At 42.7% G+C, this 144,179-nt stretch overlaps 2 protein-coding genes across 12 annotated transcripts in view; both read right to left on the bottom strand.

Annotated features, from left to right (window-relative positions):
* Positions 1-47,569, bottom strand: part of CHST13 (carbohydrate sulfotransferase 13) — a 67,425-nt gene extending 19,856 nt beyond the window's left edge. Inside the window, exon 1 of the mRNA XM_007500298.2 lies at positions 47,147-47,569. The gene's annotated coding sequence lies outside the window, so the exon portion shown is untranslated. The remainder of the gene's footprint in view (positions 1-47,146) is intronic.
* Positions 47,570-61,385: 13,816 nt separating this feature from the next.
* Positions 61,386-132,350, bottom strand: SLC41A3 (solute carrier family 41 member 3). Of its 11 annotated transcripts, none has more exons than XM_056804716.1 (12): positions 131,847-132,317; positions 125,875-125,997; positions 119,396-119,691; positions 110,075-110,182; positions 101,234-101,305; positions 99,180-99,324; positions 87,872-88,018; positions 75,805-75,949; positions 73,359-73,438; positions 71,806-71,940; positions 67,097-67,245; positions 61,386-62,141 (listed from the first exon to the last, which is right to left on the bottom strand). In XM_056804716.1, the coding sequence occupies exons 3-12, from the start codon at positions 119,651-119,653 to the stop codon at positions 61,935-61,937; spliced, it is 1,446 nt and encodes a 481-aa protein (XP_056660694.1). In that variant the 5' UTR covers positions 119,654-119,691; positions 125,875-125,997; positions 131,847-132,317; the 3' UTR covers positions 61,386-61,934. The 11 variants fall into 11 exon arrangements, with proteins under 11 accessions (XP_056660694.1, XP_056660695.1, XP_056660698.1 ...); XM_056804717.1 differs by having other exon boundaries at positions 125,952-125,997; XM_056804720.1 differs by lacking the exon at positions 125,875-125,997 and having other exon boundaries at positions 131,847-132,350.
* Positions 132,351-144,179: the final 11,829 nt, after the last annotated feature.

Genomic DNA, 144,179 nt, shown 5'->3' with positions numbered 1-144,179 from the left:
AGCTGCCCCTTTGAGGAATGCTTTACCTCACTGGGGAAAGAAGACTCACACTCCTGAAATGGTTAGGTAACATTTTGAAGCTGAGGGTTATTTAGAACCAAAAAGAGAGAATGAAGGTCTTTGGCATCCTAAGGAGGAAGAAGTCATCCCGGGAGGTGTTCAGACAAGGATTTCTGGGAGTGATGGACCTGGACCTGAAGGATGAGGCAGGAGAGCCACAGGTGAAGAGCACAGCTCAGGCAAAAGCACAGAAGTCAGAAAATGCAGCGGGTGAGGATGGCAAAGAACTCTGGTTGGGATGAGCCAAGAGTCCTACTTACCCGGCAGCAGGGGGACTAAAGATTGACTAGGAAGGACAATGGTATTCAAAGCCATGAAATGATTGCTCTAAAGCAGTCTACTCATTCAACAGAAATTTCTTTGCCTCTGTTTTCAAAGTGAATAGCCTGAAAGAGAGCAAGGAGAACGGCCAACAAGTACCAAAAGAAGAGAGGATTTTATAGGGAGAACCCTGGCTTGGGCACCCATTCCAGGACAGGCCACTTTACTCCCTGTCAGCCTCAGTTTCTTTATCTGTAAAAGGAAGAAGGTGGGCTGGCTGTTCTATGAGGGAGGGCTCCGACACCTCTGACATCCTAAGATCGGACAGTCTGTGGTCCTGGAAAGCCATGCCGAGGAGCTCCACAGAGGAGACAAAAGACCAGAGAAGTCGCCAGACTCCTACGTCAGAGATGTTGGCTGCCCTGGGATGGCTCAAGCCCAGACGGTGCTGCTTTGCCGCCTGGCCTTCTCTGAGCTTCCTGAAGCCTGTGGCAGTTGCAAGGGTTTGTAGAGGCAGGTCGGAAGGACCTGCCTCTCCTCTGACAGCAGAGCCCAGTTCTGATTCTCCTGCCAGGAATTCCCAGACAACAGAACATTACTGTCTCCTGTGGGGGAGAAGGAGGTTCCTTTGTGAACAGAAAGACTCATCTGAACCAGTGTGGGTCTATCTGGGACACCGCCTTGCCTCTGCAGCCAAAACAGAAAACAGCTGGTGTGTCCTTAGTGCTCTCCTCCTCCCTGACCAGTGAGCTCTGGCCTTGATACTGGGAAGTCCAAGCCTGAATCTTCATCTCCCTGGGCCTCAGTATCCCCATCTGTAATAGGAGAGGGCTGGATCCAATGATCTCTTTTGGCTCTAAGAATCAATGATCCCTGGCCAGCCAGGTAGCTCCATGGATGGAGAGCCAGGTTTAGAGATGGGAGGTTCTGGTTTCGAATCTAGTCTCAGGTAGTTGGCAAGTCACTTAACCCCCAGAGCCTCACCCTTATTGCTCTTCTGTCTTGGAATGAATATACCAATTATTTTTTAAAACAATTTAAAAAATCAATAATCTCATGATTTCTTTGCAGTCAGAGCATGGCAAAGGCTGGGCGGTAGGGTAAAAGGAGGAAGGATGAGGAAAGAGAACAGCCCGGGGTCCATCTAAAAATATTCTCCCCCAAACTCTCTGAGATGATTAGAGGACAGTCCCCTTCAAGGAACTCAGAGAAAGGCTCTCAGGCCCCTGTCCAGAAGACTACAATCTAAGCAATGTATAGAAATCTGGGCTCTCACTCATCGGAGGAAGGCCAAGGGGATGTTGCCATAACAGAAGTGGGAGGGGTGGCACGGTATCTGCCCAGAGTCTTGGCCAAGGAGAACCAAAGATGAACAACATTCGTGTTTATCCAGCACTGCCAGGGAAGAAAGAACCATGCACCCGGCTGCTTGGCGGCTCTAAGCCTACATGGAGGCATCTAGCTATTATGCCTTGAAACTGTCCCACTGAAAATCCATTACTCAAAGAAATCTTCTGATCTGCCTCTGGTTTCCCTAAATGTAGAAAGCTAGAATGCTGGGGCTGAAAGGAGTCTTGGGACATGCTTCTAGAACTGGGAGGGATCTGAGCACCCAGGATGTTGGAAAGGGGAAGGGTCTTAGCACTTATAAGGGAAGAGCTGGGAGAGATTTTTGCGTTTGGACTCTAAGAGCTAGGAAGGATCTCAGGATCTAAAATATTAGATCTAGGACAGGGCTGATTGCCTAAGCTAGGAGGGACTGAGGAACTTGGGCTATTTGAGCTGAGAGAAGTTTTAGAACCCAGAGTGTTAGAGGTCAGAAGTATAGATGGGGCCCTAGTGAGCTTCCTGGTCAAATTTTTCATTTTACAAAAGGGGAAACAGATTCAGAACCAGGATCAGGATATGGCTTGTCTAAAGGCACACAGTGCCTGGGAGAGCTGTGATTCAAACCCAGATCTCAACCTTAGCTAGACCACTTTCCATTCTGGAGTATGGCTCAAAATGAGGTTGTACCACAGGACCCAGAGGAAAAGGGTCCTAAGACAGAGACCATCTTTCTCCATCTTGATGTCCTAGACACTCTTCCTTCTACCTGGAAAGAAGAAAGGAAGAAGCTATTCCACCAAGTACCATGTCCAATTCTTCATTTTATACCTGTTTAATGCAAAGCAATGATGTGCCTAGCCTTTTGCTAGGAGATATAACAGGGTAGAAGGACTAGTCCTAGCCAATAGAGTTGGTTAGAAGGGAAGGTTTGGCAATTATGGAGAGATGACTAGTATATATAAAAAAAAAGGGCATCAGTCACCATTTCTTTTTTCTTTTCTTTTTTTTTTTGGCCAATAACAATTTTAAAAGGAAAAAGCACCTGGAAAAGAAAATAAGATGTGAAGGGTCCCAGAAGCAGGCACAGAACTCTAGATGTGGACTGTCTGGAGCACTGTCTAATGGGACTGTGGCTGCCCTTGTTCTGTAAATTATGTTTCTATTAATGAGGCTTAAAAACCAGCAGCTTTGGGGGCTGCCACATTAGGCTCCTGGCTCCTGTCAAGTCCATGCTAACTGGAACAACCTCCAGGAATTGATGCAGAATGAAAGGAGCAGAATGAGGAGAACTTGTACATGGATACACTGTGGTACAATCAAATGTAATGGACTTCTCTACTAGCACAATGAAATGTACGATCCAGAAGAACTTATGAGAAAGAATCCTATCCACATCCTGCGGAAGAACTGTGGGAGCAGAAATGCAGAAGAAAAACAACTGCTTGATCACATGGGTCAATGGGGATATGATTGGGGATATAGACTCTAAACGATCACCCTAGTGCAATTATCAATAATATGGATATAGGTCTTGATCAATGACACATGTAAAACCCAGTGGAATTGCTTGTTGGCTATGGGGGGGAGGGAAGGGAAAGAACATGAATCATGAAACCATGGAAAAATATTCTAAATTAATTAAGTAAAATTTTTCAATTCAATAGGGCCAGGATTCATTGGAGATGTTGGAATGGAATGGAATAAACCCAGGACTTGGAATCAAAGTATGATGGTCTGAATCCCATTGTTGTGTTCCCTCCTACTTGGGTGACCTTGGGCTTATTCCATTCCACTTCCCCATTTAGTTTCTGGATCTGTAACATGAAGGAACCGGACTAGGAGCCCATGAAGCTCCTTCTGGTTCTAAAGCTATAATCCTAACCCTGTGCAATAGCCTATTACACCAGTGGTCCGCACCCTCGCAGAGGTGGGCATCATTATGTATGTGCCACTTAAATAACCTAGTTGGTCGCTCCTCCTTGCTATTTAGCTGAAACATCAGGCCTAGAATACAGTTAGTATATAATTTACTGGGGGACAAGATGGCAAGAAGAAAAAATGGTCCCAAAAGCAAGACCACAGCCTAGAATGCCCACGTGAACAGGGTGAAATATGAGCCTCCACGAAAGAGAAGGCTGCAATAGGAAACCAGCAAGCGCAGAATCCAACTGGGAAGGCTTGCTCAATTCGCAAACATTCATCAAGCAAGGGGGTTAGTGATTCTGTGAACTGCAGGCTCTGCTCAGGGCAATTATAGAACAGAGAAACATTTGGAAATGCTTAGTGGCCACGATTTTCCTTCAAGATGGCAGAAGGAGATGTCTTTTCTCCAACACCAAGGAGCACCCAGAAGAAAAGCCTTATACAAAGCTGGATGGAACAGAAGGGCAAAGAATTGTCACAGCTGGAAACAACCTTAGAAAACAGAATGTCAGGACTAGGAGGGACTTTAGAACAGAGAGTTTCAGAGCTGGAAGGGATGCTGCAACAAAGAATGTCAGATTTATTATTTTTTTAAACCCTTACCGTCCATCTTGGAATCGATACTGTGTATTGGCTCCAAGGCAGAAGAGAGGTGAGGGCTAGGCAATGGGGGTCAAGTGACTTGCCCAGGGTCACACAGCTGGGAAGTGTCTGAGGCCAGATTTGAACCCAGGACCTCCTGTCTCTAAACCTGGCTCTCAATCCACTGAGACACCCAGCTGCCCCCAGAATGTCAGATTTAGAAGGGACCTTTGAGCAGAGAATGTTGGGGCTAGGAGGGACTGAGAACACAGAATATCAGAGTTGGAAAGGAACCCAAATCACGAATGTTAAAGCTGGAAGAGACCTTGGAGATCATCTGATTCAATTCCCTCAATTTTACAGAGTAGGATATTTATGCCCAAGGATGAGTAGTGACTTATTCAAGGTTATAAAGCAAACCAGCAAGATCTGAGGTTAGAACTCAGGTCTGCTGACTGCTAGGGCAGTGTCCTTTCAGCAAGAATCACACTGCCAACTTATGGAATTAAATTCATTGTCATATGTGAAGAGGAAGTCTTTAGTTCTAAAAGTCCTCTTTAATTCTATAATTTTAGGATTCTGTGCTCCCAGGGAATCACTTGACTTAGGGGATAAAGAGCTACAATTGGAATTAGAAAGATGTGAGTTCAAATTCTGCCTCAGATCCTTATAGCTATGTGTAACCTCAGGTAAGTCTTTTCTCTATATTTTTTAAAAACTCTAACCTTTCCTCTTAGAATCAATACCTTGAACTGGTTCTAAGACAGAAGAGTGGTAAGGACTAGACAATGGGAGCTAAAAGTGACTAGCCCAGGGTCATACAGCTAGGCAGTGTCTGAGGCCAGACTTGAACCCAGGATCTCCTGTCCCCAGGCCTGGATCTCTATCCACTGAACCATCTACCTATCCCCACTAAGCAAGTCTCAACTCCTATCAGCTTCAGTTTCCAATGTGTAAAATGAGGGGGTGGAATTCAAAAACCTTTAAGATCGTTTTCCAACTTTAAACCTCTGATTTCCTTTTCTTTTCTAACTCTTACCTTCCATTTTAGAATCAATACTGTGTAATGATTCAAAGGAAGAAGAATGGTAAAGGATAGGCAATGGGGATTAAATAAATGACTTGCCCAGGGTCACACAGCTAGGAAGTATCTGATGCCAGATTTGAACCCAGGTCCTCCTATCTCCAGGTCTGTCTTTCAATCCACTGAGTCACTTAGCTACCCTTAAACCTGGAAGTTTCTTCATATAATGTGTTTAGCAAAGAAGGTCTGTGAAAGGGAATTCTTTATTCTCTTTGTCTATTTTCAGTTAATCAATTAAGAAAACCCTACTTCATACTTTGTCAGCCATCAAGTAAAAGAATTCACAAGTCACTTACTTAGAGAGCTCCACCCTTTTAACTCAATCAGTCAGGAGCTTGTGAATCCTTTGATAAGAGTTTACACCCTTAGAGGACAAGACGTGGATCCCACAGACACTGCCCCCATAAGCAGTGCTAGGCAATTTGGAAGCTGTGATTAGCCCCTGTGAAGAGAGGAAGGGACAGGAAGTGACATGAGAAAGGACTATAAAAAGTCCTCAACTTCCTGTCCAGGGGTCTTCGGTTTGAAGTTTCATTTGGTGACTTGCCTCTTAGAGGTGGCTTTGGACTTGGACCTGGGCTTTAACTTGGGACCTTGACTCTTGGACTGCTTCATTAGAGGACCGCTCTTGGATCTTCTCCTTTGGACTTCATCTTGGGTGAGTGAGTAGCTGACCTTCCCTTTCTGGCTTCTGGAGAGATTAGTTCTGGAGAGGCCTTCCTTTCCTGGAGGAGGCTGCGTTGATGGAAAGTCTGTATAAGACATCACTGGGTCCTCTGGCTGAGGGTTAATGAGCCCTGAAGGGGCTGAGCTGCACACCGGATTTAGTGTGATAGGCTAGACATGTTCACTTCCCTCTTCTTACATTTCTCTGCTTTCACTCTTTCCACCTCTTTGTAAATAAAAGCTATTAAAGGTCATTTTGACTTGTGCTATAATATTTTAAAACCAGTGACCACAATATTACTTTAGAATTCTCATATTTAAGTCAAACCCCTAAATTTTAATCCCTACATGTCCAAAATATGATGACCCAAAGTGCAGAGCTGTTTGTGGCATTGCTCAGACAAAACTCTGGACAGTATAAAGAAGGTCTTACTGGTGAATAGAGATGGAGATTGATTGGTTGGGGAGGCACTTAACCTGTTCTTAGCATTGCTGTACTTGTGAAACACATGTAGGACCACCACAGAACTGGTCCAGGTGGGACTGGCATAGGAGTGGCTTTTTGGCAAGAAGTTACAGCAGGAAAGGAGAGCCAAAGCCATTGGGGAGGGCTATATACCAGGAGCAAGGGGAACTTAATGGAATCTGCAGATGGCCTGGCCAGGACCGAGGAGTCACTCTGTAGCTATTCCTGGATCTCATCCTGTGGTCTCCTCCCCAAGCCATTTTCTCCCCTCTCCCCCTCCATATCTGTAATCAGTTTTGAAGGTCCAACTCCACACCCCAAGAAAGAATACTTGTCTTAGCATGCTTAATAAATGATCTAAAAAAAAAGGAATCCACACTTTCTAAGGCAGCTCATTCCACATTGGGAGAACTCAAATTATTAGCAAATTTTTGCCTTGTATCAAGTCTAAATGTATCTAAAACTCAGTGCCAAAGATCAAATCTGGGAAGGAAGCTAAGAGGCAATCTGGTAGAATACTACCTCTTTTTACAGATGATAAAACTGAGGCCCAGGTGATTAAGTGACTTGCCCAAGATCACATAGATCCCATCAGAGATAATATTTGAAAAATAGATATTCTGACCTCAGAGTCGGTGTTCTTTTTACTGCTTATTATCTCTGCTCTGATTCTATCTTCTGGAACCATGGGACATCCCTTCCAATACTTGAAGACAAAACTCTTATGTCTTCTTATCTCTAGGCTAGAGTTTTGAGAACATCTTGGCTTCTTCCTCTGAGATTCTCCTCTCCTCATTCCTACAGAAAGCACTTTTCTTCCTTGTAGGCTCAGCTCAATTCCAACCTTCTCTATGAAGCTTTCTCTAAGCCCTCCACCTCAAAGTGGCTTCTCTCTTTTCACATTCACCCTAGAGTACTTTGGGCTTTTCCTTTGCCCTTCTCATGCCATACCATGTCATATACTGATCCAAGTCAATGTGGTATATCCAGAGATTGTAAGGGAGGATTTATATGTAACCATTTTTGTATCCGCAGGCACTGTGGTTCTCACCATAACAGGCTCTTAACCAATGGGTGCTGAGATAAACTGATGAGACTGGATCAAGGTTCTGAGATGGCCTAAAAGCTGAGAAGCACAAGAAGCCCAGCTTGAATGAGGATTTCTTTTCTGAGGTGCCTCTCAGCTAGAGATCAATGATCTGATGCCTCTTTAGTATATAGAGTTAAAAGGAAGAGAGACCGATAGAAAAACATTTGTAGCAGTTCTTTTTGTAGTGGCGAAGAATTGGAAACTGAGAGGATGTCCATCAACTGGGAAATAGCTGAACCAGCTGTGGTATACGGTTGTGATGGAATACTATTTTGCTATAAGAAATGATGATCAGAAGGATTTTAGAAAAACCTGGAAAAGACTTACATGAACTGATGCAGAATGAAGTGAGCAGAACCAGGAGAACCTTTTACACAGCACCAGAAACAATGTACAATGAACTGTGGAATACTTAGCTATTTTCAGCAATACAATGATCCAAAACAATTCCAAAGGGCTTATGATGAAAAATGTTCTTCACCTCCAGAGAAAGGACTGATGGAATCTGAATGTGGATTGTTTTTCACTTTATTTTCTTAGTAGTTTTGTGTGTGTGTCTGTGTCTGTGTCTGTGTCTGTGTGTGTGTCTGTGTGTCTTCTTCCATAACATGATGAATATGGAAATCTGTTTTGTATAGCACATGGATAACCAAAAATGAAAAACTTAACATCTCAAGCCCACAGGAGGGGAGGAAGGGAGAGAATGTGGCACTAGTAAGTGTCACCAAAAAATTGTGTTTAATTGTAAGTGGGAAAAAAACCCATTATTTAAAATATTAAAAAAGAGATGAGTGGGGGCAGCTGAGTAGCTCAGTGGATTAAGAGTCAGGCCTAGAGACGGGAGGTCCTAGGTTCAAATCTGGCCTCAGCCACTTCCTAGCTGTGTGACCCTGGGCAAGCCACTTGACCCCCATTGCCTAGCCTTTACCACTCTTCTGCCTTGGAGCCAATACATAGTATTGACTCCAAGACAGAAGGTAAGGGTTTAAAAAAAAAAGAGAGAGATGAGAGAGAGAGAATAGAGATAACAAGGAATCAGGAAAGATACACATCTACCTCAATTTTTGCCTACCCTTGAGTAGCACAGTTATAAAAGTTCACTTACTAATATTTATGCCTTTTTTAAAAAATCAACCATTTAAATCTTTTTTAATGAGTAAACATTGACAAAATGTTTTATAAAATGGTGTTTAAATTCCTATCTAAAACTTGGAGACCTTCAAAGATACTCTTCTCATGAAGAAAAATCTTAATTTTCTCTTTTACAACAGAGGACTAGGAGGATGTTATATCTCCCAGTCCCACTATTGTGCCTCCCTTCCTCCTTCTCCCCCATCAATGCTAATTCATCCCCCAAGACCCAGATGAAAATCCTACTCCTCTACAAAGTTGTCACCTTGGAGAGGTCATGTTTACTTCTCTAGGTCTCAGTTTTCTCATCTGTAAAACAAGGAGTTGGATTAAATAATTTCTAATGTTTCAACCACATCTAATTTCTATAATCCTACAAATGTGGCCCAACCTTTATTTCTTATTAAACATTTTTGGAATTTGCTAGCCTTTATGTGTATCCTTCAGTGTAGTCCTAAGTTGCCATAGGGGCAAGAAGGAATATTGTATGAATTAGGATAGAGAGAAGAAAAAAGCCCAGAAAGGACAAAGGGCTCCCATAATGAAGGGCTATGAGAGGTAAGACTAGACCTGTTGTATGCTGCCAGACCAGACCAGGGAGTTTGGACTTTATCCTTCAAGTCAACAATCCCAGGGGACAGCAGAGACCTGAACTCCAGGAAAAAGAGTCCCTGGAGAAAGGACTGGATAAGGATCTGTGACTGGGGGCTAGAAGCTAGGGAGTACAACATTCTTATTTTACTGATGTAGAACCTGTAGCCAAGAAAGTTAACAGCCCTGGGTTATGCAGGTGCCAAATAGCAGACCCAAGCCCTCTAACTCCAAATTTCATAAGAGAGGTCTAGAATCACAAGGCAGACACCTAAGTTTCTTTAGGACCATAACATATACAAAGGATTGTTTGACTGTTAACCCACATGACCTTTGTAATATTCCTGGAGATAAAGGGTGCAAATATTCCCATTTTAAGGAAGAAGCACAGAGAATGTAAGTGACTTGCTAAGGATAAATTAGTTAGAAAGTAGTAGAGCCAGGGAAAAAAACCATCTCCCATCTCAAAGTCTCAGGGACCCTTTCCACGGATGCCAGATGGGAAGAAAATGCATGAACCAGTCCTGGGTTCTGGGTTCCTGGGGATGGCTCTTTTGGGAAAGCTCTGGGTTTAGGGCTTTCTAACCTGCCTTCTCACTCCTACAGTCTTTCCCCCTGCTAGACAAACCTTTCTTCTATGTATGTCTAGTCATTCCTCCCTAATCAACGACCTTTAGAGACTCTCTGTTACCTATTAAATAAAATTAAGACTTCTTAGCCTAGAGTTCAGGGCCTCGTGATATGATATATGACACTAGTGTACTTTTCCAGTCTTCCCTCCCCTCTCTGTCTCATACTTATGCAATAGCCGAACACAACCACTCTCTCCCTTAAGCATTTCTTTTATCTTTTGCCTTCCTACCTTTAATCACACTGTTCCCTAAACCTGAAAAGTCCTTTCTCTCTTCTTTAAATGTTAGGTTACTACTTATCCTTGAGAGCACAACTCAAAGACCACTTCTTTCAAGAAGCCTTCTTGGATATCTTGTCTCAGTAATAATCTGCCCCCTGGCAAGACAATTATTGAATTCTCCATCTCACTAATGGAGATTTAAACTGACCCATGGCTTTACTGAAGCAGCAAAGTAGTTCAGTGGATAGAGCCTGGAGAAAGGGAGACTTATTTTCCTAAGTGCCTGGCCTCAAACACTTACTAGCTATGTGACTCCAGGCAAGTCATATAACTCTATGGGCCTCCGTTTCCTTACCTGTAAAATGAGTTGGAGAAGGAAATGGCAAATGGCAAACCTCTCCAGGATCTTTGCCAAGAAAAACCCAAATGAGGTCACAAAAAGTTGGATACAATTGGAAAAACATTGAATGATGGCTTCACTGGTCTATGGAACTTCTAGAAGTGAAGGCTATCTTTCCATTGACAAAGATCAGCACTTGCCCTGCATCTTTTTACTCAGAATAGGAGCCCAAGGCATTGAGGGACTTAGTGTCCCAGGTCACACAGCCAAGTGTTAGAGGTAGACTCTAACGGAGGACTTAAGAGATTTCAGAGGCTGGTTCTCTGTCCATCTATGACACCCCTCCAGTTAGTTCTCTCTAGTTTACTTCTTGAACTAGTTCCTTTAAATTCCCTGTGTTTATGTCTCCTCTCTCCCACTATACATGAGCTCTAGATCATCAGAGACCATCTTAAACTTGGTATCTTCCCTCTCAACACAGCCTGGGGCTCGGCACAGAGTAGACTTTTAATAAATGCCTGATAAATTGCCACTGGACCGAATTGAATTGAACTGAAGTGAATTAGGGCCAGCTGGTTTCTCCCTTTTTGGAGAAGCCAGGAAGCTGGGTGCTGGTGTACAGCCAGACCAAGGATCAGGGCTGGGGCCAAGAGACGCCGGGAGCTGGTGCAAGATGATGGGGAAAAAATGATGCTTTCAAGTAGTTTTAAATTCTAGGTCCAGCTCCCAAAGCTGTGCTTAAGGCCACTACAACTGAAATCACTTGTTAACAGCAGCTGGGATGGCAGATATAAAATATACAGGCCTGAGCTTCAAATTCACCAAGTTCCTTAGAAAGACTCAGTTTAACACCTTCATTTTACAAAGGAGGGTAAGTGACTTCTCTAAGGTCACACAGGGAGTTAGTGAAAAGGAGCCAGGACTTAAACCCAGATCCTGTAGTTATTTATAAAACCTGCCCAAACTGCTTGTTGGCTACGGGAGTGGGGTAGGAGGCAGGGAAGGAAAGAACATGAATCATGTAACCATAGAAAAATATTCTAAATCAATTAATTAAATAAAAAATTTCAAATGAAAATATAAATAAATAAGCCTGTCCAAGCTAGTAAACACCTTGAGGACAGGGACTGTATGTGTATTCTTTTTTAATTTCTGTATCCCTAAAGCCACCCACACAGAGTCTTGCACATAATAAATGATTTTAAAAAACCCCAAAACCTTACCTTCTGCCTTGGAATTGATGCTTAGTATTGGTTCCAAGGCAGAAGAGGGCTGTAAGGAACAGGCAACTGGCATTAAGTGACTTGCCCAAAATCACACAGCTAAGAAGTGCCTGAGGTCACATTTGAACCCAGGAACCTCTCGTCTCCAAACCTGACACTCTATTCACTGAGCCACCTAGCTGCCCCTAATGAATAGGTGAATTATTGTGTAGATGGCACCAACCCTATACCTAGGCAGAATTAGCAGTTACTGTTGAGTTTGAGAGGCATATCTGACCCTCAAAACATTTCATTGTTTTTATTTTTTTAAACCCTTCCCTTCTGTCCTTGTAACAACTCTAAGACAGAAGGGCAAGGACTAGGCTAATGGGGTTAAGTGACTTGCCCAGGGTCTCAGGGCTAGGGAGTGGCTTAGACCAGGTTTGAACCCAAGTCCTCCCAACTCCAGGCCTGGCACTCTATTCACCGTGCCACCCAGTTGTCCCCACCTGCATCATTATTAAAGAGTTTTCTGGGGGCAGAAGCCCAGATAAAAGACATGAGTGGCCAATCCAATAATGAGGAAGATGGACTATATATTCTTGAAGCCTTCTTCTAGCTCTGATATGTTATAGCTGTATATTTTTCTGGGGGAGAGGGGACTGCATCGTAGTTTCACCCCACCAACGAGGAGAAAGGAGAGGGGAAGGGACTGTTCTGAAGGGAGGGTTCCTAGTACAGCATCTTGTCTGGGTCATCACCCAATGGATCACCACTGTAGGGGAGCACTGAATAGCCCTACTACAAAGAAAGAGCCCTAAGCACCTGCCGGTGAGGGATCTGGAATGAGGCACGGGGAGTTCCAAGGAGCTCTAGCCCAGTGACTGAGGAAAAAACAAAGAGAAGGACAATTAACCAAGGCATGAATTAGCAACTATTTATACTTTGGTCCCTCCAAACTCAGCCTTAGTCTAAAGATTCTACCTTGTGGACATCCAAAGGCAACTTCATCATCATCGAGGACCAAAGAGCCTTGATCTAAAGAGGAGCCTAGAAAGGCATGGAGGGTATCACACTGTTAAGTTAGGAGCTCTGGGTTTTAGTCTAGTTTTTGGCAAGTGTTTTTTTCTTTTATGAGCTTCAGTTCTTCACTTCTATAAAATAAAGGGACTGGATTATAATCAGGGGCATTACCTGGGGATCCATGGGCCCCCAAAGAGTTCATGGATAAATTTCACATGACCTAAGAATTTGGAAGGAAAAAAAATTACATCTTTATTTCAGTATAATTGGTTTTCTTTGTAGTCCCAAGGACACCCTTGGAAACATTTATCTGAGAGGAGGTCCGTAGGCTTCATCAGACTGCTCCAGGGGCCCATGACCTCCTCCCCCACAAAAGTTAAGAACTCCTTGTTTAGATTTTTAAGATCCTTCAAGTTTTGACATTGTAGGTGCTAAGGTCCCTTTGAGCTCTGCTGAGTCCCTTCTACCTTTGACTATTAGCACATTGGTGGTAGTTGTTCAGCTGTGTCTAACTCTTTGGGACCTTGTTTTTTTCGGGGAGGGGATAGATTCTTGGCAAAGATAGTATAGTTGTAGATCAAACTGCTTATCATCTCTAGGAAGAGGAGGGAAGGAAGCGAGGGAGACAATTTAGAGCTTTCCCATAAGTTCAGAAAATGTATGTTGAAAATTGCAACTATATGTAACTGGGAAGATAAAATATTTAAATAAAAAAAGACCCTGGGGTGGCTTGTCATTTCTGTTTCCAGCTCATTTTACAGATAAGGAAACTAAGGCAAACAGGATTAAGTGACTTGCCGAGGGTCACAATGACTACTGAGCATCTGAGGCTGTATTTGAACTCATGAACTCCTGACTCCAGGCCCAGAGCAAGAATCACCGATCCAATTAGCTCCCTGCCTGGCACATCCTAGGTGCTTGAAGGCTTTGGACACCAATACTCCTCAGCCCTTTTCCTCTTATTGGCTCTGCAGGAAGGAACCTGGAGGTCCTAGTAAATGACTAACAAGGAGTTTCCCTAAAGGACACGTCCTCAAGTTTATTTTCATCCTTAACATTCTCTCCATCTCTTTCTTAACTGTAAACAATCAGTAAAACAATAAATCAAGCCCAGATCCGTAGCTTGTGTTGAGTTCCAAGGTAGACGGTTAACAGCTCAAGCTGGTTCTCATATTCCCAGGAGTAAATGGCTGGCCCAGGGGAAGCTTTGGGGGGAAAGCAGGGATCATTTGCTGCTACAGAGTGGTAATTCTCAATTATCCACACCTAATGCTTCGGTCTTCTTCCCAGGCTCCCTCTTCGACCCCCATGTCACAATCCTACCAACACCTTCAAGGTTCAGCTCAAATGCCACCATGTCCATGAGGCCCTCTCTCAGAACTGAGATGGGATTTCAAAGCCCTTACAGAGCATTCATAAATGATCCCACACCTGGAGCTGGAAGGGATGAACCTCAGAGGCCATCTGGTCCTTTTTATAGATGAGGAAACTGAGGCAGAGGGAGGTGAAGTGACCAAGGCCACACAGGTGTATCAGAGATAGGATCTGATCCCACCTCTTCTGCCTATAGAACCAGCAAACATACATGGTGCTTCAATGCTACGCCATATCTGAGTATTAATGGTGGCTCAGCTCCTGGAGTCAGGAACACTCATCTTCCTGAACTCAAATCTGGCCTTAGATATTCACTAGTTGGGTGACCCTGGGCAAGTGACTTACCCCTGTTTGCCTCAGTTTCCTCATCTGTAAAATGAGCTGGAGACAGAAATGGCAAACCACTGTAGTATATTTGCCAAGAAAACTCCAAATAGAACCAGACAAGATGGCTCAACAATAACAGTACCAACAGATAACATTTAGATAACAGTAAGGTTGATCCAGTGCTTTTGCTATGCCTAAAGGCAGAAAAGTACAAGCTCTACTTTATAGATGAAAAAAATTGAGGCATAAGGAGATGGTGCCTTTTCTGAGGTCTATATTGAGCATGTTTTCAATCTAGAAACTGGAATTCCCAAACTGGTGTGGTCTCCTCTCCTAAAACAATCTGTATCTTCCTTTTTATTGTTCCTCCTTCTGCCATCTAAGTTTCCTGTCCTCCCCCAGGGCACAGATCACATCTTGTGCATTCTGATGGCCCTTGGAGCTCTTGGCTCATAGTAGGTGCTCAGGAAAAATCTCCTGACTTGCTGAATAACCAAAGGTCAGCCTATGGCCAGTGGCTTAGGGTCAGAAAAAAGTGGGACACCAAAGCCAAGGTCAGAGGTTGGTTCTTCTCCCTGTGGGCTCAGCAGCTTTGTCTAGTTCCCTAATTTCTGGGTGAGCCACAGACGGATCTCTGAAACCACCAAACCTGGTTTAGAGTAGTGTTACATTTAAACAGAATCTCATTCCAGATGGCTACAGAATGTCTTTGTTATTCAGTCATTTTTCTGTATTGCCTGAGTGACTCCAGTTGGGATTTTCTGGGCAAAGATCCTGGAATGGCTTGCCATTCCCTCCTCCAACTCATTTTACAAAGAAAGAAACTGAGGCCAATATGGTTCAGTGGTCAGATACCTAGGATATAATTGAAAATCTGTTACCTTAAAAAAGAACTACATTTCCTGGGAGCCCACTGACTTTCTGTCCTTAGGTACTTCCTGTAGACTGAGGATATTAGCAAGTGGGCGGTCCTCTTGGGCCTCTTTCTTGGGCTTGCAGCCAGCATGTTGGTGGAGGTAAGTTAAGTGTAGGGATTTTTAAATGGCTAATCAGCCACGGGCACGTGGTCTTTTATTTTGCATCCTCTTTATTCCTTGATTTCTAATGATCATTAAAAAAATCTCCTAAAATATAACATTTTAATTATTTGACATTAATTTCCATTTTTACACTAGTATGTATCTAGGACGATATTTGAATTCAGGTCTTTCTGACTTTAGGCCCAGGGCTCTATCCCCCTTGACACCCAGCTGCCCTATACAGTACCTTAAACACACACACACACACACACACACACACACACACACACACACACACACACACACACACATACTCACTCACACTCAGGCACATTTTCTAAAACCTTTACCTTCCATCTGAGAGACAATGCTGTGTATTAGTTCCAAGGCAGAAACACACTGAGGGCTAGGCAATGGGGGTTGAGTGACTTGCTCAGGGTCACCTAGCTAGGAAGTTTTTCAGGCCAGATTTGAACCCAGATTTTGTAGGCTTGGCTCTCCATCTGTTGAGTTGCCTAGCTGCTCCCAATGCAATGTTCTTTCCACCAGACCTCAATCCCTAAGTGAGGACTGAACCCTGATTTCATCTTTTGCTGGACTCTGCCTGCCTGTGTGTCTGCCATCGGTTAATTAGCCGTAATGGATCTTTCATTTTAACACATCCTAACTACATATTGGCAGGAAGGGAGAAAGCGATGAACACAGTGGTTGTTCCTGGTCCCTGATCCTGGAGGCACAGACAGGAAGGCCTGGTGGCATGTGGGAAGCCGCCCAGCCAACAGGACTGACGGCTCTGCCAGCCCCACATCTGGAGCTGATGAAATCCTGACCAGCAGTCCAGCAATCCTCTCACTATGGGGCAGGGAGCCAGACGGAGGGGTGGGGAGATCAGCTGGGATCCCCTCTGATTGGCTCCCTGAGTCATGGTGGGGAGGCTGGGACTGCTGGGACAACGGAGGGCCTCTCTATGGCTATGGGGAGGGGGTGCGCTGTTCCCTACCCTCTTTTTGGGCACCGTCCATCCCACGATCCCTCTGCCCGGGACAGTCTCTACAGGAGAAAAGGGGAGCGGTTTCCTTGACACACCTCGTGGCACCCTAATCTGTCTCTCATTCCTCTATGGACGATGGAGGAGAACAACAAGAAATCTTGATGGAGCCACCCTCCATCGCCGCCACTTCCTTCCTTCTTTTTGATTTGCTTAGTACTTTCCTTTCCAAACCCCGCAAAGGAGGTGATGCAGGTATTAGTGCTGTTTTACAGAGGAGGAAACTGAGGCTTCAGTCGGCTAACCTAGGGAGTAAGAAGCCCAGCCAGCTTTTTGGCCAGGGTGTTTTCTCCTATGCCATGCTACCTGGCCAAGGAGAAGGTGAGACTTTCTTACGCTTATGGCTGCTGGGAACGAGAGAGGGCGAAGTAGGGTTAGACGCAGGAAGGGATCCAATATGGGTCCTGACCAAGCGTTCAGATCCAGGCTACAGGACAATCCTGTATCCCCTCGGGGGCAGGACTGGGTAGGAAGTATCTTATGTGTGAAGATTAAAATTAATATTCAATAACTATTATATTTTTAAAGTTTTATGAATAATAATTAAAGTAAAAAAAAAGCTACCCAACTCAGCTCAGGTCGCAAGAGAAGAGAGCAATGGGAGGAGCTACAGCACTTGAACACAATTACGGAAGGCACAAATGTGCAGAAAGGGAAAAGCATTCTGGGTAATGTCATTTTAGGGGTTCAAGATTTTCTAACTCTATATATGTCTAAGATCCATGAAGTCCAAAGTCAAGACCAAGGGAAGATCAGAACTTCCTCATTGTTTCAATCAACAAATACTGATCAGGTGCTTGATGTGTGCCTGACACAAGCTCTGTGCCAGGACCTGAGGATACAGAAGTCTAAGTGGCACTCCTAAAGTCCCCAAAGGTAGATGTAGGGACAGGCAAGAGCCAACACATACACAGAGACAGATAAAATCCAGATAGACTACTTGGCCTTGGTTGGGTACAGGAAGCAATCAAAGTGGATGGAGAGCTGGACTTGGAATCAGAAAGACCTGTGTCAAATCTCATCTCTGACACGAGATATATTTTTGTTGTTCAGTCATTTTTCAGTTGTTTCAGACTCTGTGATCCCATTTAGGGTTTTCTTGGCACATATACTAGAGTGGTTTGCCATTTCTTTCTCCAGCTCATTTTACAGGTGCAGAAACTGAGTCAATCAGGGTTAAGTGACTTGCCCAGGGTCATACAGTTAGAAAGTGTCTGAATTGAGCTCAGATCTTCCTGATCCAGGCTGAGCACTCTATCCATTGCAGCATCTAGCTGATGGGCCCTGGACAAATCACAACCCCTCTGCACTTCAGTTTTTTAACCTGTAAAATGAAGAAGGTGGACTTGATAGACTTTTTTTCTTTATAAACAGTAAAATCTTCTACTTTGTTTCTAATTCCTCACAATCAAATGGAACAATATATTTAAAGCACTTTGTAAGTCCTAAAATGTCACATAAATGACATTTTGATGATGCCTTGTGGGTGAAGCAATCTTTAAGAAAGACATAGCAAGCACCACAGGAAGAGTGAAATTCTAAAATTTAAATTTGTTAAAACATAAACTATTTATGAAGAGATTGCCAACAAGAGTTTCTCTTCTAGCCTTCTGATGATTATTTCTTCATAAAAACTTTTGTAAACAGTTACTCTGGGGGGGAGGGTGGGAAAGATCCTTTAATCCTCTCATATAACACCTGAGCTAGGTCTTAAAGTCAGAGATTATTTCAACAGAAAGAAAAGTAAGCTAGATCTTAACTATGGACCCTAAATGCCAAGCTAAAACGTTCCTATTTTATCCGATGTGCAACCAGTAAAGGTTTTTGAGCAGGAAAGTAACCGTGGTAGGGTTTCTCTAGGAGGAAGCTGGTTTTTCTAATTCTATGAAAGATGGCTAAGAGATGGGAGGTCTGGGAGGCAATTGGGCCGGTCAGGAAGCTATGATGGGCCCCAAACCAAAGTGGTGATCAAGTGAATGGAATGGAGAAGACAAAGGCAGGAAACACTGGAGGTGGAAGGGATAGGTCTTGGCAGTGGATTGGATATGTGGGGTGAGGATGAGCAAAGACCTGGTGTGGTACTACAGAGGAATGAATGCTGGAATTTGAGGGCTGAACATCAGAGCCCAGTGAGTCCAAGTCCAAAACTCTGCTACTTACTCTTAATCACTTAAATTTTTTCTTAGGGTCTCAGTTTCCTCATATATAAAATAAGAGCATTAGACTAGATGACCCCAAAGCTTTCTTCCCATTCTAGGAGTAAGACTCTTTGATTCAATGACTCAAGCTTTCTAGCATGAGTGGACATAAAGGATGATCCATCAACAAAACTGGGGAGTTAAGAAGACAGGCAAGTTGGAAGGAAGGAGACTCAGTGGGGAGATGAATTCAGTTCTAAACACATTGAATTTGAGGAGCTGGGGGGAACATCCAGGTAGAGAAGTTCAGTGGTAACAAATGAACTTTAGAGCTCAGAGGAGAGCTTGGGACTAGAGAGGAATCATCTATAGAGAGGTAGGTGAGGGCCCAGGACAGAGCTCTGAAGGATAGCCACCCTCATAAGAAGGGGGAACCCGAGAAGAAATTGTCCGACAAGGAAAAGGAGAATCAGGAGATGGCGGTGCCTCATGAACTAAAGATATCCAGGAATATCGGGGAAGAGCTAAGTTGAATGCTATAGAAATTCATCAAGGTCAATGTAGACCAAGAAAAGGCTACTGGATTTAAGAACAGAGTGGTCTCCAGTGGACTTTGATTGGAGCTGGGACAGTTTTAGGGAGTGAGAGGGATGGAAGCTAGATCGCTGAAGAGTAGATGAGGAGGGAAGGGTGAAGGAGTGGCAATAAATGTAAAATAACTTTTTAGAAATTTAGGAGTGGAAATAAGCAGATAGTAGAATAGATACTGTAGGGGATGGAAGGATGAGACTATTTTAGACTTAGATGATAATATGGACAAAGAAGCAGGGACAGATTAAGAAGAATGAGAGGGGGGATTATAGAGTCTAGTTAGACCAACACATAGTTTGTGATAAGGAATAAGCTGATGAAGAAAGTGATTTTTTTTAAAGCCCTCACCTTCCATCTTGGAATCAATACTATGTATTGGTTCCAAGGCAGAAGAGTGGTAAGGGCTAGGCAATGAAAGTTAATTGATTTGGCCAGGGTCACTCAGCTAGGAAGTGTCTGAGGCCAGATTTGAACCTAAGACCTCTGTGGAGAAGAGAGAAATTATAAGAAAATGCAGCAAAACAAGAAGCTGGAGATTGATCAGCTGTCAGTCAAATGAAAATTCCATTTGGAATGTTATCGGGGAAAGCAATTTGGAGCCAAGCCAACGGTGACTGGTTTTGAGGGTTTTTGGCTTTCTGGCTGATTTAAAGGAAGAAGCTAGGTTTATCTCTGGGACTTGGGATAATCAAGTTGGAAGTGGTCTGGCTGATTTGAAGACAGAAGAAGAAGGACAATAGTCCAAATATCTCTCTCTGACTAGCTCTGTTTCATGGTAGTGACTGAATTGCCATTTCATGCAGATAATAGGGATATCCCACCCCTCTTACCTTCATCCTCTGTCTTTCCCGTTTTCCCCAATAAATCCTTGTTTGAGATAAAGAAGAGAAAAGAGTATTTTCTCTAAAACATCATAGTTCACCCTGAGTGACTTAGGAGGCTGAAGAAGAAGGGGGAAGGGGAAACTGAAGGGAAGAAGAAGGGAGGAAGGGAAATTGGAAGAGGGAGGAAGTGAAATATATAGATGGAGGAGGGTAGGCAAAAGAAGATAACTACCTGGTCCATTAGTTATTTAGTATCCATCAGATATACCCTCCAATATCATCTATTACACCTCCCATCTCTAGGCCTGGCTCTCAATCCACTGAGCTACCAAGTTGCCCTGGAAGAAGATAATTTGGAACCAGATTTGGAGAGGCTTGAATGCTAGGATCCAGAATTTATACTTTACTCTATTGGCCATGGGGAGTGACTGAAGTTTTTAAAGGAGAGGAGTGACATGATGAGAGCACATGAATTACTCTAGTACTTATGTGGAGGCTGGGTTGAAAGGGATCAGAGAATACTCTGGAGAGACAGAAATAAGGCAAGAAAAGAGTGATCAGGGAAGGATTTTGTTGGTTAGTTGCTTCAGTCACATTCAATTCTTTGTGTTGTTCTTCAGCTCATTTTAAAGATGAGGAAACTGAGGCAAATAGGGTTAAATGACTGGCCCAGGGTCACACAACTAATAAGTGCCTGAAGCCTGATTTGAACCCAAGAAGATGAATCTTCCTGACTTTGGGCTCAGCGATCTATCTGCTATGCCACCTGGCTAATTTTTAGGATTAAGAAATTTGAATGGCCTTAAAGATCATCTGTACTAACCTCATTTTACAGATGAAAAAAAGTAGGAGCCTAAGAAGTTTGGATTAAAGCTGTCCAAGGTACACTGGAAGACAGAATTCCAGGCCAGGTTCCCTGGCTTCTTGACAGATGATACCTGTATATAAAGGTAGTGGGAATGAAACTGAGTCTTAAAGAGTAGGACTTGGGAGAGAAAAGGAGAAGAAAGGAGCTATTCTAGGGGGGTTACAAGAAAGAAAGAGAGACGGCTCAGGGCATGTGCTAGGGGAGGAGAATAGCCTGGCTGGACTCTGCAAAAGCAATTGCTCTGATGGAGCCGTTGATGCCTCATTCGCATGGCAACTCCCCCAGAAACCACCAATCATGGGTTCATTTCCTGCCACAGGCTAAGTCTGGCTACCACATTTCAGTTGTGGAGAGGTGTGGCAAGAAGGAGAGGTCTGGTATTATGTGCTTCACCCAGATAAGGCAGCTGCAATTTGGGACAAAAGGGGCTCTTCTTTTCCAGGGCCCTCTTAGAAAAATTAGACCCACAATGGCTCACACTTATCCAGGTTTGAGGACGCTTTATAGCTTTGGGGGGCCTTGGGAAAACATGTGCCTTCTCTGGATCTCTGTCTACTCCACCAAAGTTTCTGCAGTCCCTTTGAGTGCTACTCTAGGGCTTTCTGTTGAAACTGGAAAGGCTCTAAAATAGTACACAAAACGGGAGGATAGGAAGGACTTTGGAATGCAGACTGTAACAGGGGGATGGGCAGTGAGGCACCCTGGGAGAGGAGCCCTGGATTTCCAGGCGCAGGATCTATTTCAAAACCTGGCTCTGATTTTTACCATTTGGGTGACATGGGGCAAATCATATGGGCTTCCCGAGCCTCATATTCCTCACCCCTAAAATGAGGGGGCCTCCCTGGATAACTTTGGAGGTTCTTTCCAGCTTTACATCTATGATCTTTTCTATAAAGAACACTTAGGACGTAGAATGTTAGAGTGGAAAGGGATTTCAGTCCTTTTGAAAGGACCTTCTCTTCTTCCAGTTACTCACACATGCCATTTCAGTCTCCCAACTCTGTGTCCCCCATGCCTGGAATGAGGGGGGGAATAAGAAGGAATAAGCATTTATTAAGCTCCCACTCTATGCTAGGCACTTACCAAGGTTCTAAGTCTGGCACGAGGAAGAAAGAAAGAGGAGAGTCTTTCCTTTGGCTTCTTAGAATCTCTTGTTTCCTTTAAGCATCAGCTCAGATACCACCTTCCCCCTGAAGCTTTCCACCTATGGGTGCCTTCCCTCCTAATTATCTTGTGTCTCTTTGGTATATACCCATGAATGGACATACTGTCTCCCCCATTAGATCATGAGCTCCATATGGCTGGGGATTGCTCCTGTATGTCTCTGAGTCCTCAGTCACATTCCTGGGACATGGTGGGTCTTTAATAAATGCTTTCTGGCTGATGCTGCCAGTGAACCGAGATCCAGAGAGAGGGGGGTCACAGTGAGCAAGGACTCAAAGGATATAATATCCAAGTCACTGGATTCTCAGAGCCCTCTGAAGTGCCCTAGAAGAATGGAGCAGAGAAGCTCTGGTTGCCTGCTCTCAGGGACCAGCACTGGCTCAGCAGGGCAGGCACACCATTATAAAAAGAATGGACAAATGCATCCTTGATGGTATCATGCATGCTAAGTTGCAGTGAGGCTCTTGTATCTGCATCCTTTGATTGTGTCCAGTGATACTTCCTTTCAAAGCTTTCCCTGGCTGTTTGCCCTTCCCAGAAGGGATTCCCTGCTCAGGGAGAAGCTGCCCTCCAACTCTGATACTGGACAGCACCTACAAGCCAGGCATTGTTCCTTGCCTTGGACTTCAGTTTGCATTCAGGCTGGAATGTGATCACAGCAGGCTCTGCTTTGGACTTGCTCCAAAGCTGATCTGGCAAAAGCAGACATCTTACATCTGTGTTCAGGACGAAAGAGGAAAAAACCCCAACAAAACCTCAATCTTTCCACGTCCATAGTAAGTCTGGTTTTTCTCTGTTTGGTTCTGAAGATCTACCAGCGAGGAGCCAAGATCAGACGAGAGAGCCATTGAGCATAATGCTTTGCCCCATTGGCAAGGGCATTCAGAAGGAAGCAAGTCTATACCCAAGACAGAAGGGTACAGCCAAAGAAGGGCAGTATGATAGAAAGAGCACATGACTTTCCCTTTTAGATTTCAGGCAGCATTTATCAGGAGTGGATCAAAAAATGCTCCCTGACCCGTATCCTGAAGAAGAGAGGGACTCTAGGATAGAGGTGAGAGGGGAGTTCATTCCAGGCAGAGGATAGAACCAATAGAAAGGTTCAGAGATGGAGAAATAAGGAAGAAAGAAACAAGAAGTTCAGTAGAGAGGGTGGGTTTTGGAGGAAAGATGAGTTCTATTTTAAACATGTTGAGTTTGAGATGTCTACCACATATCTACTTTTAAAATGTCTCATAAAGAACAATATAAGATGCAAAAAGAATAATTTAAGTTACAGTAAATTAAATTTTTTTGTATAAACAAAACCAATGCAACCAAAATTAGAAAGGAAGTAACAGACTGGGAAAATTTATTAATAACAAAATTCTCTGACAAAGCTGTAATTTCTTTTTTTTTGGTCTTAAAAATTTTATTTAATTAATTTAGAATATTTTTCCATGGTTACATGATTCATGTTCTTTCTCTCCCTTCCTCCCACCCCCCTCCAATGCACAATTCCACTGGGTTTTACATGTGTCAATAATCAAGGCCTATTTCCATATTATTGATATTTACACTAGGGTGATCATTTAGAGTCTACATCCCCAATCATATCCCCTCAACCCATATATTCAAGCAGTTGTTTTTCTTCTGTGTTTCTAATCCCACAGTTTTTCCTCTGAATATGGATAGCAGTTTTTCTTGTATATTCCTCCAAGTTGTTCAGATCACTGCATTGCCACTAATGGAGAATTCCATTACATTAGATTGTACCACAATGTGTCAGTCTCTGTGTACAATGTTCTCCTGGTTCTGCTCCTTTCGCTCTGCATCACTTCCTGGAGGTTGTTCCAGTCTCCATGGAATTCCTCCACTGTATTATTCCTTTTAGCACAATAGTATTCCATCACCAACATATACCACAATTTGTTCAGCCATTCCCCAACTGAAGGGCATCCCCTCATTTCCAATTTTTTTTCACCACAAAGAGTGCAGCTATGAATATTCTTGTACAAGTCTTTTTCCTTATTATCTCCTTGGGGTATAAACTCAGCAGTGCTATGGCTGGATCAAAGGGCAGACAGTCTTTTAAAGCCAAAGGTCTAATTTCTTAAATATATAAAGAACTAAGTCAAATTTATAAGAAATCAAATCATTCCCCAGTTGATAAATGGTCAAGAAGAAATCAAAACTATCAATAAGCACATGAAAAAATGTTCTAAATCTCTTATAATCAGAGAAATGCAAATCAAAACAACTCTGAGGTATCACCTCACACCCAGCAGACTGGCCAATATGACAGCAAAGGAAAATTATAAATATTGGAGGGAATGTGACAAAATTGGGACACTAATTCATTGCTGGTGGAGTTGTGAACTGATCCAACCATTCTGGAGGGCAATTTGGAACTATGCCCAAAGGGCGACAAAAGACTGTCTGCCCTTTGATCCAGCCATAGTACTGCTGGGCTTGTATGCCAAAGAGATGAAAAGTCTCATAAGCAGTTAGTGGTGTGAGAAAATGAGGGCTGACTATCTGGGTCTGAGAGTCGTCCTCTTAGAGACAATCACTAAATCCCTACAAGCTGAGGAAGTGAAGGGCAGAAGGTCTGGGACGGAGCCTCAGAGGACACCCACAATTGGGATATAGTGATAGGATACAGATGATGATCTACCAAAGGAGCATCTATTTTGGGTGGGAAGGAACCCTAGAGGCCATTAAGTGAGATGGTTAAATGGGTGGGAAGAGCACATGGCAGAAGAAAGTCATGGAAACCCCCCCAAAGAGAGTAAGTACAGTATTCCGGAAGAGAAGGCAGTTAAGAGTTTCAAATGAATGGAGGAAATACTGCAGAGCTCAAGAAGGATCTGGAGTGAGAAAAGACCACTTGGGGTTGGGCAATTAAAAGGTCGTTAGCAGTCTTTGCCCACGAAAATTTCAGTTTACTGACAAGGCTAGAAGCCAGATTACAAAGGAGAAGTAGGAGAGGAATGTAAATGGCTTTTTTCTAGGAGAAAGAATAAAGAAAGTGAAGTGTAAATGACTTAATAAAACAAAAGAATAGCCAACATTCTGCTCCAGTAGTCATTTGACTTCTCCATTGACTCAGCAATTCTTTAAGATGATAAATTACAAGGGGCAGCTAGGTAGCTAAGTGGCTAGAGCACCAGGCCTGGGTTCAAATCTAGCCTCAGGTTGATTATTCTGGACAAGTCACTTAACTCCAATTGCTTCACCCTTATCGCTCTTCTGCCTTAAGAATTGATACAAAGACAGAAGGTAAAGGCTTAAAACAAAAAAGATAATAAATTGCAGGCACCACGCATGGGCAGAGAGGGAGTTCCTAATTCCAACAGTCTCATCTTTATCCCAATGAATATTATTAATTTTCCTCTCATTCTTTTTTTGATGGAGATTAAATAGAAATAGTCAGGGCAGAGAGGTGGCTCAGTGAATAGAGATCCAGACCAGAAGACAGGAGGTCTTGGGTTCAAATTTAGCCTCAAGACACTTCTTAGCTCTGTGACTCTGGGCAAGCCACTTAACCCCTATTGCCTAGCCCTAACCACTCTTCTGCCTTGGAACGGATGTTTAATTTTGATTTTAAGAGAGAATATAAAAGTTTTAAGAAAAAAATAGCAATGGCCATTGGACAAGGTTCAAAGCTGTCAGTGTATTTTACATTCAAGTCACTCAATGAACATTTATTAAGCACCTACTACATGCCAGGCATGATCTCAGGGATAGGAATACAAAGAAAGGCAAAAGACAGTCCCTGCTTTCTAGGAGATCACAGTCTAATATTCTGTGGACGACTGGACAAATGAATACAAATAATTTCTGTTTTGTTTTACTTTAAACCTTACCTTCCTTTTTAGAATTAATAATACCAAGTATCTGTTCAAAGGCAGAAGAGCAGTAAGGGGTAGGCAATGGGGGCTAGGAAGGGTCTGAGGCTGGGTTTGAACCCAGAATCTTCTGTCTCCCTATCCATTGAGCCACCCAGCTACCCCAAAATAACTTTGTTTTGAAACTGGATAAAAATCTTGGGATGTAAGCTCATCTTCTTCAGTCTCAATGAAAGTATTTTTAGGACAATTCTAGTAGGAAACAAGATGACAGGGATGATGCACTCCATCCTTTTTCCATGTGGTTTTCATTTCTTCTGCTATGTTCCTCTATGGCTTCTTTGAGCTCTCTATAATTATTATTTTTAAAGCAGAAACTGGTCATCTATGGCTTGTATACAAAAGATGGCACAAAAGATGATTTTTTAAAAACCCTTACCTTCTGTCTTGGAATCAATACTGTGTATTGGTTCCAAGGCAGGAGAACAGTATGGGCTAGGCAATGGGGGTTAAGGGACTTGCCCAGGGTCACCCAGCTGGGAAGTGTCTGAGGCCACATTTGAACCCAGGACCTCCTGTCTCTAGGCCTGGCTCTCAATCCACTGAGCTACCCAGCTGCCCCCAAAAGATGATTTTTTTGAAGGGTAATAAGAGGCTCAATGATTTACCCAGGGTCACGCAGGCAATATATGTCAGAAGCAGGACTTGAACACAAGTCTTTTTTACCATAAGGCTAGCTCTGTATCCATTGAAATAAGATATTACTTCCAGAAATCCACAATCAATCCACAATTGAGCTGCTGCCCATCATCCCCCTTGTGAAAACTGGTCCATCTTCCCTGGGGAGGTAGCTTGTTCTTAGGCATACAACCCCACTCTCAGAATGGCAGAAAAGATGTCAATCCAAGCCTTGAAATATAATGAGGGCCAAGGCCTTGAGTTGGGAGAACTTGGGTTCAAATCTGGCCTCAGACAATTCCTAGCTGGTTTGACCCTGAGCAAGTCACTGAACCTCGACTGTCTGCCCCTTGCCACTCTTCTGTCATAGAATTAACATGAAGACAGAAGATAAAGGTTTATAATGATGGTACCAAGCCCCTCTACTGGAATTGCTCTCCTCTCTTCTCCCTTTCCCCCAAAGTTCCAAAGATCTTTCACTCTACACTCCAAAGGAGAAAGGACAGATGGGAAAAGAAAAGAAAGATGCTTTTTCCTTGGTACCCACAGTATCTCTACTGGCGGAAAGAGAATAGAATCTACAGTCAGAATATCTTAGTCTAGGCTTACCACTACCACTCATTCACTGTGTGACCTTGAACAAGTCATCTCCCCTCTCAATGCCTCAAGTTTTCCCATCTGTAAAATGGGAAGAGGGAGTAGAGTTAAGACTAAATGATTTAAGATTCTTTCTAGCTACAACATTCTGGGAAAACTTGAGTTTTCACTCCAAATCAGTCACCCATTCTACATTCTGGGCCTTGGTTTCCCCCTATTGAAAATGAGACTTCCTTGCCTCCCCACAGATATGCTGTGAGGATCAGATAAGATAACAGACGTCTAAGGGTTGTGAGGACCATAAACATTACACTCAAGCTCCTATTCCACCTAAGTGCTTGATAATTCATCTAAAGATTTCAGGCAATAAATTCTCATGTGATTATCATGGAGTTTTATTTCAAGTATTTTTCAGAATGATTGGTATACAAATGGCCAGAGAGCTTAGTAGGTGCTTAGGGCTGGAAGATGCATCAATCAATCAATAAACATTTCTTAAGCTCCTACTATGCACCAACAAGCAATGTGCTAAACTCTGGGGATACAAAAAGAGACAAAAAATAACTCCTGTCCTCAAAAGGTTTAAAGTCTAACGAGGGAGACAACATGCAACCAAATACACATAAAGGAAACTCTATGAAGGATAAATAAGAAATAATAACAGAGGAAGGCACTGAGATTAATCTCAGGGTGGTTGGGGAAGGATTTCTGTAGAAGGTGGAATTTTATTTGGGACTTAAAGGAATTCAGGGAGGCTAGTAGTTGGATCAGAGGAGGAGGAGGGAGAGGATATGAGGCATAAGGGACAACCAGAGAGAGTCTAGAGATGGAGTATCTTCCTGCTGAAACAGCCAGGAAGTCAATGCCACTAGATCAAAGACTATCTGTCAGGGAGTAAGGTGTAAAAAGACCGGAAAGGTAGGTAAGAGCAAAGTTATAAAGGGCTTTGAATGCCAATGACAGCATTTTGTATTTATTCTTGGAGGAAATAGGGAGCCACGGGAGCTTATGGGGCATGTGTGAGAGAGAAACAAAGACAGAGATGGGGTGGGGGAGAGGGGAGAGAGGGGAGAGAGAGGGGGGAAAGAGAGGGGGGAGAGAGGGGGAAAAGAGAGGGGGAAAGAGAGGGGGGAGAAAGAGAGAGAGAGAGAGAGAGAGAGAGAGAGAGAGAGAGAGAGAGAGAGAAAGAGAGAGAGAGAGAGAGAGAGAGAGAGAGAGAGAGAGAGAGAGAGAGAGAGAGAGAGAGAGAGAGAGAGAGAGAGAGAGAGAGAGAGAGAGAGAGAGAGAGAGAGAGAGAGAGAGAGAGAGGGAGATGAGAGAGAGAGAGAGAGAGAGAGAGAGAGAGAGAGAGAGAGAGAGAGAGAGAGAGAGAGAGAGAGTGGAGGGAGACAGAGACAGAGACAGAGACAGAGACAGAGACAGAGACAGAGACAGCAACAGCAACAGATCTGTGCTTTAGGAAAATCACTTTAGTGGCTGAATGAAGGATGGATTATGGTGGGAAAAGATGGTCTAATACATTACCTCGTTTCTGAGCTGAGGAAGTTGGGGCCCAGAGAGAAATGACTTGTTTGGGGCTGTGTATAGTTAGTAATAGAATGAGAACCAGAAGCCAGTTGCCCTAACTGGGTCTGGTGCTTTCCCCACCGCCAAGGCTGGAGGCTGGTCTAGAATGGAGAGCCCACTGAAATCTACTCTTTTTTTAAATGTACTCCTGACCCACCTACTGCTTTCCCTTCCAATCTGAGTCAATTCATGGTTCCACATTCCTTTTCAGCCTCAGGGGAACAGCTGCCCTCACTGCTCCTTGGGCCCTCCCTAGACACAGAATGCTTTTTTTTCCTGTTTTCTTCCCAGGGTCCCCTGGGCCCAAACCTGCTTCCTTTCACCTTTGGAGCCGGGACAGAGGGGACCTTCAGATTCAGCCTAGGCTCACGTGGCTGGCCAGGAAGGGGGCGCTTGAGTTCAAGCTCCTCATTTCACAAAGGAAGAAAGGGAACGAGTGCCAGTTTTCTGGCTGCTGGCCTTGGAGCAGCCTCAGAAGGGCCCCTTGGCAGGGCCACTCCTCTGCCTCTTTAACCTTGGCCTGAGCCCGGCTGGCGGGGGTGAAGCCGAAGCTCCTGTCTTGGGTATCCGAAGGGACCGAGCTTCTCCGGCAGGCTCCTGAGCTCCAATCAGTTGGTTCCCAGGCACACAGTAAGCGTTTATTAGGAGTCAGCTGCTGAAGCCAGGTCCTGTGCCCTGAAGAAGCCTGTGGGCTACCGATCAAGATAGGATCATCTACAGCATGAGACTGCAGGACCCCGAGAGAGCAAAAAGTGTAGGGAGGGAATGTCACGGAAGGCTTATGGAGCCAGAGGTTATTCACTCGCCAACCATGTATTAGTCACCCACTCTATGGCAGGTCCCAAGCGAGAGTGCCAGGGCTACAAAGACACAGGGGCAAACAAAAGTTATAAGAAAAGAAGGGAGGTTCCCCTCATCCCTGGGAGACAACACAGGGTCAAAGCTCAAGAGCTGGAAAGGATCTAAGGGCCACGGCAATCTAAGTCCCTCATTTTACAATGAGGAAACGAAGGCAAATAGGGGTTCAGTTGTCCTGGGGCGCTTGAGGTGAACCCCTGGGGTTCGAGAAGGGTCCCTTTTGCAAGGATGCAAGACTCCGAAACTTAGCTTAAAAATAAAAAAGAGAAATGTATTAATTTGGAAGGTAATGTTGAATCTGGCCAGGAGTGGTGGCACAGCAAAGATGGAAAGCTGTTCCCCAGATCACATCAATTCTGGGGTCTTTATACTCTTTACAACAGTGAAGACATGACTGTAGAATGGTGTGCACTGAGTCATGGGGGGGCAGGAGGGGAGGTTTGCCTGAAGCCATAGTGGGGACCCTCATAGTTTAAAGGATGGATGGATGTCTGAGATACAACATGATGGTATCAAGGAGGTGTATCTCTCTGTCCATCTCCAATCTAAAGGATGATCCAAGGAGGATAATTCTCTTGGGGTCTTATAGGAGTTATCAGATGATTGGGGTGAGGAGTCACAAGGATAGAAGGGAGCCAAAGAATTTCCCTGCTTATAGTTTGCCTGAAACACTTCTATAATTTGAGGGTACAGTGCCCATGCCAAAGTGACTTGCCCAAGGTCACACATTTATCCTTACATGAGCTATGTAATTATACAGCTAATATTTAGATAGTTCTTTCTGAAGTCTGGGAACATTTTACCTATATAACACTGGATTTAGAGTTAGGAAGACCCGAGTTCAAATCCAGCCTCGTTCAATGACTAGTTGTATGATCTTAGGCAAGGCACTTTAATCTTTGTTTGCCTCAGTTTCCTCAATTGTAATACTGGAATAATGATAAAAGCACCTACTTCCCAGGGTTGCTATAAGGATCAAAGGTGGTCATACTTATAAAGTGCTTTGACAGTGCTTGGTACATAGTAGGTGCTATAGAAATGCTAGCTCTAAGAATAACTTCAGTCATTCATCTGTAACATGAGGTGATTTGAGCAGGCACCCTCCAGAGTCCCTTCTAGTTCTCATGCTTTTGTGCAGACCTGAATTCTCCCATAATTCACACCAACAAGGCCCCTTTCCCTCAGTGAGCCTGTTTTTCTGAGTGAGAAGATGGAAAAATTATTTCTACCTTTACAGGCACATTGTAAGGATCAGAAGAGATAATGGCTGCAAAAGGGCTACTTGAAAGTACCACGAATGTCAGCATTTTATGTATCACGTGACATTTTATTTAGTTCTTTTTTTCCCTAGTGGTATCTACAAAATGACAACCTGAAAGATTTATAAACTTTATAGGCTTCCAGGGAAGAGAGGGATGTTCAGAGTTCATCTAATCCAGTATCTTCCTTTATTGGAGGAAACAGAGGGCCCGAGAGAAGCAGTTTGCCCATGGCCATGTAAAGAACAATGCTAGGAGGCTTGGGGGAATAAAAAGCCAGGCCTAGGGGGCAGCTGGGTGGCTCAGTGGATGGAGAGCCAGGCCTAGAGATGGGAGGTCCTAGGTTCAACTTTGATTTCAGACACTCTTAGCTGTGTGACTCTGGGCAAGTCACTCAACCTCCATTGCCTAGTCCTTGCTCCTCTTCTGCCTTGGAACCAATATACAGTATTAATTCTAAGATGGAAGGTAAGGGTTAAAAAAAAAAAAAGAAAGCCAGGCCTAGGGACTAGAGGTCCTGGGTTCAAATCTAACCTCAGATACTTCCTAGCTGTGTGATCCTGGGCAAGCCACTTAACCTCCATTGCCTAGCCCTTATCCCTCTTCTGCCTTGGAACCAATATTCAGTATTAATTCTAAGATGGAAGGTAAGGGTTAAAAAAAAAAGAAAGCCAGGCCTAGGGACTAGAGGTCCTGGGTTCAAATTTAACCTCAGATACTTCCTAGCTGTGTGATCCTGGGCAAGCCACTTAACCTCCATTGCCTAGCCCTTGCTCCTCTTCTTCCTTGGAACCAATATACAGTATTAATTCTAAGATGGAAGGTAAGGGTTAAAAAAAAAAAAAGAAAGCCAGGCCTAGGGACTAGAGGTCCTGGGTTCAAATCTGACCTCAGATACTTCCTAGCTATGTGATCCTGGTCACTTAACCCCAACTGCTTCGCCCTTACCACTCTTCTGCCTTGGAACCAATACTTAAGTCTTGATTCTAAGTCAGAGGGCAGAACTAGCTCTAGAATCCAGGCTCCTGACTCCCAGGCCAGATTCTCTAACGACTGCTCTCCAGAGGCTCCTAGAGGTAACATGAAGGATTGTTCTCAGAGAGAGCAGAAGGTTGGGAGGAGACTGCATTCATGGATTTCTTTCTACTACCTTCCACGTGGTACAATGGAAGGAACCCTGGTTCCAGAACTAGAAAGCCCGGATTCAAATTTTGTTTCTTATGCTCTTGAGCCTGGACTGGACCCCCTCCACTCTAAAGCCAGGATCCTATGGCCTCAAAAACACAGGAGTGTCTCTGAGATCTTGGACTAGAGTCTTGGGATAGCGCTCTAGAGCCACTGAATCTCAGCTCTGGAATGTGCCTCAGAGATCATCTAACAGCTCTTTCCTTTTACAGAGGACAAAGCTCAAGGCAGAGAGAAGGAAAGAGATTTACCCAAGATTGTAAGGAGTCTGGGGTTCAAAAGAGGCCTCCAGACTCCAAGCCAAGGTCAAGGCTCTTTTCCCAGGCCAAGGTAGCACCTCCCTTTTGAAATGTAAATACCCCTCCTTCCCCCCCATCCCAGAGGGAGTCCCATTCGAAATTCAAGTGATCAGTTTGCAAGGATTAGCTAACAGCCAGCTAAGAGCAGAAGAGGGATACCAGAGAGATGCCTGGGAGTGAAAGGGGGGAAACAATGAAGAGTTCCCAAAGGAAGGTATATGTGGCAAGGAGGGAGGGAAAAGCCATTGATATGGGAAGAAGGGGAAAGATGCCAAAGACAGGCTTGGCCAACAAAAATCGTGATTTTTTTTCCCAGGACTGGTCCTAGCCATGTCACTCCAAAATCATTCTGGATGCCTCCTTTGGGACACATGCAAGAGGCTGCCAACCCCTACAAGGGACATAGACTTTCTCTAGTCCAGGAATCCTAGCCTTTTTAGTGTCGTGGACCCCTTGTGCTAGCTAGTGAAGCCTAGAGATGCAAATATCATTGTTAAATGTATGAAAACGACAAAGGAAACCAATCACACTGAAATCCCGTTCCCAAAACATTAAAAAACCCAACAACACCCAAACCCATCTTGACAGCAGGCCAAGATCCCAAGCTCACTAGAGACCTCAGGCCAAGGACTCCTACCCAAGAAAATAAGAGAATCCCTTATCAGATCCCAGCGTGCTCAGGTCTGCATAACTGTAAGGACCTCCATCATTTATGGAAGCCAGCATTGGCTGTCTGCACCATTACCAAAGTAAATATCCTGTCGCCCCAGAAATTCTGATGGGGGCTGTTGGAAGGGGAATATGGGTCCACCCTCAAGGGTAGCTATGGGAAAGAATCTTGGATCTGTCATCACCAGGCTTGGGTTCTAGACCTGTCTAGCTCTTTCTTTTAAAATGCCAATCCCTTCTTCCCTGTCCCCCACCCACCAAACCCTGGAGAAGGGAGTAGAATTTTAAACCTAAGAGATCACTCTGCAAGGATTAGCTAAGTGTCCCATTATCTCAGGAGTGGGGCATTGGATAAATTCAGTTCTCTGAGCCTCAGTTTCCCAATCTATAAAATGGGGCACTGGGGCAAAAAGGAAGAAGCAGGGTAATGTAGATGAATGCAGGGTCAGCCTAGTAGTCTGGAATATCTGGATTTAAGTCCTGCCTCTGACCCATCCAGGGTGTGTGATCATCGGCTAGTCACTATATACAACTCCAGAACTAAAAATTACAGGTAGAAACAGACAGAGAGGTAGCTCAGTGTTTGGAGAGAAAAGAATTAATTGGTTCTTCTCAAGGTGGGATTCCATCAGAGAAGGAAAACCTGTTTAGGAGTTCAGAATAATATCTCAAGGACGTTTTGTTATTGCCATAGTGGGTTGAGAGATCTCTTATCTCAAAGAAAGCAAACCATTAGGTGGGGAGCTGTGTGTCAGGAATCTATAAAATGCTTGTATCCACACCTATGTTGGGCATTGCCATTAGGGCATGACCCCTTCTCATGAGAAAGATGAAACCTTGCTTCTGTTCCCTTAAACAGTCTCTATTTCTTGAAACCACATCATCTCATACACCAGTGAATAGAGTGCCAGGCTTGGAGCCAGGAGAACCTGGGTTCAAATCTGGCCTCAGGCATTTCCTAGCTGTGTGACCTTGTTCCTTTCTCTTGGAACTAATACTTAGTATGTATTCTATGAAGGTAAGGGTTTGTTGGGTTTTTTTTTTTGGTAAAAAAATATTTTTTGTTTATTTTTATTTAAGTATTTTCCCATAGTTCCATGATTCATGTACTTTCTCTCCTCATTTCTCCTCCCCTCTCCCAGAGACGATAAGCAATTCTTCTGGATTATACATGTATTCTCATTCAATAACTATTTCCATATTATTCATTTTTGTAATAAAGAAGGGAAGGGTTATAGGTGAGCTCTGAAATGATTGGAGGATGTTTCCACACCAGGAGTTCCCCATACTAATAAAATCACAGGACTCCTGTTCCCATACCGAAATGGGAGTAATATATTTTACTATTGCCTTCACAAGGTCTACAGAGCATAAAGCATTTCATAAGTGTGACTTCTTATCTGATATTCTGAAAACAAAAACAAAAATAAAAATGCCAAACCCTAATCTAGTCAAACTGTCCTCCTCTTGGGCCCCACGGTGGTAGGAAGGTGGCCACCAGTTCTTAGAGGCAACACAGAAATTCTAGAATGCACTAATCCAAGCTGCCAAGGTTTCAAGTGTAGCCCCAGCAATGGACCCTTGTTTCTGCCATCATAGATCCTCTCATATCACTTCGCTGGTCCTAGTAACTCTTGAAAGCCCTTTCACTCGGTTAGAGTAGGGGTAGCATGGGGTCAGGGGATGGGGCTGGGAGCTATGCTGGTGAACCTTGCACATTCTCACAAATCACAGATTCTTAAGAACTGAAAAAAATTTAAATCTATTTTGAATCTATTCATTGAAGCAGGACCTTTAAAGCCCACACGGAAAGCCTCGCCTTACTCTCTTTGTAAGCTCCTGGAGGGCTGAAGCTATGTTATCATTTCATCTTTGGAGCTTCAGTGCCTAGTGCAATGTCTTCTAATATTTTTTGGCGGGAGTTGACATGGGGGATTTCATTGGTTTAGGGAGCTCTTCTTTCCATCTGCATGCCCATGTTCATGTGACTTTGCATACAGTGATACTTAACATATGCCCATGTGATAGAATCACCACCTTCTCTTGTCTCCTATGTTTTCCATGGAGATATCCATGATATTAGAGGCAATTCTAAATTTCAGTGACCTTTTCCAAATTCTAAAATTCTAAATTTCAGTGACTTAAGAAAGAAAAGGGAAAGGGAGGAGTGAAGGCATTTCTGGATACCAAGTTTGGAGTTAGAAATGTTAACTTTTAATCCTGAGTAGTTCTAGTCCTTACTCCTGTAAGACATACTTGGATAAGGTATAGCTCTGGGCCTCAGTTTACTCATCTGTAAAATTAAGGGAGTCGGACAGCAGATAGTGGGAAGAATTTAGTACCTTTATCTTAGGCAAGTCATTTAAATTCTGCACCAAAGTTTCCTTATCTATAAAATAAAGGAGTTGAACTAAAGTACCGTTAAACATCTTTTTGAGCTATCTAGTGGATAATATATATTAAGTGTCTATGATAATTGATGAGATAGCTAAGTGATACAGTAGGTAGAGTGCTGGGATGGAAATGAGAAAGATTCATTTGCCTAAATTCAATTCTAGTCTTAGACACTTATTATTAGCTCTATGGCACTGGGCTATATAGCTGGGCAAGTTACTTAAACCTATTTGCCTCAGTTTTCCTCATCTAAATAGAAAAGAAAACAGCAAACCACTCCAGTATTTTGGCCAAGAAAATCCCAAATGGGGTCACAAAAAGTCAGACATGATTGAAATAACTGAGCAACAATATGACAGTAGATGATATATAGATTAGTATCTGTGATAACAGGTAGTATATCTAGTATCTATGATAGTATATGGAATAGTATCTCTGATAGTATATACTTAGAATCTAGGATAGTTTGTGTACTTGGAATTTTGTATCCTTGACATGGACATTTCCCAGCATTCCTCTTTTGTCCCCACCTTAAATCCTTACGTTTTATAGATAAAAATTTCTGTAACTCCACTCCTCTCTCTTCTCCTGCTTTCCAGTTCCAGGAAACTGCTCTTTACTCAGGCTATCACTTTCCTCTACTTCAAGTGATTATTAATAAATCTTATAAAATATAATACTTGAAGTGAGTGGATATTAATTTTTAATCTTACATTTCTATATAATTAATAATAACATTGTATCTTTGTTAGTCTACAGAATAGTATCTCTGAGAGTAGGCAGTATCTATGGTATCTATGATAATATAAGGAATAGTATCAATGATAGATAGTATATAGACTAGTATCTAAAGTAGTAGATAGTATATAGATAGTATTTATGGTAGATTATGCTTAGGATTTATGATAAAGAGTATACTTAGGATCTTTGATAAATAGTATATAGATTAGTATCTAGGAGAGTAGATGTAGGATATAGTATTTATGATAATATGCAGATTAGTATCTATAATAGTAGATACCATATACTTAGTATCAATGATAGTATATAGACTAGTATCTATGAGAAGAAATAGTATATAGAGAGTATCTATGATCTGAGTTCAGATTTGGGCTCTGCTAAGTAAATAAAATATTTAAGTTCTCTGTGCCTCAGTTTCCTTATCTGTAAAATAAGGCAGGATAAACTAGGTGCCCTCCAAGTTCCTTTGAAATTGAAATCTCATAATGATTGCCAAAGGCCATCACGGGGAGCCTTTGACATATGTACTCTGAATCTGCCAAACACCTGTGCACATGAGTGGTTATCCTATGTATCTGAATTAATAGCCCTATGCATCCAGCCTTGGGCATGACTGTCCTCTTGTCACTTATTCAGAAAATTTGTTTGAGTGGGCTGGTGAGATTAAGCTGATAGAGGAGTGGAAGGCACTAACCAATCCGGAGTATTCAGAAATAACTATCCAGGCCCCAGGAAGAGCTGGTCTAACATTTTAAGACCTTCTGGGTCTTTAAAAAAAATCCTACATTTATCTATTTTTTCCCCTTTAAATAAGAGTGCATCATGCAAAACCCAATGGAATTGCACATCAGCTACCAGATCGGTTGGGAGGAAGGGAGGGAAAGAACATGAATCTTGTAACCATGGAAAAGTATTCTAAATTAACTAATTAAATAAAATCCCCCTCAAACAAAGAAACAAACAAATAAATAGAATACATAATTTCCCCCTTGTAGATTAAAGAAAGATCAGGGTGGTGGAGTTAAAAAAAGAACGAGGTTGGGTTTGGAATGAGAAGTCCTAGGTGGAATCCTGGCTCCATCATTTGGCCTTGGTTGAATCACTTTACTTCTTTTGACCTCAGTTTCCCCAACTGTAAAATGAGGGGGTTGACTAGATGACCTCAAGGTTTTTCCAACTCTAAATCCATGATCCTGTGCCCAATGTGGCACCATGCTATCACTGGAGAAACATCAGTTCTGAGAATAAGGAGGAGATTTATTTAAGTCCTATCTCTACTTAGGTGACCTAGGACAAAAGACTTCATTTCTCTAGGGTTTCCCTGTAAGATGATGTGGTTTGGAACATTTTTACTAGGTGGAAGAACTTTCCAAGATGCCTCCCTTTTTTGAAAGCTAGTTAGTCCTGGAACATGCAAAGGGAGGAATTCTCACACTTTTTGGATCTCTAAGGTAAGTGTTTCTGATCATGCAAGTTACAAAAGATAATCTATTAATGTCAGAGGATGTAAATGATAATAAACACTAACGGCTGGAATTTATGCTATACTGCAAAGTTTGTAAACTGCTTCACATATATTTACCCCATTTGAGTATTCTGGGAAATTGAACACCTGGTCCTGGCTCTGAGCACTAATTACGGGCCTTTTGAGTACATCTTTCTCCTTGCTGGGCTTTAGCTTCCCCCAGGTAAAATTCAGGTTGAGTGTGGTAGATTAGATGACAATTACTATTTCTTCCAGCTCTGATTAAGATCCCTTTTCTGGTCTCAGTTTCTTTATCTCTGACCTCTCAGATCCCTGATCCCTTTTAAATTTTAACCAGCAGATCCAGGAATGCTCTTCTCATTCCATATTGAAGGTAGGAATGATCTCCAGCTTCTTTGCAGTATGTGCTCTCTGGCAGAGGATTCAGGGAAGGAGAACGATTCCTTCTTCCTCAAGGCCACCTGTTTCTATCTCCCCATGTCTACTCCCCAAATCTCAAGACATCTCCAATTTTAGGTTGCCCCATCTAGCAACTACTCATTTTACAGGCAGGACAGAGAAGGTTAAAAGCCTCGGCTCTGAGCGTGGATCCAGATGCTCCCCAATTTTCCCCCCTACCAGAGAGTTCTTCCAAAATATGTCATGTCCAGCCCTGCCATGTCATGTCATGTCTGTTCATCCTTCACACCTGAGTCACTATAGGAACGCCTTGGGACATCATCTTGGTAAGCCAGGCTCCCTACAATAGGAGCTCTATGTGGGAACTTGCCTACAGCCCCTGAGGCTACCAAAAGAGACTTGGAATGGTTGAATTTTCTCTCGGAATCCTCATACACTTAAGTCAGTCACAGCACAATTATGTGTTATTCTCCGAGGAGCAATGCTTCGAAGCATCAAAGTCCTCCTTTAATACCTTGGTGCAGCCCTCAGCTGCTCAAGCTCAGTGCCAGCAGAACGCAAGCCCTAGCAGGTCCTCCCAAGCTAGAAAGGCTTCAATATGGCCCCAGCAGTAGACCCTGTCTGCCATCTAGCTGGGATCCAATCTGGCTAAATAGAGGAAAAGTGTGTCCCAGCAAGGGGGGACCCATAAAGTCACAGAAATTTAGAGATGGAAGGGCCTTTGCAGGCCAGCTAGTCTAACTCATAGACCCACCTAGATATGTATGTATATGTACATGTGTATAAGCATACACATGTATGATGTGTATACATGTATGTATAACAACACACACATTTGAGAGACTCAAGCAAAAAGCAGTCTTCTTTTGACCTGACAGGGCAGACCCCTGAGCAGGAAAAGAGGTGCTTCCTCCTACCCAATCCTGCCTATGGAGCAAGGGGGGTTGCCTAACAAGGCTTTAAGAGGGAGCACTTAATCAATACCCACTGATTGACTGTTAAAACATACCGGAGAGGTGCTTATGCTTGGAGAACTTCACTATCTTCTAAGGCACTATCATTCCCCTTTGGGAAGGCTCCAATTATCTGGAAGACTGTCCCGATGCTGTGCCTAAATTTCTTTGCAACTCCTACCCATTGCTCCAAGTTCTGCCCTCTGGGACCAAACAGAACAAGTCTCATTCCTCACCCACAGTCTTTTGGATCCTTGGAGATAACACCCATGTCTTATCTGAATCTTCTCTTCCACACACTGAGCATCCCCATTCCTTTCACTTAATTCTCAAATGGCATGGATTCCATACTCTTTCTTATCTTGACTCCCTTCCCCTGGATTCCCCTCATCTAAAATGTGGTGCTCAGATCACCCTAATGCAAATATTAATAATATGGAAATGGGTCTTGATCAATGACACATGTAAATCCCAGTGGAACTGCTTGTTGACTATGGGAGGAGGGTGGGAGGAGAGGAGGGAAAGAACAGGAATCATGTAACCATGGAAAAATATTCTAAATTAATTAATTAATTTGAAATTTTCAAATAGAAATAAAATAAAATAAAATAAAATGTGGTGCGCAGAGCTAAACATTATGCGCCAGTTGTGCTCTGACCTTGCTCTCAACCCCAATCCTGGCCACACACACATCTTTGCACTCTAGTCACCCAACATAGCTGTGTACGATGTCTTGGTTGGGAGGGTATCATGCCAAGGACTTCATAGGATTTCTCTGGCTCCTTGTTCTCCAACACGCATGAATGAATAAGCAACAAAGATCTTCCCTGGGGAGGTCTTTTTGCTTACGCTAAAAATCCTACCGTCCCCGGTCCCTCAGTTGTCTGATGGCCTTCAGCTGCTCAAGGAACAGAGCCAGAGCGGTGGGAAAGAGGCAGGGGGTGCTAAGAATCACATCATTTTTAGACTATAAACATTTATTTCACTCTGTTGGCTAAATTGATTAAATGTGAGATTCCTGTCTAATGACCAGCAAGTTGACATACTACTGGAAGAAAGCAACCATTTCAATATTAACATTCTTGTTCTAAATGAAACCAGAAGGTCCAAGAACGTTTAAATGACTTCATGGGTTCTCCTCAGAGAAGTAACAGAGGGAGTTCACCAAGCTGCCCTGTTATCATGGTCCCAAAGGGAAGCATAATTTCAAGGTGCTTAAGAACAAGATTAAAAAGGCCACCAGAAAGATAGCTTCAGGTTACATATATGCCAGTGAATACCCAGAAAGAGACACAGAATTCCTGTGAAAGCCTTGACATAATCCTTCTAACCAAGTCCAAGTATACATACATATTTATTTAGTAACTAAAAAGCAAAGGGGAAGAGAAGGGGAAGACAGAGAAAAACAGGTCAGAAAATATGGTTCAGGGTTAAGATCTGAATGAGGTCAAAGGCTTAAAGACTGTACGGAAGCCTCATGCCTATCTATATAAGTCTATATTCATGCCTGTGCCCATGTCTATGTCTTGCATCTATTTGCTTAAAGGTTGAAGACTGTTCAGAGATTAAAACCTCCCAGCCCGCGAGAAGTTTTAAGGTAGGAAAATAGAAACAGGATAGAAGTTTTGAATCCCACAAAGGGCATGAAAGAGCCGACCTTAGAGATGTAAATAAATGAGTCAGTAATCAATTATTAATATTCGGGAGTCACAGCCTGCTCCGACCACTGGACATTACTATCCAGGCTATTCCCATCCAATGATCCCAATTTAACACTGCACTGGTCAGAGGATAATACTAGCTCAGTAGGAAAGGAGATTAGAAACTAAAGGAGTTAGATAACGCTAGGTATTAGCATTGGAAAAGAGAGAGAGATGGGAAGGCCTGACTGAAGGGCCAGGCCTCAGGGAAAAAGATAGAGAGGAGAGAGAAAGGGGAGAAGTTGCTCCTTGGCAAACCTGTCGATGTCCTCCAAGTGGCCCAGCTGGCTGCTTCCTGTTCTTTTTATTCTCTTTGATATACAAATGGGCTCAATACATATTGATAAGTTACATGATGCCTCAATACATATGGATGAGTTACATAGTGTATTGCCATTGGATAACTGCAAATTATGACAAGGTAAAGGTGGGGTTATTATCCTCAGGTGAGTGAGACAGGAGGAAGCAAGGTTTCGTGCTCTAACTTCAGCCACGCTGGGAATAGAGCCCATTGCCATGTGCAGGATGGCCATGTGCTCACTCACAGTCCTTGTCTCTCCATAATACCTATGGGCTGGACTACTACAGAGATTGTGCTCTTCTTGTTCCATTTTGGAGGTATGATCTCCAATAGGTGTAGGATTCAGGGAAGGAGATCGGTTCTTCCTTCCCTTCCTCAAGGCCACCTTGTTTCTATCTTTCTATCAATTGGCATATCATGAATACTATCTTCAAAAAGAGAATTTAAATGAGTTGGATGTGGCAAGCATTACGGATTAAAAAAAAAAAAGAAATCAAATCATAAAAGCCAGAGATTCTGAATTTCCAAGAGCTGGGATCAAGTCAAGTCAAGTCAAGTCAAGAAGCATCTTCAGAAAAAGGAAAAAAAAAAAACCCGACAAAATACCAGCCTCTGCTCTCAAGGAATTCAGTCTAATGGGGAAGACAACATGAAAATGTGGATAACCAAAATGTGTATAGGATAACCTGGAGAGGATCAGAATGAAGCATTAACATTAAGGGAGATTGGGAAAGGTTCCTTGAAAAGGTAAGATTTTAATTGAGAAATGAAGGAAGTCAGGAGGCTGAGGTGAGAAGTGAGAGTATTCCAGGTGGGAAAGATAGCCAGAAGATCCGAGTATCACCTGTGAGCTTCCTTAAAGAGCTAATCTAGGCACAAGACCCTCCTCGTTATGCCAATTCCATCCCCTCCCCACTTCTGAGCCTGATATTGGTTCTAATTTTCTTACTTAGGATCATGGAGTATCAGAATTAGAAGGTATCAGCTTATCTAAGTCTTTGAATTTACAGTTGAATCTAGAAAAGTGAAATGACTTGCCTAAGTACATTACTGCAAATACATTAAATAGCAAAGCTAGAACTAAAACTGAAATCCTGTGACCCCAAATCCAGTGATCTTCTTCCCAAACTATTCTGTCCTGTCCTGACATCCTCCTACAGTGTTTTGCTTTTGGTAGGGGGATATATTTCAGGACTGAAAGTGGGAGATGGCATCAAGAATAACATTGTTTGATCTGTTTGGTATTGGTTAAGTAATGGAATGGTCGATCAATGGAATAGATTAGATACATAATATACAAGGGTAAATGACTTTAGCAATTTAGTGTTTAATAAATCCAAAGACCTCAGCTTTTGGAATAAGAATTCACTATTTGACCAAAACTGCTGAAAAAACTGGAAAATGGTATAGCAGAAACTCTATATAGACTATCATCTCATACCCTATACCAGTGATGGTGAACCTTTTGGAGACAGAGTGCCAGGCTCTTCCCCCACCCCAGACTGAGTGCTGTGCCTTCCCCCCATATGCTGGGTTTGCCCCACATACCCCCTTACCCCACAGAGGAGGGAGAAAATGCTCCCATTGGGCTGCTGGGAAGAGAGGTGGGGGATGTGAAAAAATGTCATCAGGAGCAAAGGAAGCAACTCCACTAGAGACCCTCTGCCTTTCTAGTAACAAACTCTGGGGGTGGGGAGGGAGGGTGGCCAAGTGCCCACAGAGAGTGTTCTACATGCCATCTTTGGCACCTATGCCATAGGTTCACCATCACTGCCCTATACCAAGATAAGGTAAAAATGGGTACATGATTTAGATATAAAAGATGATACTATAAGTAAATTAGAAGAACATAGAAGAACTTACCTGGCAGATCTAGGGAGAAGGGAAGAATGTGTGACCAAATGAGAGAGAGAGCATTATAAGATATACAATGAATAATTTTGATTATATTAAATTTAAAAGGTATTGTATAAACAAAACCAATGCAGCCAAGATTAGAAGGGAAACAACAAACTGGGAAAAAATTTTATAGCAAATTTCTCTGACCTCCATCTGCATGGAGGAGAGGATAATGATAACTGGCACCAGTTGTGCTAACTCTAAAGGGTCCCTCTGTAATCATTATGTGTTTCTACAAGAGATTACCAAGGTTTGAAAAACCAGGCTGGACCAAATGTTCTGAGTCACCTGTCAAGAAAAGCAGGTCGGTGATGACAGTGTGTACATACACACACACACACACACACACACACACACACACACAGAATGAAGTTTGGAATGGTGAGAACTACATGGAAGGTCCATCCACCCTCCACATTGGACAAGGTCCAGCTTGACCCTTGGCCAGCCTGTGTGGATGAGTCTGTTGTACTGAAGAATGCTCCACTCATTCATTACCTCCTAACCACAACTGCCAAAAGAGAAGCAAATGACAGGTGAAGATGGAGTTGTTGGAAACCAGACCAAAAATGCCCCTGGCTCAGTCTGAAGACCCAGACACTCGCCTTCTGTAATCTCTTCAGTGGTGGCTGATCTCTATCCTCTGGGAGTGGAGAGTGGAAGAAGATCTAATTTTTGGAAACAGCCCCCAGTCATTCAGGCCTGAGTCTGGTCACTGACAGGGGAGTTGCTTATTCTTCCATTTAAGGCTAGAATGAATCATTTCTTGCGCTGGGTGTGAAAGAATTCCCTTTGGATCAATAATGAGTTTTGGCTATTAATAAACTGCTTCTCTTTTTGGCCCTTATAGACCATTCTCAAAAGAAGAATTCTAGAATTAACAAAACACTCAATCAATTACTGCCACCAAGAATTTATTAAGCACCTACTACATTTGAAGCCCTGTGTTAGGCACTATGTACAGGCTCAAAGATTAAAACAATTCGTAATCGTGAAGAGTTTACATTCTACCAGGAGAGAAGGCATGTATATATAATAAACAATAACAATAATGATAACTAATTTATATATAACACTTACTATATGCCAGCCATTGTACTAAGCACTCTATAATTATAATCTCATTTGGTCCTAAGACCCTGGGAAGTAGGTGTTATTAATTATTATTATACCCATCTTACAGATGAGGAAACTGAAGTAAACAGTGACTTCCCCAAGGTCATACAGCTAGTTAATCTATGAAGATGGATTTGAACTCACATATTCCTGCCTATGAGCCCAAAGCTCTATCCACTGTTTCACTTAGCTACCTAGGTGATGTGTAAGGATATTCAGAATAAATATATAATTTTTAAAAACAGTTTGGAAGGGAGAGCACCAATATTTGGGGGGGGGGATTAGAAAAAGCTTGATGTAGAAGGTGCTGACTGAACTGTGCCTTAAGAGAAAAGAAGGATCCTATGAGAGAGAGGTAAAGAGGGAGAGCATTCCAGGTGTGAGGGACAGCCATTGCAAAGGTATGGAGATAAGAGATGGAGGGTTATGTGTGAGTAACAGAAAGAAGGCCAATTTAGCAGGACTACAGATTTTGGAAAGAGGAACAATGTAAAATGAAGCTGGAAAGGCAGGCTGGAGTCTGGTTATGAAGAGTTTTAAAACAGTATCAATTTTGTCCTTGAGGCAATAGGGAGCCACTGGAGTTTTTGAGTAAGAGAGTACCATAGTCATGCTGTTTTTTAAAGAAAAATCACTTGATAATAGGAATGTTGTTAGAATAAGTTTAAGCTTCCCAGGTCCCAAGAAGAGCACATTCATTTCATATCAGCCATGTAGAAGGAACTAAAGGCATCATTATCCCAATTTTTGAGATGGGGAAACTAAGATTCAGAGAAGCTCATTGATGTTCCAGGATGGCATAGCTAGTTCACAGTCAAAACTCAGGTCATCTAACTACCATGAGAGTCAGTGCTTTTTCTATCAACCCTCTCATATCTCATAAAAACATCATCGAATCAAGAGATAGAAGCAATATACTTCTCCACAGACAGATGGAAACACACAGACAGATAATGGAGTGGGGCGGAATCAAGTGAGATAATAGATGGAAAACATCTGGCAAACCTAGTGCTGTATCAACATTAGCTCTTTTTCCCCAACTAGTTTGTTCAAGGTCATACAATAATCTGTAGGGACAACCCTAACCCCTCGCTCTAACGCCCACAGGGACCAGAATCTGTCTATGCAGATGCCAACCTCCAAGCAGGGCAGTGTGGTACAAAGAAACCAGTGATGGGAAGACAAATCAGCTTGGTTCTAGTACCTGTCTGCCTCGAATTCACCCTGTGACCAGAGGTAAATCGCCTCTCTTGTAGTGTGGAAGGATCTATCCCCTTCCAGATTTCAAATCTATGATACTTTCGCCATGCTGTGGTTTCAGTGACTAATGGTATTTTTTGGGGGGTTTTTTGTTTGTTTTTTTTTCAAAGCAAATTTGAGTGTGGAACACCCTGGGACATTCTCATCTCCCAATACCACATTGCTCATGGGAGAGGTTCCTTTAGGGTCCCACAGTCTAGAGCTTAGAGCTGTTAGAGGTTATGCCACACAGGAAGTCAGAGAAGAGAAAGGAAAAGAGTAGTTTTTCTTTCATACCTAAGGCAAGAAATGATTCAGCCCCAAATCCCTTCCCTTGTAAACCATTCCAGCCTTAAATGGAAGAATAAACTAGAACACACATAGGGCAAGCATCCCTACTGAGGGGAAAAGTGAAAACCACTCTGCCTCTACCAATGGGATTCCTGCAATAACAGGAATCCCCCTTCCACTTGGAATCAGTTTTCTTCAAGATTCAGCTCAAGTGGCTCCTTCTGCAGAAGGCTTTGCTCATCCCCTACCCATTTCCCAACTTGTAATGGCTCCTCCTCCCCCAAGATTGCCTTGAAGATGGCCTTTTCTCTCTCTTTTTGTATGTTTTGCATATACCTGTAGAGGTGTTTATCGCCTTCCCTTTCCTTAAAGGTCCAGACTACTTTGAATCTGGAGCCCCTAACATGGTACCTGGCACATACTAGGCAATAAAATACTTGCTTACTCTGGGCTTCCAATTCCTCATCTGCAGGATAAAAGGGTTGGCCTGCTGGTCTCCAAGATCTCATTCAACCAAGCTTTCCTTTCCGCTAAGGTTTCCCTCCTGGGACTATTGCCCCAAGCTCCAAAGTGACCAGCCTTGTAATCATGGAACAGCAGAGGCTAGAAGGGCTACTTAGTTCAATCCACTAATTCTATACAGAGGGAAACTATGGCAAGGAGGGAAATGATCTTCCAAAGTCAGTAAGAAATTAGCTGCAAGCCCAGATCCCCAGCTGCCTAAAAGCATTGCCTTCGCTACTCTCCAAACTGAGAGGCGATTTCCAGTTGTGTCCCACTTGTGCTTCATAGCCACTAGCTAGAACATATCCAATGTGGTCAATGCCAGGAGCTTCCTAGTTCCAAGAGCCAATTAGGATAAGATTTCAGCCTGGGGAATGAAGCCCCTTTGACCCAATTCCCTAAGTTCTGGAACACACAAGACCTCGGTTCAAGCCTTTTCCTTCACCCCTGGTAAGCTGGGAGCCCCCAAAGCCATTATTTGGTCAAGAGCAAGAGTTCTGCCCCTGGCTTTGGCTGCAGCAATGGGTCAGTTACAGGAGCCAGCTCCACACACTCAGCCTTTAGCCTCCAACTTTCTCTCCAGGCCCTCCTCCATGTCCCTGGGATCCTTTTTGAAGGAGGAAAAAAATCCTTGATTGTTGAAACTGCATTGCACTGGCCCGCACCCATACCCTCCCCAGAGCCCAGAAAAGTGCAGGAACTGGCCCACGGTCACACAGGTAGGTAGTGAAGTGAGACTTCTGATTCGCAGTTCAACACTCTACTAAACTAGTTTCCGTGGTACCTTGTCTCTAGAAAGAAGGAAGGGAAAAGCGGGGAGGGTGGGGGATCCTGAAGAGAAGAGATGGGGAAGGAGTTCAGTAAGGGGGATAGACTAAAGAGGTGAGAACCCTCCTGAATCGGAACCCCCACATTTGCCTACCCCCAAGCCCGAGTGTGCGCCCTCAGCCTCAAACTTGGGATCCTGCTGCGGCTGCGACTTGGCACAACCGCGGCAGGCTAGCCCCGCGAGAGGTAGTAGCAGAGCTGGGTGGTGCGGCGGCCGGGGCCCCTGGGGCAGAACTGCCAGTTCCGGGGTGGGGGGTAGGTAGTGTCACAGGTTGACCGCACGAGTACTCCTCTGCCCCAAGGATCTGGACTGCAGCCTACCGGGTCTGGCTTCAGGATGCTCCCCCCTAGGCCCCGCCGCCCCCTCCCCAAAGGGGCCCGCTCGCTTTCACTCACTCACCCGGACTGGGGCCACTCTGGAAGTAGAAGATGACCAGGAGCAGAGAGCCCAGACATGTGGCCAGTACCATCCGATGCACCCGGCTTTTCCTCATCCTGGCTCCCCAGGCTAAGCACTCCCGGGAGAGGCTCGCCGGCCGTGGCTGCAGCCCCAGCCCCGCGCAGCCCGGCTGCCTCCGGGTCCCAGGCGCAACCGCCGCCGCCGCCGCTACCGCCCCCCGAGCAGGAGCTCCCGGTTCGGGCGCAGCTGCTGGCTGCGGTCCCCCACTTCCCTCGGCCCTGCTCGAACCACGCCGCCTCCCCTGAGAGGGGTGCGCGATAATAGGCACCCAGGGGCGGAGCTGCAGGGGGCTGGGCGGGGCCAGCCGATCTCCCGGATTCCAGCCCCGCACGGCTTTGCGCCCCAGCCGTCTGCGCCCGGAGGCGGAGGGGAGGCAGAGGAGGAGCCAGTCCCTGTGTCCCCGCCCCGCGTCCTCTTCCCCTCAGCCCCCTCCAGCTGTGTGGAGCGGTCCTGCGCGGAGGTGTTGGCGGAGTTTGCCTTCGAGGTGCAGAGGTGCTAGGGTATTGCAGACCTGGCTGTGACCCCCGAAGGTGGCGGGGTGGCACAGGCACTCAGGGTACTGGGGCACCGCGTGCCTGAAGGGAACTCCTCCCCACCCCAGACTTCTTGCGGGTCGTCGAGACACCTTTCCAGCCGTTCCGGCTCGGGGACCGGCTCCTTCCTAAGCCACTCGGTCTCGTCTGTGCCTTCCTTGAGAGGGCTGTTCTCCTGGGTCATCCATCCCTCACCAACCCCTGCCCGGACTCCAAAGGCGCTTCACCGAAGGCGGCTTGGGAGATCGGGAGGAAGAAGTCGGTACCCGCTCTCTCTTTTGGTTCCTTCCGCACACCTGACCCCCCTCTCCAGACAGTTGGCACTTTCCGCGGTTGGCTTCACAGGTCCTCTACTCGCCAGCCATGTGATTTCTAAGCAGAGCGTCCCTGGGGTGATGGCAATGGGACATCCAGCAGGGTTAGTGTGTAGGAACCCTGGGAGCCTAGCAATCGCTCGCAGAGACAGCCTTGTGATAATAATAGCTAGCATTTATGGTTTGCAAAGTGCTTTACAAATATTATCTCTAGCCTCACAGCTAGGATGAGAAGGAAAAGGGAGAGACTAAGTTAAGTGACTTGCCTAGGGTCACACAGCTGGGGCTGATATCGAACCAAGGTCTTCCTGACTCCAAGCCCTGCTGTCTCTATCAATGACCACCAAAGAAGTGGCTGTGATTTAAAAGGAAGACATTCAGAAGATCATAACTACAGATTTGAAAGGTTGCACTAGAGGTCAGCAAGCCTGCCCTCTTCTTATTTTACAAATGAGGAAACAAGAGCAGGGACCTTAAGTAACCTGAACCCAAGTCATTCCACAAGCAGTGAGTGATCTTTTATCTCATAATCAGTCCTGCAATTCATCTTTTCAGTCTAATTTTAAATTTAATTAAAACATTAAAAATATTTTTTTCTATAGTTACATGATTTGGGTTCTCTCCATCACCTCTTCCCTCTCCCTTCCCAAAGCTGACAAGCAATTCCACTGGGTTATATGTGTATTATCTTTTCAGTCCAATTTTTAAGGCAAAAACAAGGTGAACTAGAAAAAGACCTAGATTTGAGGATGGGAAATGCTCTTTGTGGTTCCTCATAAACTCTGTGTAAGTTTGGTTGTCACTTTTCCCCCCTCTGGGGTTCAATTGTAAAATAAGGGTGGGATTGGACCAGGGGATGGCTAACTAAAGCCCCTTGTAGCTTGGATATTGGTTCCATGGTTGACCTATGCCTTCTCTCAAGCTTGCCCTGGATCTTCACTTCAGTGCCCAGCACAGGACCTTGCCTTACAGTAAGCACCTAGGCTGCTTAAATGAACAAGAAAGGAAATGACTGAGTGAGCAGGATTCCTAAGGAATAAAGGAGGGGCTGAAGCTGGGGTATAAGGGGACTGGCTAAGCTAGAAAAGGGATAGGTTGATAATTTTCTTTATGGTTTCTTTTATTATCTCAGGGCTTAGTATGGGGCTAGGCATCCAGTAGGTGCTCAACAGACATTTGCTGAATAGAATTCTAGGTGATAGGTCTAAGGGGGGGCAGATCCTAATAGGAGGTGTCAATGCAGTAGAGATAGTGCAAACTGTGGAGAGCGATTTCTCCTCTGTAACATGAGGGGTTAGGGGGAAGCATGGTTAGACAGAAGGAAAATGACCTGAAGGGTTCAGTGGATTATTAACTTCATGAGAGTCAAAAGTGTACAATGGCAGTTTTTTTTAAATTAAAACATTTTCCCCTTGGTTAATTAATGATTAATTTAATAATAAATTTAATAATTTAAATAATATAATAATAAATTTAATAATAAATTAATTAAATGATTAGTGGTTACATGATTCATGCTGTCTTCCTCCTCTCTTTCTTCCCCCCTCCTGGAGTTGACAAGCAATTCCACCAGGTTATACATGCATTATCACTTAAAGCCTATTACCATTGCAATGACAGTTTAAAAAAATGCTAATGCAATCTCAATCTGCAGTGCTTCCAGGAACAGGGGAAGTGAAAATCTCTGTCCTCTGTCCCTGTCAGACCACACCAGGAGCTCTAGGTTCATTTCTCAAGACATTTTGGGAAAGACAATTTTTAACTGATGAATGTTCACAGGGAGGCTACAAGAATTCAGGAGAACCTGGAGTCTGTGCCATATAAGGAGCAGCTGAAGGAACTAGGGAAGTTTAGGGTGGAGAAGAGGACTTAGGGGAACAAAAGAACAGCTCCCTGCCTGTCTCTATGTACTAGGAAAAACTGGCAGGTGGTGAAGGGATTAGATTGTTCTGTTTAACCCTAAAGGCAGTAAGAAGAAGTTGTGAGAGAAACAAATTGAGGCTTGCTTGAGGTCCAGGAAAATCTGATAATTAAAGCTATCCCAAAGTGGGATGGGTAGTCCTGGAAGGTGGTCTGCTTCCCCTTCATTGGTGGCCTTCAAGCAATGTAACCTGGGATTCTGCCACATAGTAGACTGATGAATTAGTTATCAAAAGAATATTCCTCATAATAATCCTGTGGTGCCCTTTGTTGTTGATGTTCAGCTATTATTTCAGTCATGCCTGACTCTTTATGACCCTATTTGGGGTTTTCTTGGCAGAAATACAGCTCATTTGACAGATAAGGAAACTGAGGTAAACAAGGTTAAGTGACTTACTTGTCCAAAGTCACACAGCTAGTAAAGTATCTGAGGCCAGATTCAAACTCCATCTTTGGGGGATCTCTGTGAGGCAAAAAGGAGGCGGAATGGAACAGCGGGAATGTATTTGCTCCAACTCAATCATACTCCTGCTTCAGATAGCCTTGGTTTCCTTATCTATAAGATGAGAGATAATAAAATAATACTCGTCTACCATTTACACAGGGCTTACTGCATACCAGGCACCATGCTAAGCGCTTTACAGTGAAAAACCAAACCAAACCTCACTTTCTGTCTTGGAATCAATGTTGAGTATCAGTTCCAAGGCAGGGAGCAGTAAAGGCTAGACAACTGGGGTTACGGGTGCTACAATTAGAATGATCTTGGGAGACTGATTTTGCGGGGAATATCCATTTCTGGACAATGGATAGGCCAGCATCAGAACTAACAAGGGACCTGGGTCAATGGCCCTCTTTCAGTGACCAGGATTCATGATGAAAATGGCCTCTGCCTCCAGGGCAAGAACTGATGCAGTCTGAATACAGATCAAAGCTTACTACCTTCCGCTTCCTCTCTTTCTCTTTTGAGTTTTCTTTCACAAAATGACTGATAGGTAGAAATGTTTTGCATGATTTGCACATTTATAACTTGTAGCATATTGCTTAGCATCTCAGGGGAGAGGAAGGGAGGAAAAGGTAGAAGGAGATCATTTAAACTAAAAACTTTAAAAACCAAATGATAATCAAATCTGGCTTCAGACACCAACTAATTGTGTGACTCCCTCTAGTTACCTAGATCTTGTCACTCTCCTGTCTTAAAACTGATAAGCAAGGGGCAGCTGGGTAGCCCAGTGGATTGATAGCCATGCCTAGAGATGGGAGGTCCTAGATTCAAGTCAAGCCTCAGACACTTACCAGCTGTGTGACCCTGGGCAAGTCACTTGACCCCCATTGCCTAGCCCTTACCACTCTTCTGCCTTGGAACCAACACACAAGGGTAAGAGTTAAAAAAAAAAAAACTGATCCTCAGACAGAAGGTAAAGGTTCAAATTAAAAAAAAAAAGGAAAAGGACCTATATGTGCAAAAATGTTTATAGCAGCTCTTATTGTGGTTGCAAAGAATTGGAAATCAAGGGAATGTTCTCCAATTGGGGAATGGCTGAATAAGCTGTGAAGTGTGACAAAAAAATTGTGATGGAGTACTATTGCACAGTGGGAAATAATGAGGAAGGGGTGGTGGTTTCAGAAAACCATGGCAAGACTTATATGAACTGATGCAAAGTGAAGTGGGAAGAACCAGGAGATCAGTGTGCATCAGTGATAGCAATGTCCTAATGAGGCTTACCTGTTTTTGAAACCTGGCTACTGTGATCAATGCAATGATTCAAGACAGTTCCAAAGGATTTATGATGAAAAAATGCTATCCACCTCCAGAGAGAGCTACCTGATGAACTCTGAGAGCAAATTGAGGTATAATTTATCATTTTCCTTTTTTTCTTGGAATTATGGCTAATGTGAAAATATATTTTGCATGATTCCATATGTAGAATTATTGTCATATTGCTGGGCTTCTTAGTGGTGGGAGATGGGGTGGGAGGAAGAGAAAGAATTTGGAGCTCAGAATTTAAAAGGAAAAGTGCTAAGAATAAATAAATAATACTTATTTTAAAAGGAAAAGGAATTTTATGACTTCAGATGAGTCACTTTTCCTCTGCCCTTTTTTCTCGAAGGATGAACTAGATTTCTAGGTTCCCTCTTTGTTAACTTTCCTTTAACTCCTATGGGTTAATTTACTATCTCTATGCTCCCAGATCTATATAGCCAACAGTTTCTATATGTTTCTCCTGAATTCTAATCCCACATCTCCAAGTGCTTACTTTTCCTCCTGGGTGTCCTATAGGTCACCCAAATTTAATACCTGAAAACTTATTCTAACTTCCTATGTCTTTTCTTCTTCTTTTAAACCCTTACTTTCTATATTAGAATTATATATTACTGTGTATTGGTTCCAAGGCAGAAGAGTGGTAAGGACTAGGCAATGGGGGTCAAGTGACTTGCCCAGGGTCACACAACTGGGAAGTGTCTGAGGCCAGATTTGAACCTAGAACCTCTTGTCTCTAGGCCTGGCTCTCAATCCACTGAGACACCTCTGTTGCCCCTAACTTTCTGTTTCTATCCAAGGTACTGCGATATTTATAGTTATCTTGGTTTGCAACCTCAATCATCCTTGACTTTTCACTCTTCTTTAATCCTCAGATTCAGTTCAATGCTGCACCTCCTTGATTCAGCATCCATAGCACCTCTTACCTCTGCTCCCCTCTTCCTACTTATAGAACCACCACCTTAGTCTGGGCTCTCAATGCCTCTTTTTTTTTAAACCCTTACCTTCTATCTTCGAATCCATACTAAATATTGATTCCAAGACAGAAGAGTGATAAAGACTTGGCAATTGGGTTAAGTGACTTACCCAAAGTCACAAAGCTAGAAAGTAGCTGAGACCACATTTGAACCCAGGTCCTCTTACCTCTAGGCCTGGCACTCTACCCACTATACACCTAGCTGCCTTTCTCTTTCTCTTATTGCAACAGCCTTCTAACTGGTTTTCTTGCTTTTAGTCTCTGCCTCCTCTGATTAATTTTTGGAGTAGTTGTAGATAGATATTCAAAGTCATTCTCCTGTTCAAGATTCAAATGAAATGTCTATAAAGTACTTTGTAAGCCTTAACAAATGAAGGAGTTAGATTAGATTTAATTATTTAATTAGTTGATTGATTAATTAATTAATTCAACATTAATTTGCTACCTGCAGTATATCCAGGGTGCTGTGCTGAGGCGGGGGAATAAGAAATCCTAAAACAAAAAACCAATCTCTCTGTCCTCTAGAGGCTTACATTCTTATCTCTAGCAGGGAGAACTAGAACTCAAAAGTTCTATCGAAAGCAAATATTCAGAGAAGTAGAGAGCTGACATGGGATGGATCCGGGGAAATAATCGAAAGAGCAACTCCCCACCCCACACTGTGGGAGGAAGCCAAGTCATGTCTAGCCTTGACATTCTCTATTTGATTCCATTCCATTGGACACCCAAGACCATTTTCTAGCGTGGGACTTATCCCCTCTCTGTTTTCTTGTGATTACTAGCATTAGGAACACCCCAGAGAGCTTGAAAAGAAATGACACCAGGCAGAAGAGGCTCCTCCCTGTTGATGTGGAATCTAAGAGAACCCCAAGTTTAGTCTGCTTCAAAGATGGAGACCCCAAAGCTTGCCCTTGCTCTCACGAGAATCCACCCTGAAGGGAATCTCAAGCCTCTGGCTATAGTTTCTTCCCCAAGCTGTCAGTGTAGTTTGAACACTCCCATTTCCTTGAAGCCATGGAAATGTCAATCAATCATATTTCCCTGTCCCTCAGGTCCCCAAATCCTTTTGACTTTTGGAGCTGTCACTTAGCACAGCATCACTCCCAGGGATATTGTCCCCAGAGTCTCAAGGTGTAGGCTTTTTAAAAGTTTTGGCACCAGGCTCTGAGTAAAGAGCCAAATATTGAACTTATCCCTTTCCTGATTAAAGACCTGGTTTTTCTGACTACTTCAGTAGTTCTAGGTTATTTCCAAGTTAACACCCCTTTCACATATACCCACAAACCCAAACTCAGCTTTATAAGAGGATCAAAGGATTTTGAACTGGAAGAAATCTTTCATTCATGTAGTCGACAAGAATTTATGCTTAAAGTGCCTACTATGTGCAAGGCAATGTTAGATAAGAATATAATAGTTCTTACTCTTACACTTGAGGATTTTATATTCCATTTTGGTGATTAGTGGGATAGCCAGGGATCAAACCCAGGTCTTATGAACACCAAACCCTTTCCTCTTTCCACTACATTATGCTCCCTCTGTTATTATATGTCAATGATGGCAAACCTTTTAGAGGGAGTGCCCAAGCTGCAGCCCTCATGCTGCATATGAGCCCCCTGACTTGCCTCAGAGAGTGGAGGGAGGAAGTGCTCTCATTGGGCTGCTGGGCAGAAGGATGGGTGATAGAGAAATATCCTCAGACACATGTGGAGAGGGGAAGGGAGCAAACCCTTCTGGCACACTCTGGCACACATGCCATAGGTTTGCCAAGACGGTTATAGGTGATGAGCACTGGTATTTCTTTAGTAACATTTCCCTGCTGCCTGGGCTATAAATATTTTAACTTGCCCCTCCCTTCTTAAAGTTGATTGAATAACTTCCCCATTATAGATTAGATGCACAGAATGATAGAACTAGATGACCTAAGAGATGAGTGTAGTAGAATGGATTCAGAGGATCAAGGTTTAAATCTTTACTCAGCCACTTATTACTCACGTGAGTTGAACAAACCACTTACCCCCTTCTAGGACTTAATTTTATCGCCTATAAAATTAAGAGTTGGGGTTGGGTTAGATGACCTCTAAAATCCCTTCTAAAGCTAACTTTATGATCCCTTGATCTGTGCATATAATACTTCCTTGAACTTCCTTGAATATAATCCTTCCTTTAGTTGTCCTAAAAGTCAATAGATAATAATGCACAAAGACAATTGTCATTCTTGGTCACCGAGAGACTACCACTACTAGTTGTCCTAAAAGTTAGCCCTGTACCACCATGAGCTACTGGGACTCTGCATAAGCAGTCATGGAAGTAGGCAAGGAGAGGCAATTTTTGGACTTTTGAACTATGGACTGGAGTTAAGCTATTGGACCTGTTGGGAGACCTGGTCAACCCAACATATCCTCTGATTTATCCCAGCAAATGTAACCCTAGAGATTAGATTCTGATTGGTAATATGGTTCCCTTTCTCTTTGGTTTATCCAAGATAGAAGGGCTCCTTTCTAGGTCTGTATTGCTTCATCTATTCTAATCTCTCGCTTCCCAAATTTTTGTTTAACGTTTTGCTTCAAAAATGAGTTTATTCCAAACCTAGTGTACCCTAGACTTAGAGACACTTGAAAAGAGGGTAGAAGTAATTTTGACCAAGTACCCCTCTTGGAGATAAGCAAGGCAAGGAGCAAAGATTGAATCATCTCTTTTTTCCATGCCTCCAAAGACAGAAATCTCAGCTTTCTTTGGAGAAGGACAGGCCAGATTCCAGATCAGGTATCTATCCAGACTACATGTGAGCTAATCTGTCTTTCTATCACATAGCCTAACACCCATATATCTTACAGGGACTAATGGAGACTCACCGATAAAAAATGACTCATGGTCAGATGGTATAAAAGCCACAGAGCAAGGCTTTGAACTCTAATCTTTTAACCAAAAATCCAGAGCTCTTTTGACCACATATATAACTGCTTTCATATCTCAATTTGGAAACTTTTTTTTCTGTTTAAGTAGATTTGTAAAAAAATTATTAAAAAAATAGTCATGTCCAGTTCTTCATGGCACAATTTGGGGTTTACTTGATAAAGGTAGTGGGATGATTTGTGATTTCTTCTTCAGCATATTTTACAGATGAGGAAACTGAGGCAAACAGGTTTAAATGACTTGCACAGGCTCACAGAGCTAATAAATGTCCAAGGCTAGATTTGAACTCAGGAAGATGAATCTTTCAGACTCAAGGACCCTCACTATCCACTGTGCTACATAGCTGCTTCCCTTCCCACAAATACATACACACTTCCTCCCCCTTCCCCCCCCCCCCCCCCCCCGTCAGGATGAGGGAGATGATCCCATTCCACATAGAAGATGAATCAGGTTCAAAGGCAAGAGGGACTTTAGGGGCCCTCTAGTCCAATCCCCTCTTTTTACAGATTAGGAAACTGAGGCCCAGAGAGGCTAAGTCACTTGCCCATCATCAAACATCTAGTAAATGCCAGAGGTGAGATTTGAATGCAGGTTTTTTACAATGCTTATTTATCTCTCTAGCTTCTATATAAGGATGTCTCTGGGGATTTGAAGTGTTTCAGAAACACCCAGTCATGGAAACCAGAGCCTGGAAAACACCAAGGGTTTTGGGTTTGCTTGTTTGTTTTTGTTTTGTTTTTACTATCTCAGGATGTTCATCTCCAATGACATCAGGCTGTACTGGTTTTTCTCTTTCTTTTTGCTTTGTGATGAAAGTGTATGTAAGCAAGAAAATTGGAAGCATGAGTAAGTAAGAAAGAAGGTAAAAGATTGTTCTGTTAGGGAAAAATCAAAGGCTAAACAAAGGCTACATGCAAAGGCTTTTGATGCTAAACCACCCTGAAGCCCCAGATTAAGCAGGAGCTAAAAGCTTAGAGCATGAGCAATCCCTGCTTTTTGCTATTGTAAATATCATGGTTCCAATTAACTACTTGTACAAAACAAGACAAAACAGAGAACAACTTTCCTTTATTTCTCACTGTGTTGATCTGCTCAGTCATCATTTTCTCCCATCTTTGGACATAGGTAAAACCCATGCTGGCGCCTCTGAAATAGACCAAGTCAGCTTTTGCCTTCCTTGTTATGAGCGCCACCTGGTGGCAGAAAAGGCATATGCATGGAGCTGGGCTGTATCAAGATTAAAATCCATTCTATATCATGCTGCCTTCTGTCTCTGGAGCTGGGACAGAATCGTGCCAAAGATGGAGGAAAGCCTGTCCAGAGGTTTTTGAGGGAGTGCAAACTTATGGGGCTCATGCCTGAAAGTAGAAATGTGTTTCCTGTCAATAGTGAATTGAATTCAATTGAATTTGAATACAATGAATGAGAATTGATTACAATCGAATACAATTAACGAGAAAGGCAAATGAATTGTACCGGGGTGTTAATTTATTTAAGACTTGTTTTGATCTCATATTATTTTCTTTTATTGTCATGCAAAACCCAGTTCCCTATTGGTCACTGCTGTAAGAGCAAGCTCATCCATAATCCAAACCCTAAATGCACTGATATAAAAGGCAACCCCAAGGGTTCTTTCTCTGGAGGTGCAGAGCCTTCCTGTCCTAAGGCTTTCAGGATCGTCCCAGGTCACTGCATTGCTGAGAGCAGCCAAGTTTGCACTGTTAATCCTGCACAATATTGCCATGACTGTGTGTGATGGTTCTGCTTATTTCACTGTGCATCAGTTCACGTAGATCTTCCCGGCTCTCTCTGACATTATCCTGCTTATCATTTCTTATAGTGCAATGGGATTCCATTATCAACACCTATCACAGTTTGTTCAGCCATTCCCAATAGATGGACATCCCCTCAACTTCCAATTCTCTGCCACCTCAAAAAGAGCCATTTCCTATTGTTTTCACAAATGTAGTGGCTAATTAATATTTAGGCTGTTTTAAGGAGGTGAATTGTTGGTGGAAGAGGTGTAAATCACACACACACACACAGACACACACACACAGCTTCCTCTTTGTCTTCTATAACAGTTATAGGGAGCACCCCCTCCCTGGGGCCAGAAATTTCCATACAGATCTAGTTCCTTGCTTGTCCCAAGCCTTACTAAAGTGAACCCCAACTTTATTGCCTGCTACTATCCTGGAAACAGGTGGGGGAGAGTTGTACCAGAGAGAAGTAAATTGTAGCCTGGGAAGAATACTTGATAATTATCTTGAGCATCTGGCTTCTCAGCTTTCCACGTCATGGACCTTTTCCTTGGAAAGGTTGTCTTCTTTAACCCAGTTCCTCCTTTAAATCTCTCTTTCTCTCAATCTCTTGCCGTTTCCTTCTAAATCTTGGCCTTGACATGGCAAAGAAGTGGCAGAAGTAGAGTTCCCTAGAATAGGGCCAACTGGTACCCATTGACCCAGGGAGACAAGACAGTAAAATGGGTTGGAGTGAATATCCCAGAAACAGGCCAATGGAAGTCCAGATAGGGTGAGAGAGAGAGAGAGAGAGAGAGAGAGAGAGAGAGAGAGAGAGAGAGAGAGAGAGAGAGAGAGAGAGAGAGAGAGAGAGAGAGAGAGAGAGAGAGAGAGAGAGAGAGAGAGAGAGAGAGAGAGAGAGAGAGAGAGAGAGAGAGAGAGAGAGAGAGAGAGAGAGAGAGAGAGAGAGAGAGAGAGAGAGAGAGGCTGGCTGGCTTATAGTCAAGAAGCAAAGGAAAGGGCACTTGATTCAATAAGGAAAAATACCTGTTTGAATCCAAATTCCAAGTCTTATTAGCTATAACCTTGGGAACATTATTTGACATCTTTGAGGCTGTGTCCTTAACTCATAGAGGTTTCATGAGGACAGTTAGACATTAAAAAAAAAAACCCTTACCTTCCATCCTAAAATCAATATGTGTATTGATTCCAAGACAGAAGACTGGCTAGGCAATGGGGGTTAAGTGACTTGTCCAAGGTCACCAAGTCAGAAAGTGTCCGAGGCTAGATTTGAACCCAGGACCTCTCTTCTCAAGGACTGGCTTTGAATCCACGGGGCCACTTAGCTGCCCCCACAGTGGTAAAGTACTATAGAAATGTGAGTTAACAAAAGTTAGAAGTTCAGAGTAGGCAGGAGGTCAGCATCTGAGAGGAGGTAGTAGCAAATGAGACTCGGAGATGGGCAGGACTCTGGTCTCTGACAATATAATGAGGGCAATGCCAGAAGCCCTCACTAAAGTTGAAGCAGGGGATCAAGGCTCCAAGGCACTCATGAAGGGCACAGGCAGGACAGGACTTCAGCTATTAGAACTGGGGTACAAGTCAGGATGGGGCTTGATCATAGGAAGTGAGAGTACAGTTAGAAGAGGTGGGTCCACAGTGGAATTTCATGTCAGCTACAGGAGGGGGATGGCGGGAAGGGAGGGAAGGTACATGATTCTTGTAATGATGGGAAAATATTCTAAATTAACTCATTAAATAAAATTTTCAAAAAAAAAAAAAGAAGAGGTGGGTCCATAGATCAGGGTCAAGGGCTGTCTCCTTATGTTCTCCCCCCTCTAGGGAGCAGGTTAAGTGGCCCCAAGCCTAGAGGACAGAATGAGCAAAGAGCCAGGCAGGCTACTGCCCAGCTGGGATGAGCTGGGGCAAAATGGTGAAGCGGATTCCCCTTCCTGCATATAGCTCGATCCATCACTTATGAAGTGCTCACCACATCCCAGACACTGTGCTAAGTACTTGGGTGTCAGAAGCTGTACAGATCACTGCCCTCTCCAGTTGCCCTTCTCAATCTCTTTCCTTCCTGCCCTTCCATCACCAACTCCCAGTTCCTGTCGTTAGTCAGATCTCTGCTCACCCTCATTTCCCTCTGTGTGGCTGAATCCCCAAATTCCCTTTCCCAAGGGACTCAGCCTCTTCTCTCCCCGAGGAAGGAAGCAATGGTTCACTTCTTAGGGAAAAGAATGTCAGGAATCAGAAGGAAGGGGGGTAATTTAGGTCCAGGAGGGCCTCCCCAGTGCTTCCCTCCCCATGGAAGCGGCTGTCTATTTCACCTATATATAGGGCTCATCTTTCTCTTCAAACTCTCTCCTTTTCCTATCTTTCTCATTGTCTAAAGCACCACAATCCTCCCTTGTCACCCAGGCTTTCAACCTGTGTCATCTTCATCCCCTTAAAGGCACTCATCCAACCAGTTGGTCAACCCTGCCATTTCTTGCCATGCCATCCCTCCTATACACTTCTTTCTAATCACACAGATACCACCCCTGTACAGGTCCTCCTCACCTCCTACCTGGAATACTTCTGCAATAGCCTTCTTCAAAAAACAAATTAGAAAAACACCCGTATCTTCTGTCTTAGAATTGACGTCAGTTCCAAGGAAGAAGGTTGATAAGGTCTAGGCAATTGGAATTAAGTGACTTGCTAGGGTGTCTAAGACCAGATTTGAACCCAGGACCTCTCAAAATTCCACACCTGGAACTCTATCCACTGAGCTAGCCTAGCTGCCCCATGTAATAACCTTCTAACTTGTCTTTCTGTTTTCCAGGCTATCCCTACTCCACTTCATCCTCTCCTCAGCTCCATAACCTACTCCTTTCCTCCCTTTCCAGCCTTCTTACATTTGATTCCCACCTCTGGCTGCCTTGTTCCTACCTGACTCTGTAATTGCGCTGGCCGTCCACCATGTTGGGAATATGTTCTTTTTCATATCTGGCTCCTGGCTTCCTCCAAAACTCAGCTCCGCCATTTGTAAGAGGTCTTTTCCAGGGTTCACCTCTCCTAGTTTCCCTTCAAGCTTCCCTCCATGTACACTCTATAGATCTTATGTGGATGTTATTTGCATGCTGTCCTCCAACAGAACAAGGACTCACCGAGCAGACCATGCTTTTGACTTCTTTGTAGCCTCAGTATTTAGCACAGTGGCTGGCACATAGTAAGCACTTCATGCTTGACACTCTACTTGAGCATTTCCCAAAGGAACATCTTTGGGATTGGGACTTAGGAGCCTTAGAGTAGACATTCTTAAAAAAAAAAAAAAAAATATATATATATATATACCAATTACATGCAATAAATTTCCACCCAAGTTTTCCTAAATCATATGATCAAACTTATCTCCCTCCCTCCCTCCCTTCCCTTCCTGCTCCTGGTGCTGGCAGGAGATTTGATCTAGTTTCTACATGTATTATCACACCAAACATTTTCATATTGTTTATTTTTGTGAGTGAATACTCTTATAAAACCCAATCCCCCAAATGGAAATGCAAAGAAACAATTGAAAAGTCATATGCTTTCACCCAAGCAGGAGTTTGTTTTTTAAATATTGTGATAATTCTATTTCAACTTAATTGGTTTCTTTTGCAATACTTTGTATTTTATTCATTGAAAAGCAAGATTCTCTGAAGGGGTTCATAGGCTTTACTCTGATCCCCAAAGTTCTGCACATGATGCAGAAAAGGTTAAGAAACCCTGGACTCATCCTTGGGCCTCATACCATGCTGGATCCCAAGGCATTCCATTTTTTTTTTTACCTCTCTGGGCCTCTATTTCCTTCTCTGTAAAAAAAAAAGGGGGGGGGACAGTAAAGTTTCTAGAGTTTATCAAGCCTGTTGGGGAGATCAAAAATGTCCATGAATATGGAAATATTTTTTAAAAAGTTCAAATAGCTTCTGCTGATTGTTTTTATAACTCGAGCTCTCTCTCTCTCTGTACCATCCCTTGTCAGGACATAAAAGACAAAAGACAAATAAATTCTACATAATTTATTTCTGCACTTTTCCAAACACAGAGTTTCCTAACAGAGTTTTGGGGGGAAAGAGGTTGAGATGGAATAAGTTGGAACAAGGAGAGATACTGTGCCCTTGGTTGGGCCCAGGGGCATGACTATGCAGCCCTTGGGAAGTGCTTTGCCTTGGGGTTAGGATAACTGCAGAGGAGTAAGGGGTAGATTCAAACTGCAGCTCTGAGGTTCTCCATGTTGGGCACTGTCATTGAGAGGAAGAGCTGAGACCTCTGGCCAGAGCAGCATCCCTTTCATTTGTGTGGCCTCCCAAAGGCATGCTGGATCCTTCCATGACACCATTCCTAATGGGACGCCCATGCCACACTGGCATATACATGTATATATGTCACAATCTGGGCTGCTGCCAGAAGAGAAGGCATGAAGCTACATGATATAATGGGCTAAGAGGAGAGGCAAAATCCTCTGGGTCTAACTGTTGGGATACTTGCTTTTAGGACCCTACAGGCTGCAAAGACAGGAGAAAAAATGTGTCTTGGGTTCTCTTGTCTACGTTCTAGGGAGGCCCAGTGTCTGCCATGTTGGAATTTTCTAGATTCTTCTTGAAAAGGAAGGAGTTGAGAAGAAAGCAGATGGTCAGGAAGCTGACCCCCAGCAGATCCCCCAGACCAGTGAGGTAGGGGATACAGTAGCTGTCAGGATCCTGGGACCAGCGCCATATAAGCCTCACCATGAAATCTGCCAAGTATAGTAGGATCAGCACCTAGAGAAGGGAACAGACAGGAGTCATTGCCTGAACTAGGAAGTAGGGTTGGGTATACAAGGAATGAAAACCAAGGCCAAAGGCTATGGGACACCATTGAGAGACAGGGCAGAATATAAAGCAGTATTGGCAAAGGTGTGGCACGTGGGCAGAGCTGGCACTCAGGGAGTTGCTCTGTTCCCCTTCTTCTCAGCTCCGGAGGATGCTTTTTGCATATCCTGCTCTTCTGTTCAGATGCCCAAAGTGAACACTTCCTCCCTCCACTCTCTGGGGTAATGCAGGGGGCTCACAGGCAGCTTGAAGTTGCAGTTTGGTCACCCAAACTTGAAAAACTTCACCAATGCTGAGATAAAACCTTGAAGCCCAAGAGACTGAGGAATCAAAAAGCTAAGGTTGATATAGACCAGGGGCTCTTAGACTTTGGGGAGTCAGAGAATCCATTAGCATATAAACCAGGGGTTCTGAGACTTTGGGGAGTCAGAGAATCCATTAGCATATAAACCAGGGGTTCTGAGACTTTGGGGAGTCAGAGAATCCATTAGCATATAAACCAGGGGTTCTGAGACTTTGGGGAGTCAGAGAATCTGTTAGCATATAAACCAGGGGCTCTTAGACTTTGGGGAGTCAGAGAATCCATTAGCATATAAACCAGGGGTTCTGAGACTTTGGGGAGTCAGAGAATCTGTTAGCATATAAACCAGGGGCTCTTAGACTTTGGGGAGTCAGAGAATCCATTAGCATATAAACCAGGGGTTCTGAGACTTTGGGGAGTCAGAGAATCCATTAGCATATAAACCAGGGGTTCTGAGACTTTGGGGGTATCAGAGAATCCATTAGTATATAAACCAGGGGTTCTGAGACTTTGGGGAGTCAGAGAATCCATTAGTAGTTGAATGATGCTAAAATTGGTATAGGATAGGCCAGTGGTTCCTTGCCTTTTAAGTCATAGACCCCACTGTTTGCTGAAAATAGCTAAGGATGTTAGATATTGGGGTTCCTAGCCTTTTATATCAGTAGCAAGATAAAGTCTGTGTAGATCTCAGAATAATGTTCTGAAATGCATAAAATAAAATGCACAGTATCTGGCACACAATAAGTACTTAATAAATGCTGCTAACCTGACAAAGGAAACAAATTATATTTGAATACAAGTTTTAAATGTTTAATAAATTTATTAATTTTAAGTAAAATAATTTAAAATAAACATTAAATTAAATTAATAAAAGAACTTAAGATAACTATTGATTTTATTTAATACTCATTTAAATAACTTCATTGATTCTAATTAATAAACTCATTTAAATAGCTTTGATTTTAATTAATAAAATAATTTAAAACAATTTAATTTTTAATAAAATTTAAACAACTATTTAAATAAAACCATTTAAATGACTATTAATTTTAATAAAATTATTTAAAATAAATTAAAAATAAATATATTTAAATACAGTTATGAAAACAAAAAAATCCCAACTTTACAGATCAGAGATTAAGGGTCCCTGGCATACAGATTTTATACTTTTTTTTTAAAACCTTTATCTTCCATGTTAGAATCAAAACTAAGTTTTGGTTCCAAAGCAGAAGAGTGATAAAGGCTAGGCAATTGGAATTAAGTGACTTGTCCAAGGTCATACGGCTAGGATGTGCCTGAGGTCAGATCTGAACCTAAGATCTCCTATTTCCAGGTCTGGCTCTCTGTCCACTGAGCCACCTGGCCGCCCCTAGACGCAGGTACATTTCTGATTATTCGCAAATCTTTACTGTGCACAAGCCCTATAAAGGATGCACCACCTTCTCCACCAAGCCTTCGCCAGCTGCCAGAGTCTTGCTTCCCTAACCATGTATTCATTCTAGACACACACATATCTGTCCATACTGTCTCTCTGAATAGAATGGAAGGATCCTTAGCATCCATTTGGAGAGGAGGAAACAAGTTCAGAAAGTGGAAATGAATGACTCAACATTCCACAGGAAGAAAATGGCAGAGCTGAGCTTGGCACTCGGCTGAGTGGTCCTTCTGCAATATCACAGGGACTCCTCTTGGGCTCTTGGCTTCTCAGAATAATAGAATGTCTCAGTTTGAAGGGATCAAAGCCACCTCTTTTCCCAGGGTAGAAATTCCTTCTACCACAGAAGATCGAATAAGTAAATGTGAACACTTCCTATGAGAGGGAACTCATCCCTTCCAGGATGGGTCACTCAATTGCTGGACAGCTCCACCAGGACTGTCCGATGTTCTTCATACTCTGCCTAGTCTACATCCCTATAAGTTTTGTTATTGTTCAATCATGTCTAAATCTTTGTGACCCTATTTTGGGTTTTCTTGGCAGACACTGGAGTGGTTTGCCATTTCCTTCTCCATTTTGTTTTACAGATGAGGAAACTGAGGCAGAGTTAAGTGACTTGCTCAGGGTCATACAGCTAGCAAATGTCTGAAGTTGGATTTGAAACTATGAAGATGAATCTCTCTGATCTAAGTCCTTCACTTTATTTTTTTATTTTACCTTCCATCTTAGAATTAATATTGTGTACTGGCTTCAAGGCAAAAGAGAGGTAAGGGCTAGGCAATGGGGGTTAAGTGACTTGCCCAGGGTCACATAGGTAGGAAGTGTCAAAGGTCAGATTTGAACCTAGGACCTCTCATCTCTAGGCCTGGCTCTCAATCTACTGAGCCACCTAGCTGCTCCCCAAGCCCAGTGCTTTATTTTACTTACTAGGCTACCTAGCTATACCCTAAAACTTAGGATCACAGAATTAAGAGTTGGAAGGGCTCTAGAGGCTAGATAGTCTCATCTACAGATGAGGAAACTGAGGCTGAGGGTGGGGTAAGTGACTTGCCCAGGGTCACACAGCGAAGTAAGTGACAGGCAAGATTGGAATTCAGGTTCTCTAAATGCAGATCCAGGACACTAAGAGATCCTACTTTTTTTCTGAAATCACCCAGGGCAAATCTACTTCTTCCTCATACAGAGAACCCTTCAGATATCTGAGGACCACCATCATGAATTGAAAGGCTTCAATGAAGGGTTCAGTCATGACTTTCCCTAGGGAAACATCTCTAGCCACTTCTGCTATTCAAGTTATCCTCTGCAAGGAGTGTGGCGAACTTTTGTAGCATGATGGGATTTCTTGTGTTTGGTGGGGGGAGCTCTTGGGTGGGTTCTTCCCCAGCCGGGAGAGGGGCTGCTGATGCTCTGTGTGTCCTTGGGACTCTCAGGGGAAGGCTAGTTGTAGCCGATGGTGGGCTGAGGATGGTCCGCCGTGATTCAGGAGCAGAATCTTTGGATTCTGGCCAGATGTAGCAGCAGCCACAACCGATCCACATTTTCCATGATTATGAGCAGCTTTATGGGGGAAAGTTCCTCGAGGGGGAAAAGGCAGCTACTCTCCATAATTCTGGCTTAGCTTAAATCTGGTTAAGCGGGATTCAGACAGGAGAGCTTTCCTTGGGATATTTTCCTCTGGTTCCGTGGTCTTTGCATAAAAAAATGTCATTGGGTACCGTAACTGGGCCTCTTTGCCCCAGAGGGATGGTGACCTAGAATCCTCTGCTTCTGCCTCTTCCCTGTGTGAACCACATTCCTGCCTCCAGCCCTTTGCTCACGATTTCTTTTGGAATGCCCTCGTTTCTTCTGGAATGCCCTCGTTTCTTCTCTGCCTAATTATTCCTCCGGCCCCAGCTCCTGTCCCAACTCCACAAAACCTTCCCGGGCTGGTTGTCTCTTTGCTGAGAGCCTGCATCACAGAATTCGGCATTAAGTCACTATCTGGTTATTTTTTTAAATAGGTGCATTCCTCATTTCTTAGATTGCAAGCCTCTGGAATGTAGGCACTGTGCTGATTTTTCCCTGTAGAACTAGATAGCTGAGTGTAAAGACTTGTTTGATATTAGCCGCTAATCCAGTGTAAGTGACTCAGTGTAGGAACAAGCTTTTAAATCAATTTAAAAAGCATTTATTAAATACCTACTGTGTGTAGTGAGTCCTATTAGGCGCTGTGGGTGACAAAAAAATCAAGTCCTTGTCTTTAAGGAACTTACTATTCATTAGGGCAGACAAGAGAAATACATGGATTATTGGAATACAAAGAGATTGAGGGATCAGAGTATTATGGGGGTAGAGAGGACCAGAGTGGAAGGCCTTATGGAGAAGTGGAATTTGAGCTCAGCCTTGGAGGATGGGTGATGGTAAGAGTGGAGGAGAGGGAAAGGGAAAGGGGGAGAGGAGAAGAAAGGGGAGAGAGAGAGGAGGAGAGGACAGGGAGAGGAAGATAGGAAGGTGAAAAGAAGGGGAGGGACAGGGAGAGAAGAGGGAAGACAAAAGGAGAGGGGAGGAGAAGGGAAGGAAGAAGGGGAGAAGAAGAGAGGGAGAGAGGTGTGTGTTTGGTGGGAGGAGATATATTGGCCTGAGAGGCAGTGTGGCTTTGTGGACAGAAAGGCAGCCTTGGATTTGGACCCGAATTTGAAGTCTTACTTTTGACATATACTGTGTGCCAACAGCCAAGTCATTTAAGTGTTCTTGGCAACTCTTTAAGTTACAGAAAACCTGCCAATCTGTACTGGTGGAGGGTAATTCCAAATCAGGTAGCCCAATGCTGGTATCTTGTCTGGGGAACCGTTAGTAAATAGCCCAAGTTCTAGGACAGGTCAGCTGGGTGGGAAATTCACAAGTACGTGCTTGATCACTGAGGGAGTGAGGATGAACTTTGGTCATCCATTAATCAGCAAGCACTTATGACAGTTTGCTATATGGCAGGGCTTCTGCTAAGGGCTGGGGATACAAGAATGATCCACAATCCCTGTCCTCAGAAAGCACCCAGAGGCAGAATATGTCAAGGCGTTTCTTTATCCTGCATGTCATGAATTCAGATGGAACTTGTGGTGCCCCTTCCCCCCCCCAATCCTCACATCTTTTCCCAAAGTCCTGTTCTTCAGCAGCCCTCCCCCAAATCTTTACCTGGGTGAACGAACCAATCAGGTACATCACTACAAACAGAGGATTCAGCCCGATCTCATCTCCCTCTTTCAGGTGAATAATGAAGAGAAATATCAGTTGGCCAGGGACCACCAGGAGCAGCAGGACTCGGGCAGATACAGAGTTGATTTCTATAAGGAATAAAAGACAGAAGAATTGGGCTTGAGGCTGGATTAAGGAACTGGCTTTCTGGGTGATGAGCTCTAGAGACAGATCCAGGCATGGTTAATTTTAAATGACACAAAGTTAGGAAAGGAAGCATCCTTATGGGAAATATGAGAGATGAATTTACTGCAGGGCTCTATTTACAGCTACAAAAAGCCAAAGGAGAAACATATACTTTCCAGTACAGCATTAGAATGTTGGAGTTCTTGTCAGGGCTCTGCCAATAACTTTGTGGTGTGATGCTGCCCAAGGTACCTTTTGTGGGGTGAGTGGGGCTTTTCTGCTTCCCTTCAGACTATTGGGAAGGCAGCTGCACCTTCTGGCAACATCCTAAGCCAGTTCTGCTTACTACCACCGGTCCTGAGCCAGACACACTTAGGAAATGAGAAGGGGATCAGAGCTTTGGCCGAAATGGGACTTGGCATTTATATCCAGGCCTAAATTCCTGCATTTCCCTAATCCTACATTTGACCTGGAAGAAGCATGGTATAGAGAGTAGAACACTGGACTTGGAGAGAGGAAGAACTAGAATCCCACCTTGGAAGCTTACTACCTGTGAGCTTGTGTGACTCTTGGCAAGTTACACCCGAGTATCAGCTTTTTCACCTGTAATAGAGGGAGTTGGAATTGATGCCTTTCAAGGTCCCTTCTAGCTCTTCAGTTATGGATAAGTTTTTATCCAATCTCTCTCTCTCTCTCTTTTTTTTTTTCAGGAGAGAGGTGAGAAAGAGGAAAGGGTTGAGAATGTGTCTGCTAGAGGTCAAGATTTACCTCTAATGCTTGTCTTCCTGGTGTCCCTGAGCAAGCTGGAATTTATTTTCATATTCAAATATGAATGACATCCCTAATAGCTTTACAAGAGAGTAGGTTTTATTGGGAGGATAGAGGAAGACAGCTGGCATTAAAAGGATAACAGAGGAGCTAAGATGGTGAGGAAAAGCCAAGGGGCTCATCTGAGCTTTCACAAATTCCCTTCCAAACAACTTTAAAATAATGCCTCAAAATGAATTCTGGAGCAGCAGAAACCACAAATGACAGGGTGAAACAATTTTCCAGTCCAAGATAACTTAGAAGGTCAGCAAGAAAAGTGTATCTCCCAAAGGTGAACATGGAATGCAGTCTAGCACAGGCAATACTCTGTACATAGAGCAGTAGACCACACCTTGGAAAGCCATCAGAGATACCCTGAACCCCTATGCTACTCTGTCTTGGGGAGGCAACTGAATCAGCAGCCGCAGTTAAAGTAAGGGGGTTGGACAACTGGTCATACAGAGATTATGGGGGTCATTTTGCTGTCACTGGCTATAGGACTGATGCATTATCCATATGCTGATTGGGGTCCCAAAAGTGGATCACAGTTTCAGTTTAAGGAGAAGCACTAGTACACTAAAGCATTCAGCTACAGGGTAGAAGGGTAGGAAAGAGTGCTTGTGGTTAATCAAAGACCACAGAACATGTCAGGAGAGCAGTACTACACCTCTCCTTAGATCATATCACCTTGGAGGAACTAAAAACTTGTAGATCCTCAAAACTACCACTGAAAACAAAAAACCTGAAGCTTGGGACATTGTCCCCTTCACCCTGGGAACAGAGTCCAATTTTAGCATAAAATTAAAAGTCAAGAAATAGGCTAGAAAATAAGCAAACAACAAACAAAAAAAATGAATCTGGCCATAAAAAAATACTATGGGGACAGGGAAGGTCAATACAGAAACTCAGAAGTCAACAAAGTAAGAACAGTTACATACAAAACCTCAAAGAAAAATGTGAATTGGTCCCAGGTCCAAAAAAAAAACATTTCTGGAAGAAGTCAAAGAGAATTAAAAAAAAAACAACAAATAAGAGGAGTAGAGGAGAAAAATGAGTGATGCAAGATAATGAGAAAAAAAAGGGAAACTTGGTAAAGAAGGCACAAAAAGAAGTGAAAAAAAGCACATCTTAAAGAACAGAATAAGCCATAAGGTAAAAAAAGGCACAAAATCTATTGAAGAGAAGAACTCTTTAAAAAGTAGAATTGGAAAAATGGGGGAAAATGTATAAAAATTCATTAATGAAAAGAGATTCCTAAAAGAAGAATTGACCCCAAGGAAGAAGATGTACAAAAATTCACTGAAGAAAAACTAAAAAATTAGAGTTGGCCAAATGAAAAAGGAGATACAAAAGTTTACTGAAGAAAATTATTCCTTAAAGATTAGAATTGGCAAGTGAGTGGGAAGGGTAGGGGGAGGGGAGGGAGGGAAATAATATAATTCTTGTAACCAAGGAATAATGTTCTAAATTGACTAAATAAATTAACTTAAATTATAACCTAAGAATTACTGTTCTACCTGAAAGCTATGATAAAAAAAATCCCAGATATAATTTTTCTAGCAATAATCAAGAAAGATTGCCCTGATATTCTAGAGAGTAAAATAGAAATTGAAAGAATCTACCACTTTCTGAAAGAGATCCTAAAATGAAAACTCCCAGGAATATTATAGTCAAATTCTAGAGCTCCTAGGTCAAGGAGAAAATGCTGCAAACAGCCAGGAAGAAACAATTCAGATATCATGGAGCCACAGTCAGGATAACACAAGACTTAGCAGCTTCTATATTAAAGGATTAGAAGGTTTGAAATATGATATTCCAGAAGGCAAAGGAGCTAGGATTATAACTAAGAATCGCTTATTCAGGAAAACTGAATATAATTCTTTAGGGGAAAAATAGATATTTAATTGTTGGAAGTAAATTTCTCTCTCTCCAGTGTCACTTTTTTTGATATCAACCCTCAGTGACCTGGAGCTCAAATACCACTGAGTAAATTCAGGTATAGATGAGCCTCAGAAAAAGGAAGTTAAAGAATCAATAAGCTACTGAGACAAGAAACAATGATTCCATAGGCATTGTCCCATGGGCAGCCCTGGCAAATTAAGAAACTATGATTGGTTTCTGAGGTGTGACATGTGAAAGTGAGTGGGTGGAGAAAAAAGCTTATAAGTTCAGACCAGGAGCAAGTTTGGGTTTTTGGCATGGATGTGGAGAAGAAGAGTGGACCCTTGGTGGAGTCTAACTAGAGGCCCATAATGGTGGCAACAGATTGGAAAGGTTAAGTACCTTTCTACCTCTCTCCTACTTTTTCCTCTCTTTACTACTACTACTACTACTACTACTACTACTACTACTACTACTACTACTACTACTACCACTACTATTACTACTACTACTACTACTACTACTACTACTACTACTACTACTACTACTACTACTACTACTACTACTACTACTTTTGACTTAATAAAATTATTAAGCTACAATCAGTCTCATAATTTTAAATATTACATAATAAAATAGAGTTCTTTCAAGCATTCCTGATAAAATGACTAGAACTAAATAAAAAATATGACTTTCAAATACAAGGGTCAAGAGAAGCATAAAAAGGTAAAAATGAAAGAGGAATCATAAAAGATTCAATAAAGATAAACTGTTTACATTCATACTTGGTAAGACAATACTTGTAACTACTAAAATCTTTATCATCATTAGGGGAATCAGGAAGGGTACACATAGACAAGGGGCATGTATATGATTTGATTGGTAGGAAGATATATATATGAAAAGTAAAACTAGGGGGGTTAGAAAATAGAATTCACTGGGAAAAGTAGGAATGGAGAGGTAGAATAGGGTACATGAAAGAGCTTTTGTAGTGGAGATGGCGAAGTGAGAGAATGCTTGAACCTTACTTCAATTGGAATTGACTCAAAGAGTTGAAATAACATACAGACTCAGCTGGGAATAGAAATCTATCTTGCCCTACAGGGAAGTGGGAAGGAAAGGGAATAAGAGGAAAGGAGAGTTGATAGAAGGAGGGAAGCCTGGGGATGCAGTGATGAAGAGCAACACACTTTTAAGGATGGACATGATGAAAGGAGAAAGAGAGTAGAATAAATGGGGAAAATAGGATGGGGAGAAATACACAGTAAAAATAATGAAAAAATTTTACAGCAAGTTTTTCTCATAAAGGCTTCATTTCTCAACTATACAGAGAACTGAGTCAAATGTATAAGAATGTAGTCATTCCCCCATTGATAAATGGTCAAAGGATAGGAACAGGTAGTTTTCAGATGAAATAATCAAAGCTATCCCTACTCTAATGAATAAATGCTTTAAATCACTACTGATCAGAGATATACAAGTTCAAACAGCTCTGAAGTATCCCTCTACACCTCTCAGATTTGTTAATATGGCAGAAAAAAAAACAACAAAAGTTGGAGGGGATGTGGGAAAACTGAGACGGTCATAAGGCACTGCTGGGAGAGTTATGAACTGATCCAATGATTCTGGAAGGCATTTTGGAACTATGCTGTTGAAGAAGAGTAAAAAAGTCTTAGGGATAATTGAGACCCAGAAATCAAAGTTAGCTAATCTCACAACTTTACTATGTGTGCCTCTGCCTGCTCGTGAAAGTTAGATGTTAGTGACTTACTACTTTAAAATCAAGAATTTTCCCTTGTGGAAATCTTACTTCTTAAGGACCTGCCTAGACTCACCTGAAGAACAGAAAGTGGTGCATGGATTAGGCCAGTAGCTCTTCATATTATATGGCAGGACTCCAAGGGTACTCCAGGAATACAAGTATGTAGAGATCCGGCTGACTTGAATAGATACCAGGTTGCCACCAACACCTAGAAGACAAGAAAGTCTTGACTCTGTCTTTGTTCCTCTGTCTCTTACACACACCCACATATGTACATACTTATTTTGGCCCTGAGGATATACAACCTCACATATGAGCTAATTATTTCAGGTACATACTTTTTATTTTCCCAGACTGTAAACTTCGTGAGGAAAATTAATTTTACTTATATTTCCTTTCTGGGCTGCAGGAAGACTCATCTTTGTGGGCTCCAAGTTGGCCTCAGGCATTTCCTAGCTATGTGACCCTGGGCGAGCCTCTTAACCCTGTTCTCCTCAGTTTTGTCATCTATAAAATGATGTAAAATGCACAAGGAAATGGTAAACTATTTCAGTATCTTTGTCAAGAAAATCCAAGAAAATGAATTATGTAAACATGGAAAAATCTTTAAAAAAAAAAAGAATTTAGAGCTGAAAGAAGCCTTACAGACAATCAAAAATAAAATTTAAAAAAATCTCCTCTTCTAGGAAAAAAGAAAACCAAAATGTGTCACCAAGAGGTAGAACATGACTGAAATGGCTGAATAATAACAACATATTGCCTTCATAGTCCCTGAAGTGGCTAGTATAGGACCTAGTAAAGCAGGAGTTCAAAAAGGACCAGTTGAATGAAAGAATTTGATTCTATTCAAAAAAGCATTTAAGTATTTTTTACTATGGGCCAGGCACTGGAGAAACACAGGTTAAAAATGAAATCATCCTTGTCCTCAGGACACTTTCATTCTACTGGGAGGAAACAAGTTGCAAGTCAGTGATGCAAAATATAGACAAAGTAACTAGGTGGAGGACCACCAGCATTTAGGGCATCAGAAAGGCTTTTTCATAGAGGAGGTTCCTGGGGATGAGACAGCATTCCCAGCAGTGGGGGTGGCTAATGCAAAGGTATGAGATAATTGGAATATTGAGCCAACTTGCATGGAATAAAGAGCATATGGAGTGGAGGGCGCCAGGTAAAATCAGTCTGGAAAGGAGTTGGTCTTCCCTTCCCACTTCGTAGGGTTAGATTTCTATTCCTGACTCTAAGTTATTTCCTTTTTGAACCCAGGTTAGTGGCAATCAGACCTATCTGCTAGCTCAACTAGCACTGATGATGACCAGTCAGTGACAGGGAGGAAGGAGCTCTCTAGCTCAGGCACCTGCTGAAAAAACCTAGCCTTCTTGGACAGCCAGGTGGTTCAGTGGATTGAGAACCAGGCTTAGATATGGGAGATCCTGGTTTCAAATCTAGCTGCAGACACTTCCTCACTGTGTGACCCTGGGCAAGTCATTTAACCCCAACTATCTAGCTCTTATTGCTCTTCTGCCTTCTAGAACCAATACCTGGTATTGATTCTAAAGCAGAAGGTGAAAAAAAAAAAGAGGAAAGAAACAGCCTTCTTCAGTTCAATGCAGAGAGAAGCTCACCTACCATTCACCACTGGAGTGAAGAACGCCATCCCTTTGAAGTCCTTTTCACTGACAGCTTTACTGAAGATGAGCCCACCCAGACTGGAGAAAGAAACCATGAACACAAGCATTTTACATCTTTGTACAGCAGAGGGATGGGGTCCCTCGTGTTGTAGCTAAGGTGCTTCAATGGCTAGCACTTTCTCATCTGCCTGTTGGGGAAGCCTTGCCTCCCATCTTCCCCTACAGAATCCCCCACCCCAGCTGGTCTCCACAACATCTCCTGACGCATCTTGCACTCTCTTTACCTTAGCTCTGTTCTCATCTCCTCTATAAATTCAATTCAACAAGCTTTTATAAAGAGTCCAGTGCTTGATGTCCCAGGCTCCATGCTAAGCCCTGGGGATACGAAGAGAAAGAAGAAAAAAAACAACAGTCCCTGCCCTCGAGGAGCTTACATTTTACTGAGAATAAATAATCAGTAAGCAGATAAGAAAATGGTGATGCTATGGACAGAACACTGGCCCTGGAACAGGAAGTCACATCTTCCTGAGTTCAAATCTGGCTTCAGGTAGTTACTCGCTAGCTGTGTGACCCTGGGCAAGTCACTTAATCCTGCCTGCCTCAGTTTCTTCCTCTGTAAAATGAGCTGGAGAATAAAATGGCAAACCACTCTAGTGTCTTTGCCGAGAAAATCTCAAAAAGGGTCACAAAAATTGGATATGGTTGAAACAGCAGAACAAGAAAAAGTGTTATATATAGACACACAGACACGCACACACACATATGTCTATGCATTTATAAATATATCAGTAGATGCTTTTGATAATTAGAGCTATTTGATAATGCTTCACAAGGTAATGAGTTCTACGTATTTGTGGAGGATGGTGTAGAAGAGAGCCCTGCTTCAGGTAGGTTTTGGACCAGGTGAAATTTAAGGCCCCTCCCAGCTTTGGGATTCTGTGGATACTACAATTCATGCCAGTGATAATCAAGATCTCCATTAAAATATGTCCTTTGTAGACTGAAGCATGCATACGAGGCACAGAATTTCAGAGCTTACCTAGCTGGATTTATTAGTAACTGAAAAACACTTTACAACATCTCCAACAAGCTGCCATCCTGGGATGAGCAACTCACTACCTCTCTGAGCTCTCCATTCAGGACCTGACCTAATTGTTACACAACATTATCTCTTAAACTGGGCTACAATCTATCTTTCTGCAACTTCCACCTATCATTTTTTTAAACCTTTACCTTCTTAGAATCAATACTGTGTATTGGTTCCAAGGCAGAAGAGCCGTAAGGAACAGCCAATGGGAGCTAAGTGACTTGACCAGGGTCACACAACTAAGAAGTATTTGAGGGTAGATTTGAGCCCAAGTCCTCTGGCTCCAGGGCTGGCTCTCAATCCACTGAGCTATCTACCTGTTTCCTATAAATTTTTTTAAACCCTTATATTCTATCTTAGAACTGATACTAAGTTATTATTCTAAGGCCAATAATAATGATAATTATGACTTGCCCAGAGTCACACATCCAAAAAGTGTCTGAGGGCAGATTTGAACTCAGAACTTCCTATCTCCAGGCCTGGCTCTCTATTCTCTGAGCTATTTACCTGTGCCCACCTAGAACTTTTAAATTCTCCTGTCTGGAGTCAGGCAGAATAAATCGAAATGACTATTTCCCAAGGGGCTCCTTCCATCATCACTTCCCTCCTAGTTCAACTTCCTCTGTGTTTTTCACTCCTTTACCAGCATCCTTGCCCCATGTGGATGCTTCCCCCTACCCCTGCTTTCCATCTCCTCTTTAGACACTGCCTTCCCCTTAGAATGTAAGCTCTTTGAGGGTAGGGACAGGCTGGTTTGTGTTGTATCTTTAATACTTGGCACAATGCCTGGAACACAGTAAGTGCTAAATAGATGATCTGTTTGTCTTACCCTTCTTCCATGTGGCATCCCTTCAAATATCTGAAGTCTACTCTCAAGTCTTCCTCCCTGACCCTCAGTTTTCTCTTCTCCTGCCTGGACACCCTCCCAGTTACTTCAATCAATCCTCATATGGTGAGGAACTTTGCAAGATGCATGTTTAAGTTGTCAGGTTTTTATGTTATTAAGAAATGTTTATTCATTTTCAATATTGTGCAGAACAACAACAAAAGTCAAAATAAAATCATGAAAGCATTCACATGACTGGAAGAGGGGAATACGAAGAGCCCCCAGGCCAAAAAGGATCCCTGTAAGTATTCTAGATGACAGTAGCTTTTCTGAAGGTTTATTTAACAGGGCTGCTTCTGGCCCCAGCAAATCTTCATGGAGTCCATATGCTTTGGATCAGGGAGAGGAGCCAGTTTCTTGCTCATCAGTGGATACCCCCAGTGTTCTATTCCCAGTGGAGAGACAGAATAGGGGATGGGGGTAGTATCTTCCTTTCCTAAATTCAACTATCAACTCCCAGCTGGTTCTTACCTGCTGATGAACATGGATATGATGATGGGATACCAGCCTGTCTTCAGGACTTGGAAGATGCTGGGGCTCTGATTTACTATGATAATCCACATTGGGATCAGGGCAAAGAAGAAGAGACAGATCCCTAGGAATATGTAATATTTTTCTGGCAAGAGAAAGGAGAGACAGCAGCCATGTTAAGAATATGGAAGAATAAGGACTTGTTGAGGTCAGGGGCTTCCTGCTGTCTCTGTCTCTGCATCTCCAGTGCTTGGTATGTAGGAGGAATCAAATAAATTCTTTCTCAAATAGAGGTCTTTCCTGGCTTCCCTGCTCTGATCACCTTCCGCTCTAAGGTCACCCTTTATCGACTTTGCCTGTGTCCCATACCACCTGATTATTTCTCCCACACTTTTACCCTTTTGGGGGGTTTTCAGGGCTTAGCCTAGTGCCTGGCAGAGTGGCCAGAAAAAGGCTTACTGACTGACCGATTACAAGGACTAAGAAACTCAGCTTTGGGGAATTGTGTTCTTCCACATGTGGAGTTGGTGGACTGTGGGTATGGAGTCCTGCATATGTCAAACTAAGCTGTGAGATAGTTTTGGTGAAGAGCCTTTTTTCTCTTTAAAAAAAGTTTTTGTTACAATGATTGGCTCTTTGGAAGTGAGTGGGGCAGGAATATATTTGGAGATGAAGTTGATAGAAAAAGAAGAGATATCAGCAAATTTGTTTTTAAAAAGAAAAGACAAAAATGCTTAATTATTTGATTAAAGGACTCAGGTAGGGTAAGAGGATTGTGATTAGCAACTTTAAAAAAATCCTTACTTTCCATCTTAGAATCAATACTATGTATTGGTTTCCAGGGAGAAGAAGAGTAAGAGCTAGGCAATGAGGATTAAGTGACTTGCCCAGGGTCACACAGCTAGGAAGTGTCTGAGGTCATTATCTGAACCCAGAACCTCCTGTCTGGGCCAGTGAGCTACCTAGCTTCCCTGATTAGCAGCTTCTTACTACCTGTGTGACTTTGGACAAGTCTCTTTCTGTCTCTGAGCCTCAGATTCTGTATCTGAAAAATGAGTGGGATATGATACTTTCTGAGGTCTCTTCCAGGATTTCTTGATATGAATTCTCCCAGCAGAATGGAAGGGCTGGAGCTAGTCTTCATTTTTTGGCTTAGATACTTTCTGAATCATTTTTATGTGTTTCAAAAAAATCTATTCTAAACCTGGGCCTGAGACTCCAAGTTTGTTTCAGAGATGAGTTCACTGGAAAGAAAGAGGCTGAGTCACAAGCCTGAGGTCCTGGGGGAAGGCCAATGGACAGATCAGCTAGACTTCAAGATCCAATTCTCGAGCCCTGAAGGCTGGTTTCCCTTAAACTTGGCAGTCTTAAGACAAATACAGCATGCTTTTGTTTCTGCCAGGAGGTAATAATTAGCCTCTGATATTGAACAAAAAGCTCACAAAACTTTCAGCAAAGTCTCATTAAAAGCACCCTTCCCTCTGAGGAACATAGCTATGAACCTTCAAAGGCTTTGGTTTACAGCTGAGGATAGAGAAGCCATATTGCCTCTCATTCAGGACAAGGGCATTTTTCCTTTTCAAGAAGAGAAGGGCAATGGGGTTTGGGAACAATGAGCAATGGTTTCTAGCTAGCAGTATGGTATTGGAACAAGTCAATTTCAACTTTTGGGGAGTCTTAGTCTTCTCATATAAAAACAAGAGGGTCCCTGAAATCCTTGGGAACTCTTAAATCTCATGATTGCATAATGTGCCTGGAATTGAGAGCTTTTTCATAAATCATAAACACCATCCCTTGCTAACCCCTTATTTCTGAATGCAGAACCGTGGCTCCCTGAAAGTTACTCCATGATGGCTTAGATCACTTGCTACATTAGTATAGTCATTACAATATATTTTTCCCTCAATTTCCTTTTCCTTTTCCTTGAGAATAAATTCATTTTATAGATATAAATATGCAAAGGACTCAGAGAGATTAAAGGACTTGCCCATAGTCACATAGGTAGAAAGCAGAGCCAGGATTACAAGTCACACCCTTCAACTCCAAGCCTATTACTCTTTTCCTTACATAATACTATTTCTTATGAAATTAATTCTTAAAAAATTTAAATGACCTCCTGACATAGATCCCAAGACGAAAATACCCAGGAATATTATGGCCAAATTCCAGAGCTCTCAGGTCAAGAAGAAAATACTGCTGGTAGTCAGAAAGAAACAATTTAAATATCATTGCGCCATAGTTAGGATAACACAAGATTTAGTAGCTTCTACATTAAAGAATTGGAGAGCATGGAATATGATGTTCTGGAGAACAGAGAGTACAACCAAGAATCACCTATTCAGCAAACTGATTATAATCATTCAGGGGGGAAAATGGATATTTAATGAAATAGAGGACTTTCAAGCATTCCTGATAAAAATAACAGAGCTGAATAGAAAATTTGACTTTCAAATATGAGTCAAAAGAAGCATAAAAAGTTAAAAATGAAAGGGAACTCAAAAGGGATTCAATAAGGGTAAACTGTTTTCATTCCATCATGGTAAGATAAGACTTATAATGCCTAAGAACTTAATCATTAACATAGACAAGGGACATAGATATGAGTTAAATATAATGGGCTGATAAAAAATTAAGGGATGAGAAAGAAGAACACACTGGGAGAATTGGGGAGAGCTAGAATGAAGTAAACAATATCACATAAAAGTAGAGCAAAAGAGCTTTTACAATAGAGGGAAAGATGAGTGGGGTGACAGGCAATGTTTGAACCTTATTCTCATTAAAACTGGCTCAAAGAGGAAGTAATATACACACTCAATTGGGTACAGAAATTGATACATGTATAATCCAGTGGAATTGCTTATCAGCTCTGGGGGGGGGTAGGGAAAAGGGGGAAGATCATGAATTATGTAGCCATGGAAAAATATTCTTATTAAATAAATCTAAATCTAAAAAAAAAAGAAAAGAAACTGAACTTACCCTAGAGAAAAGTTGGAGGGTAGGGAATAAATGAAGGGTGGGACTAATGAAAGGAAAAGTGGATTGGGGCAAGTAGTGTCAGAAGCAAAACACTTTGAGGAGGCACAGTGCAAAAGGATAGAGAGCAAAGGATAAACAGGGGGAAATGTAGGATGGAGATAAATACATGGTAATCATAATTGTGACTGTGAATTGGATGAACTCATCCATAAAACAGAAGCAGATAGCAGAGTGGTTTATGTGATTTAGATATACAGAATTATACCATAAGCAAATTAGGGGATCACGGAATAGTTAACTTTTCAGATCTATGAATAAGGGAAGAATTTATGACCAAAAAAGAGAGAGAGCATTGTGGAATATAAAATGAATAATATTGATTATATTAAATTAAAAAGGTTTTGCACAAACAACATCAATGCAGCCAAGATTAGAAGGAAAACAGAAAACTGGGAGGGAAATTTTATGGCAAATTTCTCTTAAAAAGACCTCATTTTTCAAATATAGAGAGAATGGAGTCAAATTTGTAAGAATACAGGTCATTTTCCAGTTGCTAAATGGCCAAAGATTTGAACAGGTTCTCTTTAGACAAAGTAAAGCTATCTATAGTCATGAATAAATGCTCAAAATCACTATTGATTAGAGAAATTCACATGAAAACAATATGACAAAAAAAGAAAATGATAAATGTTGGACAGGATGTGAGAAAATTGGGACACTAATGTACTGCTGGTGAACTTGTGAACTGATAAATCATTCTGGAGAACAATTTGAAATGATACCCAAAGCATTATAAACTGTATATACGGTTGCTCCAGCAGTACCACTACTGTATCTCAAAGAGAGAGAAAAGTAAAAGTACCCTTTTGTACAAAAATAATGGCAGCTCTTTTTGTGGTGGCAAAGATTTGGAAATTGAGGGGATGTCCAATTGGGGGATGGTTGAACACGTATTGGTACATGATTGGGATGGAATACTATTGTGCTATAAGACATGATATGCAGGATGCTTTCAGAAAAAACTAAAAAAAAAGCCTTACATGAACTGATGCAAAGTGAAGTGAGCAGACCTGGGGAAACATTGTATGCCACAATCCTAATATTGTAGGAATGATCGACTGTGAATAACAGCTATTCTCAGCAAAATAATGACCTAGGACAATTCTGAAGAACTTATGATGAAAAAATGCTATCTACCTCCAGAGAAAGAACCGAAGGAGTCTGAATGAAGATCAAAGCACTCTTAAACAAAACAAAACAAAACAAAATCCCTTACTTTTCCTGGGCTTCTTTTTTGGTGGGAGAGGAGGTGGTTGTCCATGTTTTCTTTCACAACATGGCTAATATGTAAATGTGTTGCATGATCACACATGTATAAACTATATCAAATTACTTGCTATCTCAGGAAGGGGAGAGGGGAGGGAGGAAAAGAATATGGAAATCAAAAATTTTTTTAAAGAATGGAAAAAAAATGTAAAGGTAGAAAGATATTAAAATAAAAAGTTTTAATGATGCCTTTTGTCTTTAAATCATAGTCATTTTACACACTTCCTTTTCCTACTGAATCGTCCTTTGTGAGAAAGAAAAATAAGACAAAACCATCCAATACAATGACCAAAACTGATAATATATGTCCCCTGTAGTTCTCTGCCTCTCTAGCATGAAGGGGAAAGTGTGTTTCTGCAAACCCAGCTCCCAACCTTTCTGAGTCTCCTCTAAACTTTATGAGTGAAAGTGTGTCTTCTTAACCCTCTTTCCCAGCTAGGCAGATAGCTGGAACAGTGGGTCTGGAGTCAGGAAGATCTGAGTTCGAATCCAGTCTTGCTAGCTGTGGGATGCTGGGTTAAGTTACTTAACCTCTATTTGCATCTGTTTCCTCACTTGTAGGGAATAATCACAGCACCTACCTTAGAGGGTTGCTTTGAGGATCAAATAAGATATTTGTAAGGTACTTTGCTCAGTGCTTGGCACTTAGGCTGCATATTAAATGCTTATTCCTTTCCCCATCTCCTCAGGAGTCTAGTACAGGGCTGGATACCTAGAAGATTAATGCTGGAGATGAATGAATCATTTCTCCCTTTTCTGACCTCCTCCAATTCTTATCATCTCTATCACACATGTTAACAATTAATCATTGGCTCTCCTCTATCATAGTTCTCAGTTTCATACATGTTCCTCGTTAAAAATCTTTTCCTCACATCAACCACATTGCCATCTGCCATCTCTGACAAAAGGAGCAAACAAGTATTGAATACATTTAAACAATATTTAAATAAAAATGAATGAACAAGCTTACTATGTGCAAAGCAACAGCTGCCAAACTGTGCCCAGATGTGAGATGAAGCAGCCTGAATCTAATCCCTCTTCCACATGACACCCCTTAAACCTTTGAAGGCAGCTATCACATCCCTGAGCCTTCTCTTCTCCAGAATGAATATCCCCAGTTCCTTCCCCCAATCTTTCAGGGTCGTTTGCTTTATAGGTTTCCTTCTCTGGATCTCCTCTGGTTTATCATTGTTCTTATTTGAATGAGGCCCCCGGGGGGCGGGGCAGATGAGTGGCTCAGTGGATGGAGAGCCAGACCTAGAGGCAGGAAGTCCTAGGTTCAAATCTGATCTCAGACACTTCCTAGCTGTGTGACCCTGGGCAAGTCACTTAACCCCCATTGCCTAGCCCTTACCACTCTTCTGCCTTGGAACCAATATACAGTATTGATTCCAAGACAGAAGGAAAGGGTTAACAAAAATAAATGAGGCCCCCAGAATTGAACTCAAGCTCTAGGGGTGGTCAGCTGGGGACAGAGACCTGTGGGTCTATGATCTCCCTCCTTTTAGGCAATAATCCTCCTCTAATGCATGCCAGGGCTATAAGTCTATCCTTCCTAATGTGCTCCAAAGCACAAAAAGAAAGGCTAATTCTTTGTCCCCTGCAAGGATGGGGAGGAGGGAAGAAGGAATGGAGAAACCTGGCAGCATGAACTGGGGAGTGTGGGGAAGGCAGTCCATGGAAACAACAATGAAGAAAAGCACTCACTTGTCTTGCCCCCAGAGGGTTAAGCCAAGTGGGCTTGGCACCGAGACAAGCCCCAAAGTCTCCATTTCTTAGGCGATAACAGTACGCTTCTTGGATCGGTTTTCATACTCATTTCCAAAAAGTCCTCACTGTAACCCTGGGCTGAGGCCCCAGCCTTACTTTGGAGAGAAACAGAGGGTGGAGTGAGAGAGGCTGAGCTTGAGCCTCAGGTCCCAGAGGAAAAACCGTGGGCTGGCTGCAGCCCAGACATAGCAGGGAAACTGCATTTAACAATGGGGAGGGCTCTCAGTATGTCCTCTGGGATCCAATGCTGGCTAAGGGCTGGCTGGCAGCCTCCAGGCTTCTGCAGGCTGGTCTCTTCTGGCATGGGAGTAAATGTGCCACAGCTGGCTTTTGTTCCTGCTTTGAGCTGATCACTGGCTGGGCTATTCTATAAAAAGCACACATCTCCTCAATGGAAGTCTGATGGAAAACTCCTTCTGCTCGCTTGAGGCTTTCTTCTTCCCAGGGCAGGGAAACTTGGGGAGGGAGGACACATGAGAAGAGGGAAGGGCCCCTCTACCCCTGCCCCCCCCAAAGTCAGAAATCTTCAGGAGCTACCCTCCAGGAGGGAGTCACTGATTAGAGCTCGAGTTCAAAGTTAAAAACCCTTCTACTTGAAAAATGAGCTCTATGGGTAAAGAAGAGACTTGAGGGAATCTGGGAAGGTGCCCTAGACAAGAACCTTGAATAAGAACTGGAAGGAGGCAGAAGTCACAACGTCAGAGGCTTCTTTCATTTATGAAAATGGGATTTGTCCAAGCCCTCTTCATCAGAGATCTGTGACTTTGCTCTCCAATGGGAAATAACAGGAAAAGCCCTTGTCAAGGAGACTTGGGTTCTGGTTCTGGACTTGCCATCAAACAATTCTGAGATGCTGGGTAGACGAAGGAAGGATGGAAGGAGGAAGAGATGCTCTCTTAGGTCCCTTGCAGCTGTGAGTCTGTTTTAAGGTCCCTTTCAGCTCTGACACTTTATGCTCTAAGGTCCCCTCCAGCAGTGATGTTCCATGTTCTAAGCTTTGATAGTCTGTATTCTAAGGAAGCATTCTATGTCCGAAAGTCCCTTCAAACACATTCTATGTGGGTGGGTTTCTTTCTAGTTCTGAAATGCTATTTCTGGGGTCCCTTCCCATTTTGCGAGTCTTTGTTCTGAGGTCCCCTCTAGCTCTCACATTCTACGTCCTGACGTCCCTCCCAGGGGCTCCATTTTGGGGGTTTCTAAGGTTCCTTTCAGGATTTTCAAACATGAGGCAAGAGAAGTCTCTGGAAGGTTTAGGTATAGCCAAAAGACTAGCCTCTAGTTCAAACAATGGCTCCTTCCACTCTAGATGTCATCTTTCACAAAGGGTGGCTCAAGAGCAGCTTCTTGTAAAAGTTCAGTTCGGGACAACTCTTAAAAAAATGGAAAGAAAATGGGGAAAAGTATGGCACTCAAGAAAACTCTAGGTTGGGGAGGCTTGAAGAAACCCCCAGGCCACTCCCTGGGCAGCGGTCTCCCATGGTCTGAACTCACCACCTTATTTTAGAGAAAGGGGGTCAAACACTTTCTCTTCTGGGTTCAACTCAAGGATCACTTCCTTCCTGACGTTGTCTTTAGAGCCTTGAAGGACTCTTCTTCCCTTGACCTCAGGCAAGTGATTTCTCCTCTTCTGGGGCTTTGATGTCCTCATTCACCATCATTACAAACACACTGGAATTAGGATGACCTGGTTCAAGTTCACCTATGCCATCTATATGGATTGTGAGCCCTGGTCAAGCCTCCTTCACTCAGGGAATATATTATTTACTTTGGTAGAGTACCTGCCTTTCACATTTACGAAATCACAGGTTTGGTTGTGAAAAAGATATTTTGGAGAGGGCTTTAAGGTTTCAAAACACTCTATGGGCATTTTCTCATTTGATTTTCCTAACAGCCCTCATCCTTGGTTAAGAACTACAAGCATGACCCTCAATTTACAGGAAGGGAAACTAAGGCTCAGTCATGCCTCACCCAGATCCATACAGCTTTAGTGTCTAAGGCAGGATCTGAACTTGGGTTGCTCTGAGTCTAGCCCTAAGGTCCAAGGATAGGCAGCGAGGATAGAGAGCTGCAGAGTCAGGAAAATCCAAATTTCCATCCTTGGATAATAATTAGATGTGCAATCTTGAGCAACTTACCCCCCTTTTGCCTTAATTTTCTCCTCTCTATGATGAAGACAATAAGAGTACTCCAAGGGTTGTTGTGAGCATCAAAGGAGAGAACATTTGGGCAGTGCTTAGTACATTTGCCTGGCACTATCTGAATGCTTTTATTATTATTTCACTACATGACACTGTCTATGAAGTGAAGGGCTTAAATTGATTCGATCAACTCAGAGCTCGTTAGGTAGTTAGATTCAGAGAATAATTATTCCTGGTTCTGCATCAACATGGAGGAAGGTATCCAATGGAGCCCTTCTGGAGTTCCACTTGCCCTGGTAAAACTTAATGTCTACACCAGTGACTTGGATAAAGGCATCAACAGATGTATTTGAGTACTTGAAGGGCTATCAATGGAGGAAGGATTAAGCTTGTCCCATTTGGTAGAATCAGGAGCAATGAGTGGGAGTGAGAAAAAGACACATGAGGTCAACAATGGAGTCAAGAAACACTTCCTAATAAAGAAAGCTGTCAGAAGGGGAATGGCGGGCCATGACAGAGAGTGGATTTTCCCTCTTTGGGGGTCTCCAAGCAGCGGCTGGATGACCATCATCAGGTATATTAGAGGGGGAATTCCTTCATGGAGGGGTTGGACTAGAAGGTCCCTGAGGATCTTCCAGCTGTGATTCTGAGATGGCCTCTGTGGTGTCTCAAGACAGCATGCCTTTATGAGGCTGTCAATGCTTAGGGCCCAGTGAGATCTTGCTTTGGGGAAGTCCTTTGACCACCCTGGGCCTCAGTTTCCTCAACTGTAAAATGAGAGAATTTAGCTAGATAATCTCCCAACCCTAAATGAGAGAATTTAGCTACATAATCTCTAAAGTCTCTCCCAATCCTAAATGAGAGAATTTAGCTAGTTAATCTCTAAAATCTCTCCCAACCCTAAATGAGAGAATTTAGCTAGATAATCTCTAACGTCTCTCTCAACCCTAAAGCACCATAATCCCAAGAACCCAAGATTCCAGTCGGCAACTGCCTTTGGAGTTGGGTTCTAAGTAGTGCTGAAAAATAGGTTCATCGTTTATTATGGCAATGTATCTACTGTTCTAAAGATGCCACACATAGAGCTTCTACTGTTTCTTCAACCGGACCCTAAGTTCCTTGGCAGCAGAAATGATTCCATATTCTCTGGTTTGATAGCAGTGCTAACAATAATCATAGTTGGCACTTAAGTTTTGTTAAGCACACAAAAATGTCTCATTTTTCCTTCCCAAAAACTCTGGGAGGTAGTTGCAATTATTATCATCTCCATTTTACAGATTAAAAAAACTAAGGCAGACAGAAGTTAAATGACTTGCCCAGGGTCACCCAATGAGTAAGCAACTGAAGTCAGTTTTGAACTCAGGTCCTTTTGACTCCAGCTCCCACACTCTACCATATACTATGCAGAGTAGAGGTTGGAGAAGAATTTTTTTTCAAAATGTAAATGATTCGGGGTAGCTAGGTGTCTTCCTGGGATGCCAGTCTTGGAGCTGAGAAGTCCTGGGTTCATTTCCTAGCTGTGTGACTCTAGGCAAGTCACTTATTCCTGCTTACCTATCCCTTGCCCTCCAGTCTTAGCATTGTTACTAAGACAGAAAGTAAAGGTTTAAAAAACAAAGTTTCTTAGAGGCAGCTAGGTGGCTCTGTGGATGGAGAGCCAAGCTTGGAGACAGGAGATCCTGGGTTCAAATCTGGCCTCTGACACTTCTTAGCTGTGTGACCCTGGGCATGTCACTTAACCCTGTTTGCCTAGCCCTTACTGCTCATCTGCTTTGGAACTGATACTTTGTAGTGATTCTAAGACAAAAGGGTAAACATTTTAAATATGTATGTATGTATAAATGAATGACATTCAGAGCCTTCCTTGGAAGCTTTGAAGACTGAGGCTGGACTCCAAAAAGGAGCAAGATCTTTGGTGTCATCACTGGAATTGGCCACCCTTTCCTCCTCGACTTCTGTGACCTCGTTTCTTCTCGTGGCCACCTATTCAATTCCCTTTCCCAGAATCACTTTTTGTGGGAAGCTGTTGTGTGATTTACTACACACTGAGAAAGCTTAGGACAACTCCAAAGACTGCAGAAAAACTCATAGGCTTCCTGTTTTGTCACAGAGAAATGACCTTAAGAAGAAGCTGATTCAGGTTCTGATCCCACCTTCATACTTATCGCCTGTATCGTCACTTCCCCTCCCTGGGCCTTGGGAAGTGGTGGGGGAGCCCTGTGTGGATCAGATGGCCTCCAAGGTTCCATTCTGGCTCTCAAGCTGTGCTCCTAAGATCTTAAAGATCTGAGTCACAGAATCAGATTTGGGACACACCTCAGTGGCCATACATATACCTGGAAAAGGCCCCCCCCCTCCCAGGGGTCATCTGGCTGTCTCTCAAACATCTCCAATGAGAGGGGACCTTCTCGGGTAATCCATTCTGCCTTTGGACAGGTCTGATTATGAGAAAAATCCTCCCTATGTGGAGTCTACATTCTCCTCCTTGTAAAGCCTCCAGCTTTTATTATTCTTTTTAATTATTTTATTATTATTTTATAATAATATAAATTATTATTATTTCATAACAACATAATAAATAATTATTATTTTATAATAATATAATAAATTATTGTTTTATTCTTATTTTATAATAATATAATTATTATTATTTTATAATTATTTTATAATAATATAATAAATTATTATTATTTTATTATTTCACTAACTAACCCCAGGCCCGTTAGGGTGAAACAGAATAAGTCTTGTCTCCTCTTCACAGAGCTCTCAAACCTCTTCCCTAGGCTACACATCCTCCGTGATTGCAATCAGACCAGGGCTCCTGAGGCTGAGGGCTCTAGAGAGGAAGGCGGGGAGCGTTCACTTCTCTTTCTCTTTCGGCCCTTCCCTTTTCCCTGGGGGAGAAGCTCGGGGGATCTGCCAGGCGATTCGGAACATGTGGTTATTGCAGTGCAAGACAGAATGAGGTCATCTGCTTGGTACCTGCAGATTATGCTTACTCTGCAGTTCTCTTCAGATTCTCCAGGCAGTTAACCAGTCACAGTTGTCCCATATCAGGAGGAAAGGGGTGTCCATTAGCCTCCAACTCGGGCAAGCTCCAGTGTTCTTGTGTGGGTGTGATTGAGGCTCTGACTTTCTGTCAGTCATGTCTTCTCTTGGAGCCTCAGCACCGTCAACTCTAAAGCGAGGGGCTTTGTGGAGTTCTAGATTTATAAGGTGCCTTTTCAGATCATTGAATTAATCCCCGACCAGTTTTATAGATACAAGAAGCAAAGCCCAGAGTGGAAAAGTGACTAGCTCAATGTCAAACACGGTAGAAGAGGCAGAGCAAGGACTAGGATGGGGTCTCTGGAATTTCAGCCCAATATTGTTCCCATGGGCGGCTAGGTAGTGTAATGGATAGAGTGCCTGGCCTGGAGGAAGACCCGAGTTCAAATCCAACGGCAGACCCTTATTATCTTTGTGACCCTGGGCAAGTCATTTAACTTTGCCTCAGTTTCCTGATCTGTAAAATGAGCTAGAGAAGCAAATGGCAAACCATGCCAGTTATCTTTGCTAAGAAAACTCCAAATAGGGCCACGAAGAGTCAAATAACTGAAACAACTCACCAACAACAAAAAGTCAACAAAAAAAAGTCTTGCCCTGATGACATGTAGCCTTCCAGAACAGAGGGTCTTTCAGGCTAGGGGTATAGGCTGTAAAGGCAGCTGGTCATAGCCAAAGCATTCTAAGTCCAGCTTTCTATAGCCATCTGAGCTGGACAGACTGGTGTATGTCCTGGATACCTCCTGGCCCTACCTTCATCTTTCCACTTTCTGACTGTGACCCACTGGAACCCAAGCCTCTGCAGGCCATACCTATGTATTTGTAGAAGATGCTGCTTATGAGGGCCAGAATGCTCAGGGCTATGACATCTCCAAGCATGGCGGCAATGGGTGTGGCAATGTTGTCCGGGTTGATCCCCAGCTTCCGAGCAGTCAATATCACACCAATCATTGTTACTCCTATAGAGGGAGAGACAGACACAATGAGAGAAAGTCAAAGAGAAAGAGACTGAAATTGTGAGTATATCTTCATCCACTGGGCTCTCAACAAGGGACAGCAGCAGCAACTCACTTTTTAGGGGGTTTTGTGACCTTTCTACTCAACAACCCTGGAAGTGAGAAAGCAACCCTCTCATCACCTTCTAGTTGTAAGATTTAAATTAATATCTAATAACTCCAAGTATTATGTTTTATAAGATTTATTAATGATCACTTGAAGTAGAAGAAAAAAGGACAAAAATAAAAGCTTGAGGAAAGAAAAGTTTTCCTAGCCAGGCATGTGGGAAAAGAGAGAGAGGGGTGGGGTTACACGCAAACCTAAGGACGTAACGTGAGAATGAAAGTGGGATGCTGGGATTTAGAGTCCTGGGGAGCAGATTCTAATTATACATCATCATAATTCAGATGTACATCCAGCCATCTCTGTTGATTAGCCTTCTAGGAATGGAATTTCTCTTATAATGGACATTTCTGCATATTAAACATGGGGCAAGAGTCGATGTTCCTAATGGCTAGGTGTTGTGGTCCCACACATGATAATATGATGCTTTCTGAAGTCTGATAGATGTTTGGGTGGATAGATGAATAGATGAATGAATAGATAGACAGAGACAGACAGACAAACAGACAGATAGGCAGAGACAGGGACCCAGGCAGATAGAAACAGACAGAAAGACAGATAGGTAGACAAAAAGATAAATAGAAGAGATAAACAGGTAGATAGATAATTAGATAGAAGAAGAGATAGATAGGAGAGATAGGTACAGATAGGGATTAGATACAAAAGAGATACAGACATAGAAAAGTAAATAGATAGATAGACAGACAGACAGACAGATAGGCAGAGACACAGACAGACAGAAAGATAGGTAGACAGACAAATAGAAGAGATAGATAGATAAGTAGATAGAATAGATTGATAGGATAGATAGGTACAGATAGAGATTAGATAGAAAAGAGATATGACATAGATGGATATAGATAGACAGGCGGACGGACGGATGGACAGACAGACGGACGGACGGATGGATGGATAGACAGACAGACAGATGGATAGATAGATGGATGGATAGATAGAGAGATAGACAGATGGATATATAGATGGATGGATAGGTAGATAGACAGATAGGCAGAGATACAGACAGACAGAAAGATAGATAGGTAGACAGATAAATAGAAGAAGAGATAGACAGATAATTAGAAGAGATAGATAGAGATAGGTACATATAGAGATTAGGTAGAAAAGAGATATGACATAGATGGATAGATAGATAGATAGATGGGTTCTAAGGCAGCTGTGAATAGAGCACTAGACTTCAGAGTCAGGGAGACTCAAGTTTACATCTTGCCCTAGATACTTAATCTAACCATAAAACATTAGGTAAGTCATCTAACCTCTAAACCTGCAAAACAGGTATAATAATGACACCTTCCCCACAGGCTTGTTGTGAGAACCAAATGAAATAACACATGGAAAGCACTATGCAAACCTTAAAGCACTATATAAATGCAAACTATTATTGATTATATACATATATACTCCCAAAGTCAGTGGAATTTTAATCTTTAATAGCTTTAATGATAATCTTAATTAAAGTAACATATTAATGATATATTAATCGCTAACATATAATAATGGTAATAGTTTAAAGTTTTAATAGCTTAAAACTGCACTAAGACTTTTGGGACAACCTGTATATAAACAAAGAGAGCCTATATTAAGCATTTGCTATGTTCTTGTGCTAAGCACTGAGGATGTAAATTAAAAATAGACAGTCCCTGCCCTCAAGTTGCCTACAGTCTAAGGGAGAAATCCCACACATAAAAGGGGGCCAGAAAGGAAGGGAGGGACTGTGCCAATGGCACTAGAGAAAAAAGGAAGGAGGCTGATGTAGGGGATACCATTTCCCAGGACACCCCCTCTGAATTCACCGGGCACCTACGATATGTGTAAGTGGAGCGACTGGCCTCAGAAGAGCAGGTTAATTCTCATGGAGAAACCACAAGCCTTGGTAAGAGAACCAATTATTTGCCTTGCTCTGATAGGCTAATGAAAGCAGTTCCCTTGCCTGCTCTTGAATAGGAAGTGGAAGGCTTACAGAATGCCAATTTTTTTTTTCATTCACGAAGGGCAGCTGAGATCGAGGCAGAATCTCAGATTTAATAAGTCCACAACCAGATGCAGGAATAGCCCTGTAAGCAGAGGCATGACATCCTTCCCAGCCCTGCTCTTTGTTTCCCTGGCCATATATACCAGTCAAGCATGTGGTCTCTGAACACACATGATGAACATTCCCATTTAGAGCTGTCTGGGAGATTTTTTAAGACTAGCAGAGAAGGCTGGGAATGAGGGGAGCTTAAATGATAGGATTTTAGGCTGAGCAGGTGGAAGGAATTCAATCAAGTCTCTTGTTTGACAACTTCCAGATGTTCCCTGCTGGGAATTCCTGGCAACAAGCATCCCCACCTGGAGGGGAGAATAGGGTAAACAAAGGGGTTGCATAATCAAAGACAGAGCTGGCAAGATGGAGGGAGCATGCAAAGAGAGAAAGGGCTGGAGGAGTCGGGGATCTATACTTTGGATATGGCATTCTGCCAGGCAGCAACCATTGGGAGTGGGGGCAATGCCACAATCCCTCCATTCACTGTACTGGTGTACTGATAGAGGGTGGTCCACCTGCTTCTTCCTGGTGGTTTCCTTCTCCTCTCCTACACCTCCCCAAATACCCAAGGCTTAGCAGCTTTTAATCTGTTCTTAGAACTTTCATTTACAACAAAAGCCTCCGTGACTGACAGCAGCTAAGAGGGCTGCCACTGCCACTAGGGGATGGACCTCTCAATAGAAATCAAAATCTTAAAGGGATGAAGCTCTAATGCTGGAAGGTCAGGAAGAAGGCAGAACTTAGGGCCACACAGGAAAAGCCTTCACTACATATCTTGCTGTTATTTTCCTTAAGTGTTATTGCACTTCCTGGCCATCTCACAAAGCTGCCTATATTCCAGCCATCCCCTTCATTTGTCCCCCCAAGCAACCTTGGACTCTGCCACTGGGTATCTCAGCTCTAACAGGCGACTTTGACCATATCTTGCCAGGTCACCATACTTTTTCCTGACTAATTTACCAGCTGATGCAGGCCTATTTCTACACAGTCCTTTTATGTACAGTCTTACCCTATTAGAATGTAAGCTCCAGGAAGGCAGTCAGTCTTGTATCTGTATACCCAGTACTTTGCACAGTACAGCAGTAACAGTAAGTACTCAATTTTCCTTCTTTCTTGCCATTTTTCCACTTATTCATCCCTCTGTCTATGCCTATCGATCCATCCATTTATCATCTATTCCCCATCTCCCTATCATCTATCATCTACTATCCAACCATCATCTCTATCCATTTATTTCTGTCAATCTATCATCTAACCATAATTGCCCTTTCTATCCATCCATCCATCCATCCATCCATCCATCCATCCATCCATCCATCCATCCATCTCTTTATCTACCCATCTGTCCCTCTGTTTATCGATCTAGCTGTTGATTATAGAAGAACCTCCATCTCATCACTGGTACCCAGTATTTCAGTTCCTTAAGCCTTTAAGGGGAATCCTAAAATGTCTTTGGTTTTTTTTTCATAGAAATATTTCTTTATTCAAGTACTGGTTGGATTGAATGTCCTCTATGTTCCTTTGCAAATATTATATTATGTGATTAATGAATGAAAGCAATAGCTTTTCACCATCTCCTTGGCTAACCTATGAATTTTCTTTGATAGATAGCAAAATGTACTAATTTCCCATTTCCCATGTTGACTGTGGGACGAGAGGACACATAAATATATCACCCTTAACATTTTTGCTTCTCTTCATTTCCTATTTGAAAACAAAAATACAATGACAGTGTCTTAAAACTGACACTGATATTAACAAACTAGGGAGAGCAGAGATCAATTGGAAATGCAAATAAAAAAAACTCGAAAGCGATCAAATTAAACCCCCCCAGCAGAACACCAAACTAGAAATCCTAAAAATTAAGGGAGAAATTAATAAAATCGAAAGTGATAGAACTATTGATTTAATAAATAAGACAAGAAGCTGGTACTTTGAAAAAACAAACAAAATAGACAAAGTATTGGTCAATCTAATTAAAAAAAGGAAGGAAGAAAAGCAAATTAACAGCATCCAAGATGAAAAGGGGGACAGCACCTCCGATGAAGAGGAAATTAAGGCAATCATTAAAAATTACTTTGCCCAATTATATGGCAATAAATACACCAATTTAGGTGATATGGATGAATATATACAAAAATACAAACTGCCTAGACTAACAGAAGAAGAAATAGAATTCTTAAATAATCCCATATCAGAAAAAGAAATCCATCAGGCCATCAAAGAACTCCCTAAGAAAAAATCCCCAGGGCCTGATGGATTCACCAGTGAATTCTATCAAACATTCAGAGAACAGTTAATGCCAATACTATACAAACTATTTGACATAACAAGCAAAGAGAAAGCAGCAAAAACTAGAAAGAGAAATCCCATTCAAAATCATCTCAGACAAAATAAAATACCTAGGAATCTACCTCCCGAGACAAACACAGGAACTATATGAACACAACTACAAAACACTCTCCACACAACTAAAACTAGACTTGAGCAATTGGAAAAATATTAACTGCTCATGGATAGGACGAGCCAATATAATAAAAATGACCATCCTATCCAAACTTATTTATCTATTTAGTGCCATACCCATTGAACTCCCAAAAAATTTCTTTACTGATTTAGAAAAAACCATAAAAAAGTTCATTTGGAATAACAAAAGATCAAGGATATCCAGGGAAATAATGAAAAAAAAAACACATATGATGGGGGTCTTGCAGTCCCAGACCTTAAACTATATTACAAAGCAGCAGTCATCAAAACAATTTGGTACTGGCTAAGAGACAGAAAGGAGGATCAGTGGAATAGACTGGGGGCAAGCGACCTCAGCAAGACAGTATATGATAAACCCAAAGATCCCAGCTTTTGGGACAAAAATCCACTATTCGATAAAAACTTCTGGGAATTGGAAGACAGTGTGGGAGAGATTAGGAATTGATCAACACCTCACACCCTACACCAAGATAAATTCAAAATGGGTGAATGACTTAAACATAAAGAAGGAAACCATAAGTAAATTGGGTAAACACAGAATAGTATACATGTCAGACCTTTGGGAGGGGAAAGACTTTAAAACCAAGCAAGACATAGAAAGAATCACAAAATGTAAAATAAATAATTTTGACTACATCAAATTAAAAAGCTTTTGTACAAACAAAACCAATGTAACTAAAATCAGAAGGGAAACAACAAATTGGGAAACAATCCTCATAAAAACCTCAGACAAAGGTTTAATTACTCAAATTTATAAAGAGCTAAATCAATTGTACAAAAAACCAAGCCATTCTCCAATTGATAAATGGGCAAGGGACATGGATAGGCAATTTTCAGATAAAGAAATCAAAACTATTAATAAGCACATGAAAAAGTGTTCTAAATCTCTTATAGTCAGAGAGATGCAAATCAAAACAACTCTGAGGTATCACCTCACACCTAGCAGATTGGCTAACATGATAGCAAAGGAAAGTAATGAATGCTGGAGGGGATGTGGCAAAGTGGGGACATTAATTCATTGCTGGTGGAGTTGTGAACTGATCCAACCATTCTGGAGGGCAATTTGGAACTATGCCCAAAGGGCGATAAAAGAATGTCTACCCTTTGATCCAGCCATTGCACTGCTGGGTTTATACCCCAAAGAGATAATGGAAAAAAAGACTTGTACAAGAATATTCATAGCTGCGCTCTTTGTAGTGGCCAAAAATTGGAAAACGAGGGGATGCCCATCAATTGGGGAATGGCTGAGCAAATTGTGGTATCTGTTGGTGATGGAATACTATTGTGCTAAAAGGAATAATAAAGTGGAGGATGGAGACTGGAACAACCTCCAGGAAGTGATGCAGAGCGAGAGGAGCAGAACCAGGAGAACATTGTACACAGAGACTGATACACTGTGGTATAATCGAACGTAATGGACTTCTCCATTAGTGGCAGTGCAATGTCCCTGAACAATCTGCAGGGATCTAGGAGAAAAAAACACTATTCATAAGCAGAGGACAAACTGTGGAAGTAGAAACACCGAGGAAAAGCAACTGCCTGACTACAGCGGTTGAGGGGACATGACAGAGGAGAGACTCTAAACGAACACTCTAATGCAAATACTAACAACATGGCAATGGGTTTGAATCAAGAACACATGTGATACTCAGTGGAATCACACGTTGGCCATGGGGGGTGGGGGGAGGAAAAGAAAATGATCTTTGTCTTTAATGAATAATGCTTAGAAATGATCAAATATTATAAAATTTAAAAAAACAACAACAATAAACCATCCTTATTTCAGTTGTATACCATGGGGGGGAAAAACTGACACTGACTTTCATATATTCTTATTTCTCTCTGGGTTGAACTCCAGACTTCCATGGTGAAACAAAACCATATCCCAGTTCTTCATCCTGAAATCTCCCACTTCCCCTCCCTTAGTATTTACATATTAGAAATGCCCTCTATCCCTGAATCATCCTTCTTTAAATGCATAATTCTTCCCAGAACCTTCATTTGATGAGAGCACCCACTGCTCTCATTCTGCACCTCAGACTTCTACCATAGCCCATCATTGGGTATTCTCTCCACTCCCCTCATTTACTTTTTTTTTTTAAAACACTATTTTATCTGGTCATTTCCAAACATTATTCATTGGAAACAAAGATCATTTTCTTTTCCTTCCCCCACCATCTCTCCCATAGCCGACGCGTGATTCCACTGGGTATCACATGTGTTCTTGACTCAAACCCATTTCCCTGTTGTTGGTATTTGCATTATAGTGTTCATTTAGAGTCTCTCCTCAGTCATATCCCCTCCACCCCTGTAGTCAAGCAGTTGCTTTTTATCAGTGTTTTTACTCCCACAGTTTATCCTCTGCTTGTGGATAGTGTTTTTTAGATCCCTGCAGATTGTTCAGGGACATCGCATTGACCCTAATGGAGAAGTCCATCACCTTCTAAAATGTCTTTAATAGAGAAATCAGAGTCAAAAAAGTTAAAGGTGAAAAGCCCCTAGAAATTTAAGTTCTTGTTATATTATAGAGGAGAAGACTGAGATCCTGAGAGCTGGTGTGATTACCTCAGAGTCACCCAGCTACATCCCAGGAGAGGTCCTATCACAATGCCCAAATTATATAGTAATATGGAATGTTCTGGAAAAGAAAAAGCTTATCATGACCTAGATGGGGCAGGGAAAGAGGAAGCTTTTACTTGAAACTTTCTCTCAAAGAAGGTAGCCAGATAGCCAGATCCTCTGGGATCAACAGAAACAAACAAATAAAAACATTCTGCTTTTAACCAGTGGGAAGAAAACCACGCATTTGCAAATACTAAGGGAATACAAGCACAGAACTTAGAACAGAATAGGTGAGCGTTTGAAAGAACCTTAGAACACAGAATGTCAAGCCTAGAAGGGACCTTAGTGATCATCCTTGTACAAAAAAGAGGACTGAGACTCAGAGAAGGAAAAGAACTTGCTCAAATGGCAGGAATCAAGTGAGAAGCCTATGACCTCCCAGCCCAGTATAGATTCTTTCTAGAGCCCAAGTCTTTCATGCTATAGTAGAATCAGATCATTAAGGTGAGTGAGAGCTATATGTATGTTTATACCCCCAACCTTTGGAGTGTGATGCCAGTGAGGACAACCATGGGCTTCCCCAAGGAGGAATCATGGTGCCCACAAAGGACAGACTTGTGAAATGGATGCAATTACACAAGATCACACAAGTACATTCCAGGAAGAACTCTGTCACAACTGCCAATATCTCATTCATCTGGAATATTCTTAGTAAGAAAGCTTATCACAACAGAGCCACAGGGCTGGACCCATGTAGGTTTTCCTCATAGTCTCCTTGGTCTGCCTGTGATTTCCTGTTCTCTCATTCTGGGAGAGATTCACAGTAGGTGGATCCAAGTGGACACTGCAGCATCTGTCCCCTGTGCAATTTCCCTGCAACTCTTCTCCCAGTGCTACCTAAAAGGGGAATTAAGTTTTTCCTCAACATCCCCCTACTGTTTTTCATGAAATTACTCAAACTCTGTTATTTCCCTCAAAGACCTTAGAACAGAGAAAGTAAGAGCTTGAAGGAACTTTAGGACACAGAATGTCATGGCTGGAAGAAGTGTTTTGTATACAGCTGGTGCTTAACAAATATTTCCAAGACTGGATGAGAAGGGACACAGTATGAAAGCCCTGTGCCTAGCTGACCACTAAGGGCCCTTCTAGGTCTAACACTAGAATTTTTATGGTGTTCTCTGTCCTGCCCACCCCACCATCCCCCAAACCCTTTATCTTTAAGGGTGGAGGGGAATTTGAGATTTAGAAATAGCCATTACAGCTGCTTCACTTTTGAAAGGAAGCCCATGCTGCCCTCCTGGGGTGGACCCTGGAATTCATTCTTCCTTAATAAGAGGAAAATTCCTTGCGTTTCCTTGCACAATGAGCCAGGAATTCTTATAATACAGGAGTTGCATCATCCTATGGTCTTGAGTCTGGCAGAGAGCTAAAAACCATTTTGTTCCAAATTTTCCCTCCCTTCCTCCTATTTTACAGAGGAAGAAACCAAGACCCACTGAAGGCTTGGGAAGGGGGAGGAAAGTGACTTTTCCTTTATCCTGTATTAACAAGGTCTATTCAAAGAATTGATCTTACCTTTACTGCTGTGTTAGTACTAACTCCCAACCCCTTCCAAGTAGGCAATGCTTGAAATAAATTAGTTCATGTGCCTTAGCAATACCCCTCACTGACCCCAGGGATCATTATCACCACTTGTGAATGGCCTTTGCCTTAAAAACTATAACTATGGGCCCCCCATCTCAGTATTCTTGGAGGCTAGAATGTGGCTGACCAAACCCCCATTGAGATGGCCAAGAGGACTTGCAGAAGCCCAACACCTTGCTCACAGAGTCTCACGAGCTGCAGAAAGTCTTAGGACAGGATATCAGTAATTGATCCCCTGTGACAAGTCCTGCTGACAAAGTAGCCAGTCAAGGAGCTCCTCTGCTTCTGGAAGGTGATCAATCAGGGCATCCGACCATCTCATTTCACTTTTGGCGGCCTCCCATATTCAATTACCCCAAGTGGAAGGATCCTTGGCCATGAGGTAGGTCTTCTTTCTCTACTGCTGAGGGGCCCCCCAACTCCCTAATAAGCTTGGAGTTCTGCCTCGGCGTGCCTTTATTGCTGAGTGGATTCTTTATGGTCCACACTTCTGGCTTGCCTAAGGTCATGCATGAATTAAGAGTCAGAGCTGGGACTGGAATTTCGAGCCCCCCCCCCCCAGGTCCCAGCCTATTTCCAGGGCACCAAGATGCCCGCCCTCTCTCCTCACCCACCTCTCTTTCCCCTGCCCTGATGCTGAAAGCAAGGCCTGGAAGTCCAGCTTGCAATGCTCTTTGCTTTATGGAGAGGACCCAGCCTGGTTGAGTCTCTGGGCAAAGAGCCCCAGCTGTCACTTTTGGCATAAGAACAAAGTGCATGAGTGACAGGAAGAGAAAGGACCAGGGAGCCCATCCAGGCTTTGCTTTTTTTTTTTTTTACCAGCTATGTGATCATAGGTAAGTCTCTTCTACTTGGGCCTTGATCTTCTCATCTATAAAATGGGGGTTGAAGCAGCCAAAGTACTTTCTTAGAGAGGCTGAGTGCCAGAGAAAACGACAGCTACAGAAATCTTCACATACGTGGCCTGCGATGGATCTCTACTGCACATTAGGGCATGCCTGACTTCTGAACTAAACCAGCAGCTGGGGAAATGCAGTGAGAGTGATGGTGTTGTGGAAAGGGCACTGCATTTGTTGGGTCTGGTGAATTTGAGCTGGTTTCTCCACCACTCTCCACAACTCTGTAGCTTCCTATCCATGGTACCTTGGCTAGGTCAGTCACATAATTGTTCAATGCGCTTCTTAAAGTGAAGCTCTTTGCCTCAGTTTCCTTATTTGTAGAAAGAGGAGCTTAGATTAGATGATCTTTAAATACCAGGATCCTATAAGGCAGTAGGTAAAATAAAGGCTGGCAGAATACAGGCACCCTGAAAGAGTAGCTACAATTTCCTACTAAAGAATAGGCAATCAAATCAGAATAAAAACTCATTTAAACATGGACCAAATGCTGACTCTCCAGTTCTGCCTACTTCCATTCTTTGCCCTCCCCTAAAGCACATCTCAGTTTTTCCTTATGTCCAAAAAATCATATATTTAGAGCTAGAAAAGGTCTTTGGAGTCCAATGGGCTCATTTTCCAGATGAAGAAACTGGAACCCACACAGGTTAAGGAACTTCCCCAGGGTCACACTGCAAGTGTCTGAGGCAGGTTTCAAACCCAGGGCTTCCTGACTCCAAGTCTAGTGTTCAATCTACTCTATTTCCTTCCCTTTCTTGATTTGAACCTTGTATAAGCTTCTTGTTACACCCATCACAGTGCCTGCTATGCCATTTTGATGCTTCACTTCCTTCTGCCTTAACTGCTTTTTTGGTCCAAAGCTCCCCGTGACAATAAAAGTCCCACTGGAAGAGGAAGGATGTGAAGCATGGTACCACCTAAAATCATGTGGGAAGGGGCTGATTAATTAACAACCAGTTGAGAGTAAGTCCTTTTAAGAACAAGGCAAGGACATAGGACAGGTGGTAGAATGGGGATGGAGCCTCTTCCCTCAATAAGGCTGGCCTTGCCTCCATTGGCTTGGTCTGGCATCTCTTTCCAGAGAACTCTTCTTTGGAGATGGAAGAGAGAGGGTAGAGATTCTGATGGTGGTAGGGCAAAGGGAAAAGAGCCTGATGAAAGAATGTTTCCTGGGGGGTTTCAGGAATGGGAGGCTGGGTTAGGCGAAGCTACATGGGGAAATTATTGGGTACCACTGAGGGGTTGGTAGGAGATCTTTCTGGGCTCTGGGAACTCAGCATTTCCAAGGCCTTCAGAAGATGTGCATTCTCTAGGAGACTCATCTGGAGCCGGCTGGTAAAGTCAGAGGTAGAAAATGGTAATGGTGCTCACCTAAGAAAAAGGCAGCCACGAAGGCCGTGACCACACTGCTGGCACACAGGACCCCGATGTGAGACAATTCAACTTTTTGTCCAGAGATGAATTCCAGCACAAGGGCGACGAGAGCAGCCAGGAGGCCTACAACTGTGGCCTGCACCTGTCAGGGAGAAAATCATGGGTCAGGGATTGTGGTGGGAAGGAACAAGAGAGAGGGGGAAGAGAGGTGAGATCAAGAAGCTGGAGGGAGACAGAGAAGGCAGAAGGAAAAAAGTGAAGCAAAATAGGGAGTCACGTTTTTAGATTTTAATTGGACCTTAGATCTCATCTAGTCTAACCCCATCGCTTCAGGGAAGTCAGAGGAGGACAACAAAGATGGCGAAGGGGTCAGGTTCATGACATTTAAGGATCCATTAAAAGAACTAGGATTTGAACCCAGAGAAGAGAGACTCAGGGGAGACATGGCAGCTAGTCCAGTGCTTTCCCTGGATCAAGGTGTCTTTCTCTGGGTCTGTCTGTCTGTTTCTCCCTCCCTCCCTCTCCATCTTTTGTAGAAAATCCAATATATAATCTGACAATCTCTGAGCCTGAAACATTTCCAGTCCAGTTCCTGTATTTAGAGGAAAGGCTACACCCTGAGGTTATACCCTTCTTTTAGAAGAAGAAACCCCTTCCTAAGGCTGGAATTCCCTATTATAGAACAATCATTATCCTGGGTATAGCCTGGAGGAGGCAGGAGGAAAGGGAGGTCACATATGCATAGAGATATATACAAAATAGGGACAGCCAGGTGGTGCAGGGAATAGAACTCTGGACTTGGAGTCAAGAAGACTTAAGTACAAATCTAGCCTCAGAAACCTCCCAGCTATGTGACCTTGGGCAAATCATTTAACTTCTGTTTGCCACTGGAGAAGGGATTGGCAAACCATTCTAGTATCTTTGTCAAGAAAATCCCATGGACACAGGGCTAGAGGGTTGCAAAGAGTCAGACATGACTGAAATAAATGAACAACAAGAATATCCAAAAAATAGATCCAAAATGCAGTGCTCTTGTATGATTTTGGGGACCCCCACTAGCAATTTCCCCTACCTTTTCCTTAGGAAAAAGCTATAAAATTTAGAAATGCTGATAGCCTATATCCACGTTGGCAAACCTATGGCAAGTGTACAGGAGCATGCCAGAGGGGGCTGCTCCCTACCCCCTCTCCACACATGCCTGAGGACATTTCTCCCATCACTTGCTCCTCTGCTCAGCAGCCCAATAGGAGTGCTTCTTCCCTCCTGTCTGGGATAATGTAGGAGGCTCACATGCGGCATGAGGTTGCAGTTTGGGCACTCAGTCTCTAAGGTCTCTAAAAGGTTCACCATCACTTGCCTATACCATCAACAAATTCAAGTAGAGATATAGAAAGATCAATGTTACAAAAGAATTAGAACCATCTAATCTTTAAGCAGGTTAAAAGGAGATCATATTGAATTATATATATAAAATGTTCCACTTCCCCCCCCTTTGCATGTATAGACCGATGTAATATATATTATGTTCTCTGTATATTTTAGATCCTTTTTCTATCCAGTAGTACTTTGCATTATGCATTTCCTTTCTGTATTGATGTTGAGTCAAATTTTTTTTAGTCATGTCTCCCTTCATGATCCCACCTGGAGTTTTATTGGCAAAGATACTGGAATAGTCTGCTATTTCCTTCTCTGGCTTACTTTACAGATGAGGAAACCGAGGCAGTTAAGTGACTTGCCCAGGGTCACACAGCTAGTATCTGAGGTCAGATTTGAACTAATGAAGATGAGTTTTCCTGATTCCAAGTACAGTGCTCTATCATACTATGTCACCTCACTTTATCTATAAGTGAGTTGAGTCAGCAAGATGGCGTAATGGATAGAGCCAGAAAGTGTTGAGTCAGTGTCCCTGTACAGTGTCTGACTGTCCAACGAAAAAGATTTTTCAACCAGATAGAAGGTGGAATTTATAATGCTCTCCTGGTGAGTCCTGCCCCCTAGAACATAAGTTTGTCCAAAATGACAGATTGAGACTGAACGCTGGAATGGCTCACCTGAACCAAAGCAAGGTTACCAAAGATCATTTTTTGTTGCTCCTGAGGGTTATCAATGACCCCTGTGTTAGCCTACAAGCAAAAGAGAAAAAGTAAAATATCAGTAGACTGGAACCCAGAGAATACATGGAGTGACTCTCTTCCTCTGCTCACAGCACAGCTGGGTCCTGAGGCAAAAGGGCATTTGCCTGGTCTGGAAGGTCCTGGGAAAAGACCTTTCTAAGTTGAGTTAATTGATTCTTTGCTAACCCTTTGTCTGGCCCTTCACATTTGGCTTCATCCATCCTCTCTAACTTCATCTCTCTCTGCTCTCTAACATATAGGCACACACTCTCTCACTCACTCTCTCTCTCTCTCTCTCTCTCTCTCTCTCTCTCTCTATATATATATATATATATATATATATATATATACATATATATATATATATGTGTGTGTGTGTACTATAGGCTAGACACTCCAGTGTTATAGGATCATATATTCAGAGCTGGAGGTGACCAAGTCCAAGTCCCTCGTTTTACATATGGGGAAACTGAGGCACAGAGTTTTAGTGATTTGACACATAAGCTGGTATGTATTTGAGGTAAGATGGTAACTGAGGCCTTCATGAATCCAAGTCCTGGGCTCCATACCCTTTCCCAAGCTCTTTGTGTCCTAGTGCACCTTGCTCTCTTATTTCTGCGCTTATTGTGCTACTATTTCATCCCCCCCACACACACCCCTGGAATATCCTCCCTTCTCTCCTCCAGCTGGCCATGGCCTAGCTAACTTTCAAGGTCCTGTTCAAGCAAGCCTCACCTCCTCCGTGAAGCTGTGTAGGTACAGTGGGAAAGACCAATGAACCGGGTCAGTCCTGGCGCTGCCACAAATTACAACTATCACTGATATGGCACTTAGAGGTTTTCCAAGTGCTGTATGTTTGATCTTCATGGCAATTCTAGGATGGAGGTGCTATCATGATGATCCTTTTACAGATGAGGAAACTAAAGCTCAGGAGGGGACATTTTTCCTTTTCCAGTCCTGCTCAGCTATTCTAGCTAGGGCACAATGCTTCTCTTTGGATCAGATCTCTCATCTGTAAGATGAAGGGATGTAACTAGGTGCTCCCCAGGGTCCCCTCCAAGTTAAATGATTTAAGGCTCTAAGTCTTCCCTGATGATTCAAAGCAGCTTCTCAAGCACTTATTGGCCCAAGTTGGCACGTAAGTATAACTTTTTCATTCACTAATTGCTACATGAGGTTAAGTTTTGCTTCCTGACTTTACTGGAAGTTTCCTGAAGGCAAGGAAACCTCTTTTGACTTCTGTGTCCTCTAAAACATCTGGCACATATATACAGTGCTCTGTTGGGGGCAGATGTCCACCCACCTGTTCTTGTTCTTTTTCTCCCTTTTCCCACTGTCCCACCTCAGGCAGAAAACTGTTGTCTAATTAAAGTTTGCATCTAGAACTTTGGAAGTACTTTCCTAATGACTAGTGCAAAATTGTTTATCCTCATTTTACTTGTGAGGAAATTGAACCCTGAGGGGCCAAATGACTTGCCTAGAATTATACAATGAGTCCAGCCCAGGACTCAACCTGATCTTTATTGAAATGTAGTAGATAGAGGACTGGATGGACTAGGCTGCCTACTTCTCTCCTTAAATTAGATTTATAAACACTTTCTTTAAATCAGATCCATAAAAGCCCTTCTCTAGCTCTGGCATTTGTAAGGGAGCAGGAGTTGCCTCTATACCATGTAGGGTAAATGACCCTTCAGCCTCTCCTTGCATGTAGCCAATGATGAGGAACTCTACATCTCTGGAGAGAGCCCATTCTACCTTGGACAGCTCTCATCAGGCAAACTATTTCCCCTTGTATTGACTTGATACTGGTGTCTGAAATTTCCACCCATTTTCCTTAATCTGTCTTCTGGATCCAAGCAGAGCAAGACTTCTCCCTCTTCTATGTGACTGCCTTTCAAAAGCTTGAAGCCAGTTAACATCCTACCCCTCATATGCTCTCTCTCCACCAGCTAAACACTCCCAATTCCTTAAATCAATTTTCTCATGACATAGCTTTGGCTCATTATTTAAATGTGGTGCCCAGAACTGAGCAAAACACTTCAGATACTGCTGGACTAGGACAAAGCACAATATACCTCCCTTGTCTAGACACTATGACTTTGTTAATTTGGCCTCAGATTGATTTCATTAAGTTCATTTTAGCTGCCTCATTAAGCTGCCAGCTCCTAGTGAGCCTGTAGTCCAGTGAAATCCTTAGGACCTTCCCCACACAAACTAGCAACCTTTTTTTCTTTATAATCAATGCTTGTGAGGTACACAATGCATTAGTTATCTCCCTTTTACAGACGAGGAAACTGAAGTCCAGAAAGACATTTCTGTTTTGTTTTTCAATAGGCATTATTTTGAATGGATGTCCCTTTTCAATTCCCCATTCCACAGCCACATAAAAAAAGACCTTGGACAAGTCACTGAGCTTCCTTAGGTCTCAGTCTCCTCATTTGTAAAATGGGCTCTGGTGTCCTTTCTATCTCTCTATGAATAGCCATCTACAAGAGGAAAACAAAGTGGATGAACAATGCTCAAATTATGACCTGTAGTTGGATGGACATTGATTCCACTCTGACCTAAATCCATTTAGCATACCACTGTTAGGGTGATTTTCCTAAAACAATCTTTAATCAATATAGTTTGAAGGGCAGGAATACAAGTCTACAAGTTTGTAAACAGCTTAGGAGCCTCCCACCTGTAAATCATCATCAGTTTTGTTAAATGGAACATAAGACAGTCATGGAAGTGATGAAACTGACTACATCTAATAGCAAGGAAATCACTTCAGATGAAGGAGCTATTTCTGAAATCACCTGCCTTTATAGGTCAGATCATTAACTGTTTTAAGGGCAAAGTAAGTACTTACAAGTAAAGGGAGAGAGAAGATACTATGTTCAAGTATGATCACTTTAATGCCATTTATCTGAATCAACTGTCATCTCTGAAAAGTGAGAAATGGAGAGAGAAATAAAGACATTGACTAGGGCAATGAAGGGCCTTAAGTCCAGGCTATGGGAGGATTAGTTGAAGAAATTGGGGATGTCTAACTTGGAGAAGAAAAGACCCAGGGGGACCTATTAGCTGCCTTCATATATTTGCAGGGTTATCAGGTGGAAGAGGGATTGTCTTACCTGGTCACAAAAGTAAGAATGGAAGCAACAAATGTATAAAAGTTGCAAAGACATTCATTTAGAATTGTCATAAGGAAGAATGTCTTAATAATGAGCATTGTCCAAAAGTGCCATGGGCTCCCTTGGGAGGTAGTGGGTTCCTTTTCCTTAGAAGTCTGCAAGTTAAAACTGGGTGACCACTTTTTGTATTGCTGCAGGAGGGATTCTTCTTCACATACAGTTCACACTGGACGGCACTGAGGTCTTTTTTATGCTTCTGTAGTTTATTAACAACATTTAGCGGATGCAAAAATATTTACCACATTGCGGCTGCTAAGAGAGCCCAGAAACTGCCTAAGCCAGCAAACATTCTGTGATCTCCTTTCCAAGTAGAAAAGAAACAGCAGCCAAGGGCAAGACAAGTTTAGGGTCCAAGCTTATTTGCAAAACAGATGATGGTGGAAGATTATGAGCAGCATTGCCAAATGGAATGAGGAAAAAACAGCTTAGCAAGAAGTCAAGCTTGTAGAGAATTTGGTGTGAGACCCAGCTAAGTCAGAACACACTAGAGACATATGTAGAAGAAACTAGAAGATCTCAAACAGACACAAAAGGAATCAGATCTGCCAGAATTTTGATAACAATCTACTTAAGAGGAGTGGAACCACAGCCTTTGGACTCTACTTCCTCAGTGACCAATGAGGAGGCATCAATGAAATTTAAGGATATGTAGTAAACAGGAACAGCATTCTTAAATCAAATACATATGGAAGAAAGCTACTCTGGAGGCTAGGGTCAATGAGAATGGAGCTCTATTAAAGGTTTCCTGAATTTATAAAAGAGAAGATGTTAAAAAGATTGGACAAGATGTCTCCTATCATGGCATGAGCAAGATGGAAATATGTATTGCCTGAAAGCACTGCTGTAACCTATATCAGAGCATTTACCACCATGGGGAAGGGGATGGGAGAAGGCAAGGAGAGAAAAAATCTGAATACTAAAAATGTCAGAAAAAATCATCAAAAATCATTTCTATACATAACTGAAAAAATATAATTAAAAGAAAAAGATTGGAAAAGATCACAGACTATTAACAAACTAAGGGGAGTAGGAAGATAGCAGACTGATTTTTCACCTTTATACAATCATCAGAATAGTCTATGCACCCAATAAGGATGGCCTTGGTTAGAAGTGTTGAACAAGTACCAGAATGGTCAACCGGTGTAGCCTATGCCACTTCTGACCACAGCCCAAACCAGATCAAAATGTAACTGGGAAATATTTCACAAAATAAGAAAGATGCAATAAAACCCAGATAACTGAGTCAATATGTAGCCCGTGGGGATCCTTGTGATTCTGATGTATGATGTAGTGGCCCTGTTTCTGTTTGATTTGGACACCACTGGCCTTGAAGCATGAGAAGGTGCAGGCAGGCTTTTGCAGATGATTTTCTAAGGACAAACTTCTATTGCCTAACTGCTGAGGGGTGTAAAGAACATAAGATTCTCTTGGGTGTGTTGTTTGCTGGCTTCTTTTAAAAAGCATTTGATTTAAAGGAACAAGATGTGGCCTTGAAGTTGGATTAGGCATTGATCTCTCCCAGGTGTGTGTTAAAGTGATGACCATGACTTCACAAAAGTGCTCCTGTGCTGCTTCATTTTGGCATGGAAAAGCTGTCAGTGTTAAACATGAAGGGGTTGGGCTAGATGGGCTCCAAGATCCCTTTTAACTCTATTCCTATTCTTCTTTTACAGTTAAAGATTATGGGACTGAGGGGTCTGTGTCCCTTTCCTTTCATTTATTATTAATAAACTGTTTTTTTAAACCCTTCTATCACAGGATTGATATTAAGTATTGGTCTTAAAGCAGAATGGCAGTAAGGGCTGGGCAAATGGGGTCAAGGGACTTGTCTAGGGTCACACACCCAGGAAAGCATCTGAGGCCACATTTAAACCCAGGACCTCCCCATCACCAGGCCTGAATCTCTATCCACTGAATCACCTAGCTGCCTCTACCTTTTTTCTTTCATTTAGAGACTATTTTCTGCTTCCTAAAGGGCTTCTGGCTGATCCAAAGCTGAGTTAGAAAGGCTTCGGATTGGAGTCCAGTGATGGAAGGAGGGTCAGTTATCCATGCACTTGTCATCAATGGGATGGTCACTAGAGGGAGGAATTGTTCAGACACAGCATAGAGGGAAAGGATGGGCCCACACTAATGAAATTATGGCTTTGTCAATGTCCCAAGACACTAATGGCAATCTCTAGTCACCATGGACAAGGGGCTTTAGCAACACTGTGGACAAGAGTGTAGGGACTGCTTTAGCTTTACCTTAAAACAATATACATTGGTAACCCAATAATATGTGGTGTCTTCAATATGTACAGAATAGTCAGAGTATTCTATTAAAGTTGTGAAATAAGGAAAACAATAGAAGAAAATCCTACTGGCTCATTCTAGCCTATGGAGATGCTTTGAGCGAGATTATTTCCCCCAAACTTTTCAAATCCAACCCTATCAGGCTACCAGTGACTTTTTTTTACCCCTGTGCCTTTTTGGATCCTTACCAGTCACTCTAAGGTATTCCTCTCTCTTTAGGGAGAGATACTCTTTAAAAACTTTGTTCAGTAAATTAGGCGAACACAGAATAGTATACATGTCAGACCTTTGGGAAGGGAAAGATTTTAAAACCAAGCAAGACTTAGAAAGAGTCCCAAAATGTAAAATAAATAATTTTGACTACATCAAATTAAAAAGTTTTGTACAAACAAAACCAATGTAACTAAAATCAGAAGGGAAGCAACAAAGTGGGAAACAATCTTCATAACAAAACCTCTGACAAAGGTTTAATTACTCAAATTTACAAAGAGCTAAATTGTACAAAAAATCAAGCCATTCCCCAATTGGTAAATGGGCAAGGGACATGAACAGGCAGTTCTCAGCCAAAGAAATCAAAACTATTAATAAGCACATGAAAAAGTGCTCTACATCTCTTATAATCAGAGAGATGCAAATCAAAACAACTCTGAGGTATCACCTCACACCTAGCAGATTGGCTAACATGACAGCTATGGAAAGTAATGAATGCTGGAGGGGATGCGGCAAAGTAGGGACACTAATTCATTGCTGGTAGAGTTGTGAATTGATCCAGCCATTCTGGAGGACAATTTGGAACTATGCCCAAAGGGCGATAAAAGACTGTCTGCCCTTTGATCCAGCCATAGCACTGCTGGGTTTGTACCCCAAAGAGATAATAAGGAAAAAGACTTGTACAAGAATATTCATAGCTGCATTCTTTGTGGTGGCCAAAAATTGGAAAATGAGGGGCTGCCCTTCAATTGAGGAATGGCTGACCAAATTGTGGTATATGTTGGTGATGGAATACTATTGTGCTCAAAGGAATAATACAGTGGAGGAATTCCATGGAGACTGGAACAACTTCCAGGAAGTGATGCAGAGTGAAAGGAGCAGAACCAGGAAATGATTATACACAGAGACTGATACACTGTGGTACAATCGAAGGTAATGGACTTCTCCATTGGTGTCAATGCAGTGATCCTGAACAATCTTCAGGGATCTAAAAAACACTATCCACAAACAGAGGATAAACTGTGGGAGTAAAAACACCGATGAAAAACAACTGCTTGACTGCAGGGGTTGAGGGGATATGATTGAGGAGAGACTCTAAATGAACACTCTAATGCAAATACCAACAACATGGAAATGGGTTCGAATCAAGAACACATGATACCCAGTGAAATCGCATGTCGGCTATCGGAGAGGTGGGGGGAGGGAAGAAAAGAAAATTATCTTTGTTTCCAATGAATAATGTTTGGAAATGACCAAATAAAACAATGTTAAAAAAAAACTTTGTTCATCTGTTTATATAATATGCTTGTAAATTCATATGTTAGTATTAGTGATTTTTTCAAAAGGGTCTTATGCCTAATGAAGCAATTTCTAGGCACTTACAAGGATTTTCCTAATTTGAATGAGTTGGAAAATGGCAGAGAAGGGGAAGCTGGCCTCTGTGTCCACAGCTAAATTTTAGTTTCACACACACACACACACACACACACACACACACGTTTGGTTCCAGCTTAGTGATCACCCATGGTTTCACCTTGGATGAGTGGCCTTCATGACACTTTGCAAGAAGGTCCAGAATGAAATTCAAACTGGCTGGATTTCCACTGGAATAAAATCCACTTCTGTTCCCCCTTATTATCCAGTCCCTTGCTTCTGATATCTGTGAGCATTTTGTTCCATACCTGGACCTGCTCTCTTTTTCTCTTCTCTTCCCCAGTTCTAACTTCGAGTCAGACCAAGTACATATTGGGTGGGAACTAGATCATTTCTGAATCTGGAGACTGTGGGGGGTCAAAAAGCTAGGGTGCAGGGGGGGACAGGAGTAATATGTCTTGATGGGATGAGAAAGGTGACAAGGAGAAAGGATGTCAGAGAAAAAGCCTCAGTTCTCTCATCTCTAGGTGAAAGGGTTTGAAAGCAGCTGGATAGCTCAGGGGATTGAGACCCTGAGACAGGAGGTCCTGGGTTCAAATATGATCTTAGACACCTTCCAGCTGTGTGACCTTGGGCAAGTCATTTAACCCTCATTGCCTGGCCCTTACTGCTCTTCAGCCTTGGAATCCATACATAGTATTGATTCTAAGGCAGAAGGTAAGGGTTTAAAAAATGGTAAAATGAAAGGGTTGAACTGGAAATGTAAGTCATTGAGGACAAGGTCTCTCCATCTCACTTTTTCTCTCTGTATCCCCAGCACTCAGCAAGATGCCTAGTACACAATAAGTGTTTAAGACACACTTGCAGACTGACTCATTCTAGCTCTAAAATTCCAGGGTACTTTTTCCTAAATCAAGGATTTTTAACTTGTGTTTCATGACCTTTAAGATGTCTTCCTTCCTTCTCCTTTTCTCTCTTTCTTTTCCTTCCTTCCTTCCTTCCTTCCTTCCTTCCTTCCTTCCTTCCTTCCTTCCTTCCTTCCTTCCTTCCTTCCTTCCTTCCTTCCTTCCTTCCTTCCTTCCTTCCTATCAATACTAAGCATCAGTTATAAGGCAAAAGAGCAGTAAAGGTTGGCACTTGGGGGTTTAAGTGACTTGTCCAGGGTCATACAGCTAGGAAATGTCTGAGGACACATTTGAACCCAAGATCTCCCATCTCCAAGACTGGCTCTCTATCCCCTGAGCCACCTAGCTGATACTTAAATGGAAGGGTTGGATTGAGGACATTTTTAAAAAGTGATTTGCCAAGGATCACACAAGGGTAAGTGGTTGAGGACAGATTTTAACTCAGATTTATCCTGACTGCAGGTCTTGCTCTCTACCTACTGTGCCACCTAGTTTCCCCCTCCTCCCTCCATAACTGTTTTTCAATATCATTGGCTTCCTTTGGAACCCAGAGATTTCACCAAAGTGTTAAAGGTGTCCATGATGGAAATGAGATTAAGAACTCCTGACCTGTAGGATTGCTGCTTATGATTTGCAGTTTCTACCTTGCCAGCTACTCTCAAGAATTCCACTTGCTACATCCAGGTTTGCTTTGCCAACGTATCTCCAAAGAAAGGCATTAAAATGACAGCTGAAGACTCATCCCTTGTTTCTTTGACACTTGAGGGCTGCCAGTTTTTCTGCTTTGGGGACCACAGACCCAGATGTGGACTTACAGCTGTGGAGAACCGGGATGCCAGAGTCATTTCCAAATTCCCTTTCAGGCCCACGAGGGAAGGCACCAAGGTTAATAGTTCTTTAATGTCCACAAACACCTTCCAATGCTGCCAGAGAAAGAACAAAGAAGACATTAACCCACCTGTATATATATGTACCTAAGACACAGTTATCAACCTGCTATGGCAGGAGCTATAGAATGCTGGACTTGAAGACAAGACAACCTGGGTGTGAATCATACCTCAAGAGCTTATTAATTCTGCCTCTGCTGTTTTGCCTGGTTTCAACTCTATGGAACAAGATGCCCATTCACCAGGTACTTCCTCCTTCTCCTCCACACCCCAGCTTTCCTGGCTCCTTTTGTGTGTTATCTCCTCCCCAAGCCCCATGTAAGCATCTTGAACTTTGGGGCTGTCTTGATAACTACCTATTGGATTGAAGGGTATAGCACATTCAGGGAGGGCTAGCTCTGTGGCATGAGGGCTTGCTGAGCCCTTTTCAGGGCTGTTCATCCACCTTTGGTATCTGCTTTTCACCCAGATCTCACCTGTGGCTCCAAGAAATGGTATCATACGCAGCGGCCACAACCCGGTAAAAGTGTCCCAGTAGACAGGCTAAATCAGGTTGAGGGTAACTGACAGGCCTCCAACCCATCACTGAGTAAGGGGGATGTCTAAGCTAGACATGTGAAGACTTCCTCTGGTGGAATGGGCAGAACAATTTGTTCCAATGTCCATGAAAGTGGCTGAAGCAAGCATTGTGGAGCACTTAGAGCTTGGTCAGGCATCAAAGATGCCCAGATCATCCATTGCATCTTGGACCACTGCCAATCATTCTGACTTTTGTCTTGCCACTGTATTTTGATGATTCTGGAAGAGAGTGAGGCTGATGACTTTGTGCAACTCTGCCTCACTTAAATCCAATTCACTTGAAAGTCAGGTCAAGACATCAACTTTGTGATGTCATTGTTCCTCTTCAAAAATGAAGGATGAACAACAATGGAACCCCAACCAAGCCACTTTACCTCTCTTTGCCTCAGTTTCTTCATCTGCAAAATAAGAGGTCAGGATTAACGGCCTCTGTGGTCCCTCCCAAAGCCACACCTATGATTTTATGATTTCATAAACTTAAAGTATGTCACTTCCCTTCTCTTGAGTCTGTTTCTCCAGCTGGAGCATGCTATAAATACAATACTGTATGATGATGAAATATTTTCCCACCCAACCTCATCCTCTTCATCCCTCCTCTTTCCCCACAATCCGAATGTTAAGAGTTAGAACAGACCTCAGAGGCCAGTGAGTCAAATTTATACCTGAAAAATGATCCCTCTTGCAAAACACCCTGAGGTCACCCAGTCTAGACTTTCAGTAAGAAAGAACCCAGTAGCTCCCAAGGCAATCGAATCCATTTTTGGACAGCTCACAGTATTAGGAAAAGTGTCATGCAAGTGGGACCAGAACTCCAGTGACCTGACTGAGCCCAAAACAATCTCTGATCACCTAATATTTAACTGCCCCAACTTGCCCTAGAAGTGAAGAAAAACACTTGAAATATTAGCTTGCAGGGGTTGAGGAAAGAATTTAGGAATTCTCAATCTCAGAGGTCAGCCGCTGCTCAGAGAAAGAACCACAGATTCCCTCAGTGACCTCAGTGGAAAAGTGACTGCAAACATCTGCCCAAAATAGAAACTCAATTAGAGCCAGCAGCTTCTCAGCACTTTTAATTAGCGGGCAGATTGCATCCTAAAGGCTGGGGGCTCTAAAGGAGATGGGTATGAATAAAGTGCTTCTGGAGATTAAGAAAGGGATGATGAAAACGGAAAAGTTGAAATGGGTTAAGGGAGAATAATATTAAAAAAAAAGGTCTTTAATCCTGGAAAAATCAAGGTCAGAAAACTAACCATGAAGACAACCCACATTCCTTTTTGAACACTCTGTAGTGCCTGACACTATTGACCATCTTCTCTTCACTGGGTAATGATGACCCTGATCTCTCTTGGTTTTCCTCCTACCTCTCCAAGCTGTCCTCCTCAATCTCCATTGCTAATCATTCATGTCACGCACCCCAACTGTGGACATATCCCCAAAGTTCTGAGTTCTCTTCTCTTTTTTCTCCACCATCTCCCTCTTGATGAATAGATCACTTCCAATCAGTCTGAGGCAGCTCGGTGGTCCCAGTCCATAGAGCTCCTGCTTCTGCCCCCTTCACGTCCACTGGAACAAACTGCTCTTGTCCACCTCTTCACATGCAAGGAAAGACAATCCCCTCCCTCACTGATGGCTCTGAAGCCTGCTGTAGCCCATCAACTGAGATGGTTTCCTGGGCTGAGGTTGCTGTGCCTGCTACAGCTTCTTGGAGCCATAGTGAAATAAATACTGGATGGACACCAAAGGTAGATGAGCAGTCCTGAGAAGGACTCAGCAAGTCCTCTCATCAGAGGTACCATTCCTCCTTGAATAGCTGAACACGGATCCCTCCATCCACATATATGTACACATATGTTATACATATACACATACATACACATCTTTATATGTATACACTCTCCGATAGACCTTATGCTCCTTGAGGGCAGGGAGGGTTTTTTATATTCTTAGTACCTGGTACATAGTAGGCATTGAGCAAAAGCTTGATAATTGACTGATTCTGTGGCTACAGCTAAACTCTATTTCTACACTGAGAAACTGCCTGGCAGAGAGTCAGAATTTAAGTCAGGTGCATCTGAGTTCAAATCTCACCTCCAGTTGGGTGCCCCTGAGTAAGTCACTTAACCTCCCTCAGCCTCAGTTTCCTCATTGGTAATGATCTACTACCTACATACATGTGTATGTAATGATACAGATACCTCTGGGCATAATACCTGCTTCACTACAAAAGAGTTGTGAGGATCAAAGGAGAAAACAGCTCAAGGGAGCTCTGTGGACCTTAAAGGAGCACAGAAATAGGAACTATTATAATTATCCTAGCCCTGCTTGGAGAACCTTCTCCACGTCTGAGTGCCCAGAGGGCAAATTCAAGCTGTCTGTGAACCCCATTTATGGGGGAGAACTGAGGGAGAAAGCGCTTGCTCTGGCCAGCCGGACAGAGGCGTGGGGCATGACAAAATGTTGTCGGGTGCTGGGAAGAGGGAGAACAGAGCAGCTCCCTGAGTGCCAGCTCCACACACGTGCCACATCTTCGCCAACACTGTCCTGGGCCATCATCAGGCAAATCACAGACGTTTAGGACTGATGGGCTCGAAGAAATCAAGTCTAAACATCACCCCACTAACTTTGCAGAAAGAGAAACCAGGGTCCAAAAAGACGAAGGGACACGTGGCAAAGGGGTGTCCAAGGGCCATAGGAGAGGAGGATCACTTAGGGAAGCCCACCTCAGCTGGGGGAGACAAAACTCAAGGTACCTGTCTTCTTACGGGGGAGCTAAGAGCAGAGCAGGTTTCCTACAAGTAGGAGAGACAGACTTGCAGAAGTTCTTATGGGCAAGGTCCCAGCGGACCCCTAGCATGGAACACTGGTGGATCTCTAGGTACTGCACTTGAGGGAAAGGCATTTGGAGGGAGCTACCAGCTGAGATCCCAAGCTTACTCCCCACCCTGCTGCTGGTTGGCTCTTCTCTGGCTTGGGCATGACCAGAGGTCAGAAGAAGCAGCCAGGGCTGACATTGAGAATATGTCACCAATTCTGTAGGCTCACAGTCCATGTTTGCTGTTCTGTCAATTGGTTCTATCTGACTCGTGGTGATCCTATTTGAGGTTTTCTTGGCAAAGATACTGGAGTGATTTGCCCTTTCCTTCTTCAGGTCATTTTACAGAGGAGGAAACTGAGGCAAATAGGTTCAGTGTCTTGCCCAGGGTCACATAGAATCTGAAGGTGGATATGAACTCAGGCCAGGCAGGGCTTTGTTCAGTCAAGTTGTTTCACTCATGGCTAACTCTTCATGCCCCCATTTGGGTTTTTTTTGTCCATGTACCAAACAGCAACTCTTCTGATGGGTATTTAACCTGTTCACCATCAGACTCCAGGGACTGACTTAACAACTTAATTTATATTCTGACCAAACTGGCCTGTTTACTGTTCTGTGAACAAGGAGTTCCTTCTCTGTCTCTTGAGTGTTTTGCATAGATTTTCTCCTATTTTTAGAAGACTCTCTGTCCTTACCTCTGTAGCTCAGAATCCCTAGCTCCCTCCAAGGTTCAGCTGAGAGGCCACTTCCTACAAGAAGTCCTACCAGATTTATCCCAGTTATTAGAGTTTTATTTAAATTTGTATTTGAGAGACAGCATGGCATAGTGAATAGAGAATTCGACTTAGGAAGATTTGGGTTCAAATTCTGCTTTTGCCCCAATACTGACTATAGGACCCTAGGGAAGACATTTAACCTTCTTATGTTCCAGGAGAGTCTCTACAAATTGTAAATTCAGGGGAAAGTGTAGATCAATCTATATTGGCAGAGGAATTTCCCTATACAGAAATCCAAACATTGATTTTTTTCAATTACATGTAAAAACAATTTTTGACAGTTGTTTTCTGCATTTTAGGGTTCAGATTTTCTTTTTCTCTCCCTCCCTTCTCCCCACCTCCCCAATGCAGCAAATAGTCTAATATAAGTTATACTGCTAGTACATTCATGTAATATATATTCACAAAATGATTTTTAAAAATTTATTTTCTAGGGGGCAGGGTGGCTCAGTGAATTGAGAGCCAGACCTAGAGACAGGAGGTCCTGGGTTCAAATGTGGCCTTAGACACATCCTAGCTGTATGACCCTGGATAAGTCACTTAACCCTCTATTGCCTAACCCTTACTGCTTTTCTGCCTTGGAACCAATACATAGTATTGATTCTAAGACAGAAGGTAAGGGTTTGAAAAAAAATTTTCTGTTTTCATATTATTTCCCACTCCCAGAAGAAAAGAATCTAGTTGAGGGATAGGAGATCTCATTTTTGTTTTTGTATCTGCAGCACTTAACAGTGTCTGATATACAGTGGGTGCTTAATAAATAATAATTGATTTGGGACTAGATAACACATCAGAATGGAAAATTAAAATCACAGCACTGAAAATAGAGGCATCAAGGTATGGTTGAGGGAAAGAAAACTCTGCTCGCTTAAGAGTGAGGAAACAAGGGGGCAACTGGGTAGCTCAGTGGATTGAGAGCCAGTCCTAGAGACGGGAGATTCTAGGTTCAAATCTGGCCTCAGACACTTCCCAGCTGTGTGACCCTGGGCAAGTCTTCTGCCTTGGAGCCAATACATGGTATTGACTCCAAGACAGAAGGTAAGGGTTTAAAAAAAAAGAGTGAGGAAACAAGGGCTCTAGACCAAGCTTTGTGACTAACTTGCTTGTGTGACTTTGGACCAATCAACTTACCCTCTGGGCTAAGTTTGTCTGTGAAATGAGAGGGTTGGACAGAATGATATCCACCATCCCTTTGGTCATTCCTACATTCTATAATAAAGTGATCAGGCAGCTGAGTTTAGGCAAAATAGTGGTGTCTACTTCTTATCCTTTCTGATATGGATTGTGGGCTATATATATCAAGAGCTGCAAAACTGGGAAATTAATGAAGTTGGTTACAGTATCACAATACAGAGTTCTTCCTTCCTTTCTCCCCACCCTCTTCTTCTTTCCTTTTTCCCTTTCTCCTTTCTTTTCTTCGTCTTTCTCCCTTCCTTCCTCTTTTTTCCTTTCCTTTCCTTTTCTTTCTTTTCCTTTCCTTTCCTCCTCCCTCCCGCCCTCTCTTCCTTCCTTTCCTCCTCCCTCCCGCCCTCTCTTCCTTCCTTCCTTCCTTCCTTCCTTCCTTCCTTCCTTCCTTCCTTCCTTCCTTCCTTCCTTCCTTCCTTCTATCCTTCCTTCCTTCCTTTCATTCCTTCCTTCCTTCCTGATTCAGATAAGCAATCAAATATCAGTCCTCAGTAACAGAAAATTTGAGAATACAGATGGAGGGGGGAAGTGTTGATAGATATAAGAGCAACTATATAGAGTCATAATTGTGCTTCATAGCACATTCTAAGGTTTGCAAAGCACTTTGGAGATGGTGCCTCACAACAGTCTAGCAAAGCACGTGCTATTCTCGCCCCCATTTTAGAGAAGAAGAAACCAGGGCTCATGCCAAAAAAAAAATTAAGTGATTTGCCCAGGGCTGCCCAGCCAGTATCTGACATGGGATTTATACCCAGGTCATCTTGACCCCAAATCTGATACTCTTTTTGCTTTGCTACCCTGCCTCTTTGATACAATATATTTTCTTCCTTCTCTCAGTCAACAATAATATTAATAGTTAACATTTATATAGCACTTTAAATATAACATTTTATTTGTTCTCTAAAATAATCCTGTGAGATAGGATTTTGCTATGGGGGAGAGACCAAGGATCGGGTTAATCCACTTGTAACATTGTCTACCTTAGGGCTTTCCCGTCTCTTTTTCCAGCACTCTATCTACTGCAGTGCTGAGAAGTCTTGCTAATTAATAAGCAACATTTATTAGGTACCTTCTCTGTGCCAGACATTGTACTAAAATACATAGAAAGGGGGAAAATGCACAAGAAGAAAGCCAGGAAAGGGCTACTTCTACTTGGAGACATATTTCTTTTTCCTATTCTGGCCCTCTCAATTAACATGGTCTACAGGTAGTCCAACCAGTCCATCATCTCTTCCCAAAGGGGCACCAGCAACAAAGCCCTGGGGATTTAGGACGAGGCAGAGGGAAAGCACCAAAAGTCCAGGGAGCTTGCTTACCAATGCTACTGCAACGGGCTGAGTCTAGGAAAAGAGTTTAGGACACTGGCCCCAGCATGACTGGTGTGTGTGAGGGGCCCTTGGCTCCTGTGGGAGAGATATTGCTGGGTCAACCTTAGTGACCTAGACCAGCAGGGAAGAATTCACCAAAGTTACATTCCAGAAATTGCCATACATACTTGGGCTTCATGTGCCACCAGGCCTGCAATCAACATGCCCATGCCAGAAAGAAGAAATGGAAACAGGACCTGGAGCAAGATGGAGCCAAAGGTCTCAGAGATGAATCCATTAGGGGACTTGATCACCTCACAGGAGAAGCCTCTCAGCTTCATCCCTCGGAAGCGGAACTCCATATTTATCTGGGTGACGACCATGGCTGGGCCCCTCACCCCATGCCCATGGGAGGAAGCAGGAGGAGAATCAGGATAGGAGGCAAGGCCACTTTCCTAGAGGTCAGAGCTGACAAGTCTCTTCCTCCCTCTCCCAAAGCGTTCGTTCTTCTCTGTTTCCAAATAAGGACACCTGGAGGATTCTCCCAAGAAGCCAGTTCGGGGACGGGGGTGAGTTCTCTGTTGGGTCTCTGTTCACGGGCACCGCACTGCAGCAGAGAGCTGTTTCGAATACCCCCAAATGGGGAGGTACGAAGTCCAAAAGCAAAGAGAGAGAGGGAGGGAGAGAGGGAGGAAGGGCCCAATTCTGGCTGACTTGGCGCCCACACTCACAGACTCAACACTGGTGGCTCACAGTAGTGGTACCACGTAGCTGTTGTGACAGGAAACCTAAAATCCTGGAGCCAATAGAAGAGGCTGCTGTCCTGCTCCCAGTCCAAGCCTTAATTCTCTCCCAAACTCTTTAGGACAAGAGCCTCGCAAGGTGAGTCCACTCTGGACTCTCACTCTCTTTTCTGCAGGGAAGAGGAGGTCATGAGAAGGACCCGGGAGGTGGGCGGTGACTGTTTCAGTGGGTGGCCTCTTCTGTTGGTGGGAAAGGTTGAGGAGAAATTTCATCTAAGAGCCAGTTTAGACCAGCTCTAAGTCTTCCTCACTGGGCTTTCGTGCCAAGGAATCGGAACAGGCTACAAGATCCCAAGAAGATAAAGAATGCCCTTTATGTCCTCCTATTCATCTTCTGATTGGTTGGTGAAGGCCTGAGATCAGATGCCCAGTGATTTTCTGTTTAGAGAATGTGGTTCTCTCTCCTGGCCTCAGAATCATTGGTGCTGGTGATCAATCTCTGAGACTTCTCCCAAACAGGATAGCAGGCTGCTTCCTCAGCTCCTAACACCTTGTACCCTTCTAAGCTAGTGTTCCCTCCATCTTGGTATCAGCTGGGCCCAAGAGCTGGAAGGTCAGAGCTGTCAAAGGACACCCTGACCAGTTCTATTGTTTGGTGTCTCCTGTTCATTCCAAAGACTGTGTGGAATGGAATGCCCAGTCCCGGTGGGACCTATCAGAGGAGGCAGGAAGGAACCAGATGCCAGGAGAGGAGGCTCTGGTGTTTACTGGAGGGGCTGGCCTCCAATCTGACCTCTTCCAAAAACACAGCTCTCTCCATCCCACCCCTCTACTCCCAGCTCAGGTCCATGGAGGCGATGGATGGGACAGCCCTTTGGGAAGTGCGGAGTAACCTATAAATGAAAGGGGAGGAGTCATTAGCCTCTCAACCCCACAGCCCTTCAGGGAAGGACGTGTTATTAGGTGCTCCAGGTGAGTAAATGACTCTGAAGCATCAGATGACATCTTCAGAGGTAGAAAAGACCTACCATACACCAACGTCCATTCCCTCACTCCGTCCTACATGTCTCCGACAAATTGGAAAAGAAAGATCTACTTAGCCAGTGGAGATACAAAGACAAAAATGAAAGAATGTCTTTTCCCATTAGGCATCCCATAAATACAAGCTATGCCACATGGGGCCAATTAAGTTGCTGAATTTGCCTATAACACTCATCCAATTTCCCCAACTGGTGGTCCTTCTCATTCCTCCTGCCCTTTCTAAATGGTTCTTTGTTTTCATAAGAAACTTGGTTGTCAATAAATCCCCCAGAAAACATTCACTAAGAGTTTCAGTGATATAATAATAATAATAATAATAATAAAATAGTATTTATATAGCTCTTTGAAGTCTGTAAATTTTTGCCCAGCACATGGTAAGCACTTTAAAAATTCTTGCCTTCTGACTTAGAATTGATACAAGTACTGATTCCAAAGCAGAAGAGCAGTAAGGGTTAGGCAATGGGAGTTAAGTGACTTGCCCAGGATCACACAGCTAGGAAGTGTCTGAGGCCACCTTTGAACCCAGGATCTCTTGTCTCTAGGCCTGGTGCTCTATTCACTGAGCCACCTCCCATAATAGGCACTCAATAAGATCTCCACTGATTGAAAAGTACTTTACAGATACTATTTTCCCTTCACAATAACACAGGGTATTTTAAATCCCCAAATTGAACTAGAATGGCTTAGGAACAGATGATTCAGTGGCTATTTGGGCTAGAAAGCCTTCTCCTGCATAACCTGTCAAATCATTCCATGCAACCTAATTATGGCCTCAAAGGGACTACTTACCCATTTTTTCCTCTTACCTTAACAAAATCCAAAAACATTCCAGCCACGGTCATTCCCACACCTGCAAGTACAAATGGAAGGAGCGCTTGCAGGAAGATGGTCAAAGCTGTTTCTTCTAGAGACGTTTCGGTCTCGAATGGATATCTCTTCTGGGAGGTCCATGGCACATCTTGGGTGGAGGGATGCCCTGGGCTCTCCCCTCTGGACTGAAGCTGCTTCTCACTCCCCAGCTGCCCTTCTTTCCTTCTCTGCCTTGCCTCCTCTCCTCTCATCATGGGTCACTTTGAGGTCACTTCATTCATTCCCTCTGGGACTACGGGAAACAAGATAAGAAAAGAGTTTCTTAGAAGTTATCACAAAACAGAAGTTTTATACTATCAACAAAGCAATGGGTTCAAATCAAGAAAACATCTAATGCCCAGTGGACTTACGCGTCGGCTATGGGGGGTGGGGGGGGGAGGAAAAGAAAATGATCTATGTCTTTAACGAATAATGCTTGGAAATGATCAAATAAAATATATTTAAAAAAAAAAAAAACAGAAGCTTCATTTCAGAGGTAAAAGAAAGGTGTATGGGGGCTAGAGGAAGAAAAGAAGGCCCAAAGAGGCAGTAATTTGTTCAGGATCACAGAAGTAAGTGACAGCCATACTTTGAACCCAGGTCTTCTGATTCCAACTCCAGGGTTTTCTTCAGTACAGAAACCCATGGGCTCCTTTAATTTTACACTGATGAGCCTGAGTCTCTTGGTCTAATAATGCCTGATATTATTAGCAGAGTGTTTTTTATGCTTTTTTAAGTCTCCCAAGGGCAGTTAGGTGGAACAGTAGATAGAGCACTGAGCTTGAAATCAGGAAGACTCATCTTCATGAGTTAAATCCAGCTTCAGACATTGACTGCTATGTGTTTTTGGGCAACTCACTTAACCCTATTTGCCTCAGTTTCCTCACCTGTAAAACAAGCTGGAGAAGGAAATGGTAAACCACTCTAGTATCTTTGCCAAGAAAAGCCCAAATGGGGTGAGGAAGAGTCAGGCATGACTAAAATGACTAAACAAGTCTCCCAAAGTATCATTTTACCAGGATTCCATAACAACCCCAATCTAGAACTATGATTTCTAACAGAGCTGGGGAAAATAATTTTAGGAAGTCCCTGAAATCACATACATACAATTCAGTAGAATCATAGGATCACAGCTTCCTTTTCCATATTCCACTTCTCAAATTCTATCCACAAAAATGGACTATTCTCCATACTTCCCCTTTTCTCTGCCTTCTCCCATCTCCAACGGACTCCCCCCAGCTTTCACCTATCTCCCTTTAATATTCTTCCTTTCAAAGTCCAGCTCATGAAACTATGGCCAAGTCTCTTCCCCAATGCCCAAAGTGATCTTAACTTCTCAAATATCTTTTTTTCTTGTTTGTTTGTTTTTTTAATGAACCTAATCATCAAAGCTCAAATCTTTCAATGTACAAAGGACAAAAAGAACTGTATGTGAAACGGAATTTCTGTAACATGGTTTAAATAGAATACATTTAATAAGGTAGTAACAACAATATCCTGTCTGTGCCTTCCTTGTATTTTTGTTTAATTAATGCTCTTTTCTTCCCTTCCTTTCTTCCTTTTTTTTGCATTACATCTTTGCCCTTTTTACACTCTTTCCTACATTAGTTATTTCTATGTATTTCCTATATTAGTTATTTCTATGTGTCTCCCCGAAAGCTTATTTGGGAGATTACATGAAAGTCAGGACTATGGCAGACTGTTCTGTACACCCGTAGGGCCCCCTAATCTCAGTGCTTTAAATGTAAGTAATAAAACAAAAATTTGTTAAATTTGCTTCGGTCTCTCATGACTATCCTGCAGACCTGGGATTCACTCACTCTTTAACTCTGCCCTCTTTGGACCCTGAATCTCCTTCAAGAAGTAGCTCAAACATCATCTTCTACAGGAAGTCTTTCCTGATCCCCCAACTGCTAGTGGATTTTCCAAACTTGTCCATCACTCCTTCAACTTCCTCTAGCTCCCCTCCCCTCTTAGATGACAACTACATCTCATATTTGACTTTAAAAAAAAGTGACTCTCACCAAGAATTCTCTCTTCTCCCTTCCTTATTTCTCATCTCCCCTTTCACCTGTCTCACATGAAAAAGCGGCCCTTCTCCTTGCCACAGGAAGCCCCTCTACTCTTACAAGGGACCCCTTTCCATTCTGTTTTCTCTAGGAGATTGCTCCACTCTCATTCCCCTTCTCTCATCAATCTTCCATCTCTACCTGATGACTGGCTGTTTTGCCACCTGCCTATAAACAGGCCCATGTCTCTCCCATCCCCACTTGATCTTGCCCTTCTTGATAGTGAGTCTTCTGTAGCTCTCCTCCCTTTTGAGGTTAAGCTGTCTGTAAGTCATTTCCTTTCCTTCTTCCCATTCTCTTCTTAACTCTCTCCTGCCTGGCTTTATACCTTCATCATACAACTAGGTCCTCTCAGGCTCTCTTGCTTCCACAACTAAATTCTGGAATCCAACCTGTACTTCACCAGGAATGCCCAAGGTTTGACTGACTCACCCAAGACCACTGCCCCACAAGAGTCCCTCCCTATGGAGCCCCAGGGCATGGCAAGAAACTGAGGAGAAAAACATAGCCCTGGTCCCATTCAGGTTTCCAACCTGGTGAGAGCTGGACTTCTTCCTTCCTGAGATTTAAAAATATTGGAACCAATAGGGGCTCATCCAACAATTTCATCTTTGTTTGCTTCCTTTAATAAAACTTAAATGTGGTGGTTGAGGAAACAAAGTTACCAACAATCTCAGCCTTACCTTCTTGCCTTCTGTTTTAGAATCAATACGAGTATTGATTCCAAGGTGAACATCGGTAAGGGCTAGGCAATTTGGGGTAAGTGATTTGCTTAGGGTCACACAGTTAGGAAGTGTCTGAGGTCAAATTTGAACCCAGAACCTTCCATCTCTAGGTCTGGCTATCCCTCTACTGAGACACCTAGCTGTCCTCACTCCATGAATTTTCACGGGCTCTTGTCAATATTTTGAATTCTCTCTCTCCTCATCACTACCCTGTGGCTTCCTTCAAGTCTGTTAAAAGTCCACCTTCTACAAGAAACCTTTCCTGTTATTTCTTAATCCATCATTGGGGTTGTTATTCACTGTCTCCCACAGTGCCCGGCACATAGCATGTGTTAAATAAATACCTGTTGATTGAGTGATGGCAGGGAGATAAGCATTTTCCTGGGGATCAGCCTTCAGCCAAAGGAGTGAAGTTTTCATAGCAGACTTTCAGGCGTTAGTGAATAAGTGGAGAAGACCCAGAATGGGCAGAGACCTTCTTTATGCTTCCATCCCATCCCATAGCAAGCTGTGGTTATTTATTCCATGAAGCTGCCTCTGACTTAACAGGTCATCTTGTTCATCTAACCCTTCCTTCAGAAGTTCTACTGCCTTCAAGAAACCTTCCCTCCTGCTCAAGCCTGGCAGGACTTCGTCCCTCTCTGAACTCCTATAGCATAGACAGTCCAGGACACCCAGTGAGAGCTTTGGGGCTTCAGAGAAGAGGGAGCTCAGTGAGGTAGAGTAGGCAGATAGATAAGATCAGACCTCCATGTACTTTCCTCCATCAGCACGAGAGAGAAGAACAGGAAAGGCATGCCTAGCAGGAAACAGGATGAGCTAAGGTGCAACAAAGGATGCTGGAGAAAGTGAGACACCTGCCAGAGGGGAAGGGGTGAGAAAAGAGGAAGAACAACTCGGGGAAGAATGGCTTGGACCCAGACCAGTGAATAGTTATTTATGAAGCCCTGGGCTAGGCACTGAGGGTATGCCACACAAAGAATGCCTCCAGCATTCTAACCTATTGAAAAAAGAAGTGAATTTGACCTTATTGTCCTGGTTTTACTTTCGTGGAGGAGATGAATGAGTTGCACATTAACTATCTGAACTACAAGGACTGTAGAGATCATTTAGTCCAATTTGCTCATTTCATAGACACCATGGAGGCCCAGAGAGGGGAAGCTGCTACCTTGTCCTTCATCAACTCATTCAACTGTGCATTATGGCTTTCTTAACCTCTTACTAGGCTGTAAGCTCCATGATGATAGGGACTCCCTTATCCAAACTTTGCACCCCCCATTAGACACCAAGTACACTGCTCTGTGCACAATGGGGTCTTGATAAACATATATAGAGGGCCCCTGGGGAGCACAGTGAGTAGAGTGCCAGGCCTTGAGTAAGGAAGACTCAAGTTCAAATCCAGCCTCAACACTTACTAGCTGTCTGACCCTGGGCAAGGCACTTAATGAAGGAAGGCAGGAAGGAAAGAAGGCAGGAAGGCAGGAAGGAAGGCAGGAAGGAAGACAGGAGGGAGGGAGGGAGAGAGGGAGGGAAGGAAGGGAGGAAGGAAGGAAGGAAGGAAGGAAGACAGGAGGGAGGGAGGGAAGGAGGGAAGAAGAAAAGGAGGGAGGGAAGAAGAAAGGGAAGGAGGGAAGGAAGGAAAGAATGGAGGGAGGGAGGGAGGAAGGAAAGGAGGAAAGGAAGGGAGGGAAGAAGAAAAGGAGGAAAGGAAGGGAGGAAGTAAGGAGGGAGGGAGGAAAGAACAGAAGGAGGGAAGGAAGGAGGGAGGGAAGAAGAAAAGGGGGGAGGGAAGGAAGGAAGGAGGGGAAGAGGGAGGGAGGGAAGAAGAAAAGGAGGGAGGGAAGGAAGGAAGGAGGGGAAGAGGGAGGGAGGGAAGAAGAAAAGGAGGGAGGGAAGGAAGGAGGGAGGGAGGGAAGGAGGGAAGAAGAAAAGGAGGGAAGGAAGGGAGGGAGGAAGAAGGGAGGGAAGGAAGGAAAGAGAAGATGGAGGGAGGAGGGAAGGAGGGAGGGAGGGAGAGAAGAAGAAAAAAAGGAAGGAAGGAAGAAAGTAATGAACGAATGGAGTTGCCTCATTTCTGAAATGAAGTGTTTAGATTAGATGACCTCCAAGTCCTCCTGGATTTATGATTCTCCAGTTAACTAGCTTAGACAGCTAGGTGCCCCAGTAGATAGTGTCAGGCCTGGAATCAGGAAGACTCATCTGTCTGAGTTCAAAGGCAACCTCAGACACTTAGTAGCTGTGTGACCCTTGGCAAGTCACTTAACTATTTGTCTCAGTTTCCTCATCTGTAAAATGAGCTGAAGAAGGAAATGGAAAACCATTCCAGTATCTTTGCCAAGAAAACTCCACATGGGGTCAATGGAGAGTTGGACACACCTGAAACACCACCACAATAAGACTTCATTAGGAGGATTAATACAGATAAGATTGGAAAGGTAAAGTGGAGGGTCTTAGAGGGAGTGTGGGCTTTCCCAGTAAAAGATACAGACAGAGCTACTGAAGCATTTGAATAGGAGAGACAAGACCAGATCTTCAGGTAAGATTAGCCTGGTTGTGATATGAAGGCTAGAGCAGAAGGGGAGAGAATGGGGGTGAAAAAACCTATAAAGAGCAAAAGGAGTCCAGAGAAGTAGCCTCAAGGGTCTATAAGAGGGTGGTAGAATAGGGCAGCTAGGTGGTGTAGTACATTGAATGCCAGACCTGAAATCAGAAAGATCTGACTTTAAATCAGGCCTCAGATACTTCTCAAGTGTATGACCCTGGGCAAATCACTTAACCCCCCCATTGCCTAGCCATTATCTCTCACTTTTCTCCCTAAGTAAGGATTCTAAGACAGAAGACATGGGTTTAAAAAAGCAAGCAAAAAACAAAGGTTTCAGTCACATGTGAAATCAGAGACCCTGGACCTCAGTTTTCCCTTCTGTAAAATGAATTGTTTAGATTTTGTTGTTATGATTCATTTGGGGTTTTCTTGGAAAAGATATTGCAGCAGTTTGCCATTTTCTTCTCGTTTATTTTTACAGATGGGGAAATCGAGGCAAAAAGGGTTTAGTAACTTGACCAAGATCACATAGCTAGGAAATGTCTGAGGTGGGATTTGAATCCATGAAAAATGAGTCTTCCTGACTCCAGGCCTGGCACTCTCATCTACTACACCACCTCACCTAGATGAGTGGTTCCTAATTTTTTTTCTATATTTTTGTTCTAAGAACCTTTTTAAACAAACAAACAAGTATTACAAAGCCCCCTTCAAACAATACTCATAATATTCTTTGCAATTATTTACTTCTTAAGGTGCATTAAAGAATTTTTACTATGAATCCACTGGACTAAGATGATCAAAAATGTTTGTTCTAGCTCTGAATCCCATGAAGGTTGGAATCCTGCATTCCCAGAGGAAGGTTCTCCATTTAAGGCTTTGCCAAATTAGTCAAGGTTCCCTGAATGCCACCTCATTAAGGGACAAAGCTACTTTTGTTGGCCTACTGGAAATCAGGCTGGAGTCTCACAGCCCATCCAGACATTTCCTTAATAAAGGGGATCCCATGACATCTGTGTATGCAGCCCTCGTGGCCCTGCATCTTTAGTATGTGGTGTTGACAGACACGATGGAAGGGACCAATGGAACGAACATCACCTAACCTGTTTTTTCCTGGGATGATGTAGGGTTAGAAAGAAAGAGACAGCTGCCCCTCTTCCTTCATTCTTCCAACACTGACCTTGAGGGTCCAGAGGGGGAAAATTTGGCCAAAGCATCCTTCGCTCCTAAAAGAATCAGGCAGAAGTAGCCTTAGTCATAAATAGCATAGGGTGTAGCTTTCTTGGTGTGGTTTCAATGGGACTGGAGTCCTGATCCTCAAAGAAACCTCTCCCCTAGCTACGAGCCTAAAATAATTCTCCCTAGTCTTTTCTTCATGGGTAAGAGGGAGACAAGAATGCAAAAGAGGGAGTTTGGGGACTGACACTGACTCCAAGTATTATTAATAATAACAACATTAAATAGTGCTTATGAGATTTATGAAACATTTTACAAATATTATGTCATTTGATATTTACAACGATCCAATGAGGTAGAACACTATTATTATTCTCACTTTACAGATGTGGAAATGAAAATAGATGTTAAATGATTTGCTCATGGTAATACAACTCATAGTCAATAGTTCATAAAATTAATTAAATGTCTACTATGTGTCAGGCACATAGTGCTAAATGCTGAGGATGCAAAAAAAAAGACAGTTCCTGACTTCAAGGAGATTGTAATCTAATGGAGGAAGATAATATACAAAAGCAAACTGGGGAAGGGGAGTGGCAGAGGGTACTGTAAATTGGAGATTTGAACCCCAGATTTCAATTCCCAGAAGTCCTTGGTAGTTCCCAGAATTCCCTATAATATCATCCTGAGTCCTCACCTGAGTGCGAGAACACAATTTGTATTTAAACTGACTCTCTGCCTACTTTGCCTTCTCCCTGCTTCCGCTTCTAAGCACAGGCATCTCTCAAGATGTAGTAAGTGAAATTGAATGGGCTTTTCAGCCCTCCTAGACCCCTGCTTTTCTTATTTTGTATTTTCTTTATTTCGTAATCTTTAATAAACTTCATAAAATATAATACTTTTGGCAGAGAAACTAATTTTAATTGTTACAGTACCTAGAACTGGACACAATGTTTAGAACTGGTAGGATAAAAGGGAAACAACTGGGAAAAATTTTTACAGGGAGTTTCTCTGGTAAAGACCTTGCTCCTCAAAATAGAAAGAACTGAGTCAAATGTTTAAGAATACAACTCATTCTCCAATGGGCAAATGATCAAAGGATATTAATAGCCAATCATCTGATGAAGAAATTAAAGCTATCAATAATCATACGAAAAAATGTTCCAAATCCCTCTTGATTAGAGAAATGTAAATTAAAACCACTCTGAGGTAATGCCTCACCTACCAGGTTGGCCAATATGACAGTAAAGGAAAATAATGAATGTTGGAGGAGATGTGGAAAAACTGGAACGCTAATGCATTGCTGGTGGAGTTGTGAACTGATCGAACCATTCTGGAGAGCAATTTGGAACTATGCTCAAAAGCCTATAAAAGTGTGTATACCCTTTGATCCAGGAATCACATCCTGCATCCCAAAGAGATCTGATAAAAGGGAAAAGGACCAATTGTGCAAAAATATTTATAGCTTCGCTTTCTGTGTTGGCAAAGAATTGAAAACTAAAGGAATGTTCTTCAAATGGGGACTGGCTGAACAAATTGTAGTACATGTTGGTAACAGAATACTGTTGTGCTATAAGAAATTGCACACAGGATGACTTCAGAAAAAGCTGGGAAGATGTCCAAGACCTGATACAAAATGAAGTAAGCAGAACCAGGTGAACACTGTATGCAGTAACAGCAATATCATGGGATGATCAACTGTGAAGGACTTGATTATTCTCAGCAATACAGTAATCTGGAATAGTTCTTAAGGACTTATGGAAAAGAATGCCATCTGCATCCAGAGAAAGAAGTCAAAATGTAGATCAAAGCATGTGATTTTTCACTTGAGTTTATTTGTGTTTTTATTTGGGGGTTTTGGTTTTATAAGAGTGTTCTCTTACAATGAGGACTGTAAAAAATAAATTATATTATATTTATATTTTATTAATTAAATTATATTTCTAATAATAAAAATATTCTCCATTTTTACAGGACCAATACGGAAGTTTACCTTGCATAATAATACATGTATAACCCAGATCAAATTGTTTGCCATTTCTTTGAGGGGAGCGTGAAGGGAGGGAGAGAATTTGGATCTTATAAGTTTGGAAAATGTAAAATCGTTATTATATGTAATTGGGAAAATAAAAAATTTTAAAAAAAGAACTGGTGAGTACAGAAGAATTGGCTGGAAGTTCTGAGCCTTTATAGAAGATTTGGGGACCAGTTTTTGCTCCACCCTCCAATTCTTTAATCAAGTCTAGTTGTTTGTTCATCTTTTCAGTCTTGTTGGTCTCTTGGCGACTTCATTTGGCAAAGCTAGTAGAGAGGTTTGTCATTTCCTCTCCAGCTCATTTTATAGATGAAGAGCTGAGTCAAACAGGGTTTAAGTGACTTGTCTAGAATCACACAACTAGTAAGTGTCTGAGGCTAGGATTTAAACTCATGAAAATGAGTCTTACTGACCCTAGGTCTAAAGCTTTAACTATGGCACCATCTAGCTGTCCATCTAGTCCAGTTAGAAGCCACTAAGTAATACTACCTAGCTGTCCAGGGTGAGTGACTCATTTTCTGGAGAGAAAGAGTGAAACAAGAAGAGATGGATAAAGTAAAAACTAGATCTTGAGTTGGAAGGAATCTCAGAGTTTATCTCCCTCCCTCATTTTATAGCTGAGGAAACAGAGCACCTGAAAGGCTGTGATTTGTCTAAGGTCACACAGGTAAGAAGTATCAACGGCAGAATTTGAACCCAGCTCCTTTGAGTCCAGTTTTAGCATTCTTTCCTATTATGGGGAAACTCATTCCTAGTGTTGTGGGAATCATATCCATGAGGAACGAGAAATCAAATGAGGTTGCCAAGCATCTTCAGACTTCCTTTTATGTCCAGTACCTCATTTGACCCTTATAACACCCCTGGGAGGTTGGGCAGGGGATTCCATCTATTATACAGAAGAAGAACCAGAGAAGTAATAGTTACCCCCAAGTCAGCGGTGGAACCCAACTTCCTTGACTTCCTGTTCATTACTCTACCCATATATCTCAGGGAATCCTTTCTGGGCTCCTCACACATTGTTGGAGCTCAAGTTTAGAATGAAGCAGGAAGGAAAGCCACAAAGCATGCTAGGAAAAGAACCTGGTTTGGTTGGACCTTTGGTTCTGAGTCTCATCGTGGGTAACCTTGGGTAAGCCAACTGGCTTCATCGGTAAGATGTCTGGGGTTAGACTAGGTGACTTCTCTCAGCTTTTATGAAGCGAATAATGATGAATGAATTAGAATTCTAAAATCCCCCCCCTTCCTCCTGGAGAAGGGAGAGGGGAGGGTGGGAGAGAATTTGGGTCTCAAAATGTCAGAAAACATGCTGAAAATTGTTTCTAGATGTAATGGGGGGGGGGGGAAGGTGGATAGAATAAAATATTACTGGAAGGAAAAAAGTTCTAAGTAGAATTTGATTTCAGAGGGGTCAAGCCCGGGCATCCATGTTGACTTAGGCGACACAGAACAGCTGGCTTGGGTCTGATTACTCATATTTAAGTCAGCAAACACTGAAGCTTCCATTACAGATGGGCGAAGAAGGCACACTGCTTGGAGCTGGGGATATAAGGATGAAAAACACACCAGTTACAGTCAGTCTCTTAGCATTTACTATGTCAGCACGTATTGACTAATAGGGACAAAAATACAAAGAATGAAACAAGAAGCTTACATTCTAATGGGAGACAGCCAGATGGTACAGCAGACTTTGGAGCCTGGCAGACCTGAGTTCAAATCCTGCCTCAGATACAGAGAGTTGTGTGCCTGTGGACAAATTCCTTAATTTCTTTCAGTCTCAATTCTTTCAGCAGTAAAACTGGAATAACAATGGATTCACTTCACAGGACTGTTGTGAGAATCAAATAAGATCAGAGAGGAAAAGCACTTTCTAAACCTTACAGCAATATATGAATGTTAGCTATTTATGTTTAATTATAGGCAGAAAAAACACAAAACAAATAGGAGGTGGTTAAGTGACATCTAATGAGGATGGTGGGTAGCTAGGTGGTACCTTGGATAGAGTGCTTAGTCTGGACCCAGGAAGACTAATTTTCCTGAGTTCACATCTGACTTCAGACACTTACTAGCTGTGTGACCCTTGGCAAGTCACTAACTTTGCCTCAGTTTCCTTATCTGTCAAATGACCTCAAGAAGGAAATGGCAAACCACTCTAGGATCTTTGCCAAGAAAACTCCAAATGGGGACATAACTGAAATGAGGGAATGACAATGAGGATGGTACTAGGACAAGAGACAAATATGATGCAAAGGCAGAATATGATCAGATCAAAGGAAGAAGTCTAGACAAAATGGTTTAAGAAAAAACGAGAAGGGTAAGGTTGCTTTCATTGAAAAAAGGAGAGAAGCAAGCAAGGAAGGAGATGTATAGGAAAGGGAAAAGAAATCCCAAATACTGTCTTGGGATCATAAGCAAGTCTTATAATCTCTCTAAGCCTCAGTTTCTTCTTCTGTAAAAATAGGAAAACTAGAATCAATAGACTCAATCTCTCACAAATTGATATGCTCTAACATCATATCTGAGTTAGGCTTTGAAGAAAAAAGATTTCAATGAGCAGACCTATAGGAGGAAGCCTCAATTTCAGGCAAAGGAGACTTCCCTAAGGCAAGCAAGAAGAGGCCAAAGAGGGACTCAAGAGTCCAATTTGTGGAGCAAAAAGGAAGGAGTCAGATGAAATAAATCTATTAAAGTAGGCTGGAGCCAGGCTCTCCAGATGGCCTTAGAACTAGGATCTGAAGTGCCACTAAAGTGCCAACATTAGGAATTCACTGCTTTAGATCTAACATCTTGATTGCCCACCTTTGAGGTTCCCCTTTAACAAGCAAAGCCCCCTGGGAAAGGATTATGCTATGATTGCATCAAATCGCTGTCTCTCAGAGAAAGGAGGGAATAGAGGGAGAGAATTTGGAACTACAATTTTTAGAAATAAATGTGAAAACCATTTTTACATGAAATTGGGGGAAAATATGATTAAAAATGAAAAAAAAAGGATTAAACTAGCAGGCAACCATTATAGGATCCATTTCTACTAATAAATAAGGAAGACAATAGAAATAGAGGAAGTTTGGAAATCATGAATTCCCCAAATGAGTCTGGGGATGAAATGATTTATCTAGGGTCACATGGGTTGAGCCGAATAAGCGTTCTGATATTTTATCCAGTGCTTTTTTAAATATCCCAATAGTACTGATGAGTTCATGCAGGTTCTGCATAGCTAAGTAAGTGCCTGCCCACTTTGGGGCTGGCAGAACAACGACTTCAAACCCAGGCCTCTGATGACCAGTCTAGGGCTTTTACAAGACATCCCATTAGCTGCCAACACCTAAACATAAAGCATTTTATTGGATCCCTTTACCCTTGCACTGGCTGGGGCCGCAGAGGTCCCCAGGGTGCCCCAGAGAAAGGGAGTCTGTTAGGGGAAGTGGCGGGAATCGCACTAAGGAGAAAAAGAATCAGATAATAGATGTGTAACCACGAGGAACTCATGGACTCATTTTGACCACCCTCCTCCCTTTACAGGAAGGAAACCCGGACTCCGGGAAATTAAGAGCTTCTACCCACCATGGGAACGTCAGAGCCTGGTTCTAATAAATCATTTGATCCAAAATCTTCATTTGACGGAGGAAATCGGCCCAGTACGTAGTAAGTAGCGGCGGGAGGATTTGAACTCGATTCTTCTTACCCGGAGCATTTTAGCACTCCCTGTCTCCCCGTTCCTTCTGCCCCCCAGCGCCTCCATCTCTCAGGCTGGCCAAGGATGCCCAGCTCCCCAGCGCCGGTGCCCTGTCGGAGCCCCGAGACCCAGTTCACCCGAGCTACCCCTAGTCCTTCCCGAGGACACTCACCGAAACTTCCGAGGACACTCACCGAAACTTCCTCCCTCCGCTACGGTCGGCTCGAGGAGGCCGCTGGACAACTCCCGCAGCTTCCCGGCTCCAGCTCCCGCAGGTCCCCGAAGTGAAGGTGGTTGCGGGGAGCTCCTGCCGCCTGCATGCGGGAAAGGGTTGGGAAAGCACCCTAAACTCGAGCCCGAGTCCGCGGCCCCACCCCTGCCCCCGCCCCCATCGCGCGTGGGGCCACGGGAGCTCGCGCCCACATCACCGGCTCGTCCCCCCGGTCTCAGGCTCGGCCCCGCGAAGCGGCTCTGAACCGAAACGGGAATGTCGTCGAGGAAGCGAAGAGAGCAGCCCCAAACCACCGGGAGCCCGGGGAACCTCCGGGAGGACGGGTGGCGGACGACAGCCTACAGAGGCCTGCCTCCAAGCCACGCCTGGCAGCCAGCCCCGGACCTGCCTCCGGGTTCTCCCGCCCACCGCTCCCAGGCTGGGGCTGGGGCTCCCCAGGCTTTTCCCTTGGTTTTAGACAGACGTCGCCCCGCCCCTCCGGCCTGGGGAGGGAGAGCGGGACGCTGGCGCTGGCCTCTTCGGCCTGATTGCCATAACCTTGACTCTGCTCCGCCCAAGCCCCGACCCCTGCACCTTGTTTGGGCCCCGATGGCCCCTGGGGCGGGCAGCTTGAGGGCCAGGAAAGCCGAGGGGCCCCTCTTGGAATCCAGATGTAAAATGCATAAAGTACAGCCCGGAGAACTGAGAAGGAAATCGACTAAATTCAAATACAATTAGTGAAAAATAATTATTTTACCTTCTCCAGATGAAGAGGTTCTGAAGCCTTCCCGAGGCCAGGTTTCTGCCAGGGGCCACCCTGATGGGAGCCCAGTTCCTCAGAGCAGAGGCCCCCAATGAAAAGTGCCTTCTTGCTTGCACACATTCATTCAACAGCATTTTACTAAGCACACCCTAGGGACCTGGGAAGAGAGCAAGCGATAAATATTGATTAAATGGCTCCTCTGCGTCCAGACACTGCATTAAATGATGGAGATGCTAACATTAAAAAAGAGAGTGCCTGCCTTCAACCAGTGTACAGTCTAAAGATGAAGCATAAATTAGAGCGTGCCTCTCCTTAAGGAAGTGAGAGGTAGCAAGGGAACATAAAACATGGGACATAAGGGAGAGCCAAGCCTGAAAACAGGAGGTCTGGATTCAAATGTGGCCTCAGACACTTCCTAGCTGTGTGATCCTGGACAAGTCACTTAACCCCCAATGCCTAGCCTTTTCTAGTCTTCTGCCTTGGAACCCATACCTAGTATTAATTCTAAGACAGAAGGTAAGGCTTAAAAGTAAAAACATGGAGTGGATAAATTCATCAATGATAAACATGATAGTAATAGCCATCTCCTGCTAGGCTATGATTTCAGTGATAAAGGAAATGCTCAAATGAAGAACCTACCATCCCCATCTATCATTCTATAGTTCACCTTCCTTTTTCAGTCAAACCGCTAGTGAAAGCTGACCCCCTTTACTTCCTCTGCTTCCCCTTTAACTCACTTCTTAATGCTTTGCAAAGCAGGGGCTTCTCATTGCCTGCTAACTAAAGTCCAACCTACACAGGCATTCAAAACCTTCCATGTACAACTAAACACCTCATCAGACCTCCTTTCTATCTCCTGAACTTCAGACCCAATTTCCAACTGCCTACAGGGCCTCTCTTTCTGGATTTTCCACTGGAAGCTCATATTCAGCATGTCTAAAGCCAAGATGATCCTTTCTGTCACCTTTCTGCCTCTGTTGGTGGCATCTCCTTTCCCTTTGCCACCCATGCCCCAAAACTCAACATAGTTGCCTTCTCCTTTCTTTCCCTCAGACCAGGCACCAGGTCCTTTTTTTTTTTTGGATGGAAAAATTTTATTTAATTAATTTAGATTATTTTTCCATGGTTCCATGATTCATGTTCTTTCCCTCCCCTCCTCCCACCCCACGTTTCTCCTCCCACAGTTCTTCCTCAGGATGTGGATAGTGTCTTTCTCATAAGTCCCTAAGAATTGTCCTGGATTATTGCATTGCTGCTAGTAGAGAAGTTCATTACATTCAATTGTGCCACAGTGTATCCATCTCTGTGTACAATGTTTTCCTGGTTCTGCTCCTCTCACTTTGCATCAGTTCCTGGAGGTCGTTCCAGTCTCCATGGAATTCCTCCACTTTATTATTCCTTTGAGCACAATAGTATTCCATCACCAACAGATACCACAATTTGTTCAGTCATTCCCCAATTGAAGGACATCCCCTCATTTTCCATTTTTTTTGCCACCACAAAGGGCGCAGGTGCCAGGTCTTTTTAATTCTGTCTCTGACATACCAACCACTTCCTTTCTCTTCCTATTGCCTTTGCCCTCATCATCATCTGGACAGTGATAACATTTTAAGGCAGTGATAGTGAACCTTTTAGAAACTGAGTGCCCAAACTGCACTTTTATGCCAAATGTGAGCTGCCCCCATACCCTAAACAGGGGAAGGAGGAAGCACTCCCACTGGGATGCTGGGCAGAGGGGTAGGTAATGTGAAAAAAATGTCCTCAGGGATGCTGGAAAAAGGGGAAGGGAGCAGTCCCCTCCATGATACATGCCATAAATTAGCCAACATGGTTCTAGGATATATTTCCTCCTAAGGAAGTGATAGTAAAATCAATACTGGGTGAACACTAACAACTTGTAGCAAGGTGCAATGGAAAGATCAATGAATTTGGAGCCAAAGGACAGAGGTTCAAATTCTGACCCTACCACTTACTTTGTGACCTTTGGCAAGTCATTTAAATTGTCAGGGCCTTCAATTCCTCATAGGTAAAAAGAAAAGGTTGGACTAGATGATCTCTGTGGATCCCTCGAGCTCTAAACTAATGTTCCTATAAGTAGTTTTGCATAATGTTTTATCAGAGGTTCAGCATTGCTGAATAAATAGAGATACAGACTAGACCTGTGATATCACTGTTAAAGGGAATTCCCTGAGTGAACAAAGGGAACAAACCGTCTTTATCAAAGCAGGTCAGCGTGTTCTTTCTAACTTGAGAGTTTCCTAAAATACTGAGAAGTTGAAAGACTAGTCCGGGGCACACAGTCAGTCTGTGCTAAAAGTGGGACTTGAAACCAGGTCATCTTGGATCCTGGGATGCTCTCCTACTCCTTGGGCTACTCTCCTAAAATGTGTTCGTTTAGCCCTTCTTCATTTTACTTAACTAAGCATTGAAATCGACCTTCCTATTTACTTCATTACTGTTGTTATTGTTAATATTCCCATGAGTACTTGCATTTCCCTCCAAATATTAAAAAAAGAATCTATCTCTTCCACTACCTTCTACTTTTCCCTATTCTCCTATTGAGTGATTGTTGATAATATGGATTTTTTCCTTTGGACAACAGTTACAATCTCATGCTGCCTCATGTATAATAGAATGCCCTTCGAAAATGCATTCATGGAGCACATGCATGTTTGATTTTATTAAACTTTAAGTTTGATCTTCCCATATTTTCGAAGACCATGTTAAAGACCTGGGTAAAAGGCTTGCGAATTAGATTGAATTGTGGGATTTAGAGTTGGAAGAGACTTGATTAATCATTTCATCCAAACCTTTAATTTTACAAATTGGAAAACTGAGATACCTTGAGTCAAAGTAGTTTGCCCAAGATCATATAAGTTGTAACCTCTTGAGCCAAGAAATCACAGATGGTTTTTGTGTGTTTATATAATTAAAACTCCTTATGTATAGAGTTGAACTTTTAGCCTTTCTACATGGAAGAATCAAACACTAACTTCCTGACCTCAGCAAACATGTTTCAAGGCTTAATACAATAGCTGATGTCTTTTACCAGTGTGAGAAGCTTTTTTTTTTTTTAACTTTTACTAGTGTCTGTTCTAAGACTACAGAATGGGCAAAAGGGCTAGGCAATTGGATATGTTGACTTGCCCAGGGTCACACAAGTGGGAAGTGTCTGAGGTCAGATTTGAACCCAAGACTTCCCATCTCCAGGCCTGGTTCTCTATCAACTTGCTACCTATCTGCCCCTTCAGTGTAAGCATCTTGAGGACCTCATCATTTGTGAGGATTCCTTCCATGTGGACTCCATGCTGGACATTCTCCATGACCCTTACTTGAGAGTTCAGTCTAATCGTGCAAGAAAAACCGAATAGATATAACGTAATAAAATAACTGTCTCAGAGAAAACTAGTGGGTTGGAATAGGCTGCAGATCATTCAAAAAAACATTGTGCAGAAGTGGCAGGAAATATGTCAGTAGAGAAATAAATGACTATAGAAAAGATGGATTGGTCACCGCACGATAGGAACAGGGGTTAACAATCACAGCCAGTGTGCTCCCTTGGTTTTATTTATTCATTGTCAAGAGAGCATGAGAAAATCTTCAGAATGATGATTGTGCCCTCTGTGGCAAATTTATGGAGACTTGGTGAAGAGTAGCGCAGAATAGGCAGGCAAGGACCAGGAATAATCTTCATCATTGAAAGGAATACCCATGCTGAAGAGATAAAAAAATCCTTTACTGGAATATTGAATAATACTAATTTCTTATGCACCTACTAAGTTCTAGGCACTGTGCTAGGATATATAAGGACAAAAATGATGCTGTCCCTGGTTTCAAGGAGTTTACATTTTCCTGAAAGAAAAAAATGTGTACATAGCTAGCCAGGTACAAAATATTTATAGAGTAAATACAATATCTTTGGGGATGGGGTGGAACAAAGAGCCCTGAAAATTATAGAGATCAGTTAAGGCCTCAATAGGAAGTGGCATCCAAACTCCCATATTTTACCTGTAAAGATAATTTTAGGGTTGTGACTTAAAATCTAAATTAATTGGTCACCAGGGAAAAAATCCCAAATAAAATACCTAAGTCAGTCTGGAAATTTATGGTAATTTTAATTAATATAGAGGGAAGGATTTTAAGGAGAAAGAGGGAGGAGGGTATAGGATTTCTCCTGCCTGGCCTGTGCCAGGGGGAGTTCAAGATCTCTGCCACTAGGTCTCTGAAGGGATTAGAGGCTTCTAAGAGGGTAAAGTTTGGAAAGTAAAGGAGGAAAAACTCATCCAGAAACTCACCACTGAACCAGACAATAACTGTAGCCACGCCAAGATGCCAAAAGGCCCAGCACGCTGCCACCAGCCACCTCTCCACCTCCAAAGGTATGGGAGAGAGCAAGTGACACCAAATATATAGACCTTTTATTCTTGTGTCCCCTCTTCTAAATTTTCACATCTACCAATCACATCAGAGGCTTTTCTCCAGGACTACCCATTCTTTAGTTCTCATCTTCTTTTGAATTACTTAACACCTTTTTGTAGTAAGATCTAAAAATAGACTTAGCTTAAAGTTCTAGCTTCACTATAAAGTAAGAACTAAGTACCTTCATTGTTCAATCAGGAGATTATAATTTTATCTTCACCATAAAGTAAGATCTAAGTAGGGTGGAGTAATCTAAATTTCACAGGACATTCCTGATTTTGTTAGACTAAGTAGAGTGGAGTAATCTAAAGTTCACATACCTTAGAGGCAATAATAAGACTAACCCTGTAGGATTAGCAGTTATTACTACTTTCTGACTCTTTCCCCTTTCTCCTTTGACTCCTCTTATACCCTGCTCCCTACCTACATCCCCAGGCAAGAAGGAAGAATAAAGGACATGTTATGAAAAGAAAGTTAATCAAGAAGTCAGATGTAGGGGGCAGCTGGGTAGCTCAGTGGTTGAGAGCCAGGCCTAGAGATGGGTAGTCCTAGGTTCAAATCTGCCCTCAGACACTTCCCAGCTGTGTGACCTTGGGCAAGACACTTGACTCCCATTACTTAGCTCATCTTCAAAGGTGGTGACGGCATGGTTAATGTGGGTTTGCCAGCTGCTTCTGTCAGAGGCAGCAAGTTCTAGTTGCTTTGGTGTAATGCCAGCCCACTTCAAGTTGGACTTTAGGTGATCCTTGAATCTTTTCTTTGGTTATTTATTCTGGTTATTTATACTCATATCTATTCCTTAAATTATAAAAGAAAAAAATTAAAAGGCCAGACATGTTAAGACCATGAAATGCTATGGAAAAATACACACTGACCTCACATTGGATGGAAAGATAACTATATTTGGAGACAGAGGGCCTGATTTTAGCTTCTTGGCTCTGCTATATAACTTTAGGCTAACTAGTTTCCTCCTCTGTGAATAAAATATTTGCATGAGATAATCTCCAAGGTTGCTCCTAGCCTGAAATTCTATTGTCCAAAGGAGCACATGAGCTGGATTATTCCCTGAACCCTGTCTGGTGCCAGCAGCTGGGGTCCCCAAAGCTCAGCTACTGCTTATCCCTTCAGAGTCTAGGAGAAACCCTGAGGGGTTGTGGTTTTTTTACTTGTTCTCTAGCTCATGAATGTGCTCTCTTTGATTATGGGCGATATTAGTCAGCCTGACTTAAGTAGGGTTGAGAAATGGATATTTACTGTGGGAGTATAGTTGGTACGCACACTATCTACCAATCAGCCAAGCTTATAACAAAGAGGATCAAGGGGAAAATGGGTCCATGCATGGAGCATCCATGGCAAAGAGGTAACTCAAAGCTTTGTGATTGTTGGCTGCCTTTTCTCTTCTTTGTGAGCATTCTCAAGAAGTTCCTGCATCTGTTGGGCTTCTTACAGTCTTGAAGCTGCCCTCCCTCATTTGTCCCCAGTTCCAATTGTGAATTTCAAAACTACTCAACTCTGTTCAAACCATTCTTTAGAGGATGGGATTTGGCTATTTCCTGATCAATAACAATAGAGATACTTGGAATGACAGAATCAGGTCTTGGAAACTACAATCTCCACCCTACTCAGGGTAACAGGATTTAGGAAGGGCTGCAGCAAAGCTCAAGATTTAATTATTTGAGAATATGGCCTTCAACAGACATGTGCAAAGGGGACAGCTCTCTGGGCAGTCCTAGGTGAAGCTAGAGCCACCACTGGCACAGGTGAGACACAGGAAGTGAGGTAGAGGACAGCTGAGGAGTTCTGGGGACTTCCTGTGTGAAGGAGAGGAAGTGTTTGGAGGCTGGTTGCTTGGAGTGGAGGCCCTGAGACTGTTTTGTTTTTGTTTTTGTTTTTGTTTTTGTTTTTGTTTTTGTTTTTTTTTAAATATATTTTATTTGATCATTTCCAAGCATTATTCGTTAAAGACATAGATCATTTTCTTTTCCTCCCCTCCCACCCCCCATAGCCGACGCGTAAGTCCACTGGAGGCCCTGAGACTGTTACTCCATTTTGGTCACGTGAGTGATAGGGACTGATCTCTTTTCTTTGCCTCAGCTATCCAAGGCCTTGGGCCTTTGGCCCAACCTAAGCATAGGGGGTATTTAAGCCCTATTCCCTTCTCTCCCCTTTCTTTCTCTCTCTCTCACTCTCTCTCTCTCTCTCTCTCTCTCTCTCTCTCTCTCTCTCTCTCTCTCTCTCTCTCTCTCTGTCTAATACCTTTTTCCTCCTGTTAGTAATTAAAAACTCCATAAAAGGTTGACTACTGACTTGAATTTTCATTTAGGAATTACATAGCTGGATTCCATGGCGACCTTAAATTAATATATATCAGTCTTTTAAAGTGATTTCCATATCACACAATGCAGACACTGATGTTAGTTGGCACTGCTAAGATTCTGATGAAAATCCCAAGTTGTCTTGCTTTCCAGAGTTTATATGGTCCTCCTCTAGCCATGTGGGATGAAGAGGGGAGGTCAAGATTGAGGCTTTCTCCTAACTCCTCCTGTCAATTATGCTTGTTAAGGGCTTGGCTGGGAAACTTCTTATACATGTACACATATGATAGAGACCTAGATTCCACACTGGCTTGTTATATTATACAAAAATCATAGCATGTGACCATTCTCCTCAACCAATCCAAACACATCTCCTATGTGGTGTCATTTCACACAATCCGATAATCTTTCAATCCAGTGCTTCTTGGGGGCACTAACTGTCTTTTCCTTCTTTTTGTATCCCTAGAACTTAGCACAGTGCCCAAAACATAACATAGTAGGCACTTAAAAATGTTTATTGACTGACTGGCAGATCCACTGGCCTTCATTTCTTCTAAACTGACCAAGACTTTAAAAATTTTTCTCTTGTATAAAGCCTCCTTCACTCCTCAATTCCAGAGGTCAAGTTTGGCCAGACTACATCTCTGTACAAGGAACTTGTCAGTTAGGCCATTTGTCATCTCTCTGGAATTGAACCCTGACCCTGAATGAACACTACTTGTAACCTGAGTGATTTAGTCAGTTTTCCATGCCTCATTCCTCAAACCATTGGGTTTCCTCTGATTTTCCATGGTAACAACAGGATGATTTATGGCTGTGCAAGTAGACTTCAGAGAAGAGGATAAAATTCAGGAGATTTGGGCTTGGATGCAGAAGAGCACAGGAATACTGCTTGATCTGCACCAGAAAAGTCCCTCATCCTTCCCCTTCCATCAGTGGTTTGGGGAGGGGTGGCAAAGGAGAGGACTCTTGACAAGGAGAGGGAAATAGCAGAACAATAGAATTGAAAAGAGCAGAGGAGGACATTGAAAATGTTTCCACTGTCATTCCATTGTGGAGGCAGCATTTAGTTAGGCTTTTAAAGGAGAAGGGAGAACAATTATTATTACTGGTGAATATATAAGTAGTTATAAACCTGTGACTTTTGGACAAATTTGATTGAGTAGAGAAGAGGGGAATAACCCAAGAAAGCCTTCAGTGAGTGGAGCAGGAAGGTTACCACTATAGTTGTCTTATGTAATAGTTTAGTAGTGCTTAGAGCTAAAAGGACCTTCTTAACCTAGAGATCATGAATTACAATTTTTTTCAACAACTATATTTTAATATAATTATCTCTCTTATAACCATGAATTTTACTTTATGCAATTAAAAGCATTATTCTGATAAGAACAACATATTTTTTTAGGGGGAAAAGGGAAAGGATTTATTTTTTTGTTTTTTTAAATGAAAAACTTTATTTAATTAATTAATTTCGAATATTTTTCCATGGTTACATGATTCATGTTCTTTCCCTCTCCTCCTCCCTCTCCCCCCACCCCATAGCCAACAATCAATTCCACTGGGTTTAACATGTATCATTGATCAATTTTATTACTGATAATTGCACTAGGGTGATCATTTAGAGTCTATATCCCCAGTCATATTCTCATCAACCCATGTGGTCAAGCAGTTGTTTTTCTTCTGTGTTTGTATTTCCACAGTTCTTCCTCTGAATGTGGATAGTGAAGAACAACATATTATAACAATATAATATATAAAAATATAATGTAATAGGTTTTGTCAGACTTCCAAAGGGGTCCAGGACACACAAAAAAGGTTAAGAACCTCTGATCTAGTCCAGTCTTTACTTTACATATAAAGAAACTGAGATACAAAATAGGGAAGAGACTGCCTAATAACCCAGGGCTTCTGCCAATGTCCTACAGGGAAGGCAGTCACAGGGGACTACTCCAGTATATCTATATCTTCTTTCTTCCTCCAGGTAGCCTGTGTACTGAAGGAAGGATTGGTGCCTGCTCTGGGGCAGGAAGTCAGCTCCCTGGAAATATATTTGTCTAAGTCTATATCAAAATAATGGGCATCCAGGTTGCTTAGCAGATAGAGCACTGAACCTAAAGTCAGGAAGACATCTTTACAAGTTCAAATCTGGCCTCAGACACTTAATATAGCTTTGTGAGCCTGGGCAACTAAATTAACTTCTATTTGCTTTAGTTCTTCATCTGCAAAATGGGGACAGACTGGAGAAGGAAATGAGAAATCCCTCTAGTATCTTTCCAAGAAAACCCAAATATGAAGAGTTGGACATGACTGAATGATAACATGGAAGTAATGCTCCATTTGAGCTTTTTATATACACATTTGTGTGAGTACACTGATCTTTGCTCCCGGTTTTTCTTACCCGTGTTTAATTTCAGCAACTAGAAATGGCTTGATAGTTTTCAAGGTTTCATTTACAGGACTTTGTTTGTGGTGAACAGAATTGCTCAATATGTAAATAATGGGGAACGGTGTGTATTCATTGTCCTGCTGTTCATCTCAGGCCTGGGGAGAGTCAGTAAGACTATCTTGCTCTGGATGATTGGGGCAGTTTTCCAGTTTCTTTGGAGGAATTTAGTTTAACAAACATCTCCCTCCCCGGCTCCATCTTTTAAAAAATTTATTGGTTTATTCATTCATTCATTTATTTATTGATCTATTAACTTATTTACAATATTCTTTTTTTTTAATATTTTGAGTTCCAAATTCTCTCCTTTCCTTCAGTCCTTCTCCCACCCATTGAGAAAGCATGATATCAGTTATACATGTGAAGTCACATAAAACATATTTCTGTATTTTAAATCTTTTAAAGGCCTCTTAAAAAAAAAGAGTACTATGTAGCAGTTAGGTGGCTCAGTAGATAGAGAGGTATACCTGGAGACAGGAGGTCCCAAGTTCAAATCTGGCCTTAGATACTTCCTAGCTATGTGATCCTGGGCAAGTCACTTAACCCTAGCCCTTCAACTTTTCTGCCTTGGAACCAATACTTAGTATCAATTCTAAGACAGAAGGTAAGAGTTAAAAAACAAAACAAAACAAAAGTACTATGGACATAGAGATGAAGAAGAAGACATGGTCTCTGACCTTAAGAACTTAGTCTAGTGGGGTGGTTAGACAACTTCATAACCAACTTATAGTATGAGTTATTATGTGATAATTGCAAACGAGAGAGTTAAAATAGAGTTGAGAGATTTGAGAAGGAAGTGATATTTAGGGAGAAAGACTATGATGTTAAAAATTGTCTTCTTTAAAAAAAAAGACTCTTACAACACTTTTAAGTTCAATCTCTATTATTCATATTTTCTCTATCACTTTCTGAAATCTAGACAATCAACAAAACAATAAAAAACAAGCCCTGATAAGTAGCATTTGCCCATTTCCTAGGTATGAATGCTCACACCGAAAAACTAACAATTGACCCTCAGCAGCTGGCTCCCAGGGCACCCCTGGGTGGTGGGGCTACAGTTAAGTTCTTTTGGAAGATTATTGAATCAATTAATTGCCAAGGTTTTTTTTTTTCAGTCACATGTACAAACAATTTTCAACAATTGTTTTCTGACATTTTAGGATTCAGATTTTCTCCCTCTTGCTCTTCTCCCACCTCCCCGAGGTGGTAGTCCAATATAGATTACACCAGGACTTTCATGCAGTAATATTTCCATATTGCTCATGTCATGATCAAAGACACATACAATGGAAATCTCATGAAGGAAATAAAGTGGAGGATGCCATGCTTTCATCTGTACCCAAACCCCAACAGTCCCTTCTTTGGCTGTGGATGGCATTTTCATCATGACTCCCTTGTGGTTATCTTGGAGACTTGCTTTGCTGATAATTTACCACTTGCTATGTGCCAGCAGATAATAATAAGCAACAATGAAGAAAATAATTCCTGTCTTAAAGGACTGTACATTTCACCAGGGCAGACAACTAGTCCATGTAGAAGTACAGGCTTCCCTTCCATAAACATGGTAGAATTGGGGGCCCAGTGCCTTGGTGATCTGGAAAATCTGTGTGAAATCTTTGGTTTTTGGGTTCTTTTGACAAATTTTAGCTTTTCCTTTATCTTAACTTTAAAAAAGAAATGGTGTATATTTATGGAATGAAAAGACCAAATATATTGCTATTATACAATGTGATATATATTTTATGCATTTCTGAATGTCTAAAGTTTTTCTGGGGTACCTGATGTTCCTCTTGAACCCCCCAAATTCCTATTTCATTTCTTAGGCTGATCCCCATGATGTGATGAAACTGTGATGGGGAAAGTTGTGATATGGAAGCTATACCTGTTTAAACAGAGGTGTATGGGGTGTTCAGAGAGGATTACCACTTCTGATGTGAGTGCTCAATGGGTCCTTTTCAGGGTTGCTCAAACACCTTTGATGGCTACTTGTTACCCAACTCTTACTTGTGTCTCCAAGAAGCTCTAGCATGAGCAGCAGCCATACCATGGTAAAATTATCTTGATATATCTTGAATTCAAATCCTGCCTCTGAAATATACTACCTGTATAATTTGATAGATGGGCTAAACCCAGTTGAGACTAACTGATGGTGACTTAGAGGGGTACCTGTCTCAAGCATGTGAAGACTTCCCTCAGCAGAAGAAATGAGAATAATATATTCCAACTGCCAAGACGGCGACTGAAGCAGGAGCTGTGGAGCGCTTAGAGATTGATCTAATAGCAAAGATACTAAGTCATCATTGCATTCAGGTCCATTGCTAATCATCCTGACTTTTGTCTTGCCTCTAGTCTTGGAAGACTCTGGAAAGAGGGAGG

The sequence above is a fragment of the Monodelphis domestica genome, chromosome 7, assembly GCF_027887165.1.
Source record: "Monodelphis domestica isolate mMonDom1 chromosome 7, mMonDom1.pri, whole genome shotgun sequence".
Lineage (NCBI taxonomy): Eukaryota > Metazoa > Chordata > Mammalia > Didelphimorphia > Didelphidae > Monodelphis > Monodelphis domestica.
The sequence above is the reverse complement of the archived record's forward strand: the minus strand, read 5'-3'. Positions and strand labels throughout refer to the sequence as shown.

What these genes read in the sequence shown, in the direction of transcription:
- SLC41A3 (XM_056804720.1), bottom strand. Translation starts at nt 119,653, where the DNA reads ATGATGAGAGGAGAGGAGGCAAGGCAGAGAAGGAAAGAAGGGCAGCTG. An exon ending in CGTGGCTGCCTTTTTCTTAG is followed by an intron (nt 88,019 to 99,179) that starts GTGAGCACCATT and finishes CTCCCTCTATAG; the next exon opens with GAGTAACAATGATTGGTGTG. An exon ending in CTTCACTCCAGTGGTGAATG is followed by an intron (nt 71,941 to 73,358) that starts GTAGGTGAGCTT and finishes CTTGTCTTCTAG; the next exon opens with GTGTTGGTGGCAACCTGGTA.